Below are 144,179 nucleotides of genomic sequence, written 5' to 3'. Positions count from 1 at the left end.
CATCATCAGGCCTGCAACCCCCCCCCCCCCCCCCACACACACACACACACACACAGGCATTAATACCTTAGTGGAAAATAAAATGAGCCCACTAAACAAGCTTGCTCCGCCTTTTTTAAATTTTATTTTCCACGAAGGTATTAATTCCAGCACAGTAGGGGGGGCCCTGGGGGCCCCTCACTCTAGTGTTAGTTTCCCTCCCTGATGGCGGCCCTGTTTCCTCCTCCCCCTTCCTTCGAATCGAGACCCAGATTCCAGTGAGGGAGGTATAAGGAAGAAGACAGTGAGAACTGCAAATCTGCAGAGACATTCACCTGCACCAGTTATTTTTATTTATTTATTTACAGTATATACTCGCAAGCAAGCCGAATTTTCGACCCCCTGTGGTCAGCACACCCCCCCCCCCCTGCCCCGCGGCCGCCACTATCACCTGAGCTGGCGCCGCATCTTCTATTATTCCCCTCTCCGCTCGTATAGTAATTCACTCACAGCAGCGCGCCCCACGGGGCTGCTGTGATGACGAGGCAGGAAGCCATAGAGAGAGAGAGAGCGGTCCCCATAGCTACAGGAAGCCGCTCTCTCTATGGCTTCCTGCCTCGTCATCACAGCAGCCCCGTGGGGCGCGCTGCTGTGAGTGAATTACTATACGAGCGGAGAGGGGAATAATAGAAGATGCGGCGCCAGCTCAGGTAATATCGGCGACCGCGGGGCGGGGGAGAGGAGGGGGCACTACCTATACCGGGCACTGTACTAGCTATACTGGGGCACTATACTGGGCACTACCTACCTATACTGGGTGCTATACTGGGCACTACCTACCTATACTGGGCACTATACTAGCTATACTGGGGCACTATACTGGGCACTACCTACCTATACTGGGCACTATACTAGCTATACTGGGCGCTATACTGGGCACTATACTAGCTATACAAGGCACTATACTAGCTATACTGGGGCACTATACTGGGCACTACCTACCTATACTGGGCACTATACTAGCTATACTGGGCGCTATACTGGGCACTATACTAGCTATACAAGGCACTATACTAGCTATACAGTGCACTATACTGGGCACTACCTACCTATACTGGGCACTATACTAGCTATACAGGGCACTATACTAGCTAAACTGGGGCACTACCTACCCATACTGGGCACTATACTAGCTATACTGGGGCACTACCTACCCATACTGGGCACTATACTAGCTACACTGGGGCACTATACTAGCTATACTGGGCACTTTACTAGCTATACTGGGCACTATACTGAGCACTATACTAGCTATACTGGGGAACTACCTACCTATACTGGGCACTATACTAGCTATATTGGGCACTTTACTAGCTATGCTAGGGCACTACCTACCCATACTGGGCACTATACTAGATATACTGGGTACTATACTAGCTATACTGGGACACACTGGGGGGATCACGCGGCCAGCATTTCCTACCCCCGGCTTATATGAGGATCAATCATTTTTTCCTGTTTTTTCAGGTAAAAGTTGGGGGGGTTGGCTTGTATGCGGGTCGGCTTGCTTGCGAGTATATACGGTAACTATGTTTTTATTTATGTATGTATTTATTAGTAATAACAACTCCTTTTCAATATAATTGTATATACATTTAATAAAAAAAAAAATTGCAAAAAAAAAATGCATTCAGGGAACTTAAAGTGAACTTGAGGTGAAAGTAAACTAATGAGATAAACTATTAGATCCATCCTCCTAGTCCTAAAAATGCCTTTTTTTAGATAACTCATGGTTTTATTTTACGTATACTTAATTACACTAGAAAGAACACAGCTAATTTAGGCCTCAGAGTTCCAAAAAACAATATCAACTTTAATGTGGACAACTTTCATAACCAAATATCAAATGCACAGATGATTAATCATTTAAAAACACACAAAGGTTTTAGAAATGGCAGGGCTCACCCCGACTCGCACACTGTGAGCATAACTACAGTGCTGCCCATAATTATTCATACTCCTGGCAAATTTTGACTTAAAGTTACTTTTATTCAACCAGCAAGTAATTTTTGATGGGAAATGACATAGGTGTCTTCCAAAAGATAATAAGACGATGTACAAGAGGAATTATTGTGGGAAAAAAAAAACATTTCTCAGCTTTTATTTACATTTGAGCAAAGAGTGTCCAGTGCAAAATTATTCATACTCTTCACAAACTGTCACAGTCTTTGGGAAAATCCAAAGTTCTATACCATTCCAAATAGGCCAAGCTGCTCTAAAACATCCTAATTACCCTGATTACTTGGGAACAGTTCAGATCAACTCAACAGGTGAAAAACAGCAGCTCTCTGCAGTTGGTTTGTGGACAGTCATGGCTAAGACAAAGGAGCTCAGTGAGGACTTGCGGCTGTGCATTGTGGCTGCTCACTAGTCAGGAAAGGGCTACAAGGCAATTTCTAAATGTTTTCAAGTTGCAGTGGGTACAGTACAGTTATTAAAAAATACAAGATGTTCCACACTGTGGAAAATCTCAGAAGACTGAGCCAGGAGGATAATGAGGTGAAAAAGAATCCCAGAATCACCACCAACGCCGTCCTGTTAAATCTGGTCTCTGCTGGTGGCAATGTCTCAAGGCAGACAATCCAGCAGACACTGCACACTGCTGGGTTCCATGGATGCAGACCAAGGAGGACACCACTTCTCCAGATAAGGCGCACAAAAGCTTGCTTGGCCTTTGCAATTGCTCATCTGGACAAAGAAGAAGACTTCTGGTCTTCTGTGTTATGGTCAGATGAAACAAAAATGTTATAGTTTGGGCACAATGATGTTTCCTTCATTTGGCGAAAAAAGGAGAAGCCTTCAACCCAAGGAACACCATCCCCACTTTCAAACATGGTGGTGGGAACCTAATGCTTGGGGGGTGTTCTTCAGCCAATAGACCAGGGAACCTAATCGCAGTAAACGGTACCATAAAAAAAGAGCAATACATGATGATTCTCAATGACAACATCAGGTAGTTTGCAGAGAAACTTGGCCTTGGGCACCAGTGAACATTTCAGCCTGACAATGACCCAAAACACACAGCAAAAGTGGTGAAGAAATGATTAGCAGACAACAACATTAACGTTTTGGAGTGGCCCAGTCAGAGTCCTGACTTTAATCCAATTGAGAATCTGTGGAGGGAGCTAAAGATCAGGGTGATGGCAAGAAGACCCTCCAACCTGAAAGATTTGGAGCTCATAGCTAAAGATGAATGGGCAAAAATACCTGTGGAGACATACAAAAAGCTGGTCTGCAGTTAGAGGAAGTGTTTGATTGCTGTAATAGCCAATTAGGGCTTTTCCATTGATTATTGAGAAGGGTATGAATAATTTTGGACTGGCACTTTTTGCTCAAATATAAGTAAAAGCTGAGAAATGTGTTTTTTCCCCACAATAATGCCTTTTATAATAATGGCAGTATTTGTATTGTCTTATCTTTTGGGAGACACTTATGTCATTTCCTGTCAAAAAATTACTTGCTGGTTGAATAAAAGTAACTTTAAGTCAAAATTTGCCAGGGGTATGAATAATTATGGGCAGCACTGTGTATGTCACTCATATCTTAATAACAAACATAGGCCCCAAGTAAACATGTGCACAGTGGGGTGTTTTTTATGTATAGACAATCATTTACAAGGTAGATTGAATGTTTTTTTGTCTCTGCTCAATTGCAGTGTCTAAAGCATCAAAGAGGGAAAATACATTAATTATTGACCTTTTTATCTATCCCTTGCAGTCAGAAGCCCAGTTAGCTGCTTAGGGAAGTGTTGTATAGCTGTAATTTGTTATCAGTGACGGACACTATAGCCCGACTGGAAGAAAACTGTCAGCTGCATAGCTGGATATTAAACGCTCTCAGGAAGGTCTGTATGGTTGGTAGGTGATGAAACCCTTTCCTCACATTGTTAAGGGTTATGGTTATAGATAATGACAGTTGGTGCTGTCTAGATTTTTTCATGTCTGCCAGTAGTAAAGATGATGATACGCAGACTCATTGTGGATCAAACAACATGAACAAATAACATGGTGAATATCGATCATTTCTGGATCTATTTTTATCTTCCCAGTTTGCAATATTCTGCAATGTATTGATTTAGTTCTTTCCCCCACTACTATTTATTCTGTAAAATTCCTCTTTAAGCTGTAAAACTTTACTTAGTAGATGTGTAAAACATCATTTAAGGCTGGGTTCACACTAAGGGCGCTTTCAGGTTTTTTTAAGTGCCGGCGATTTTGAAAATCGCCCTAAAAGCGTTTGTGCAATCCCTATGAGGGTGTTCATGTCTGAGCGGTTCAATTATGATCCGCTCACCAAAACGCTGCCTGTACCATTTTCAGGGCAATTTTCCTATAATGGCAGGTATAGGGAAATCACAAAATGCTTGAAAAAGCGCTTTGTGTAGCGATTTCCTGAGCCCTTTTAAGAATAAATACATTGTATTTCTTCTTTTCCAGGTGAAAGAGTTCACTTCCTGATTTACGTCAGGAAGTGAAAAAAACAAATCGCTCTGCAAAAGTGCTTAAAAAAGCGCCCACAAAATCGCAAAACGCACACAGGCGTCAGCGATTGCAATTTGGGATGTGAACAAGGCCTTAGTCTAGTAACATATTGATAAAAAAACAAGTGAATGGATGTATTTGATATAAAATAAGTGCAGTATAAGTCTTGAATAAGTTTCTGGTGCCTCCTGCACAGCAGGATATATTTGAAGGGTTTGAACGGCACCGTCTTTTGGTGTATCCCTGCTGGAACTGGAGTGCAATTACCTCTGCGACTAGCAGTACACAGCGTGTGTCAAATGCAGAAAGGTTCATACATTTGCCTCCTCTGAAGGTGACATCACACAAAGTCACATGAGTGGAAGATGGCTAGGTACAGAGGTCTACAGTCAGTAAGGTGACATCACAACAAAAAGAGTGAAATGTGCCTGTGGGCAGAGGGGTCCAATCAGTCACGGCTCCTCTGAAGGTGACATCACAGTCACATGAGTGAAAGTTGCCTGAAAGCAGAGGTGTGCAGTCAGTAACATGTAGGTGATATCACAGCCACATGAGTGAAATTTGCCTGGGAGCAGAGGTGTCCAATCAGTTACAGCTAGTCTAAAGGTGATATCACAGTCAATCGTGGAAGTTGTATAGGTGCAGAGGTGTACTGTTCAGTTAGGCACAGCTCTTCTGACATCATAGTCAAATCAGTGAAAGTTGTCTGAGAGCAGAAATACTCAGTCATTCAAAGTTCCTCCCAAGGTGACATAAAAGTTGGTAACATAAAAGCCCCTGATGAGTCTTGTGACCCTGTGACGAAACTAGTAGGGTGGAGTCTCAGACGGCGTCCCGATGGATAGGATCACGCTTGCATAACAGGCCGGAGGAGAGTGGGATCATTGCGGGCGTTTAGACTGGGAAACCACGCAGGGAGAGCCCGCTAGCAAACTATGCAACAACATGTGAGTGGATACTTTGAATAAATACTGTGCTTTTAACAAACATATTGCACTATGATGAATATTATTGCTCTGAGGTAAATGGCTATGTGTTATGACAAGAGGAGAAGCCAGTGGAGACTGTATTTGGTAGAGTGGCAAGGGGAACCCTTTAAATGCCCCGCAGGTGTATCTGACTACTGTTATGGTGGTCCAGCAGACTTGGTGAGTCGTGCACCAAACGGGTGATGGTGGAGGCATTTTTTACATATGGCTGTTGAGTGCTGATGTAATCTATGAGAAATTTGGACACTGAAGGCGATACTCGGCCTATAAGATCAGTGAATAATGGCGCACAGTGCCTATGCATACAAATGGCGCCGCATTAAAAAGATACGCTTATCGCTATTTATCGTTAGTACTGCATAATAATGACGCACAGGGAAAAAAGAAGAAAAACGACACACACTAACGTTATTTATCAATAGCGGCACAAACTAACATTATTTATCAATAGTGCCGTTTATTTGCCAAACAGCAGACGTTATTGCCCACAGTAACGTTATTTATCAATAGCGCCCTACATAAGCCAAACTGCAGAAGTTATTTAACTGCAAAACGGTGAATGGATTTAATGTAACACTGTAAAGGTTAGGGTTAGGCACCACCAGGGGGGTGGTTAGGGTTAGGCACCGCCAGGGGGGGTGGTTAGGGTTAGGCACCACCAGGGGGGTGGTTAGGGTTAGTCACCACCAGGGGGGTGGTTAGAATTAGGCACCACCAGGGGGGTCTTAGGGTTAGGCAACACCAGGGAGTGGTTAGGATTAGGCACCACCAGAGGGGTCTTAGGGTTAGGCACCACCAGGGGGGGGGGTGGTTAGGGTTAGGCACCACCAGGGGGGTGGTTAGGGTTAGGCTCCACCAGGGGGGTGGTTAGGGTTAGGCATCACCAGGGGGGTGGGGGGTGGTTAGGGTTAGGCACCACCAGGGGGGGTTTAGGGGTTAGGGATAGGTACAGAGAGGGTTCTGTGTGTTAACAAATAACAATAAGGCTTTAACGTTAAATAACAATAAGGCTTTAACGTTAAATAGCGATAAGCGGCAAACGGATTACCGGCAACACCGTGCACCATTATTCGCAGGCGCCATTTTCAGATGGATCTGATGATAAGCGAACCAGTCATTTTAGAACTGTTCTATTGTGCTCTGCATGTTAAGGACTGTAATAGTGCGATCTAGGACATGATTACAACTAATTGTGCTTTATAAGACCATAACTATATTTGTGTCTATATACAATCATGTTTTTAGGGAAAAGGCATTGTTGGGCCTGGTAGGGGTGTTGGTTTTTCTCCCCCCAGAGTAATTATTGGGGTGAGCGCTTAAAGAGGAACTCCAGTGAAAATAATGTAATAAAAAAGTGCTTCATTTTTACAATAATTATGTATAAATGATTTAGTCAGTGTTTGCCCATTGTAAAATCTTTAAATCCCTGATTTACATTCTGACATTTATTACATGGCAACATTTTTACTGTTGGCAGGTAATGTAGCTGCTGCATGTTTTTTTGGCAGCTGTAAACAGCTATTTCCCACAATGCCGCAAGGTTCCCAGACAGGAAACTGCCAGGAGTACGTACTCAAGAGTTTCTTGTGGGAGGAGTTTCACCACAATATCAGTCATACAGCGCCCCCTGATGGTCTGTTTGCGAAAAGGAATAGATTTCTCATGTAAAAGGGGGTATCAGCTACTGATTGGGATAAAGTTCAATTCTTGGTCAGAGTTTCTCTTTAAGTAATAATTGCATCATGAGTGGAAGTTGCCTGGGAGTCATTCATGGTTTCTCTGAAGTTGACAACACAGTCATGAGTTGAAGTTGCCTGGGAGCGGAGAAGGGCTGGGCAGTGGGCAGGCAGCACTCAATTTCGGTATCCAAGTGCCACTGAGCAGTAGTAAAAGTCTCAGGAAACCCGAGATGAAAATTATTAAAGTATTTATTCTTAACTGGAGCTTTCTTTAGCATACTTTAGGCCGCTGACTCTGACAAGACCACAGCCTTATATTACACATAGACACATTGCCCAGGAAAACTGTCTGCCGCTATTTGGCTCTGTCACCGGATAAAAGCATCAGTCCCTTCAGATCAAAGTATCAGACCAAGTCCGACACTTTGATCACTACCAGCCCCATCCTCCGCCATTGCGCCATGTAATATAACTATTATGTGGGTGCATTATGGGCTGTCACTAGGGTCGCCCTTGCCAGATCTAGTCCGGCATAACATTCCCTCCAGCACCACCTAATAACAAAATTACACTGGTGTGCGTGCAAGGGGGCGGAGCTACAGCACGCAAGCTTCAGCCCAGCGCCTTGATGCGGGTGGCCTCCTTTCACTAGACCTCCGGGTCACCACTGCCTCTGCTATTTCACGATCACCCATGTCCCCCCCCCCCCCCCCCCCCCCCAGCACACCAGGAAAAATGTAAGTGCTGGGGTGTGCATGGGGGATTGCGAATTTGGATCAGAAAGGGTTAAAACAAAATGGAACCATTTCTCCAGTTTGAGATGTTCATTCGTTTTTTCTTTTGTTTTTTTAAACATCCCTGCAATGCATATGACTAAATATATATACTGTATCTAGAAAGAGAAAATGACTCCATTTTCTATATAGCACAACACACTTCAAGGTGATGTTGACACACATACAGCACCCTGGGAACGGGTGCCATGCTCTACTTGGCATGCTAGGCGCACAGACGGCTCCCTCCATCCCCTCTGCCCACGCGCAGTGTGTGCCGAGCCCCATGCTGAGCGCACACACTGTGCGGAAAGTTCTGTGGCTTGTTTGCGTTGCGGAATGTTCTGTGTTTGACACACAGTCGGCGGCCGGCCTCTCCCCCTGTGCCACGGAGGACTCCAATAAGCTGTAATTTGGGTGCCGTCCAGATGGAGTTTAATGATTTTCCAGCATTGCAATGTGACACAAGGTCAGCGACTCTGAAATAAAACTGCCGAGAGGTGATTCTCCCGCTTCTCGCTGCTAAGGAGGCTGAGATAAGAACTAAATAATTCACGCTGATGAGGTGAGAACGCCACTTGGCGCTGCAAAAGGATTTCTGCTAAATCAATAGAAAAAAAGTCTGCTTTATACACTGTCTGTTTACACTGGAGCGTTTCCCGGGAGGGGCGCTACTCTCCACCTCTACGCCTTCCATGGGTGCAAATCGAGGGGGTCGTTAAAGGAACCGCCTGCTGAACAATAAATATAGTGGACTTTAACTTTCATTTTGACAAAAATGATACAATTTCTCAGTAGTAAAAGCCGTTTACTAATGTATCATTACTGAAAAGGACACTTCCTTTTTAATATTTAGCCAGCTAAAGGTTTCGAAATTTGTCAGGAAGTCTAAGGCTCCCTGCACACTGCAAATCCGTTTTGCGATTCCGCTTCCATTTCCGATTCCGATTTGCAATTCCGATTTTCCCTGAATGCAATCAGCAGAAAAACGGAGGAAAAAACGCAGCATGCTGTAAAGATTAAAAATCGGAATCGGATTTAAAAACCGATTTAAAATCGGAATCAGAATCGCATGCAGTGTGCAGGGAGCCTAAATTTTACTTTTTAGCAACAATGATAATAATAATAATCAGGGGCGTAGCAATAGGGGGTGCAGAGGTTGCAACCGCATCTGGGCCCTTGGGCCAGAGGGGCCCTGTAGGGCCCTCCATAAACTTCAGTATTAGCTCTCTAGTGGTCCTGTGTTCATAATAATCAGTTCTATAGATACTTTGAATAGTGGTAGTCATTAACAAGCTGTTCCCCATCCCCTGCTTGCACCTCTGACACTGTAGTTGCCATTGGCAGGTTTTGGTGCTCTGTATCAAATGTTATGTATAGAGTGCTTAGGGGGCCCCATTGTAAAACTTGCATCGGGGCCCACAGCTCCTCAGCTACGCCACTAATAATAATAATAGTAATAATAATAGTAATGTTGGACCGTTGAGACAGAACAAACTCTCATCTCTCCCTGCAAGACTGGTTTGCTGAGCAGAGCAGAGAGAACATTTATACCACCCTTAAGGTGGCCACAAATGATAAAATAAAATGATCCAATTTTACGGCAATTCGATAAATATGATCGGATCTCCCAAAAAAAAATCTAAAGCTTTGTTTTTCATTCAACTGAAAAAGGTGATTGGATTTCCTGTTCTTTGGGGTTTTTTAATCGATCCGGAATGCTGGAAATTTTTGTTCAATTTTTCTAAAGATTGTATGGTGTGTGTTAGATTGTCAATTTATTAATATACACACCTTAGCAATTTTCTCAGCGTTCCCAATCATTTTTATCATAATTGGGGAAAAATTGCACATAGGTGTGTGGTACATTAGTCATATTTTTGAAATGTTACAATCAGTCAGAAAAAATGATTACAATTCTTAAATTGAACTGATATTTAAAAAATTGTATTGTGTGTGGCCAGGCTCACTGGCCCTAGCACACTGGCCTCTTCCCCGCCGCAAGGGACATGCAAATCTATGGAGACTCGCTTACAGTTCACGCAATGCTATGCAGCAGAAGTATCTAAATTGCCACAAAGGCTGCAGCACTTTACCGCATGAACTGTGCTTACCGCATGGCTCATGCAGTAATGCAAGTCAGGGGGCGATACAGGCAGTGTGCAGGACGGGGTGCGGTGCAGCATGGCATGCATGATCCCCATCATCTAATCCCATCATCCTAGTGATGTACTTCCTGCCCAGCAGGAAGTACATAACTAGCCAGAGTGTGTGCCTAAGCATGTGACTCTGTCACCGCCCCATGGCGCAGGGTCAGAGAAAGCCTAATTTCTGCAGTGCAATGTGGTTACAGTGAGGTTTATTGAGATCAGTACTTCAAAACATAACTGCCTTTGTTTTTTCATTGGCCAGAGTGAGAAAGAATTGGGACTTTTGTCAGTATTTTTTATTTTTTGCGCTGACTGGATTCTAATTGAAGGGATTTTACTTTTCTGTGGCTCTCATTTGAGAGACAAAGCCAATCTCCCCAACAAGCAGGGACATTTTCATGTTCAGGCAACCTAGGCAGCTGCCTATAGCACCACCTGACAAAGGAGGTGTGAAATAATCACACCAGGTACTGTATTCTTTATGAATTAATATATATGGATGCCAGTTACCTCACAGAAGGGAAGTGATAGGGCAAGGAGATAAAAACGGCAACTTAACCTCCCTAGCGTTCTGGACGAGCTAGGCTCGTCCAGAGACGCCGGAGGTCACCGCTCAGGCCCCGCTGGGCCGATTTGAATAATTTTTTTTAATAACACGCAGCAAGCACTTTGCTTGCTGCGTGTTGTGTCCGATCGCCGCCGCCCACCGCAGATTCGCCGCTACCCGCCGCGATGCAGGGCCCCCCCCCAGGCGAGACCCCGTGCACTGCCTGGCCAATCAGTGCCAGGCAGCACTGAGGGGTGGATCGGGTCTCCCTGTTACGTCACGACGTCGCCGACGTCGATGACGTCACGACGTGCGTCGTCATGGCGACGGGGGAAGCCCTCCTGGAAATCCCGTTCAGAACGGGATTTCCGGATGGGTGATTGCGCCGGCGGGGATCGGAGGGGTGGGAGGGACGCCGCAGGGAGGGGGGAATCATGTAGCTAGCGCTAGGCTAGCTACATGATATATTTAAAAAAAAATTGCAAAAAACGTTCCCGCGCCCGCAGGGCCGCGGGAATCAGAACGCCAGGCAGGTTAAATACCTAACCAACAAAATAATTTAACACCCAAATGAACACATACAATGTTGACCTCATCACCATAACATTTATGTGACAAGGGCCCATATACAATTACTGTAACTTTTTCTCCTGAGTTTTCTCCTAGGAGATAACTTTTCATCTTTTATTTATAATAACCATTCAGCTTTTTGTAATTAAAAAAAATACGAAAAAGTAGGTGAAAAAGTATTCACAAAATAGTTTTGAGCATGTTCTTGCTTTCTAATGGTTTAAAAGGCATTTTATAAACAAGTTTGAAAATATCACATAGGAGAAAACTCAGAAGAAACAGTTAATTGCATATGGGCCAAACTTGTTTGATTTGCAAATTGGACATATATTTGTTCAATGTCTGTAATTTAATGATCACCTCAATGTATTATTATTATAAGTTTATATTATAATGTATTATTATTATATTATTATATACTTTGGTCCAAATAAGGTAGAACTAGAAAATGTTAAATTCATTAGGCTTGATTCACAAAGCGGTGCTAACAGTTAGCACCTTGGTGAAAAGTCCCTTATCACGCCTAAACTCAGTTTAGCAGGGCCTGGATTAGGGAGCGCAGCGGACTCAGGAGGGCCCCCCATGATAGGGCTAGCCTCCTGTCCAGCAGTGCAGGGGGTTAAGTTTTCAGGAGGGAGGGGTCGGAATAGGAGAGCCAGGCGGAGCTGCGGGGAAAGGAAGCTGAGTGAAGGTAGTGAGAGGAAAGGGAGGAGTTAGGCAACGTGCAGGGAAGAAGAAAGTGTGGCTGCTTCTTCTCTCTGGCTCCTAGATGGCTTCCCCGGCAGGCGAGATGGAGGACGTGGATCACCTGCTCGCTCTAGTCAGGAGCGAGGCAGCAGCGCGGGGTCCACAGTGGGTGGCCCAGCAGGTCGAGTGGATGGCGGCAGGCGGCAGCGGCACGCAATCTGGCAGGGTGAGTGCGCGCATATCCAGGCCGCCAGAGCGGCTGAGTCCCAGCGCATCACCCAGGGGTAGGAGAAGGAGCGGCAGCCCCACGCAGGCATCCCCAGCCCCCCCACCTAAGAAGGGCAACGCAGCAAAGAAGAAGGGAGCCGGCGCAAAACAGGTCGGAGGGACCGAGGCAGCAGAGGCCCCACGTGCGCAGAGGCCGAAGAGGGGGCAGCAACCACAGGAGCAGGGAGAGCGGCAGAATGCGGCAGCTTCACCGAGCGAAGTGGCCACAGACAGGGAAATGGGAGCACAGCTGGACGCAAGGATCAGCGCACTGATCCTGGTGCTTCCACTTCTAGTCAGGCCAGGGCCCAGCGGCAGACTAAGAAGGCGGCGAGCAAGAAGGGCTCAGCTCCAGCACCACCAGCGAGACGGCACAGAGACAGGTCCAGCAGCTCTGATGATAGTGATGGAAGCACGGCTGCTAGCCGTGGCAGGCCCCCATCAATATCACCACCTCGCCACAGCAACGCGCCCAGGACCAGCGGGGGTGCAGGGCACAGAGGGTCGAGCAGAGGGCAGCCAGCGGATGGCGTGCGAACCAGCGACAGACACGAGGAGGGACGACAGAGGAGTCCCGGACGCGGGGGCAGCAGTGGATCCGCATCCTTTGCGGATGCCGCTTCCGGAAGGTCTGGCGACAATCGTCAAGCGAGCCCAGCGAGGCCAAGGGTGTCGGCTGATCGGGGTGACCGTCCGGTGCAGCCAGGTGAGATGCTTCCCAGTAATAATCATGCATTGTTTTCTGTGTCGGGGGAGAGTGAGGCTAGGAGGGGGGATCAGGTTAACGTGATGGGGGTGAGTGGAGCGGGCGGGCTGGCAGCTTCAGGGCAGACAGCAGCCCCTAGTTCACTGCCGGACAATACATTGCCGGCTTTGTCACTTATCAATTCACTGTTAGTAGGCATAAGGGATGTGTTACAGGGTTCTACCTCAGGGCATACGGTGGGCCACAATGGTACGCCAGTACAAGCATGGACGGGGCCCAATTTGGCCCCTACAGTGGTGCCAACCACTCCGTTGGTAGGGGGGAATGGTAGCCTGGTGACGAACACAGACGTTGCTGGGCCGTCAGTCTCCTGTCAGACCCCGGCACGGGACAAGGATGCTGATTCAGTTCGCTTGTCTGACGCAGCGAAAGGCGAATTGTATCTGTGTTTTTCGGGGCCATTAGGACTGCATGTCAAGCAAGAGGTGAAGGAGAGAATATGGAAAGGGGAGTACATAGAGATCTTCTCGCTGCTGCCTCTAGGTAAGTTTAATCTGGATCGGGTTAAACCCGACGAGAGTAAGAAAGAGGAGGAGGAGGGCAGAAGGTATCGGATAATACCCCGAACATTTCAAAATTGGCAGCAGGCATTTTCCACTTATGCCAGCATAATTGGGGAGAAACAGCCCGAGTGCTGTTCTTCCTTATTTTGCTATCAAGAATGCATAGGCGAGGCCTACAGAATGTATGGGGGCACAGCGTGGCTTCGTTACGACGAGCACTTCAGGCAGTGTAAAGCCATCCGCCCTTCAGTGAGATGGGATCAGAAGGACATTGGCACATGGATGGAGCTGATGATCCCAGGGACAAAAAGCAATCAGCCCTTTCAAGGGGGGGCCAGCGGTTCCGGTTCAGCCGGGCAGCTGGCCTCTAGAAAACCAGGAGTGTGTTGGAAATTCAATGAGGGAGCATGCAGGTTTGGTAGCTCATGCCGGTTCGTTCAAGCATGAATGCTCTTCCTGCGGAGGCAACCACCCGGTTTCAAAGTGCTATAAGAAAAACAAGGGACGTTCCACAGATTCTACAGGAAAAAGGGAGGAGTCCGGTGAGGGTGGAAAGGATGGAGCTACACCTAAGTAAGTATCCTGATTCCGAGGTGGCGGAATTCCTGCGTAGAGGTTTTTCAGAAGGATTTATCATTCCCAGTTTCGGAGCATCAGGATCTCAACCCCCTTATAGGAATCTACAGTCTGTCGCGTTACGTCCAGAAGTCGTCTCGGACAAGCTAAAAAAGGAGGTACGTTTGGGACGGATGGCAGGCCCTTTCAGTGATCCTCCCATGGAGGATTTGATCGTTTCGCCCCTGGGTTTGGTTCCAAAGAAGGACCCTAACTCTTTTCGGCGTATTCATCTCCTTTCGTATCCGAAAGGTTCCTCAGTGAATGACGGCATTGATCCGGATGCCTCTTCAGTCGCATATACATCTTTTGACACAGCTGTCAGGATGGTAAAATGCGCAGGAAATGGGGCGTTGCTGGCAAAGAGCGACGCAGAATCCGCCTTCCGCCTGTTGCCTGTCCATCCTTCCAGTTTTTGTTTGTTAGGATGTTTTTGGGAGAAAGGATTCTATGTTGATTGCTGTCTCCCTATGGGCTGCTCTATCTCCTGTTCTTACTTCGAACGGTTCAGCTCCTTTGTCGAGTGGGTGGTAAGGGATGTCTCTGGTCTTCAGTCAGTTATTCATTATTTGGATGACTTCTTGTTCATTGGAAGGAAGGGGACGTCTGAGTGTGGGTATCTGCTGGCAACCATGCGGCAGGTTTGCGCTCGTTTCTGGATCCCTTTAGCGGAAGACAAGACAGAAGGCCCCCAGATCACCATAAAGTTTTTGGGCATAGTGATTGATTCCATCGCCATGGAGTGTAGATTGCCTGAGGACAAAGTGGACAACTTGCGTCGAACTATTGCAGGAGTTCTCGAGCATAGGTAAATCCCCTTACGGGAGCTACAGTCGCTTCTGGGGAAACTGAATTTTGCCTGCAGAATTATGCCTATGGGCCGTATTTTCTGCAGGCGACTGTCACGAGCCACGTCTGAAGTCAGGGCGCCACATCATCGTGTTCGGTTGGTGGCCGAGCACAGGGAAGATCTGCGCACATGGTTAGTCTTCTTGACGGACTTCAATGGTAAATCCATGTGGATGGACGAGACGCGTGGGAATCATGATTTAGAGCTGTTCACAGATGCGGCAGGATCATGTGGCTTCGGGGCATTCTTCTCAGGTAAGTGGTATGCGGAGCCCTGGCCCGAATCGTGGGAGGCACTAGGTTTCACTAGGAATCTACTCCTGTTGGAGTTATTTCCTATTTTGGTGTCGGCTGAGTTATGGGGCCCATTGCTGCAGAATAGGAGGATTCGTTTCAACTGCGATAACATGGGAGTGGTGTTGGTGATCAATCGGCTGACGGCGTCATCCAGCCCGGTTGTCAGAGTGCTTCGACAATTGGTTCTTAGCTGTTTGAGGTTTAATTTGATGATTTTTGCTGTCCATTTGCCGGGCACTGAGAATGATGTAGCTGACGCTCTTTCTTGGTTCCAATGGCAGAGGTTTCGGAACTTGGCTCCAGGAGCAGAACGGCAGGGTGCTTCCTGCCCCCGGGCCTTGTGGGAGATACCCGTGGGTGCATAGAGAATTGGATCACTCAGTCTTTGTCCACCTCGTCTTGGTCCGCCTATTCTGCGGTGTGGGCGACTTGGAACGAAAGGTTACGACAAGTCGGAGGTTGCAACTCAGTTGAGGAGCATTTGTTTTTGTTGTTGCAGTTTATGGCGGAAAAGGGAGGAACAGGAGTTTCTTCGGGGGTATTAGCTAAGAATTTATCAGCATTATCCTTTTGGTTTCAGTTGCACGGGTTGGAGGATGTTACCAAGGACTTTAGAGTCCGGATGGCTATGAGGGGACTGCGAGCTCAGCGCAAGCAGCCTCGGGATTCCAGGCGCCCGGTGACCTTTTGTTTACTGGGTTCCATTCTGGATTGCTTACAGTCGGTATGCAGTTCCCATTATGAGGAGTGCTTGTTTGGGGCAGCGTTTGCATTAGCTTTCTTTGGGGCATTTAGGATCAGTGAGTTGGTCTGCCCGAGTAAAACCAAATTGGGGGGTGTCATGTGGGGAGAGGTAAAACAGTCACGGGAGGTAGTTGACATTTATTCACGCAGGTCAAAGACGGATCGGTTAGGGGAGGGCCGGACGATTACACTGTTTTCGGTACCGGGGTCACTAGCGTGCCCGGTCCGGGTAGTGCAACGTTTCACGGAAATGCGCTCGGGAACAGCGGGTCCTTTCTTATGTCATGCGGACGGAGTGCCACTGACCAGGTTTCAGTTCGTAGTAGTGTTTAGGAAGGCATTAGGACATCTGGGTCTGCCGGCAATGGAATATGCATCACACTCCTTTAGGATAGGGGCAGCAACGGAGGCGGCCAGGTGGGGGTTAGGCAACGATCAGATAAAAAAGATAGGACGTTGGGAATCAGCTAGATTCCGGTCATACGTCAGGCCCCATTTAATCTAAGGAGATAGTTGTAGTGCATGTTCAGGAGGGATGTTGGTTAGTGTTTTGGTGTTTTTGTTGTTACAGATAACCGCGTCCATCCGCGTTTAGTATGGATTCTGGGACACTCATACGTTGCTCGGGGTGCTCGGAGAGCCGCAGTGCGGCCGAACGGTCGCCAGCTGGGTATTCCGAGGTCGACGGCAAGTGTCCGATGGATAGGGATTCCAGGAATGCTGTGGAGTAAGGTGTTGTCAGAGGTTCAGAGGTTCGTTGCATTGGATAGAGCTCCGGAGGTCTTGGTTCTCCATGCCGGAGGCAATGATCTGGCCTCAAAAACAACGAGGCAGATTAGGCAGGACATCAAATGTGACTTTATGAGGATTCGGACCACTTTTCCCCGCACGGTGGTCGTGTGGTCAGAAATCATCGGGAGAAGCTTTTGGCGAATGGCACGGTCTGTTGACAAGGTCAACAGGGCCCGGAAGAAACTGAACAGTGGGGTGTCTCGATTTGTAGTAAGGAATGGAGGGGTGGCAGTAAGGCACGAGGAGTTAGAGGAAGATACAGCAATGTTCTTGTGTCGAGACGGTGTGCATCTCAATGACATCGGCATTGACATTTGGGCTTTAGCTTTAGAAGAAGGCATTCAGAGAGGCTTAGCTTTATGGGCGGCGCAAGGGTAAGGTTTCACCCTTGCTGGCTGGTGGCGGGGCAAGGTTGCCGGAGGATGGTGGTTAGGTTTTGGGGGAGTTCACGCGTGTGAACTCCTCACAGTAAAGAGATCGCCTGCAAAGAGTTTTATGGGCATGCAGCTGTCCCCGAGCCGGAGTATGCGGCTGGGGGCCGGTTCTTATAGCTGCATTCCCAAGGTTCTTATTTTATAACCTCCGGTTTCTTCCTTGCTCCAAGGTTACTGGTTTTACCATTATTTGGTACAAGTTAATGTTTTACAAGTTATGTTTTATATTAAAATTTTGTAAGTAAAAATTTGAATAAAGTTGGGCTGCATTGGCCTTTATTTTCCATCGTCAATTGCAGTCCTGGTTTTCGTTTTAAACAAGGTGGGTTTTGATTTATGTCTTTAAGGGGACAGTAGTAGGGGATGCCATATCAAGGCGTGATAAGTTTAGGCATGATACGTTTAGGTGTGATAAGTTTAGGTGTGATAAGTTTAGGCGTGATAAGTTTAGGCATGATAAGTTTAGGTGTGATAAGTTTAGGCGTGATAAGTTTAAGCACCAACTGGGTTAGCACTGCAGTGCACAGCTGATCAAAAGTTTTGCACTAGCAAAGTCTGGTGCACTTCCATAGAGTTTAATGGCGCTGCTTTGCTCGCGGGACTTACCGCGCGATCTAAACTTATCTAAACTTATCATGCCTAAACTTATCATGCCTAAACTTATCACTCCTAAACTTATCACGCCTAAACTTATCACGCCTAAACTGGCTTTTCACCAGCGTGGTGCAATGGTTATCACGCCTAAAGTCTTTTACTGGGTTAGCACCGCTTTGTGAATCGAGCCCATTAAGTCCAAATACAAATAAACTTCTCTTCTGTACAGGACACCTGGGGCCACTTTTTCACCTGATTTTTCTACTGGGAGATAATTTTTCATTTTCAATTTAAAATAACTTTCCAGCACTTTTCAACCCAAAAAGCACCAAAAAGTAGGTGAACAAGTACTAACAAAATTATTTGGAGTATTTTCTTGTTTGCTGGTGGATTAAAAGGCATTTTATTGTCAAGTTTAAAAATATCACCAGGGAGAAAACTCAGGAGAAAACGTGAATTGCATATGGGCCCTGATGTCCTTGGAATATATTATCTGATATTTGCCAATAATAACCCATCTATGGGTGGAAATACAGACCTTGATATCAACCATTCTAGGAGTATCAGAGCCCCTGCAGCCACTCCATACTGTGTATGTCTAAGTAAGCCCATTCCACAAAGTCGTAAGCGTTCTATGCGTCTCCTCCTCACCCATATCTTAACAGCTTCTAGACCATCACATCCCATTGGAGAAATATAACACCCCATACAATAGCTTAATCATCATTAAAATCAATTTGCCCACACCAATGGAACGCCTTACTGCTCTCCATTGAGACACTGAACACAAATATGACAAGATATGGGAGCTATGAGACCTATTTTCATAATTATATCCCCCCCCCCATGATACTTTTCCTATGACTTTCCCCACCGCTGATTTTTCTATCCATACTGAGGAACTCCAGGCTTCATCAGTTATATGGCCATTGTGCATTACGTTGTTTTATGATTTGTCACCTGACTTTCTTATAAACTGTGACTTACTATCTCTACTTGGGGGCAAACCAGGGTGATTGACCTTATCCAGGACAAAATTTACCATAAGGCACTGTAGGCACGTGCCTACAAGCACCTTATGATGGAAAGGCTCACTCCCCTCTATGAGTGTTTCCCTCTCTTACCTATGTAGAGTCTCGAATGGAGTGAAAATGAGAGGCTACTCATCCAACTCTTAGCATTCCAACGAGATCTACCTTCTACTCTACCTTCTACTGGGGGCACCTCTAGCTACCTAATACTCTGGGTCACCTCTAGCTAATTAATACTGAGGCCACCTCTTGTCTACCTAATACTAGATGGCACTTGTAGCTACCTATGTCAGTCAAGGGAGTAAGGGAGGTGCGGTTAGGCGGGGGTTTGGTGGGCGAAGTCTAGGGTGCCATGACATTTGTGCCTATAGGCTCATGTCTGTGATGTAAATCCGGGCCTGTCCTTATCTCTTTCTTCTTATTGTATTACCTATGCTTTGGGTTTTTTCTCCTTTGGAGGATAGGAGGCTTCTGTTCATCTGCATAATGACTATATAACTCCTTTATAAATGTTCTTTCTATAACATGATTGAGCATATTTATGCCAGACAAACTTTATTATCTGATCATCATTATCTTAAATGTTTCCTTTTGTTTCTGAAAGACTATGTCAATGTTCATATTTTGTAGCCTTTTTTGTCTTTAATGGTTGGACCTCTATTATGCTGCGTATACTGTATTTGCTCTGTTTCATTGGTTTTATATTGTGACATGAGAAAAAAACTAAAACTCCCCCCCCCCCCCCAAAAAAAACCCCATCAGTGAGTGGCATGAGGGTCAGTGTGAGGTGGGGTGAGGGTGACTGAAGACCTGGCCAATGAGAACAATCTTTACTAAGTAAATGTATGCTACTGTAACTTAGAGAACATGGATGCCAACTGCTGTCACTGTTGTATAAAAAACACTTCTATTCATTTGAATGGAAAGGCGGTAGATCCCTTTTAACCTCTTGAGGACCAGAAGCTTATATCCCCCCAGTGACCAGGCCATTTTTTTTACAATTCGGCATTTCATCTCTTATGGCTTATTGCTCAGTCATACAACTTAGCACCTAAATTAATTTCACCTCCTTTTCTTCTCACAAATAGAGCTTTCTTTTGGTGGTATTTGATTGCTGCTGCTAGTTTTAGTTTTTTTTTTTGTATTATTATTAATAAAGAAACACAGACATTTTTGCACACACAAAAAAAATTGGTTTTTTTTTTATATCCCCCCCAATTTGGCCCTAGACTAAGATACATACACTACATGATTCATACATAGACATATGACTATGGCAGGGATTCGATTGTGAGCCCCTCTGTGAGACAGTTCAGTGACTAAACCATACTCTGTACAGTGCTGCGTAAGATATCGGCACAATATAAATACATAATTACTGAGATAAACAGCCTGCCAGTGGCAATCGCTGGCTGGCAGGCTGATCGCTGGGGCCTGCGCTTCGCGAGATGACTTCATATGACATCGCTGAGACCTGAGAGAGCCACTGTCCCGCCGCCATCCTGCATTAGGGGGACGGGAAGCGGTTAAAGTGTACCCGAGGCAGCACGGGGGGGGGGGGGGACAAAGGGTAAACATTGCATTAAATGTTCGTGTGAGCCAGTCCTTTAACACAATTAAGTGGAAGTCTAGGAGCCTGCTTAATCATATTATGATGTGGATGATCATTTTTTCTTTTGTTTTGTTTTTTTAAATAGGGTCAAATACAAAAGTGGTGTGTTGATGCTGACATCTGATTGGGAGCTTTAGAACTAAGCTACTGACAACATCCCATCCTCTCCTACATCGTTAACTTCTTCCCGTAACGACTTTCACATTAAGCCTCATCCCAATCTACTAGCTTTGGAAGGTTTTCCACCGCTCGGCGGAACCAATTAGACTTCACAGGCTGGGACAAGAGGCAGAAGACTCATTAATTACATTCACAGAAATGTTTACAAAAAAGAAATCACAATCACGCCGTCACTGTTTTGAAGCACGGCGTGACATGTGATAATGTTATTTGTCTGAGTGTTATCATAATGTGACAATAACAATATGACAGCGCTATTTTCATAGGCACACGGATGTTGTAACTGCTGAACGTTCTTGTCAGATGTTGTTAGCTGTCGGGACAAGTGACATGACGGTGCGCAGCGCACAGAGCAATGCATCAGCTGAGAAGGGGTTAAATGTCAGTGTGTGTTTAGAGAAAGTGTTACGTTCCTACCGGTATGTGTCACTGTGATTTACACATCCGGGATAGTCGTGGCTAAACTGTTGTACAAGAAAACATAAAAAACATGGAAAACCAGTGGCAGGAAGTCAAGAGAAATCTCCAGAGAACAGAGAGAGCAATAAAGACGGAACAGAAGTTCTGATTTGTCACAATTGTAAAAGGTTTAAAGTTCACCTGAGACGAAAGGAAGCAAAAGTTTTATACATACCCGGGGCTTCCTCCAGCCCCTTCCATGCAGGTCGCTCCCTCTCCGCCGTTGAAAACCTCCTGCATCCACCCGTAGCAGCACTGCTATCTTCGGCCAGTTGAGACCACTCGGCGCAAGCACAGTGTGGCCAAGCACGCTCCTCCATTTTACTACCAGGGCTGGGAGCATTCTGCGCCTGTGTAGATGGGAGCGCGTCTGGGCCAAGCATGTGCAGTACACCCAACTGGCCGAGGAGAATGGTGCTGCTAAAAGGGGATCCAGGAGGCTTTGGATGGCTGCAAGGGAGTGATCTGCGTAGCAGGGGCTGGAGGAAGCCCCTGGTATGTATAAAACATTTGCCTTCTTTTGTCTCAGGTTTACTTTAAAGCAAGTCTGAAGACTATGGAGAAGTAAGGCTGTGGATCTTGTAGAGCCTGCTCGTTCCTCTGTCGATGTCCTTGTTCTGGTGCTGTTCCCCGTTCTAATTTTCTACTTCTGGGTGCCCTCAGAAGGCTTCAGAAGCACTTGTGTCCCCGATTGCTTCTGAAGATGGGTGGATCCATACTGCCCATGCACAAGTGCATGCTCACCCAAGCGCAGTATGGAGCCACCCGTCTTTGCAAGCAATCGGGTGCCTACCGAGGTTCCCCCAAGGCAAGTTTGACCAGTTGGTTGAATGTCTACAAGGGGAATGACAGAGCTGAAGCCTAAACACTGGAGCAGGTGAATATTACACCAATCCCTGTGCTACTCTGCATGATGGGAGGAGTTTGTGTGTGTGTGGGTGGGGGGAGTATTTCTTATTCTTAAATGGCTGGTTGCACTTGTGGGGCCTGGAGGAAGGTGGATTAAGAGGCCTATGGATTCAGGGAGCCCAATCTATCTTTTTGCAGGGGGAAGGGGGGGGGGGGGTCCCATACATTCTAGTTACATCCCTGGCCTTTTCCAACTGTTTCTGGTACAAACAACATTGACTGAGAAAGGTTGTGCTTATCCTAGTTAAGGGAGATGAAAGTTGTAGGCAGTTAATTGTCGTATAGCTTTGTACTGCATTGAGAAATACAAAGCTACTAGCAGTAATGATGTTCTGACTGATATTTTCTGCTGAGATCTGAGTAATACCAAGGTGATCAAGGCAGTAAACTGATCAATGTTTATTTCCCACATTTACTACAGATCTGCCAGTGTATAGCTTTCTTGAAGTGTACCCAAGGTGTCGCTTAGGGGTATATTTCTACTTACCTGGGGCTTCCTCTAGCTCCATGAGGTGCGCGGGCTCCCTTGGATGGCAACATCTTTAGTTCTGCCAGGTGATCTGTCCAGAATGTTCATTACTGAGAGTTCTATGCACGGGGGGGGGGGGGGGGGGATATTGCTTGCTTGGCATTTGGAAAAAGCTGTTATTTCCCATAATGGCCTCAATTCACTAAGCTTATCTCCTGTCTTCTAGAGTGATCACCATGGTGATGAGGCATGTCGTATTCAGAAAACATTTTACCTCAGGCAAACCTAAAGTTAACTCTTTTGTCTTTAAGTTAAAGAGAGATCTCTAAAGTTAGCTCTTCAATCCTTAAAATAACTCCAGAATTCTAAAGTTAAAGACAGGCTGTTAACCTCCCTGGCGTTCAATTGATTTGCAGCCGCACGACTGTGGGAGTCTTTTTTTTAGCCTAATTTTTTTTATCATGTAGCTAGCCTATCGCTAGCTACATGATTCCCCCCTCCCTGCGGCGTCCCTCCCACCCCTTCGATCGCCGCTGGCGATCAAGCCCATCCAGAAATCCCATTTTGAACGGGATTTCCTTTAGGGCTTCCCCCGTAGCCATGGCGACGAACGGAGTGACATCATTGAAGTCATCAACGTCGTGATGTCACAAGGAGTCCTGATCCACCCCATAGCGCAGCCTGGCGGTGATTGGCCAGGCTGCGCAAGGGGTATGCGGCGGGTAGCGGCGCGGCGAGCGGCGGCGATCAGGTAATTTTTAAAAACAAAAAATTATCCAAATCGGCCCACCAGGGCCTGAGAAATCCTCCGCAGCGGCATATCCCGAGCTCAGCTCGGGATTACCGCCAAGGAGGTTAATTAACTGCATGTGAAATTAACCACCTTAGCGGTATGGACGAGCTCAGCTCGTCCATTACCGCCAGAGGGTGCCGCTCAGGCCATGCTGGGCCGATTTTGATGAAATAAAAAGCAGCACACGCAGCCGGCACTTTGCCAGCCGCGTGTGCTGCCTGATCGCCGCCGCCCTGCGGCGATCCGCCGCGAGCAGCGGCGAAAGAGGGTCCCCCCATCCGCCCGAGCCCTGCGCAGCCGGAACAAACAGTTCCAGCCAGCGCTAAGGGCTGGATCGGAGGCGGCTGACGTCAGGACGTCGGCTGACGTCCATGACGTCACTGAAGGCTGCTCATTGCAGCCTTCCTTGTTACTTCTGCTTGCCGGAGGCGATCGGAAGAACGCCTCCGGAGCGCCCTCTAGTGGGCTTTCATGCAGCCAACTTTCAGTTGGTTGCATGAAATAGTTTTTTTTTAATTAAAAAAAAAACCTCCCACATCCGCCCTGGCGATCTCAATAGAACGCCAGGGTGGTTAACTACAGAGGAGGTATCTTAAGGACTGAAGAGGTAAGATACCTCTCTCTCCCTGTGAAAACGTATCTCTACACCTTAACAAATCAAGATCGATGTGTGGTGGTAAGTTTTCTCTTGCCTTATTATCTCCAGCATGATCTTAATTAATTGAGGCCAATGTAACGAGGTTCACAGGCAGCAAACTGTCAGGACCATGGTCATGACATTACATTGTGGAAGGAATTACATCAAAATATCAGCCCTACAGACCTCCTTGATGACCTATGCAAGAAAAGGTAAAGATTTCCTGTGGGAAAGGGGGTATCAGCTACTGATTGGAATGAAGTTCAAACCTTGGTTACAGTTCCTCTGTAAGACCCCGGGCTATTATAGAAAAGCAGGTTAACATGCACAAGGTGCCGGCATCTGCGTTGTGCTGTTTGCTGAGGGAGTCTTATCACAGACAAGCCATCTTCACCTACAATAATTCTCCCTCTTGCCTTATAAATGGTCAGTATGACCCTATCTGAAGTCACAGGATAACACCACCCGCTCCCTCCCAGCAGAACGAGTGGGAGGCGGTGACAGAATGGAGGAACGCAGACAATTTCATAGGAATTATGCCGAGGACGGCGGGCGGTAATGAAGGAAATGCCTCACACTCTGCAGTCAATTTGCAAGAGTCAAGCTTCTTATCAGCGAGGTGCAGGGGCCTCATGAATCCTGACACCGCTGCTGCGTCTAAATGACACTGTGACAAGTAGTTCAGGGATGCCAGGGACCGTCTTCCAATGTCTACCAGTGTTTCTGCACTGCGCTCCATGCTAAAAACCACAATGGCACACAGCGTCTCCAAACACAGTATATAAATCAGCAGCTGTTTTTTGCCTCTTCATATTGTAAAGAAAGGTTTTAAGAATAACACCCAGGAACACTTTCTTTTCACAAAGCGGTAGCTAGCCTCATTTAGCACAAGTCTCTAAGTGTGTGGATTTAATGGCAGGAACAGAGTATGGGCAGCACGGTGGCGTAGTGGTTAGCACTATCTGCAAGGATGTTCTCTCCGTGTCTGTGTGGGTTTCCTCTGGGTACGCTGGTTTCCTCCCACATCCCAAAAACATACAGATAAGTTAATTGGCTTCCACCTAAATTGGCCCTAGACCCTACACAATATAGATTACTCTTCCAATTATACATTACCAGTACATACTACACTATATTGGGCTCTTGGTGTTCTCTCTTTTTCTGAGATGAAGGGGGGGGGGGGGGGGAATTCATACATAGCTGAGGCTTCCTCCAGACCCCTTGAGACCTTTGGCTCCCTCCCCCTCTCCCAGACCATCTTGTTCCACTGCTAGGATCCTCCTTCACCAGGAGAGTGCTGCACAGTGCTACTGTGCAGGCGCAGAAGGCTCCTGTTGATAGGAGCACTATGTCAGTGAACAAGCAGCTGACCTGCGCTTGTGCCTACTGGAGAAAATTCAAAGAACCCCAGTGGCGGATAGAGGCAGCCTGGGAGGCTGGCAAGAGAGCCAAAGGTCTCAAGGGGGCTGGAGGAAGCCCAAGGCATGTATGAATTTTTCCCCCACCCCCCCGGTTCAGGTACACTTTTATTATAGCTGCAGAGATTGAAACAAAGATTTAAAGAGAAACCGTAACCAAGAATTGAACTTCACCCCAATCAGTAGCTGATACCCCCTTTTACATAAGAAATCTATTCCTTTTCACAAACGGATCATCAGGGGGCTCTGTATGGCTGTTATTGTGGGTGAATCCCCTCCCACAAGAAACGCTGAGGACCATGGTCCTGGCAGTTTCCTGTCTGTGAACCTCGTTGCATTGTCGGAAATAACCGTTTACAGCTGTTTCCAACAGCCAAAAAAGCAAGCAGCAGCTACTTCCAGTCACATCACCTGTCAGCAGTAAAACTGTCACCATGTGATAAATGTCAGAATGTAAATCAGGGAGAGAAAAGATTTTACAATGGGCAAACACTGACTGAATCATGTATACATAATTATTGTAAAAATTAAGCACTTTTTGTATTACATTATTTGACTGGAGCTCCTCTTTTATCTCTCTTAGCAGCAAAGTGAGGAGGTAGGTGGAGTCAAGTGATGGCTCTGTGTTGGGGAAGCAACTCCCACTGTGCTGGTAGTTCCATCCTTAATCTCTAAGGGTCAACACACACCATACAATCTTGGTTGTTCAATCTTACCACTTTCATGTAGTATAAGAGCTTATCCAATCAATCTTTCAAGGTATTTTCAATCTGTTGGCCCTTATACTACATAGATTTGGTAAATCTGTACAACCAAGATTGTATGGTGTGTGTTGAGCTTAAGTCAAGTGACAGGCTTTTCCCTAAGGAATTGCGTGTACACAGCTGCGTCATAGATCAAAATGATGTGAATGAGCATAGGTGAGCTAAGGCTTTATGTTTGAATGATTCACTTTATGTGTGTTTCTCTGTTAAATATAACAGCAGTATACTATGCAATAAAGTGTTACAAATAGTTTTAGTTCTGGGTTTGATGATGTATAAGTTGGTGAGTCCTGGGAGTCATCAGAGTTAGATGAGGGCCTGTTGCAGAATGTCACAGACCCCCTGCTTTATTAGATGCCTCTGCCATTACAAGGGTCAGAATTAGCCTGGCATGGCTGAGCAGTGACACAAAATGCCTCGAATTGCCCTTTTGCTTGGCAGTGCAGTCACACTGGTAGTAGGGGGGGAGGGAGGAAGCTCCGGTGCACAGAACCATTACTTATGCATGCAGAGATCTGTGCGCAGCGCTCCCTGCAGTGTATTTTATGAGATTTATTAGACTGGTGTGTTGGGGGGTCTCCGCTGTGCTATGAACATTTCCTGTGATGTTTAGCTATGGTCGGCTGTAGCTGGGAATTCAAAGTTCGAATCACCTTGATGGAGGGGAATGCAAACACAAGCTATGCAAAGAGAAGAGACGGGGATTAGGGCCAGTGGGGGCGGGAAACTGAAGGGCTTGTCAAGGTTATGGTGAAGCATTAATGAAGACCTGTCTCTAGACAATGTTGTATAGCATCATACTACTAGCTGGGCTACTAGTATGAGCTTTTTGTGCCCCAATCAAGCACCCATACAATACAATATACAATAACATTTGTAAAGCGCTTTTCTCCCATAGGACTCAAAGCGCATAGTTGTGTCTCGGATTAATACAGGGTTGCAGGCTGGGTTGTGTTACAGAGGAGATAGTCAGATGTTCATGAGTGCCAGACTAAAGAGGTAGGTTTTCAGTTTAGACTTAAATGCTTCCAGGGATGGAGCTGTCCTGATTGGGTGTGGCAGGGAGTTCCAAAGTGTAGGGGCAGCATGACAAAAGGCTCTGTCTCCAAAGGTTTTGAGGTGGACTCTGGGGGTGACCATGGTGTTACGTCCTTTTGATCTAAGATTGTGGGGGGTGTGAAGCAGTTGCAACAAGTCCTTCAGGTATCCAGGGCCCAGATTGTGCAAGGATTTGAATGTCAGTAAGCCAATCTTAAACAGAATTCTCCATTTTATCGGTAGCCAGTTGAGTGAGCTCAGGGTTGGTGTTATGTGGCAATGGCGGGGTTGGCTCGTTAACACCCATCCCCCTGATTCCAAGGCTTGACCCTGGTGTGAGTCTCCCACCTCCGTAATGTCTCTAATGTAGTAATGTTACCTCCCTGCAATGTACATGTGTGGCACTAATTACCTCCTATTTATTATATTACATGTATTCCACACAGAGGTGGATTAAGATGGGGCTCTAGGCAAGGTAGTAGGTTTGGACCCCCTTGTGGTCTTTTTGGTAAGCTAAAGTGGAGGGAGGTCAGAGAAGGTGGCTGGTGGGCCTCTTGACACCCACTAGGCCCCAGGCACCTACCTAGGTTGCCTTGTGGATGGTCCTGCACTGGTTTCTCCCTGTCCTACAAATACATCCATCATGTTATGTCCCTCCCTAAACAAGCACAACCATCATCTCATGTCCTCCAATAACAAGCACAGCCATAATTTCTTGTCCCCCAATAACAAGCATAGCCATCATCTCATGTCTCCCAATAACAAGCATAGCCATCACCTCCTGTCCTCCAATAACAAGCACAGCCATCACCTCCTGTCCCCAATAACAAGCACAGCCATCATCTCATGTCTCCCAATAACAAGCATAGCCATCACCTCCTGTCCTCCAATAACAAGCACAGCCATCACATCCTGTCCCCAATAACAAGCACAGCCATCACCTCCTGTCCTCCAATAACCAGCACAGCCATCACCTCCTGTCCCCAATAACAAGCACAGCCATCATCTCATGTCTCCCAATAACAAGCATAGCCATCACCTCCTGTCCTCCAATAACAAGCACAGCCATCACCTCCTGTCCCCAATAACAAGCACAGCCATCATCTCATGTCTCCCAATAACAAGCATAGCCATCACCTCCTGTCCTCCAATAACAAGCACAGCCATCACCTCCTGTCCCCAATAACAAGCACAGCCATCACCTCCTGTCCTCCAATAACCAGCACAGCCATCACCTCCTGTCCCCAATAACAAGCACAGCCATCATCTCATGTCTCCCAATAACAAGCATAGCCATCACCTCCTGTCCTCCAATAACAAGCACAGCCATCACCTCCTGTCCCCAATACCAAGCACAGCCATCACCTCCTGTCCTCCAATAACCAGCACAGCCATCACCTCCTGTCCCAAATAACAAGCACAACTATCATCTCATGTCTCCCAATAACAAGCATAGCCATCACCTCCTGTCCTCCAATAACAAGCACAGCCATCACCTCCTGTCCCCAATAACAAGCACAGCCATCATCTCATGTCTCCCAATAACAAGCATAGCCATAACCTCATGTCCTCCAATAATGTAATGATCTGCTCAGCTGTCTGCACAGGCAGACAGCTGTTTGACCATTCTTTAGGTCTGAGTGCTGCAGGTCTCTGGAAAAGAGACCTGTCTTCACTTTGCAAGTTTCAGAGTTGCTCTGCTGGTGAGGAATTTGCATCTGCTTGTCATGCAAATTGCTTAGTTGCTTCCTTGATGGCTTGCAGTATAAATGCCATTTGCTCCCAGAATTCCTTGCTGGTCATGATGGTTTGTTCCTGCTAACTCACCTGGAGTCTCAGCCTTTGCTAACTGTTTGCTAAGATTATATTAGAGTATTTCTTGGGACTGCACTAGGCACCCCTTCTAGTGTAGTCAGGTTGTACTTATCTGTTTTGCCTTGTGCTGTCTATCTGTTGTGATTGTCTTGTCGCCAGCGGCGGTCGACAGGAAATCGTGCTGTCTATTGGGATCGCATTCGCCCTATCGGTAGTGGCGGTGGTTCCTTTTGTCTGGGAGGGTAGGCCAGAGCTAAGGTTGCTAATGGCTACTCCTTCTGTCTGTCTTGTCTGGAGCGAACACTTGCTGTAGGCTCAGTGAGGCAACCGTTTAGCAAGCGTTTGCATTCTCTTTTCGTTTTTGTGTTACATTGGTTATTTAGGGTTGGCGTGCATTGTCTCTGTTGCGCTTTTCATGCGGAGACCGTGCCATTAGCGTGCTTTGTCGCTGTTGCGCTTTTCGCACAGCGACCGCGCTTAGCTAGTGCGTTTGTTATTTTCCTTGGCGTTCTGATTATTGTTATTTGCTGTGTCTTTCTTGCTACACTTGTGTTTTGTCTTACTCGGTCTTGTGTCACTATTGGCAATCGCCACTCTTGCGATTGCGTTCCCACTTCGTTTCCGCTGTTGTGTGTTCACCGTCGCCAGGAGGCGACTAGATTGGTGGACACACATACATTCTGTCTCTGTGCTCACTTTCTCTCTACAGGTGCATTGCACCAAAGCTGGGTTCTGTCGTTTTATACGCTTGTGGAGGACTTCCGCAGTGTCAGCGCACATCTTGTGCGCTGACCATGGAGATAATTCCCCAATCGTTACAAATAACAAGCATAGCCATCATCTCATGTCCCCAATATTGAGCACAACCATTATCGCATGTCCCCCAATAACAGGCACAGCCTTCATCTTATGTCCCCAATAACAAGCATAGCCATCATCTCATTTTCCCCAATAACAAGCATAGCCATCATCTCATTTTCCCCAATAACAAGCACAGCCATCATCTCATGTCCCCCAATTACAAGCACAGCCATCATCTCATGTCCCCCAATAACAAGCATAGCCATCATCTTATGCCTCTCAATAACAAGCATAGCCATCACCTCCTGTCCCCAATAACAAGCACAGCCATCATCTCATGTCTCCCAATAACAAGCATAGCCATCACCTCCTGTCCTCCAATAACAAGCACAGCCATCATCTCATGTCTCCCAATAACAAGCACAGCCATCATCTCATGTCTCCCAATAACAAGCATAGCCATCACCTCCTGTCCTCCAATAACAAGCACAGCCATCATCTCATTTTCCCCAATAACAAGCACAGCCATCATCTCTTTTCCCCCAATTACAAGCACAGCCATCATCTCATGTCCCCCAATAACAAGCATAGCCATCATCTTATGCCTCTCAATAACAAGCATAGCCATCACCTCCTGTCCCCAATAACAAGCACAGCCATCATCTCATGTCTCCCAATAACAAGCATAGCCATCACCTCCGGTCCTCCAATAACAAGCACAGCCATCATCTCATGTCTCCCAATAACAAGCATAGCCATCATCTCATGTCTCCCAATATTGAGCACAACCATTATCGCATGTCCCCCAATAACAAGCACAGCCTTCATCTTATGTCCCCAATAACAAGCATAGCCATCATCTCATGTCTCCCAATAACAAGCACAGCCATCATCTCTTGTCCCCCAATAACAAGCACAGCCATCATCTCATGTCTCCCAATAACAAGCACAGCCATCATCTCTTGTCCCCCAATAACAAGCACAGCAATCATCTCATGTCTCCCAATAACAAGCACAGCCATCATCTCATGTCCCCCAATAACAAGTATAGCCATCATCTCATGTTCCCCAATAACAAGCACAGCCATCATCTCATGTCCCCCAATAACAAGCACAGCCATCATCTCTTGTCCCCCAATAACAAGGATAGCCAACATCTCATTGTCCCCAATAACAAGCACAGCCATCATCTCATGTCCCCCAATAACAAGCATAGCCATCATCTCATGTTCCCCAATAACAAGCACAGCCATCATCTCATGTCCCCCAATAACAAGCACAGCCATCATCTCTTGTCCCCCAATAACAAGCACAGCCATCACCTCCTGTCCCCCAATAACAAGCACAGCCATCCTCTCTTGTCCCCCAATAACAAGCACAGCCATCATCTCATGTCTCCCAATAACAAGCACAGCCATCACCTCCTGTCCCCCAATAACAAGCACAGCCATCCTCTCTTGTCCCCCAATAACAAGCACAGCCATCATCTCATGTCCCCCAATAACAAGCACAGCCATCACCTCCTGTCCCCCAATAACAAGCACAGCCATCATCTCATGTCCCCCAATAACAAGCACAGCCATCATCTCATGTCTCCCAATAATAGGCATAGCCATCATCTCATGTCTCCCAATAACAAGCACAGCCATAACCTCCTGTCCTCCAATAACAAGCACAGCCATCACCTCCTGTCCCCAATAACAAGCACAGCCATCATCTCATGTCTCCTAATAACAAGCACAGCCATCATCTCATGTCCCTCAATAACAAGCACAGCCATCATCTCATGCCTCCCAATAACAAGCACAGCCATAACCTCCTGTCCTCCAATAACAAGCACAGCCATCATCTCATGTCTCCCAATAACAAGCATAGCCCATCATCTCATGTCTCCCAATAACAAGCACAGCCATCATCTCATGTCCCCCAATAACAAGCACAGCCATCATCTCATGTCCCCCAATAACAAGCACAGCCATCATCTCATGTCTCCCAATAACAAGCACAGCCGTAACCTCCTGTCCTCCAATAACAAGCACAGCCATCATCTCATGTCTCCCAATAACAAGCACAACCATTATCGCATGTCTCCCAATAACAAGCACAGCCTTCATCTTATGTCCCCAATAACAAGCATAGCCATCATCTCATGTCTCCCAATAACAAGCACAGCCATCATCTCTTGTCCCCCAATAACAAGCATAGCCAACATCTTGTGTTCCCCAATAACAAGCATAGCCATCATCTCATGTCCCCCAATAACAAGCACAGCCATCATCTCATGTCCCCCAATAACAAGCACAGCCATCATCTCATGTCCCCCAATAACAAGCACAGCCATCATCTCATGTCTCCCAATAACAAGCACAACCATAACCTCCTGTCCTCCAATAACAAGCACAGCCATCATCTCATATTCCACAATATTGAGCACAATCATTATCTCATGTCACCCAATAACAAGCACAGCCTTTATGTCCCCTAATATCAATGCAGCCATCATTCCCTGTCCCCCAATAACAAATTAAAAACCAGCAACCTCCAGAGTTGAAGTATCATATGCTCTTTATTTCAGAAGGATGAACATACAGCACACCTCAGCAATGTTTTGCAGCCTATAGCTTCTTTCTCAAGCTATACTCCATGAAGACCAGGAACATTTGTACAACAGCCTTCATATGCTGAAAATAATCAGAAATCAGCCAATGAATGGGCTCAAAGCGGGAACAGTAAATTCGGGCGCCTGAGGCTAGTGGACAAATCGGGCGCCGCCATTCACTCCTATAATAAATATCGTTTAATGGGCGCCCGATAGGAAAAAAGGGCGCCGGAGAAAAATAACGTTTTAAAAGCGGCGCCCGGAGACTTAATGTTTTATTACTGTTTCTCATGATTACACATTATTTAATGTTTAAAAAAAATGTACTGTTTTTCGTTTAAAAATAATGTTTAAAAAAAAATATTGTACTGTTTTAAACGAAAAACAGTACAATATTTTTTTAAACATTATTTTTAAACGAAAAACAGTACATTTTTTTTAAACATTATTTTTAAACGAAAAAACTAACAGGGGGGTCTTAGGTTTAGGCACCAACAGGGGGGTCTTAGGTTTAGGCACCAACAGGGGGGTCTTAGGTTTAGGCACCAACAGGGGGTCTTAGGTTTAGGCACCAAAAGGGGGGTCTTAGGTTTAGGCACCAACAGGGGGGTCTTAGGTTTAGGCACCAACAGGGGGTCTTAGGTTTAGGCACCAAAAGGGGGGTCTTAGGTTTAGGCACCAAAAGGGGGGTCTTAGGTTTAGGCACCAACAGGGGGGTCTTAGGTTTAGGCACCAACAGGGGGGTCTTAGGTTTAGGCACCAACAGGTGGTCTTAGGTTTAGGCACCAACAGGGGGGTCTTAGGTTTAGGCACTAACAGGGGGGTCTTAGGTTTAGGCACCAACAGGGGGGTCTTAGGTTTAGGCACTAACAGGGGGGTCTAGGGGTTAGGGGTAGGTACAGGGAGGGTTACTTAGGCACCAACAGGGGGGGTCTTAGGTTTAGGCATCAACAGGGGGGTCTAGGGGTTAGGGGTAGGTACAGGGAGGGTTACTTAGTAATTTATTTTTTTAAACGTTATTATACGTTTCAGTATTTAACTGAAAGATTAACGTTTTTTACAATTGCCGATTTAATGCACATTATTTAATGATTTATAACTTTAAAAAACATTAATTTTAAACGAAATACAGTACAATACATTTTTAAACGTTATCCATGCTTATCGTTAAAAACCCGGCGCCCTTTTTTCCCAGCGCCCCTTTTTAACGTACGCCAAAGCCCTTCAGCCAATCACAGAGGTCTGTGCCTAGCCGGACCTGTAGCCAATCTGTGATTGGAAATACATACTCAGATGCCGCCCCTCCTCGCCACTGGACACGATGAGACAGGAAACACCGGCATCGCCAGCAAGTTGTACTCATAATTTCAATCAGGAGCAGCGGAGCTACATGTAGCTCAGCTCTAGCAAGTGCTGCCACATGTCCTCCATATTCCAGGTGTAGCCATTATGTGTTTCCTACATAATGTGTGCAGTCATACTGTCCCCATATAGCTAGTGTAGTCACTAGTGTAGCCCCCTTTTTACAAGTGCAGTCATCATATTATGTCACCCACAACAAGTGACATCATATCTAATCTCCCATGCCCTCCACATTAAATATGCAGCTATAATGTCATGTTCCTCTATAATATGGATGGTCATCACTAACTTTATACATATAACAAGTAAAACTAACCTGTACAGCATGTGACAAGTGTCAGTTGTCATGCATCTCTCAGATGACAGGTGAAGTCAACATGTACTTCTTATAACATTTGCAGAGATCATCTGTACCAATATAGAGACAGCAGTGACCACAGCAGTACTGCAACCATAACACAGAAGGCAAAGTGTGTGCTCTTAATTCTGTAAATATATGCCCCATAATAGATAAAGATTTAGCCGTGAGGAATCCAGCACAAGGTTTGGAAGAAGGCATCTAGAAGTCAAGGAAGGTTCCGTTTAATTATGGTCAAATGGTCAACCTCGGTTATGGACAGTCAAATGCAAATATCAGTCACCGCCCTGGTGCTCTAAATAACTTCTGAGTAGAGTCAAGCACCTCTTTCACATGTTCTGCAAAGCACTGGTTCATCTTGGACACCCAGAAGTCCACGGGGCCTTCGCTTGTGAGGGTTGTTAATATCCAAGTTGGGACTGACATAGTTATTTACCATCGCTGACAAGTACTGCCTCTAGGTGCTACTTGTGGCTAGACCTGCCCACTGTGACCACAAATGTGCTTGCAAGCCAGAATTATTATTATCTCATTGATCTTCTCTAGTTTTCATAACAAATGATCACCAAAGAATGTGGTTATCTATGCAACTAAAAACTAGTCTGGGTAGTCTGTGTAACAAGAAATATATGCACACAATTTAAAATGGTCTTATATGCATGCAAATAACTGCTACAATAAGCCCCACTGACATCACAAATCGATGATGATGAACAGTTAACATAAATTAGGGCTACAATGTGCAGAGAAACAGCAGTGTTGCAAAATTCTTGTAATAATATGATGCACTTGCAAATAACGAATTACAATAATCTCCACAAACAGCAAAAAACAATTATGATGATCAGTGCTTTACATCACAGCTATATACAAATCCCTCCTCTATCTGACAGATTCTGCCTGCACAAAGTTCTGATAAGTTTTAAATACTAAAACACCCCCCACAGCACAGCACTAGATTGTTCTTCAGACTTCATCAAATGTCCTAGCTAGTGAGTTATTTTATCGGCAGCAACAGATCTAGCTGGCTAGCAAAAATACCGCAGTTGTGTAATCCATGCTCTTGACCACATGCCAGCTCTTTTTATAAAGCCTGGGTGGGGTATCTTCTAAGCGATCCAGATATTCATTAGTACACCTCCCACCTCCAAAATTGTTGCCAGAGTTCCCTGCTCATTCCTGGATGTTAATTGAAGGACCAACGCATTATGGGATAACTCACAGAGCTCCCCAAAGTTTCCTGAAACATCCTGACCAATATAATCCAAATTGCTAATATTTGCAAAGAATTTGATTTTTACCCAAACAGCAACATTACTTATATGCCTCTTTTGAAGATTGTATATTTACATATCACAGACAGGTAGTGTTGATAATAGTAGTTTTGGTCTTCAATAATTTTTGCAATTATGATTCTGATGGTAAATATGATTTTGTGGGTTATCTTGATTTTGCATAAGTTCATGTCATTTTACCAATTTTTTCTCACAAATGCATTGAAGTCTATAGGGCATAGGAAAACAATAACTCGGCAAAATGACACGTCATTACAAAATTACGGACCATAATTACCATTACATGCAAAATTAATTTTGCTACAGTTTGAAATTTTGCATTACGTTTTTGCATCATAGTTCTGAAATTTGCTTCGAAAATTACTGTTATGCGCAATTTGAATTCATCACCGGTAACAGACTTTCGGTACACAGATGCAACTAAGTGAATTTAAAATTCATTTCCTTTTAATTTTGCTGACAAAAGTGCTGTTCCAAGACTGTATATCTCTCACACCTTCAGAGATGTCACACCTTGCAGGTATCATATGTCACACAAAATATCACGTGGCTTCAGTTTATTCCTGCTTATGCCTGAACAAACAACTTTGCAGAAACATCTTTAACTCTAAGTTCATAAAAAACATTATTTTCTAGTTTGAAGGTCAAATTAAAGCTATTTCCTATGACACGTATATCTAAAAAGTGCAGCGCAGTAATTTGGGTGCCGTAGATAGCCGCTAGTAGAATATTGGTAAAATAAACAATATTCCATTATTGGGCAGTGGTAATTCTGATTGTAAAATATAGGTTATTTTAAGCAAAATTTTTGTATCGTTAAACCTAACCCTATTTTCAAACGAACCCTCCCTCTACCGATGCCTATCCCTAGCCAGCCCCTGTCGCAAAATCTGCCAATATTTAACCTCACCCTATTCTTACACTAACCCAGGGGCGTAACTAGAGGGGAGCAGCATCTGCAATAGCAGGGGGGCCCAGAGCTACTAACCTTCCCTTCCTCCGATACCTTGCCTTGCCCAACTACTAACCTTCCCTTCCTCCGATACCTTGCCTTCCCCCAACTACTAACCTTCCCTTCCTCCGATACCTTGCCTTCCCCCAACTACTAACCTTCCCTCCCTCTGATATGGGGGCGTATCTAGAGGGGAAGAGCACCTGCAATCGCAAGGAGGCCCAGAGCTACTAACTTTCCCTTCCTCCAATACCTTGCCTTTCCCAACTACTATCCTTCCCTTCCTCTGCTATATGGCATAACTAGAGGGGAGTAGCACCTGCAATCGCAGGGGGTACGAGAGCAGAGCTACTAACCTTCCCTTTCTCCTATATCTTGCCTTACCCAACTACTAACCTTCCCTTCCTCCAATACTGGGCATAACTAGAGCTCCAACTACTAATCTTCTCTTCTTCCGATACCTTGCCTTCCCCCAACTACTAACCTTCCCTCCCTCTGATATGGGGGGGGGGGCGTATCTAGAGAGGAGCAGCACCTGCAATCGCAGGGAGGCCCGGAGCTACTAACCTTCCCTTCCTCCAATACGGGGCATAACTAGAGCTCCAACTACTAATCTTCTCTTCTACCGACACCTTCCCCCAACTACTAACCTTCCCTCCCTCTGATATGGGGGTGTATCTAGAGGGGAGCAGCACCTGCAATCGCAGGGAGGCCCAGAGCTACTAACCTTCCCTTCCTCCAATACCTTGCCTTCCCCAACTACTAAACTTTCTTTCCTCCAATGCCTTGCCCTCCCCAAACTACTAACCTTCCCTTCCTCCGATACCTTGCCTTCCCCCAACTACTAACCTTCCCTTCCTCCGATACCTTGCCTTCCCCCAACTACTAACCTTCCCTTCTTCCGATACCTTGCCTTCCCCCAACTACTAACCTTCCCTTCCTCTAATATGGGGAGTAACTAAAGGGGAGCAGCACCTGCAATTGCAAGGGGAACCAGAACTGTGGGGGGCCCAATTACTAACCTTCCCTTTCTCCGATACAGGGGTCTATACTTCATATCTGGTGTATTTTGTGGTTACACTTGTTATGGGTGTGAAGGTCATGATGGTCCAACTTTTGTGACTCTTGTGAGATGGGCCACATGGCTGTGAAGGGCACCAAGGGGAGGCAAGGAAAGAGATGTGAACTTTGGGGGCTCCATCCAAGTTTTGTTGGGGGGGGCATGAACTGTAGTTATGCCACTACATGAACCCTCCCTGTACCGATACCTAACACTAACCTACCCTCCCTCCGCTGCAGTTTCCACTGATATCAGTGCTGCCTAAATACTTTCCTCCATTATTCATCAGTATTTACTAGGTGACTATGGTGCCCAAATTGCCCCCTGGGCACTGCTATAGCTGGAATTAATATTATGGTCTATGCTGTGCCTATCTTACCATAGCACCAGCGCTCATAGTACCAGCTTCGCCTATGATAATTTCCAGAATTTACTCTTAAGTCTTCTATGAAATGTCATGTGAGCGAACTTACAGACGTGTTTTAGCTGCAACAGTTTAATTTGAGTCAACATTTAGGCACTCTGGTTACTAATACCAAGCTATTAGATAGACTATTTCGATTTGTGTCTAAAGTAGGACTTCAAAACAGCTAATTTTCAGAGTTTTCACCGGCTATGAGAAGCAGCCGTCCTCTGCCTGGCAGAGGCTGATTAATGTGCTGGCAGACTGCAGCCGATTATCATTTAAGGCGCGGAGTGGAAGATTCGAAATGTCTTTAACATAAGTGACTAACAAGAGAGCCAAGTGCTGCGACTGTCACCCATAATGAAAGGAGCCGCACTGCCAAGGCTGATGTACAGATGCCACTCTGACAGCTACTGACACCGATAACAGGTAATTAGCGAGAAAGGCAAATATTCCAGAACAGCGTACGGCTATGCACACTAAGAGAAGAGGACTCAAAGCTAGCGGGGAATGAGGAATGACAGAAATATAAATACACCAGAGGTGCAGCAACACTCCTGTGCTGGTCCCTTATTTATTCAATCACCAGCAGTACCAGAATACAGGAATAGTACTGCTTCTAATGCAACCACTACTACTGTTACTACTACTGTTTCATACTTCTTCTCAATCGCTGAGATATGAAAGAGGAACCTGTCCTTGGACTTTCTGTGTAGGAGCACCTGTCCATCGCTCTCAGTCCTAACATACTGTAAGGCCTTTCTTATACATTGCATGGCAGTGACTTAGCAGCTGGGGATGCAGATGTGGCAACCACACAAGGGCCCCTGGACCCAAGGGGACCACATAGAGGCCTCCACAGGTCACTACACTGGGTCATTATTGGTGCTGTAATGGCAATGATCACCTCTACATGTTCTTTGAATAGTAGAAGTCATTGTCAAAGCTTATTATTATGTTTACACTTGTTTTACGATGTAGATGTTCTTGGAAAGCTAATTTTGGTGTAATGTATCATGTAAGTATTATCTATACAGTGCTGGAGGTGTGTGTGCAGTGCTAGTGCTACACTGGGGTACGCTGGGGCACTGCACCCACTACCCAGTATTTCTCTCCCTCCTGCCTCTTCCCACTCCCCTTGCTTGAAGAGTACTCAGACACAGGATGGGGGCTGGAATGATTTGTCTGTGATCTGCCCACACAGGAGCAGCTTGCTAGCAAGTAAGGATTAAATCATGCCAGCTATCTAGCCAAGCACATCTGTAGGTAACTTTTCTTCCATAATAGCACCATCATTTGGACAATCTGCTCTGCTCAAAAACCTCTGAGTTCTGTTTGTGATGTTAACATTTGGTTACTATCATTGCTGAACTAGGTAGCCTTAGTTTTATCACCTGAGTTAGGCAAAACATATATCTAAAGCTCACCATACAAACATTGATTTTTATTACCTGAATGGGACCTGCCAGCTGTCTTATCCCCCCCCCCCCCCCCAAAAAAAAACCCCAAAAAGCAAAGAGCTGCCATTGTGTGTGTGTGTAAGGGGGTGGGGTTTGTTTTCATTGGAGCACATGGCTCTGTAGCTATGCCACTGGTGCAGGGATAAGGACATTTTCAACCCATGACTCTTGCCTCTTCTAAGCTGAGCCATGCTGAGTGAGCTGCAGCAGCAATACAGACTGGCAAACTGTCCACAAACGGGTTAATCTGTGACACTTCGGTTTGCTGAAATACAATGTTGTTTATGCTGGAAAGCAGGGGTGTTGCTAGGATCCTAAAGGTGGCCACTAATGATCCAATCTTTTCCATCCAATTTTACCAAATCTATGTAGTATAAGGGTAAATTAAGTAAATATATTGAATGCATAATTTAGGCATTTCCCTCATATTACATAGAAATGGTAAGATTGGATGAAATAGATTGGATCATTAGTGGCCACCATAAGAGATCCAGGGCACTTTTGTGCACTCCACGTGAAAAATGGATGTGGGCAAGCACCAGAATGTGGGTGTGGTCATGGGTAGAGCCAAATTTACATGAACTTAACTCCATAGGGAGTATGCTTTGTTATGTGTGTCCTCACCGTTCTTACCCCCAGTAGAGTAGTACAGTGGGAGGAACTACTCATCTCCTCCATTCTCTCTGCAAGTCTGGAGGCATCCTCTGTCGCTGGCAATTCTCCCCCTAGCATCCAAGAATCAGACGCTAGGAACTCTAGTGTCAGATTTATTCTCAGACACTAGGGGGAGAAGCCTAAAGGGGAGAAGATGTCTGCAGAATCTGGAGACCAAGCAGACGGAGGTGAGTACTGCCGCCCACTGCCTGACTCTGGGGGACATTGGGGGGCACCCCAGAATAGATTCGGGGCATGTGCCACTGATCTTTGGGGCTAGAAATGCCGCTGCTGGATAGACTGCACCACTAGTATTTATTTATTTATTGTATTTATAAAGCGCCAACATATTATGCAGCGCTGTTTATAAATAGTATCAAATAGTATCAGCCCATTTTGAACTAACTGGTTCACCACCAATCCAGGACCATGTCAGAGGCAACTTAGTCTCACACCAGTCAGAAATGGATACTCATCAAACTATCAAATATGCCTGCTTGGTACTACATCGATTTATGTAGACAACCAAATTGCTGAGCTGTGACTGAGCAGGCCAGAATGATGTACTACCCTTGATTATTTTGCCATAACACAGCCTCCAAGACAGCGTGAAAAGGGAGACACAGTTGACCCAGCCAGGATAAGGAGATGAAAAGTGAAGAGGGGAAAGGTCAAATGTGCCAGTTCTTTAAACACCTGACCCAAAGGATAAAGGACTAAAGCTGGCCATACACTAGGCCGATTCCCGCCAGATCGACAGCAGATTCGATCACCGGGATCGAATCTGCTGTCACATCGTTCCCGCAACACGCCGAATTTTGATCCATTTCATCCGATCCCGTCGATCGCTCCATGCGAAAAATTACCGCCGATCGCCCGCGGGTAGGGAGTGCGTCGCTAGCAGCGTTCGAGTACCCGACGACCGTCGCAATAGAGCCCGCATACATTACCTGCTCCCCCGGTCACTGCTGCTCCGTCTCCGCGCTGGTCTGGCCTCCAGGTCCGGCATGCTTCACTTCTAGCCCGGCAGGAAGTTTAAACAGTAGAGGAAGAAGTAAAGCATGCCGGACCTGTAGACCAGAGCGGAGACAGAGCAGCAGTGACCGGGGGCAGTCGCGCCGGCGGAGCAGGTAATGTATGCGGCGGGGGGGGGGGGGCGGCGGCAGCAGCACCACCACCACAACAGATTGTGAACGGTTTCAGGCTGAAATCGGTTCACAATCTGTTTGCAGTACAGGTAGCCATACGATCTCTCTCTGATCAGATTCGATCAGAGAGGGATCTATCTGTTGGTCGAATCTGTTGGCAAATCGACCAGTGTATGGCTACCTTAAGCAGTGATGGAGGAGAATGAAGTGTTGTGTGTAGAATAGGATAAAGAGGAAATAAACAAAGGGAGCTGTCAGCTCTTGCAGAACCTTGGCTGGTGGAGGTTAATTTGTCCATCATTCACAAAGTGATTTTCTTATCATCAGGTACTGACAGCATGGATGACATGCTACTTTATGATGAAAAGCATGAATGGAGATCCATAGATATAGGACATCAAGTGCAGGGATGACTACTGAGTGGTCAAATTCCTGGACCCAAAGTATTATATTAGTATACGTCTTACTAGCATCACAGTATGATTTCAAGGTACTACAAGTAGAAAACGTATTTATGCATCTGCCTAAATTGTTTTCTGAGGGAGCACAAGACTAACCCCATCACCAGCTCATGACATCGTATCCCAATATGTATCTTCCAACAGTGACAGAGTCAGTAGAGAAGGAAAAGTTCTGTCAAGGTGTTTCCTGCTGCCTTCTGGTCCCATTGGCCATCCCAGACAGCATCTCTTGACACATCTTACAGGCAGCACCTGAAGGTAGGGAAAGGGGAACGTAATTTAGACAGCATGAAAAATGTTGATGACAGACCCAAGCACTGCTGGAAGCGTAAGCTGGATCTGTGCCCTGGACTGGCCGAGCCCCGCAAGAGTTTCATCATTATCTGTGAGAGAGTTTTCAGTGCTGCAGGGGAGTGATGACTGATAAATAATAACCAGATGAGTGGAATGCTTAACAGTCATTACACTTTACAAAGACTATAAATCCACCAAAATTCTGCCTTATTTTCTGATTTCCAGACTAAATATGTATCAGGCTATACCAGGCATGGGCAAACTCGGCCCTCCAGCTGTTACGGAACTACAAGTCCCACAATGCATTTGCCTTTATGAGTCATGACTGTGGCTGTCAGACTCCTGCAATGCATTGTGGGACTTGTAGTTCCTTAACAGCTAGAGGGCCAAGTTTGCCCAAGCCTGGGCTATACTAATGCCATCAGTTTCCCTCTCCCATCCCCCTCCAAAAAATGTTTTTTAAATTGTTAAATATCACATTGAGGATTGTTGTGGGGTGTAATAATCGGGTTAGGTACCGACATGACAATTCCTGACAATACCTGGCCTGTCCAAATACAACTTTTTTACCAATCATAATTCGGAATCCCGCGGAAATCTGATTTACCACAATTCGGTTATTTTAGCCCAATCACAGGACTTGGAAATATTGGACCAATCAGAGAAAGCAGAATTCTCCGCAAAACTCTGTTTCTTCTCTAATGCAAAAAATGACAAATAAATACTACTCGTAAAATGGAAAATTGCAAAGCCGGAAATTGGAAAACGGAAATTGGCATTGGCGGATATTGGAATTTCCATGGAATGGGAAATGGGCATTTTCAACCAAAAAACAAGAATGACAAGTCAGGCCTGCACTAGTCCTTTCTGGATTACCATATTCTCTATAGCTGCACCCACTTAAAGAGACACTGAATCAAAAAAAAAAATTATGATATGATTTGTATGTGTAGTACAGCTAAGAAATCAAACATTAGCAGCAGATATACTAGTCTAATGTTGTTTCCAGTACAGAAAGAGTTAAGAAACTCCAGTTGTTATCTATGCAAAAAAGCCATTGCGCTCCACAACTTTGAAAGTCACAGAGAGTTCTGTCTTCTGAAGCTCGTTATCTCAACTGTCAGTCAGTAGTCACTGTATTGTTTTTTCTTCCCCAGAGGACAGGTCAAAACTTCACTTGCCTGCTCTGCAAAATCATTATTGTTCAGTAGTGTGTAAACTGCAAATATTAGAGAATGATGCAATGTTATTAAAAACACTATATAACTGAAAATAAAAATATGAGAATATTTTCTTTGCTTCTAATGTTCTAGTAATTATCCGTACTACACAATCAATGTATTATATCATAATTTTTTTTTCCGCTTCAGTGTCTCTTTAATGCAGATCTGTGTTGTTCTACCCTGCTGGGCGTTTTAAATGTCCTAAAATAAAACATATTTCCACAATCCTAATCTTCCGGGCTCCTCATCTGACCCTACATATTTCGCCACTCCTCACCACTCCTATGATTTTACATTTTCATTTTTAAAATAAAATAAACCACGATACGGCTGCCACCCCGGAAGTATCTCCGGGGCAATGTGGCGTGCAGTGATGATTGTAATCAGCCTATTATGATTACACTAAATTAAGCATGCATTTTCGCATTTACACCTATACATACTTACAAATTGTTCATTCAATTGACTTTGTATAAGCATTTTGAGAAAATCGATTTTGAAAATGCAAAGAAAAATGCTTTTTAAGCTCAAAAAAATGAGTTTAAAGGGAACCAGAGAGGATGCAATATACATACCTGGGGCTTCCTCCAGCCCCATACGCACGGATCGCTCCCACGCCGCACTCCTCCGCTGCCTGGATCCGCCGCCACCGGGTCCCATCATTGCCGCGAGTCGGCAAGTCGGCCGGCGGACGCGGCCAATTCTCCGCATCACAGGGTGCTCTCCCCATACAGATACGCATGTGGCTGCTAACTGCGCAGCCGCATGCGTACATGTATGGAGGGAGCCCCTGTGATGCGGACAATTGGCCGCGTCCGCCGGAAGTGACGGGCCCGGTACCGGCGGATCCAGGAAGCTGAGGACGGCGGCGTGGGAGCGATTCAGGCTTATGGGGCTGGAAGAAGCCCCAGGTATGTATAAAATCTTTTTCTTTTTTCACCCCCCCCCCCCCCCCCCCCCCGTTCCTCTCTGGTTCCCTTTAAAAACCATTTTCTTTGTATTTTTAAAATCGATTTTCTCAGAAACTACAAGGTCTTTTTGAAAAATTCTTAAATTCTCAACTCCTTAACAGATGTAGAAATTATGGTAGCAATACCATGTATGGGGGCTTTGCTATTCACCGCCAAAGTTGGCACTAAATTAGTCATAAATTACACGTAAATTAAGGCGTAATTACGAATGCTTACAACTGCATACGAAATTAATTACGCTTTTCCCTGAAATTTTGCATTACGATTACGATGCGTAAATGCGACATTACACACAGGCGTAATTTCTGCTTGACACACCTTGCGGTGATAGAGGCAGTGTATAGCAGCTCTCTCACTGTCTGGGCTGCGACACGCAGGGACAAGCCAGGCAAATGAAGAATGCGCAGAGGGGGTCATGGATGATGTGAAGTATGTGGGTGTAAGTGGACAACTCTCTTCCTTTGGACTAGTTTTCCAACTTTTTAGATGAATATCTAATGGAGAGTAGAGACGGCCCGAACGGTTCGCCCACGAACGGTTCCAGGCGAACTTTAGGTGGTTCGCGTTCGCCGGCGAACTTTTGCGGAAGTTCGGTTTGCCCCCATAATGCTCCATTGAGCACAGCTTTGACCCTCTACATCACAGTCAGCAGGCACATTGTTGCCAAGCAGACTACACTCACTCCTGGAGCCCCACCCCCCTCATAAAAGGCAAGGTTCTCCTGCTGTTTTACTCACTCGTCTGCCTACAGTAATTACTTAACCTTCCTGGCGGTAAGCCCGAGCTGAGCTCAGGCTATGCCGCGCAGGAGGATTTCTCAGGCCCTGCTGGGCCGATTCGCATAATTTTTTTTTGCAACACGCAGCTAGCACTTTGCTAGCTGCGCATGCATTCTGATCGCCGCCGCTACCCGCCGATTAGCCTTAGGATAGCAGCCTACAGAGCGGTAGGCCTGGGTTCAATTCCTGAGCCTGGCCAATGTATGTGAGTTGGCTTTTGAATTCCTACAATTCCTTAAGCAAGCTCATTTTTCTCTTGGATATATCACAATGGTACATGCTAGGCTGGCTTCAGCATGTAGCATTGTAGTTTGGTGTGTTGGTGGTATAATGGTTAGGATAGCAGCCTACAGAATGGTAGGCCTGGGTTCAATTCCTGGCCAATGTGAGTTACATAGTTATTTTGGTTGAAAAAAGACATACGTCCATCGAGTTCAACCAGTACAAGGCCGATTCTCATAATTTTTTTTTGCAACACGCAGCTAGCACTTTGCTAGCTGCGTGTGCATTCCGATCGCCGCCGCTACCCGCCGATTAGCCTTAGGATAGCAGCCTACAGAGCGGTAGGCCTGGGTTCAATTCCTGGGCCTGGCCAATGTATGTGAGTTGGCTTTTGAAATCCTACAAATCCCTAAGCAAGCTCATTTTTCTCTTGGATATATCATAATGGTACATGCTAGGCTGGCTTCAGCATGTAGTGTTGGTGGTGGTATAGTGGTGAAGAGAGCTGCCTACTAAGCACTGAGACCTGGGTTCAATTCCCGGCCAAGGTATGTAAGCTGGCTTTTGAACTCCTACAATTCCCTGGAAGATAAGAACAGGGAGGGAGGAATACACTGCCTGATAATGTAAAGCATTGTAGGCCTGCAATTGAACATTCAATGAGATTTCTGACCTTAAAACACTGCTTTGTGTGAAATCCAGATTTTTTCTGGTACTTTTGATGTATATTCCACTCAACCATGTTTCCCTCCAGGTATTAGACCCCTTGAAACATATTTTCCATCACTTTTGTGGCCAGCAGAATTTTTTCTACATTTTTAAGTTCGCCTCCAAATTGAAGTCTATTGCGGTTCACGAAAGTTTGTGCGAACCGAACCTTCCGCAAAAGTTAGCGAACGGGGTTCACGAATCGAAAATCGGAGGTTCGTGACATCTCAAATGGAGAGTATACGGGAGACACCGGAAGCAGGAACATGAGGATCTATGTAATGTAAGGTATGTTTTAACTAAAGGGACATACCCATGTAGGCTTTTTGCATTTAAAAATAAGACTAAAGCTTTTCTTTAAGGCGTGCTCCACAGGTGACCAGGATCATTAGGGTGCCTTGCCTAAAGACTCCCGACTGTTTAATGGGATTCTAACCCTTGGAACTGCCCATATACCTTATTCCCTACCCTCTCCACCAGGGATGGTTCTAGACTTTTTGCTGCCTGAGGCAAACATAAACATGTAAGGACGCACCCTCCCCCGCCGATTTGGAATGATCGCACAGCACCCGACATTTTGCACCGCACGTTTTCGTTGCGGTGAGCCCCCAAGAAAACACCCTCAGTATAGCTAGGTAGCCAAGTATAGGAGCCACCAGTATTGGTAGCTAGGTACAGTGGCCCCAGTATAGTTTGGCCAGGCACTCTTTTCACTTCCTGTTTCTGCCTGGTGCAGCCCCCCAGACTTCTGCCGCCAGAGGAAGTCGCCTCACTTGGCATCATTGCCGGACCGGGCCTGCTCTCCACTAAAACCTGGTTGCTCCCTCTAAGTAGCCTTGTGATTTGTTTATAGATGCGTGACTAACAAGAGGCTCCATGACCAATCCATATCTCCTGCAGATCAGCAGTGGCTAATGGCTATGCACAGCTATCAGAACAACATGCTTCCTGTAAAAAACATGAATTTTGTTCAAAGGATAACAAAGAATTTCCTGATTTCATTTTGGAGGCGTATATATACTGTATATATAATGCTGTTGCTGCCTCAAGCCTTTCTGTAGATCCAGATCTTGGTATAAAATATATTGTCACAGGTAGCCTAATTAGGAAAAAAGAGAAGGTAGTACAGCATGCAACATTAAGCTAATGGCAGTTCCCGGAAGACCTGCACCATGGCTTTCATAAGAAATCAGCAGAAATACAGCAAGATGGTGACATGCGGGCCTAAAAAATATAGATATGTCAATGCCAGCGCTGAGATGATTCACACAACAAGCTCTTCCATCGCATCAATATAAATATTCACATCAGGTTTTTTTTTTTAATCAAAATCAGAATAGATTTATTTGCCAAGCACAAGGAATTGTTTTTCGGCACGTACAGCACAGTGGGTATACAAAACGCATACATGGGGTACACATAACACAGTGAAATGACATGTACATAAAGCAATTTACATAGCACAGAGTAGATTGCTAGTTACATAATGCATTTCAGAATGGGGATGCTGAATGGGTGGGGCGGGGGCAGAGTTGAGGGCCAGGGCGGCTTGGGGAACATGGTCAGAATTCTGGGAAGGCTGCCAAGGCCCAGGCCTTGGGCGGCAGCTAGCCAAGGGGCAGCTGGACATGGAAGAGGGATTGCCGCAAATGGAATTGGAGAAACACATAAAAGAGAGGAGCTGCTGCACTATAGATCTGTATATAACTGAAGGGTCTGCACAGAGTTCTGTACAAGAAAGTTGGCCTAGGGGTGGAAAAAGTATAAATCCGGCCTTGTTGGGTAAAGAAGGAGCTCCTGTGCCTGGTGGTCCTGGTGGAGATGGTTTTGAAGCGGCAGCCAGATGGGAGTAAATTGAGGTAGCGGTTCCCGGGGTGTGAGGGATCTTTTGCAATCCTGGCTTCCCTGGATTGAAGTCTGGAGGAGTACAGGAGGTCCAAAGAAGGGAGGGTGGTCTCGATGATTTTCTCAGCTGCTTTGGTAACTCTCTGAAGCTTGTTCTTCACCCTGGCGGAGGCCCCTGTGTACCGTACGATGATGGAGGAGCAAAGAAGACGAAACTGAGAATTCTAAGAAGATACTGAGAATTCTATTCAAAAAAATTAAATCCATATTAATTCTTTAACTGCTTAATGCTGACCATCAAACACTTCCTACAATTTTGAAATCTGTTTCACCATCATTATTTGAGAACAAATTCATGACCAGTCAAAAAAACCAACATCTGGGTAAGTTCTGGATTTAAATTAGCAGACCCTTGGATTGCTGCATGTAGCCGGGGAAGGGCTTCCTGTGTAGGACTACAGCACAGCATTGTAAAGTTTCAGTACGACTTGAGGCAGGGGGAACCAGTCTACCCTGGGAGATCACAAGATTCTTTAGTGCAAGAGACCAAGACGTCATGGACTCTCCCAACTAAAGCCTCATACTCACACTAGATGAAACTCGGCTAATGTGGCTGATAACTACCACCTCTGCCTAGCATGTCTGCAGCGGCCCCGGCTCCTTCACCCGCCCAACTAACAAAAACAGTCATTCAGAAGGTTATAGATAGGTAGCAGGAAAAAAGGGTGCCGGCTGAGGGTGGACGAAAAGGGCGCCGCCATAGACTTTATTGCAATTATCGTTAATACGGCTTAAAAAAACTGAAAAAAGAGCGCCATGATAAATATCATTAACAATATTAGAACATTATAGTTTTTGAAGTATGTTATCGTTTTAGAAGCTTGCAACGTTATAGTTTTTGTCATATTATTTCGTTTATATTTACAGATTTTACTTTATCAAAGATATTATTGTTACTATGTGTAAAAGGGTGTTTCTGCAGAGGGAGTGGTTAGGTTAAGGCGCCACCCGGGCGGCAGTAAGTTTTAGGCAACACCAGAAGGGGTGGTTAGGCACCACCAGAGGGGTGGTTAGGGTTAGGCACCACAGAAAGTTAGGGTTAGGCACCACCCGGGCGGCAGTTAGTTTTAGTGGTTAGGCACCACTGGGGGGGGGGGTGGTTAGGGTTAGGCGCCACCAGGGGAGTGGTCAGTTTTAGGCACCACCAGGAGAGGGTTCTGTGTGAGGGTAGGGTTGGGTTAAGCTGTATTGTTGAATTACGTAACGATATTTAACATTAATATCTTTTCATCATTATTTCTCGTCTCTTTTTACAATGTTATTTATCGTTAACAAAGCTTGACAACAATGTTTATCTTTATCAGATTTCGTAATCGTTAATAACTGGCGCCATTTCGTTATCAACTCGGGCCCTTTTTTCATGGCGCCCTTTTTTCATGCACGCTATTCAGGAAAATAAGAAAGTTAATAGTAAAAACATTTATCCCTAATTTCACAATATTCTTATGTCGTAATTAAAAATGGTTTATAAGATACTTATGGTTTTGAGCTGTGTAACGCACTGCAAACAGCTGTTTGTGTAGTGACGGCTGTGCTGGCACCATGGCGAGAGTGCAGGCTATGGCAGTGTTCAAGCCCATATGGTCGCCGGGCTGAGGTAGCTCAATGATAGAAAAACAGTGACTGTCCAGCTGATCAAATTTGGTCTGTCCACAATGAAGCTACGACCCTATTATCTTTGGTGTGCCATCCCCCGAGACACTCATATAGCCGGCGGTCATTGCATCATTGTGATATGCAAGCTCCTTCACCGCGGCAAGGTAATAATTACGAAGGGGAATGGGCACATGTACGTGCCTTTTGTTTTGTTGTTGCAGCTGCAGTGCAGCCAGAAAAATTAGGCAGGCATGTACATGCACCAGCAAACTTATTATAGCGCCCGCTGCTAGCAGCGCCCTTAAAAATTCAGGAATCCGCCTGGAGTCCTGGACCCTGTTGGTGGTGGCGGAGAAGGCAGTCAAGCGGCCTGCGTGCAGAGATGCTGTGTGGGGACGACTTAGTCTTGGGGCAGGCAGTCACACGGTGTGCAGGCAGAGATGCTGTGTGTGGGGACTGACTTAGTCTTTGGGCAGGCCTGAGCGTGTTTTGCAGACCAGGCATCCATGATCAGATGGACCCTTGACCCAATGCTGTGTGCCAGAGATGTCACCACTTGCCTTTCAACATCACGGTACAGTTTAGGTATCGCCTTTTTTGAGAAAAAATTGCGGCCTGGTATCTTCCACTCGGGGTGTGGCTTTGCTTTTGTGTGCTGCTTTTCTTCAGGTGGTCATCGTTCAGGCCATCTCTAGCTTACACTTGTACGTTACTTGTGAGTATAATTTAAAAAAATGTTTTCTATCTTTCATCCATTTTTCCTGCACTGCAACCTTGCAATAATTCATCCAATACTGGATTACCACATGATTCCTTAAAGGACAAATGAAGTGAGAGGGATATGCCAAATTTTTTTCATTTTAAGCAATACCAGTTGCCTGGCTTTCCTGCTGATCCTCTGCCTCTAATACTTTTAGCCATAGACCCTGAACAAGCATGCAGATCAGGTGTCTCTGACAAAATTGTCAGATCTGACAAGATTAGTTGCATGCTGGCTTCTGGTGTGATTCAACACAGCAGTGTTCAACTGTCAGTTCAAATTTTAACTGCTCTGGGGTTTTTTTGCTGGTTGTAATGATCCGCTCAGCTGGCTGCACAGGCAGACAGCTGTTTGACCATTCCTCTAGTCTGTGGGCTGCAGGTCTCTGGAAGAGAGACCTGTCTTTTCTTTGCAAGTTCAGACCTGTTCTGCTGCTGAGGGATTTGCATACATTGGTTATGCAAATCACCTAGCTGCCTCCTTTGTAGGCTGGCAGTATAAAAAGCTATGTTTTCCCAGAGTCCTTGGCTGGTCATCCCTTCATGGTTTGTTGAAACACTCCTAGAGTGTCAGCCGTGCTATTGCTTGTTAAAGTTATCTTAGAGTAATTCTTGGGACTGCACTAGGCAGCTTCCCTAGTGCAGTTAGATTGTTATCTGTTTTGTCTGTATTGCCTCTCTGTTGCGATTGTCCTGCCGCCAACGGTGGTTGTCAGGAAATCGTTCTGTCTGTCTGGGGGTGCTAGCCAGAGCTGCGGTTGCTACTGGTAGCCCCTTCTGTTCATCTGTCTTGCTTGGATCGCACCAGTCTCTAGCGGTAGCGGCTGTGGATCCTTCTGATCTGCGTTCTTGGAGTATAGCTGGGGCAGCGGTTGCTACCTGCTATCTCATCTGTCTGTCTTGCTTGGATCGCACTAGCCCCTAGCGGTAGCGGCTGTGGATCCTTCTGATCTACTTTCTTGAAGTTTAGCTGGAGCGCGGTTGCTACCTGCTATCTCATCTGTCTATCTTGCTTGGATCGCACTAGCCCCTAGCGGTAGCGGCTGTGGATCCTTCTGATCTACCTTCTTGTCCCTGTACTTGGATCACACTCGCTCTGGCGGAAAGAGCAGTGGATCCTGCTAAGCTCTGTTGTCCTACTTGGATCGCACTCGCTCTGGCGGAAAGAGCAGTGGATCTTATCTGACCTATACCTGTTTTCTGTTGATCTGTCTGTCTTGTCTGATACGAACGCTTGCTGTAGGCTCGGTGAGGTAACCATTAAGCAAGCGCTCGCGTTCTCTGTTTCGTGTTTGTCTGTCGGTGGTTAGTTAGGCGTGCTTGTCTCTGTTGCACTTAACGTGCGGAGATCGCGCTGTAAACGCATTCACTGTTGCGAATGAGTGCGGTGTTCGCGTTTAGTTAGCGTTTGTTATTTTCGTTATTTTCTCATTGTCGTTTGCTGTGCCTTTGCTACTCTTGAGTTCTGTTCTGATCAGTCTTGTGTCAAATCTGGCGATCGCCTTTCTCGCGATCGCGTTCTTGCTTTTGTTTCTGCTGATGTGTGTTCACTGTCGCAGGGTTGCGACTAGATTGGTGAACACACATTCATCCTGTATCTGTGCTCTTTCTCTTTAAGGGCTGTTCAGCCCCGCATTGTCTTAGATCTGTACAATTCCCATCTGGCATTTGTGGCTGTGCAGAGGCTGTGCTCGTCTGCATTCCACAGCGCCATCTGCCGGTGGGAATTGCCCTCTGCTGGTGCATTGCACCTAACCTGGGTTCACCCAATTATACGCTTGTGGAGGGTTTTCACTGTGTCAGTGCGCATCTTGTGCGCTAACTGCGAAAACGATTCCGCAAACGTTACAGAATCTGTGCAAGTTCCTGATTCCAACCCATATGAAGATTACCTTGATACAGGGTTGTTTGAACTGCCATTTGCCTCATGGGAAATTGGGGCTTTGGTGGAAGAATTTGACTTTGATTGGAAGGCCTTTTGCGATTTTTACATTGCAAAAAGCGAAGATGTTCTGAATATTTGTCTTGATTCTATGTACGATTTGATTGATTCTGATGAGTGTGACGAGTGTCTTGTGGATTCGGTGATTTGTGTGTGGCAGACTATTTTGGATGAATTGCACACACACCAACCAATTACTTCCAATAAAGAGACACCATTGTCACATGATTATTCCTGTCTTCCTGGGGTAATGCAAGTGAGTTTAAGCACTGTGTGACCTGAGATGAATGGGTGTGCCTCGTTTGTGGACACCTGTGTGAATTCTGATAAATCCTCTTTTGTTTGTTTGGAGGTTGAATCTGTGCGATTTGATGCCTGTTTTTCTTATAATCCTGTTATGGAGAAAACTCCTAAACCATGCAGCCTCAAAAGTAACCCTTTTAACACCTTGCAGTCCACTCCACAGATTGCGGAGGCTTGCGCTTTGGAAGCGTCAGTTTCGCAACCTAAAGCAATCGTGGATTCGCAAATTTTGCGTTCTGTCTCCTTGGATTCGACATCGTTAGCCGAGTCTAAGAGTGAGACAGCACTTTGGTTTTGCGAATCTGACACAGAAGCATCCTTGCTGTGTCCAGAGAAGGGTTCTCTGAGTCCACCCTGTACTCTGGATGAGTCAGTTTTGCCTTGTATAAATTCTGGCTACAGTGAAACGAAACTCAGAGAGTCAGAGCTAGTTTCACTAGATATTCCTGTGTCTCTTTGTCCTGATGATGAAATTCAGTCTCAGCTTATGGTGGAACCATTCCTGGGACATCTGCCCTGCCTGCAGGAGGTATTTAATGTTCAGCCCTGTAACATGGAAAGTTCAGAATCCTTCATAGAAAACTTGGAAAATGACATTTCTGAGGTCTTGGTTGATGTTTTGGAGGTTTCCAAGTCCCTCCTAAAGAGTGCAGAACTTCTAGGAGATGTCTCCTGCCCCCCTGATCCGTCTGAGGTTTTGCCCACTTCGGTAGCCATTGCTCTTGTGCTGACTACCTTTGCAGCTCTTGTGGAGCTTCACTCATGTGTAGTCAATGATGATATTACAGTCACAGAAAATTCTGAAGTTAAGTCCGAGTCTTCTTTTGAAAGACCAGTACCTGTGACCTCTACTCGTGATGATTTTCTGCCCGGTCCTGGTTTTGGTCTTGTCGTGAGGGACTCTGAGGTTGGCAGTTCCCCGACATGTCCTGAGGTTTCTCCTGTGCTGGTGTACCCCAATGTGCTCTGTGACCCAGAAAGCCCAAGTGTGCCTCGGTTACCAGCATGCTACAAAATACAAGAAAACTAGAAATCCCCCTTGTATATATGTATTGAAACACGCAAATGAGCAAAATGCAAACAGGATGTCAAAAAAAGGCAAAAGATTCTTTATTGTGAGCCAACTACAGAATTAAAAAACAATAATTTAAAAACAAGGTAGCCAGACCTGGGCCATGAGCCCCTAAGTAATAAGATAATAGAAGTGAGCTCCACAGGTAATAATAATATATTAAAAGCGGTTTACTCTGGAGTTTCTGTGAAATAAATAAACCAGTACCACAAGAAATTATTATATAAACAATGGTGGGACTGTGTCACAGAAAACCCCCAGAGGACCACAAACAAATGCATAAGATGGTAAGAATCCTCAATAACAAACTGCTACTATAAAATTGATAAGTGCAAGTGCAGATACAAAGATACAAAAAATGCAAACTTTACAAAATATGACCATCTAATGAAGATGAATGGCATAGAGGTGAAATAAATAGGACTAAAGGTAAATCGATGAATAAGTACAAATAGTTAATGGGAGGAGAAAGGGATTATCTCCCTTAAGGTGGAGCAGTGATAATGTGCATAAAGGAAGGTAGCAGTGAGAAGAGAGAATATAATGCAAAGCTCACCTAAAGTATTGAATAATAGGTCACAGGACTGGCTAAGCGGGCGCTGCCTACGCCGTCCGACTAGTTCCGCCGAAGCTGCAAGGGGACATGCAGCGCCCGCTTAGCCAGTCCTGTGACCTATTATTCAATACTTTAGGTGAGCATTGCATTATATTCTCTCTTCTCACTGCTACCTTCCTTTATGCACATTATCACTGCTCCACCTTAAGGGAGATAATCCCTTTCTCCTCCCATTAACTATTTGTACTTATTCATCGATTTACCTTTAGTCCTATTTATTTCACCTCTATGCCATTCATCTTCATTAGATGGTCATATTTTGTAAAGTTTGCATTTTTTGTATCTTTGTATCTGCACTTGCACTTATCAATTTTATAGTAGCAGTTTGTTATTGAGGATTCTTACCATCTTATGCATTTGTTTGTGGTCCTCTGGGGATTTTCTGTGACACAGTCCCACCATTGTTTATATAATAATTTCTTGTGGTACTGGTTTATTTATTTCACAGAAACTCCAGAGTAAACCGCTTTTAATATATTATTATTACCTGTGGAGCTCACTTCTATTATCTTATTACTTAGGGGCTCATGGCCCAGGTCTGGCTACCTTGTTTTTAAATTATTGTTTTTTAATTCTGTAGTTGGCTCACAATAAAGAATCTTTTGCCTTTTTTTGACATCCTGTTTGCATTTTGCTCATTTGCGTGTTTCAATACATATATACAAGGGGGATTTCTAGTTTTCTTGTATTTTGTAGTGTATTTGTTTGGGTCGGTGACCCATTTCCCCCGAATTAGCCTATTATGGCAATTAGAGATATACTAATTATCTAATGATGTCTGCTCATTTGTTTTGGTGTTGAAAGATGGTTACCAGCATGCTCAGATGCTTGCTCGGTGGAGACATGCTCTGATATTGCCTGCCTGCTCGCATGCCCAGAAGTGGTCCCTGAAAGTCCTGATCTTGATGGGTGTCCTGGTAATTCTGAATCCAGAATAATCATGGGTTCCATAGGGGTTCTTGGTAGTTCTCCATGTGAGCCTGGTGAGCGTTCTGGCCTCTTGGGATCTCTGCGGAGCTTCAAAGGGTTCTGGGAGATTCCGGGAGAAATTTTGCTTGGTACCCTGGATAAGATCAACAGTGGCTTTTGTGTTGAAAGGGACACTTCGAACAGGTATTGTGGCAGGTTTGGTATTTTCGGACGCTCCCTGGAAGGTGGTGGGTATTGTCTGGAGGGTGTCGATGGCTTCTTCTCTGGCATTCACAGTCCTGATGGGTGTTACACTGAGACTTGTAGTACTGATGGGCATGTTTCAGTGGCTTCTGCTTCCGATGAGGTCGGTTTCGGGTGGACTGACTCTGGAATTGGGCCTTGTCGGGCTGTCCTGACCTTCATGAGTCTTCAGTTAAAGTTTTGTTTAAATACCAGTTTTGAGAGACGTCTGGAATCCGTCCCTAGGGGGGGGGGGGGTACTGTAATGATCCGCTCAGCTGGCTGCACAGGCAGACAGCTGTTTGACCATTCCTCTAGTCTGTGGGCTGCAGGTCTCTGGAAGAGAGATCTGTCTTTTCTTTGCAAGTTCCAGACCTGTTCTGCTGCTGAGGCAGTGGCGGACATACGGCCGTGCAGGCCGTGCAAGCGCACAGGGGCCCCTCAAGCTCCGTTTTTGAGGGGCCCATTAGGTATTGCAGGCGTTTTTTTGTTTTGTTTTTTTTTAAGTTTTTTTTTTATCCCGGGGGGCCCGACTCTTATCATTCCCTCACCTCAGCGGGCCCCCCTCCTGTTATGCGCGGCGCCTAGCGGAAGATACAGCTATTAGTCTCCGGGCTGCAGCAGACACTAGAGCTCCAGCCGCCTGTCCACTCCTGTCTCCTCCTCAGCAATACCGCTCGCACTACTTCCTGATTCAGTGCGTGCAGAGCGGTATTGCTGAGGAGGAGACAGGAGTGGACAGGCGGCTGGAGCTCTAGTGTCTGCTGCAGCCCGGAGACTAATAGCTGTATCTCCCGCTCGGCGCCGCGCATAACAGGAGGGGGGCCCGCCGAGGTGAGGGAGTGATCGGGCCCTCTTCCCAGCCTCGGCAAATAGTCCACCCACCCGCCTGACCAGGTAATCTTATCTTTCACCCTCCCAGACCGACCAGCCCACCCCCCAGGTAATCCTACAGCCCGCCCCCCAGGTAATCCTACAGCCCGCCCCCCCAGGTAATCCTACAGCTTCACCCCCCCCAGGTAATCCTACAGGCCCCCCCCCAGGTAATCCTACAGCCCCCCCTCCAGGTAATCCTACAGCCCCCCCCATGTAATCCTACAGCCCGCCCCCCCAGGTAATCCTACAGCTTCCCCCCCAGGTAATCCTACAGGCCCCCCCCAGGTAATCGTACAGCCCCCCCCCAGGTAATCCTACAGCCCGCCCCCCAGGTAATCCTACAGCCCGCCCCCCAGGTAATCCTACAGCCCACCCCCAGGTAATCCTACAGCTTCCCCCCCCAGGTAATCCTAAAGGCCCCGCCAGGTAATTCTACAGCCCCCCCCCCCCCCCCGGTAATCCTACAGCCCACCCCCAGGTAATTCTACAGCCCCCCCAGGTAATCCTACAGCCCACCCACCCACCCAGACCCAGGTATTCCTACAGCCCACCCACCCAGACCCAGGTATTCTTATAGCCCACCCACCCAGACATTCTTATAGCCCACCCACCCAGACCCAGGTATTCTTATAGCCCAACCCAGACCCAGGTATTCCTATAGCCCACCCACCCACCCAGACCCAGGTATTCCTATAGCCCACCCACCCAGACCCAGGTATTCCTATAGCCCACCCACCCAGACCCAGGTAATCCTATAGCCCACCCACCCAGACCTAGGTAATCCTATAACCCACCCACCCACTCAGACCCAGGTAATCCTCCACCCACCCAGACCCAGGTAATCCTCCACCCACCCAGACCCAGGTAATCCTCCATCCCACCCTCACAGGTAATATTTTAGCCCACCCACCCTCACAGGTAATATTTTAGCCCACCCACCCTCACAGGTAATATTTTAGCCCACCCACCCTCACAGGTAATTTTATTAGCCCACACACCCACCTACCCTCCCGACCAGATAATCTTTTAGCTCACCCACCCTCCCGACCAGGTAATCGTTTAGAGCACCCACCCACCTCCAGCACTTTACAGAGTACATCGTTATGTCGCTCACTGTCCTTTAGAGGAGCTCACACTACTCCTACCATAGTCATAGTTGAATGTCTTATCATATTATTATGTATTTATATAGCTCTGACATCTTCTGCAGCGTTTTACAGAGTACATAGTCATGTCCTGACTGTGCTCAGAGGAGCTCACTATCTAATATCTTCTATATGTATAGTAAATAGCGCATAATTTTTTATTAGGAGACAGGGCTTTACTCAAAGTTCCCTGTTGATGTCAACTGCTGAATTAACTGCTGCTAAGTTCATGTACCCGTCATCGCACGTATGATTGCACGTATTTTCTGGGCATATCTGCCGACTTGCTTGCACGTATTTTCTGAGCATATCTGCCGACTTGATTGCACGTATTTTCTGGGCATATCTGCCGACAAGATTGCACGTATTTTGTGGGCATATCTGCCGACAAGATTGCACGTATTTTCTGGGCATATCTGCCGACATGATTGCACGTATTTTCTGGGCATATCTGCCGACATGATTGCACGTATTTTCTGGGCATATCTGCCGACATGATTGCACGTATTTTCTGGGCATATCTGCCGACATGATTGCACGTATTTTCTGGGCATATCTGCCGACATGATTGCACGTATTTTCTGGGCATATCTGCCGACATGATTGCACGTATTTTCTGGGCATATCTGCCGACATGATTGCACGTATTTTCTGGGCATATCTGCCGACATGATTGCACGTATTTTCTGGGCATATCTGCCGACATCATTGCACGTATTTTCTGGGCATATCTGCCGACATGATTGAATGTATTTTCTGGGCATATCTGCCGACATGATTGAATGTATTTTCTGGGCAAATCTGCTCACATTATGTGTATTTTCTTGAGAAAACCTGCACAATTATGTGAATTTTCTGGGGAAAGGGTCACCAAAACTTGGGCCCACTGTCTTTGCGTTGCACTTTTCAAGGGAACCTGAGGTGAGAATAATATTGAGGCTGCCATATTTCTCTCCTTTTAAGCAATACCAGTTGCCTGGTTGCCGTTCTGGTCCTCTGCCTCTTATTCTTTCAACCATAGACCCTGAACAAGCATGCAGCAGGTCAGGGGTTTCTGACAATATTGTCAGAACTGAGAAGATTAAGCTGCATGCTTGTTGCTGGTGTAATTCAGTTTATTACTGCAGCCAAATAGATCAGCAGGGCCGCCAGGCAACTAGTATTGTTTAAAAGGAAATAAATATGGCAGCCTCCATATTACTCTCACCCCGGGATCACTTTAAATTACAGTTAGCTCCGCCCTTATCCGGTCATTGCCACGCCCATTTTTTGCCGCGGCGCTACGCGCCGCAGGTTCTATCCACGCCCATTTTTTGCCATTTTGCACAGGGGCCCACTGCTGCCTGTGTCCGCCACTGTGCTGAGGGATTTGCATACATTGGTTATGCAAATCACCTAGCTGCCTCCTTTGTAGGCTGGCAGTATAAAAAGTAGGGATGGGACGAATCCACAATTTCTTCGAATCCGAATCCGAATCCGAATCTAAAAAGGTTCTCGAATATCTCGAACCTTTCGAATCCCGAATCTAACGAATCCTGCGATCCGTGGAATAGTTGCCCACAGTATAGGTAGGCAGGCTAGGTGCTCACACTATAGGTAGCTAGGTAAAGGTGCCTTCAGTATAGCTAGCTAGGCATTGGTGCCTTCAGTATAGCTAGCTAGGCATAGGTGCCTTCAGTATAGCTAGCTAGGCATAGGTGCCTTCAGTATAGCTAGCTAGGCATAGGTGCCTTCAGTATAGCTAGCTAGGCATAGGTGCCTTCAGTATAGCTAGCTAGGCATAGGTGCCTTCAGTATAGCTAGCTAGGCATAGGTGCCTTCAGTATAGCTAGCTAGGCATAGGTGCCTTCAGTATAGCTAGCTAGGCATAGGTGCCTTCAGTATAGCTAGTTAGGTATAGGTGCCTTCAGTATAGCTAGTTAGGTATAGGTGCCTTCAGTATAGCTAGCAAAGCATAGGGGCCTTTAGTATAGCTAGCAAGGTATAGGGGCCTTCTGTAAAGTTAGTTAGGTATAGGGGCCCTCAGTATAGCTAGTTAGGTATAGGGGCCCTCAGTATAGCTAGTTAGGTATAGGGGAATTCAGTACAGCTAGGTATAGGGGCATTCAGTATAGCTAGGTATAGGGGCATTCAGTATAGCTAGGTATAGGGGCATTCAGTATAGCTAGTTAGGTATAGGGGCATTCAGTATAGCTAGTTAGGTAAAAGGGCATTCAGTATAGCTAGGTATAAGGGGATTCAGTATAGCTAGTTTGGTATAGGGGCCCTCAGTATAGCTAGTTAGGTATAGGGGCATTCAGTGTAGCTAGTTAGGTATAGGGACCCTCAGTATAGCTAGTTAGGTATAGGGGCATTTAGTGTAGCTAGTTAGGTATAGGGACCCTCAGTATAGCTAGTTAGGTATAGGGGCATTCAGTGTAGCTAGTTAGGTATAGGGACCCTCAGTATAGCTAGTTTGGTATAGGGACCCTCAGTATAGCTAGTTAGGTATAGGGGCATTCAGTGTAGCTAGTTAGGTATAGGGGCCCTCAGTATAGCTAGTTAGGTATAGGGGCATTCAGTGTAGCTAGTTAGGTATAGGGACCCTCAGTATAGCTAGTTAGGTATAGGGGCATTCAGTGTAGCTAGTTAGGTATAGGGACCCTCAGTATAGCTAGTTAGGTATAGGGGCATTTAGTGTAGCTAGTTAGGTATAGGGACCCTCAGTATAGCTAGTTAGGTATAGGGGCATTCAGTGTAGCTAGTTAGGTATAGGGACCCTCAGTATAGCTAGTTTGGTATAGGGACCCTCAGTATAGCTAGTTAGGTATAGGGGCATTCAGTGTAGCTAGTTAGGTATAGGGACCCTCAGTATAGCTAGTTAGGTATAGGGGCATTCAGTGTAGCTAGTTAGGTATAGGGACCCTCAGTATAGCTAGTTTGGTATAGGGACCCTCAGTGTAGTTAGTTAGGTATAGGCGCATTCAGTATAGCTAGTTAGGTATAGGGACCCTCAGTATAGCTAGTTTGGTATAGGGACCCTCAGTATAGCTAGTTAGGTATAGGGGCATTCAGTGTAGCTAGTTAGGTATAGGGACCCTCAGTATAGCTGGTTAGGTATAGGGACCCTCAGTATAGCTAGTTAGTTATAGGGGCATTCAGTGTAGTTAGTTAGGTATAGGCGCATTCAGTGTAGCTAGTTAGGTATAGGGACCCTCAGTATAGCTAGCCAGGGTACCCCTCCCTCTGTGCGCCTCCTCTGCTTACCCCCTACATAGAAAAAGATAGCATCGGCTCACCTAACAAGGGGATCCAGCGCCGATTCCCACTGCATCCCCGTGCAATCACCGATCCCCCGCTCGTCCCCTTCCGACCCCCCCACGCCTCCTCCGCTCGCCCCTTGCATAGATGTGAGCATTGGCTCACCTAACACCTGCCCTGGTGTTAAGCTTGGGGGTGTAATCTCCACAGTCAGCATACAACATATAAGCTGACGTGAAGGAGGTACACACACCAGCACAAGGGATCAGGATATCCCCAGTTTAGTGGAGGAGAGGACTGACTCCAATAGGAGATTGTGGTGCACAGAGCCGGTGCAGATCTGAACAGCCACAAACACTTCCGTAATAACGTCTCAGCGCAAAGTAGCGCTGAGCGCATAAACCAGGACTGAGGAGATCAGGACAGGTAGACAGAATGAACGCTTGCTAGCTAGCGATTACTTAGCGACAGCAAGCGTCCAAAACCAGACAGACTGGAATGAGGCAGCCAATGCGTTGCGGCGATGGCGTGCCTCACAAAGACAGGACAGGAGAGACAGGAAATAGCAGGATCGAGATAGATGAACGTAACACAGATAAATATACAATAAGTATGTTTTCCTAGCGTATTACACTTACAGCTATCAATGAAACTATTTGTAAGGTCTGACTAACATATGTATATATCGGCAATGAACCGATATATGACATAAGCAGGAACGCTGACTAGAACTGGAGTAATACAGGGAACAGGACTCAGAAGGATTCGCTATCTCTTCGCAGAGATGAACGCAATCCACAAACAGGACCAGGAACAGGATAACTAGCTCAGCACGGGTGTTCACGATACGCGCAAACTACCAAAACGTGCTGGAAACTGACTAACTGAACACAGGAAATAAACAGTTCGTGTACGTATATATCAGCAACACTGATATATCAACGTAACACGGATACAAGGAAAATAACAAAATGCGCAAGTATGCGTATATATTGGCGATGAACCAATATATGACACAAGACAAGCAAGTAACAACTTCTAGAACAAGAGCAGAACTAGGAGGACTCGCTGACCCCTTCGCAGGAGTCAGCGCAGTCCACACGGACCAGGAACGAGGTGGGGCACGAGCAGAGTAACAGATAGAGTCTGAAACTATGGTAGCCCATGAGGCATTGCAGGAAGCAGTTCTTTATACTGAGGTCATCCAATGGGAGCAGACCTGTAGATTCCCACACAAGTGAATGGTAATTAATCACAGGCTGATAGCAGGAAAAGGCAGACAATGATATGCAGCCTGCAGGAAAGGGACCGCCCCTCCACTGCAGCAGACAATGTTTGTTTACACAAAAGCATATTAAACTGTCATTAACTTCAGAGCGACTGCAGATGGAATCAGCAACTAGTTTAAGTGCAAACCAAACTATGCAAGCAAATGCATGTAATGACATTAGAACTGTTTGGTTTGCAATACCACTGCAGTCAGCAGTAAACGCTGCAGAAGCGATCATAACAGTACCCCCTCCCTTAAACGCGGCCTCTGGACGCCTATGAAAACTGACATATTTCTCCTGAACCACCCAAACCAAAAAGTCAGAAGTGGGAAATCCAGCAAACTGATCTGACTGAAAATTCATGAAGGTCGGATCCGTCCGACAAAACCAAATTCCCAAATCAGTCTCACCAAAACTAGACCAATTGGAACCAGAACCTACCGAACCATGCCCGTCAGCACTACAAGCCTCAGTGTGATACCCATCAGAACCACGACTTCCAGAGAAAAGCCCCCAGAAACTCTCTGAGCGATACCCACCGCCTTCCCGGGACTGTCCAAAAACGCCAAAGCCTTTGCAATGCCCACCGGAACTGTCCCCACCAACACAAAACCCACCGTTGAACCAGTCCAAGGTACCAGGACAAGTTTCCTTAGAGATCTCCCAGAACACTTGGAAGCTCCAAAGAGATCCCCACAGGTCAGAACGCCCCTTAGGCTCACATGGAGAACCATCAAGAACCCCTATGGAACCCAGGGCAACTCTAGAGTCAGGGTCACAAGGACAAACATCAAGATCAGGGTTTTTAGGGACCAGAACCATCTCCGGGCATGCAGGCCAACCGGCAACATCAGAACATGTCTCCACTAGGGAAGCGTGTGAGCACGCCAACACAGACACACTTGGGCACTCTGGCATACGAAGCACATCTGGGCACACCGGCACAAGAGAGACTTCTGGGCATGTCAAGGAACTGCAAACCTCAAAGTCAGTCAAGGTAGGACCGAAACCAGGACTGGGCAAAAAAAAATCATCATGACTAGACTTCACAGTTACTGGATTCTCACTAAAAAATGCAGGATCAGACTTAGATGTCTCTGATTCCAGCAAAGTTATTAACAAATCATGTTCAGGGGCATTTACAAGACAGGACAAATCTTCTGATGTATGCACCGAACTAGACAGGGTTCCCATAACTTCTTCTGGACTAGACAGAGACTCATCAAATACACTGGATTGGAGCTCATGAAGGGCTGCAAAACAAGTCAGTAGTGCAGCAATCCCCACTGAACTAGGCAAAACTGAGTAACTCACTGGACAGGAAGGGGACTCAGGAACTTCTGCCACACCGGCCAGAGAACCAGAATTTTCCAGGATACAGGGCTGGGTTTCAGAAACACTCATTAACCCGGACTGAAATTCTGAGATTTCTATTATTTTTTCCAGCGAGTCAGAATTATCCATGTTACAGGGCAAGACTTTTGAAACATTCAGAGGACAGGGCTGGAGTTCCTCGGCTGTTACAACACTGGAGAGGGACTCAACAACATTGGTTAAATCAGACTGTGTACAGGGCAAGGTATCTAACACACTTGCTGACGAGGACAACATTTCAATGGCTTCTGCTTCGCTGGGCAGAAATTCATCAAGTTTTATTAGAGCAGACTGTAATTCCAAAACAGCTGCTAGACAAGTGAATATTACTGCAACACCAACTGAGGTAAGCAGTGCCTCAGACTGTTCTGCTAGAGGGTTTGAAGTATCCAAAGTACTGGGTGAAGCATAAGACTCTGCGACCACAGCTTCACTGGACAGGATCACCGAACAGTCCACACTGCAGGGCAAAACCATGGAAGCACCTGCTGGACAGCATAATGACTCTGTGACCTGAGTTTCATTGGAGAGATCTACTGCACAATTCATGGTACAGGGCAAGTTCACTGGAACATTTTCTGAACACGGTAATAATTCTGCGATTTCGGACTCACATAGCAGACGCTCTGAGTTATTCATGAAACTAGAGCGAGGTGTAGAAACAGGAAGATCAAAACACAATGTTTGCGCATCTAAATCACCATTCAATTGTGAAATTGGAAAATTCAGATGCTGGGGTTCTGAGATTTCTGGACAGGATTGCTGGGACTCAGAAACTGATGTAGTGCATCTATTGGCATCTGCTGGATCAGACAGGAGTTGAACTTTATTAACACAGGTAATTTCTGCAGAAATGTTTGCAGAGACAGGCAAGATTTTTCTGGTGTCTGTTTCACTAAACAAAGAGTCATGAGTACTGGCTAGGCTGGACTCAAAAGTCAGCAGGACCTCTGGGTCCTCTGCTGAGAAATTTGTGCAGGGCAAGATTAAGGAAGTATTAGTAATTTCTGTCTTACTGGGAAGTAACACTGAGTTATCCATGGTACAGGGTGGAATTACAGGAACTTCAATTTCACACAAAAGGAGCTCTGAATCACTCGCTGAATCAGCCAAAGGTGCTGAAGCAGGCGAGTCCTCAGGAACTGAGGAAGTGGAACAATCTCCACTTGACAGTGTGTCTTCCCTGGTATCAACTGATTGAATCGCATAAAAATCGTCAAGAATCATTCTCCACACATCGATCAATGGAGCCACAAAGTCATACCCACACACACCAGTTTTTATTAGGTTATAGGCAGACTTAATGCATGCATTCAATACTAATTCACTTTTTGCACTGTAAAACTGACAAAATGAACTTGCATCTTTCTTCCATTCATAGACCAGAGCTTCCATCTCTCCTTTCTCAAATGGAGGATCCCATGCATATTTAACAGCTGAGCATTCCGGCTGATCATAGTTTGCAAATGTGTTAGTGGCAGAAACATACATTGGGTTATTTAGCAGGTAATTGGCCGATTTCTTATTCCTAAGGATTTCCAATACCTGTAGCAAGTGTTGAACTGTAGTGTATGCAAATTTCCCTTGCTGCACGAATAAATTGATCTGTTCAATACTCTGTAATATATCTTCATAATCATATTCAGATAATTCATTTAAACAAGAACTTTTATTTTCCCTGGCTAGCAATGAAAGTTCATTAGTAGTTTCATAGGTCCATTTGACTCCCCTGAATGGTGACTGAATTTCATTATCTGCTACTGGCGGAGTCTCATTACAGATCTGATGCGCAGTCGCCAAGGGCAACGACTCCGCTGATTGTAACGCTTTTCTTTTGGAGCGTTTACGTTTGGCTTTAGACCCTGCTGCCTTAGCAGAAGAAAAGTTATCAGAACAATTATCTGCTTGCTGATTATTTTTGTAGGCAGTAGAAGGAGCAGCTGATTGACAAGCTGCCAGGAGCTTATCAAAAGGGCTAGGCAAATCGGTTTTGCGCAGCCAGTTATGGATCACAAACGCTAGAAATTCCAGTGGTCTTTCTTTTAAATTGGTATGATCCAAGACATCGTAGGCCCACTGAAACAATCTTCCCTTAAATAAAACATAAACTAGCTGGGGGGCCCACGTTGAAACAGGAGTAGCCTGGAGCTCAGGGTTGGCCAGGAACCTGGCACATTCAGAAAAAAACTCATTTTCTGTTTCAGAATTGAGCTTCTCAAATTTCTTAAAGGAACAGGAACCATAACAAACAGTGTCATTTTTGCTGGGAACCCCCCCCCACAATGGGGATTGGTAATGGGGCTACCATAATGTTAAGCTTGGGGGTGTAATCTCCACAGTCAGCATACAACACATAAGCTGACGTGAAGGAGGTACACACACCAGCACAAGGGATCAGGATATCCCCAGTTTAGTGGAGGAGAGGACTGACTCCAATAGGAGATTGTGGTGCACAGAGCCGGTGCAGATCTGAACAGCCACAAACACTTCCGTAATAACGTCTCAGCGCAAAGTAGCGCTGAGCGCATAAACCAGGACTGAGGAGATCAGGACAGGTAGACAGAATGAACGCTTGCTAGCTAGCGATTACTTAGCGACAGCAAGCGTCCAAAACCAGACAGACTGGAATGAGGCAGCCAATGCGTTGCGGCGATGGCGTGCCTCACAAAGACAGGACAGGAGAGACAGGAAATAGCAGGATCGAGATAGATGAACGTAACACAGATAAATATACAATAAGTATGTTTTCCTAGCGTATTACACTTACAGCTATCAATGAAACTATTTGTAAGGTCTGACTAACATATGTATATATCGGCAATGAACCGATATATGACATAAGCAGGAACGCTGACTAGAACTGGAGTAATACAGGGAACAGGACTCAGAAGGATTCGCTATCTCTTCGCAGAGATGAACGCAATCCACAAACAGGACCAGGAACAGGATAACTAGCTCAGCACGGGTGTTCACGATACGCGCAAACTACCAAAACGTGCTGGAAACTGACTAACTGAACACAGGAAATAAACAGTTCGTGTACGTATATATCAGCAACACTGATATATCAACGTAACACGGATACAAGGAAAATAACAAAATGCGCAAGTATGCGTATATATTGGCGATGAACCAATATATGACACAAGACAAGCAAGTAACAACTTCTAGAACAAGAGCAGAACTAGGAGGACTCGCTGACCCCTTCGCAGGAGTCAGCGCAGTCCACACGGACCAGGAACGAGGTGGGGCACGAGCAGAGTAACAGATAGAGTCTGAAACTATGGTAGCCCATGAGGCATTGCAGGAAGCAGTTCTTTATACTGAGGTCATCCAATGGGAGCAGACCTGCAGATTCCCACACAAGTGAATGGTAATTAATCACAGGCTGATAGCAGGAAAAGGCAGACAATGATATGCAGCCTGCAGGAAAGGGACCGCCCCTCCACTGCAGCAGACAATGTTTGTTTACACAAAAGCATATTAAACTGTCATTAACTTCAGAGCGACTGCAGATGGAATCAGCAACTAGTTTAAGTGCAAACCAAACTATGCAAGCAAATGCATGTAATGACATTAGAACTGTTTGGTTTGCAATACCACTGCAGTCAGCAGTAAACGCTGCAGAAGCGATCATAACACCTGGATTCCCTACCTGCCGCCAGCGCAGCGCCGCAGACCTCTTGCTTCCTCCTCTGTTCCCCCTAGTGATCGGCATTTGCATCGCGTCATCACTGAAGCGCCGGGCAGTTACTAGAGGGAACAGAGGAGGAAACAAGAGGTCTGCGGGTCTGCGGCTCTGCGCTCGTGGCAGGTAGAGAATCCAGGGCAGGTTTTAGGTGAGCCGATGCTCACATCTATGCATGGGGCAAGCGAAGGAGGCGCGGGGGGGTTCGGAAGAGGACGAGCGGGGGATCGGCGGTTGCGCGCGGGGATGCAGCGGTATTCGGCGGATTCGTTAAGGGGGAAATGGCGTCAGGATTCGAATCCACGAATCTCGAATATTTCTCAATATTCGAGGGATTCGTGGATTCGCCTGATTCGCCGTCCCACCCCTAATAAAAAGCTATGTTTTCCCAGAGTCCTTGGCTGGTCATCCCTTCATGGTTTGTTGAAACACTCCTAGAGTGTCAGCCGTGCTATTGCTTGTTAAAGTTATCTTAGAGTAATTCTTGGGACTGCACTAGGCAGCTTCCCTAGTGCAGTTAGATTGTTATCTGTTTTGTCTGTATTGCCTCTCTGTTGCGATTGTCCTGTCGCCAACGGTGGTCGTCAGGAAATCGTTCTGTCTGTCTGGGGGTGCTAACCAGAGCTGCGGTTGCTACTGGTAGCCCCTTCTGTTCATCTGTCTTGCTTGGATCGCACCAGTCTCTAGCGGTAGCGGCTGTGGATCCTTCTGATCTGCGTTCTTGGAGTATAGCTGGGGCAGCGGTTGCTACCGTCTATCTCATCTGTCTGTCTTGCTTGGATCGCACTAGCCCCTAGCGGTAGCGGCTGTGGATCCTTCTGATCTGCTTTCTTGGAGTATAGCTGGAGCGGCGGTTGCTACCTGCCATCTCATCTGCCTGTCTTGCTTGGATCGCACTAGCCCCTAGCGGTAGCAGCTGTGGATCCTTCTGATCTGCCTTCTTGTCCCTGTACTTGGATCGCACTCGCTCTGACAGAAAGAGCAGTGGATCCTGCTAAGCTCTGTTGTCCTACTTGGATCGCACTCGCTCTGGCGGAAAGAGCAGTGGATCTTATCTGACCTATACCTGTTTTCTGTTGATCTGTCTGTCTTGTCTGATATGAACGCTTGCTGTAGGCTCGGTGAGGTAACCGTTAAGCAAGCGCTCGCGTTCTCTGTTTCGTGTTTGTCTGTCGGTGGTTAGTTAGGTGTGCTTGTCTCTGTTGCGCTTAACGTGCGGAGATTGCGCTGTAAACGCGTTCGCTGTTGCGAATGAGTGCGGTGTTCGCGTTTAGTTAGCGTTTGTTATTTTCGTTGTTTTCTCATTGTCGTTTGCTGTGCCTTTGCTACTCTTGAATTCTGTTCTGATCAGTCTTGTGTCACTTCTGGCGATCGCTTTTCTCGCGATCGCGTTCTTGCTTTTGTTTCTGCTGATGTGTGTTCACCGTCGCAGGGTCGCGACTAGATTGGTGAACACACATTCATCCTGTATCTGTTCTCTTTCTCTTTAACAAGCAAACTGCAGCGAGTCCCTGTGGAATAGGCCTAGTCAGGTCTATGTTGCTGGTGCACAATCCCTCTGTGGGTCACCACTCCACACACGGTTCAATGTAGTAAATACGAAGGAGGCACTCAATTGGCTTCAAACTTGCGTTTTATCAAATCCCAGTAATACACGACATGTTTCGGGGCATATCCCCTTCATCAGGTGCACCTGATGAAGGGGATATGCCCCGAAACATGTCGTGTATTACTGGGATTTGATAAAACGCAAGTTTGAAGCCAATTGAGTGCCTCCTTCGTATTTACTACTCTTTCTCTTTAAGGGCTGTTCAGCCCCGCATTGTCTTAGATCTGTACAATTCCCATCTGGCATTTGTGGCTGTGCAGAGGCTGTGCTCGTCTGCACTCCACAGCGCCATCTGCCGGTGGGAATTGCCCTCTGCTGGTGCATTGCACCTAGCCTGGGTTCACCCAATTATACGCTTGTGGAGGGTTTTCGCTGTGTCAGTGCGCATCTTGTGCGCTAACTGCGAAAACAATTCCGCAAACGTTACACTGGTCCTTTAAAGTGTTTCTCTTTTTCATCTCAAAATGTTGGGAAGTATGCTTGTATTGTAGCTGCCACAACCTACTGCTATAGAGCAGTAGTAGGTTTGGAGAAGGCACACCTTACTGTAGGTATTTGGGTGCATAGCCATGATGAAAAGCCACATCCAATGTAGTACAAACAGTCCAAGGTTGGCTAGCACACCAATAAAGTTTTGCAAAATGCATGCTTATTCTTTCTGCATTTGTCAGCACTAGTTTTGACAATTGTTTCGGGGCCACGGAGGGCCCCTTCTTCATAAAGTGCAGACATAAAAACGCATTTTGCAAAACTTTATCGGTGTGCTAGCCAACCGTGGACTGTTTCTACTGCTTTTGAGGGTATGCAGCGGATTATAGCAGCCACATTACAAGTCTATAGAGCTACAAGTAGTCTCTAGTGTGCCTTGGCTCGTAGCACCTCCATTGTATAACATGAGCAGCAGCTGTGCTAGAGACTTGTAGCTGCTACAAATCCTGCATTGCCTGTTGTCTTTTACTGTCCACAGGAAAAATAACTGAGATATTTTCAACGGTTGGAATTCTGTTTGAAAACCGAACGTGAAGATATTTCCAACTCCGACCTGATTCCTGGAATCACCCAATTATCAACACACATATTTAAATGGGAAAACTCCACTGGCAGCTTCGATGATTCCATTCTATGTTTAAAAAAAAATTACAGGATGAATTTGTTTTGTTTCTCCCAGTGGAGATTTTTGATTATTTAATTACAGGGCTCATTGCCCCATCATTAAATTCAAAGAAGCAAATCTAATGCGAGCACTTAAACGTAATGTCACTCATTAGTCTCTAATGAAGAGAAGGATATGCCTGCTCCCAGAAACAGCTGTAATGGAGGGCCGTGTCCCCCCGATTCCGCACAGCGGGATTTGTCAAGTGTGTCGCTGGAGAGCCAGCCTGGGTATGGTGCATGCTGGGAGATCTGCAAGGCTGATATTGCACTGCTGTTAATTAACAAACCGTAGGAGGGACCTAAAGTGAGAGGAGCTGCATACGCCCGTACCAGAGTCCCTCTACTCTGTGCATTGAGCTGTTGCCAATATTCACCGGCTGATGCATGTTTAGAGGCACTCTGAAGTCAGGCATGAACATTTCCCACAATGGAATTGACAAGAGACCCAAAGAACTGCTGAGTGGCAACTTTCACCCCTCGTTCATCTTCTGCAGCTGGCTGAATCCATAGCTAGATATCTACAATGGTTGAAAGCCTCATCATTACAGTCTGATCCTGAAGAAATATAGTGTGGGTAAGAGGTGAATAAACCTACAGCGGGACCAAAAGATGTTTGGTGCTGGTGTGGTAATGAGAATTTTCTGCTGCCACCTCTTCTAAGATTAAAACTAAGCTTCTCCCTGGTCTCTGCCTTACACTAATCTTCCCCTCAGCTCTCTGCCTAACACTAACATCCACTCTCCTCTGCCTAACACTAACCTCCACCCTACTCTGCCTAATCTTCCTAACAGTAATCTCACCCCTCTCCTTTGCCTAACATTAACTTCCCCTCCTCCTCTGCCTAACACTAACGTCCCTCTCCTCTCTGCCTAACACTAACCTCCCTCTCCTCTGTCTAACACTAACCTCCCCTTCTCCTCTGCCTAACACTAACCTCCACTCTCCTCTGCCTAATAGTAATCTCACCCCTCTCTTTTGACTAACATTAACCCCCAACCTCCCGCCTCCTCTGCCTAACACTAACTTCCCTCTCCTCTCTGCCTAACACTAACCTCCCCCTCTCCTCTGCCTAACACTACCCTCCCCCTCCTCTCTGCCTAACGGTAACTTCTCCTCCTCTCTGCCTAACACTAACCCTCTCTCCTCTGCCTAACACTAACCTCCCCCTCCCCCTCCCTCTACCTAACACTAACCTCCCCCTCCTCTCTGCCTAACACTAACCTCTCCCTCTCTTCTGCATAACACTAACCTCACATTCTGTCCCTAACACTAACCTCCCCCTCTCCTCTGCCGAACACTAACCTCCCCCCCTTTACCTAACACTAACCTCCCCCTCTTCTCTGCCTAACACTAATCTCTCCTTCTCATCTGCCTAACATTACCCTCCCCCTCTCCTTTGCCTAACACTAACCTCCCCTTCTTATCTGCCTAACAATCACTAACCTGCCCTCTCCACTGCCTAACACTAACCCCCCCCCCCCTTCTCTCCTGAACACTAACCTCTCCCACACATCTGCCTAACACTAACCTCCCCTTTCCTCTGCCCAACACTAACCTGCCCTTTCCTCTGCCTAACACTAACCTCCCCTTTCCTCTGCCCAACACTAACCTGCCCTTTCCTCTGCCCAACACTAACCTGCCCTTTCCTCTGCCTAACTATCACTAACCCGCCCTTTCTGCTGCCTAACACTAACCTCTCTATCTCATCTACCTAACACTAACCTCCCACTCTCGCCCCTGCCTCATGCTAACCTCCCTTCTCATCTGCCTAATACTAGCCTTTCCCCTCTGCCTAACACTTACCTCCTCTCTGCCCAACATTGACATCCTATCTGCCTCACTCTAACCTCCCCTCTCCTCTGCCTAACCCTAACCTTCCCTTTCCTTTGCCTCCCTCTATCCTCCCCACTCCCCTGTCTCACACTTACTTTCCCATCTCATCTGCCTTAATCTAACTTTCCCCCTGGCCACACTAAACGTCCCTCTTTTCTCCTCTGCCTGCGCTGAACTAGCTGGGTCACAGATTCCAACAGGCCAACAAACGTGATACAATTAATGTCCAGCGCTGCGTAATATGTTGGCGCTTTATAAATACAACAAATAAATAAATAAATAATAAACACCGGGACCAGAGACCCACCCCCTGTAGTGTTTCATTGCAATATTTTGAGGAGGGGAAGCTGCATGGCAGAGAATTTTGTGCAGAGTTGTCATGTTGGATTTTGCTTCACAACATTACATGAAACCTATATAAAGGTCACGCTAAGAGATCCTGGCTCTCATTCAGTAGCTGGGATTCCTGGGCAGATGTAGAGCTCATTCACTGATACTACTTTCAGATTCGGGCATGCTATAGAAAGTGTTAGTGTACATATAGTTCAGCGTGGTTTAAGTGGAATTACATTTAAGGGGATCTGTAGTGAAAATAACATAATGAATAAAATTGAAATATTTTTTACAATATTCAGTTGTAGATTATTTAGTCAGTCTTTTCCCATTGTAAAATTTTCCCTCACCCTGATTTACATTCTGAAATTTATCGCAAGTGGCGACATCTTTAGTTGTGTCAGGTGATCTCTACACAATGTTTGTTTCTGAGAGTTCTGAATCTAGTAAAAATAATGCCTGGTCTCCCAGAATGCTCTGAGAAGAGAATTCTGCTTAGCTAAACAGCATAGGCTAAGCATCAACTGGGAGACAGGGCTACATACGAATATAAAACAATATATAGACATAGGAAGTTTTTCTGATGCTGAAGAAGATTGCAAACACATTTGCAAATTTTATTGCAAATATTCGCAAAACAAACTATCGTGGTGAGCCCCCATTGACTTTCATGGCAGGCAAACTTCTAAAACCTTCAAGGCATCTCTGTAGCTATTTAATTTAAAAAAAAAAGGGGTACAAAGTGTCCAAAAACCCAGACAGTGGCATAGCAGACGGAGATCAATGGGGGAATATTTGTCAAAAAAATGTACGCAAATGCTTTTTTTGATGGTTTTTAAAAGAGATGGACAGAACCGGAATACTGTAGACTCTGAGAGAGTGAACTCTCCTGATCTTTATGCTTACCGTACTGTATATACTATCGGACAGGTATTACACTAGCTAACAGGACCGAGGACAAGGGGAATACTCCTACATGGCTACATACAGTTAAAATCCTCGTATCACCAAACCAGCAACCCATTTGGGAAGATAAAGAGAAGTCCTAATAGACTAGCAGGGTTTACGGAGAAGGACTGTGCATAGCAACACAAGTCCATCCCCATACATCAATTCTACAACATATCAATTCCCCTTTTGTAATTAATCTATCACATTCTTTATATTTTTCCAATTGGTTGATACAAAGATCAACCACATCCTCTCTTTTTTTGTACATGTTACGGCCAGAACCCGAAGTTTGGCCACTTCTAGTTCTGGCCGGCCACTTCGGGTTCTGGCCGGCCAATTCGCGAAGTGCCCGCTGCGCTGCGGCCAATGTTAGAAACGGATCGTTTACTCTGATATGAATGTATCTTCTGGCCGCAGCGCAGCGGCCAAACGTATTAATTTGTTGCAATTTTAAGCCGGCGGCAATGTAACGATTCAAGCCGCCGGCTTTTTCATCTGCCTCATCTCTCTCCCTCTCTTTCTTATGGCCAGCCGGCGGGGGGGGGGGGGGGGGGAGGGACACGCGAGTCCCCCCGGGAGTCGTTCGTCGCAGCAGGGGCAGCAGAGCGGGGAGGCTGCAGACATTGCTTCTGCCAGCACCCGCTCTGCAAGAACGGCAGGCTTCCCTGCCGCGACGAACGACTCCGGAGGGACACGCGTGTCCCCGCCCGGCTGCCCATAAGAAAGAGAGGGAGAGAGATGAGGCAGATGAAAAAGCCGGCGGCTTGAATCGTTACATTGCCGCCGGCTTAAAATTGCAACAAATTAATACGTTTGGCCGCTGCGCTGCGGCCAGAAGATACATTCATATCAGAGTAAACGATCCGTTTCTAACATTGGCCGCAGCGCAGCGGGCACTTCGCGAATTGGCCGGCCAGAACCCGAAGTGGCCGGCCAGAACTAGAAGTGGCCAAACTTCGGGTTCTGGCCGTAACATACACATTGGATGGTCTGGGTATGCGTGAGTGTGATATTCATTGCAACGGTTGATTAATTATGCAATTACTGGTACCAACTATTGCTTTTTAACATTTTATGTAGAAGTTTTTATTCATTTTTTGTATATGTTTTTTGTACTAATACATTTATGCAAATTTATGCGAATTTATGCATGTTTAAAACTTTAATCAGGTGGATAAGCACTAATTATTATTGATGATTTAGATTGGTTAAATTATATATACCCAGCGCAACTGGTTCTTCTGTTTGCAAATATTACATAGTGTTTTTGTGTGGGTTAGTGGGTCCCCACACATGACTAGTTAGCCGCGGGTGAAATAAGCCTCTAGTAAGCCAACATAAGCGCCCTCCACCTTTTGAGATTTCTTTAAACTTCTAAAACCTTCAGGGCATCTCTGTAGCTGTTTAATTTAAAAAAAGGGGTACAAAGTGTCCAAAAACCCAGACAGTGGCATAGCAGACAGAGATCAATGGGGGAATATTCGTCCAAAAAATGTACGCAAATGCTTTTTTTGATGGTTTTTAAAAGAGATGTCAATGGCCGCCGGTTTAGGTGGTTAATAGCAAAGCCCAGAGTTAAAAAACAACATTTTTTCAAACAGACCGTGTCGTTTTTTAGAGAATCAATTTTGAATGTTTCAAAGAAAAACTATTTTTGAAGTATGCAAAATGGCATTCTGCAAGAGAATTCAGAATATAATTGCTCTGGGGCTCACTATACTTAGTGTAGCAAGTCCCGGGCCGGGAAGGGTTAATTGTGATTTGGCCATCAGTGGTGCTCAGCAAGATTTCGGATATCCGAACTACCCAGATAATCCGAACTTTTTCCACTCTCCGAACTTTGAATAGCTAAGGTGGCCACGCATGATACAATAAAATGATCCGATTTTACAGTAATTCTATAAAAACGATCGTATCTCTCGAAAAAATCGAAAGCTTTTTTTTCATTCGACTGAAAAATCCGATCGGATTTCCCGGTTTTTTTTTCGATTTAAATCGATCCGGAATGCCAGATACTTCTCTTCAATTTCTACTAAAGATTGTATGGTGTGTGCTGGATTGTTAATTTATTAATATACACACCCTAGCAATTTTCTCTGAGTTTCCAATCATTTTTATCATAATTGAGGAAAAATTGAACATGTGTGTGGTACATTGGTCATATTTTTGAAATGTTACAATCAGTTAGAAAAATTGATTGCAATTCTTAAATTGAACAGATATTTAAAAAATTGTATGGTGTGCGGCCACCTTAAATCGGATATTTTTAAAAATCTGAATAGATTATCCGAGCAAACTCGGATTTCCCATCTGAAATCCGAAATCCGGTCGGATAGTTTCTTTTGGAAGCATTTTAAGCCATTTTCAGGTTACTTCCGGTTTTCTATCCGGATATCCGAATCCGGCCGGATATCCAGGATATTGGGTTCGGATATCCGAGTTTACTCGGATACCAAAAAGTTCGGATTCGGATATCCGATTTGGATCCAAATATCTGGGGTATCCGAGCACCCCTATTGGCAATTAAAATGTTACTTTTTTTTTTTAATGACGTGATGTCTCCCCTCCTGAGCCTCTTTAACCTGTTGTGACCCATGCAGGCTGGGATAGGCAGACTGTGGAGCCTGGGCCAAGTGGGGCTCCGCAGCCTGAGCTATACCAGCATCACATGGTCCATGGTATGGGGGGCTTTGGAAGAGAGGAGAAACCAAGCCTCCACCTCACCCTCAGAGCTCCAATGTATGGACAAGGGGCTCATCCCCACCTCCGGTGCCCAGGAGGAGGTGGGGGCATCAACACCCCGGGGGTCATGGTTGCATCTGGGAGTCCCCTTTATGAAGGGGACCCACAGATGCCCATCCCCTCCCTAAGTGAAATGAATAAAGGTGTACGGAGGTTCCCCTTACCCATTCCCAAAAAAACTTAAAAAAGAAATTAAAACGCAACCACAAAAAAAGTCCTTTAATGTTCTTAACTAACCATAAATACTTACCTTTGGTCATTCCCGCGATAGTATCTTTGGAAACCATCCCGTTCCATATCTTCTTGATACCAGAGAACGGATGCACACGTGAATTTAAATAGATAAAATTAGTTTGGAATAAAGCAAGCCTGGATAATTGTATGGACAGTAGTGATTGCCAATAAGATCCTAAAGTTAGCCATACATCTACCAGTGACTGGAGACAGATCTCTGATCTAATCTGATTAGAGATAGATCTGTTTGCCTTCCATACACCACAGGCCGATTCCCGACCAATTTCAGCATTAAATATGTTGGTAATTGGTTGAGTCCACTGCATTCATTGCCTCGCTCTTGCCCCCCCTAGTGTATAAATGTACCCCCATGTGTGCATTTATACATTACCTGTCCTGTGTCATCCCCCCTGGGGTACCCATCCATATTCTGACACACACTCGCACACACACACCCCGCTTAGTGGTATACATGCTACCGGCGGTCGGCGGATAGCACGCACCACATGTGATGTCAGATACACGACGAATACAACGCACCTGCAGTGTTTATCCCGTAAGTGGTAGAGCGGCAGATTCCAAAGACGGATGGGTACTGCGCGGTGGGCGACACAGGACAGGTAATATATACATACACAAACACGGGGGTACATTTAATCACTGGCAGAACAGCACTGGGGGTTTGGTCGCGTTTGACATTCGTTCATCGCCATTACCACCATTAACTAATTTCAAGTTATTTTAAGTGCATTAAAAAATAAGTACACTAAAACTTTAAGGGCTCGTTTCCACTATCGCGAATCCGCATGCGTCCAACGCATGCGGATTCAAACATGTAATGGAAGTGGATGGGCCTGTTTCCACTGTAGCGTTGTTGAGGTGCGTTTTTTTCAGTGGTGAAAAAACGCGCAAAAGAGCCGTAGAATTCGCCTGCGAGTGGAATGCATGCGAATCGCATGCAATGTATTTAATAGGGAAATCGCATGCGGTTTCCCCATGCGTTTTTTGCCGCGAATTCGCATAGGTACCAATGTAAATTCACAGGCAGTGACATGGTTAAAATCACATATACCCTCACCTATGCGAATTCGCATGCGAATTTGTGGCAAAAAACGCACGGGGAATCGCATCTGCATGCGATTTAATCAGCGGTGGAATCCAGGCGATTCCGCACCGCAATAGTGGAAACAAGCCCTAAATCATTATTTTAAGATTTGAGAATTAAACCATTTGATGTTTTGCTATTTTGGGTTGTTTTTTGTTGTTTTGTTTTGTTTTTTTAATCTTTCAGGGCATCCAGTATTGAGATCTTTGTACTCCTAGGCTTTCAGCTCTAACACAATTATTGTGAAAGCTCCTCCCCCCCACTGGATCTATTTGTAAAGCAGCAAAATGTCCCACTTTCAACCATAACAGATAGAAACGATCCTATATTTAGTGCTTGACCCTTTCCTATAATCTAATCGCATGCAAATAATTTGATTAAACCAATCCCGCAAGTTACTGCACTCCACCTTTTTTCCTCTGAAACTCCAGTTATTTTTAGCCGCTTTTTTTAGAGAGTGCTAAACCACCTGACAATCTCCGGAGTATCGGGTAAATCTAAAATGTCCATCTCGCTGCGCCTGAGGCTTTGAATTATCATAATGAGGGTTACTGGGAGTCAATCTCCGAGCGCCGCATGTGTTCCTGGAGAAAAGAGAAAAAGAGTAAATCTATTCCACAGCTTTCTATTTACAAATCTCTGACGGTCAACGCAACCTAACAAAGCTGGCAATAAGACGGAACATCTTTTCCTAGAGGATTGTGGGAGAGATGTCTGTGGAATGCATTGCAAATCCGCGTAATCAGATTAACACATGAGATTGGAGTTCTGTGAGCAATTAGCTCCTCTAAGCTGGTTGTGGCTGAAGAGGGAGAGGCAGAAGCATCAAGGGAGAGCCGTTACCAATGGCGCACTCCTCAGGGACTTCGAGGGGAGACTCTGTTATTAACCTGCAGTGACTGTACATAAAGCAGATATACAATGCCTCCTTCATTTACTTATGAAGTTGTTGTGTGAAGTTGTGGAGTGTTTAAAAGATAAATGAACCACCTTACAACCGCCTAACGCCAATCGGCGGCTGCCAGGTGGCTCCCCCAGGACCGTGTAACGCAGATTGGTGTCAAGTCCTGGAGGAGGAGATTGCAGGGAATCAAGCACGCATCCGCTCCATCAACAGTTCCGTCTATTTACATTGTACAGCGCAGTGATCTATAGTAGCGCTGTACTGGGGACAGCCGTGACACTCAGCTGTCGCCTAGTGAGGGTCACAGTGCGATCGGCTGAAGAAAAGCACTCCATTACAAGGCAGAGATCATGTGACCATGCCGGTATAATTGTATGGGTAGGGCCTTCACCTGTAGCAGCATGCGCACCTATTAAAAATCTCATGTGAATTGTGAATTTGCAAAAACGCAATAACTGCACATACAGTACAACGAAAGTCAATGGAGATTCACACTTCTGTGTAAAAATTATGAAATAGCATTAGTATTTTTGTGTGCATGAAAAAAATGTACATCTTGAAGCATAAATTAATTTAACATGCAAATTCTCATTGTCTGTCATTAGATACTCTGAGAGCTTGTTCACAATAGGGGCGTTTTCTGCCTTTTTTCAAGCGCAGGCGATTCTTACAATCGCCCACAAAACGCTTATGCATTGAATCTCTGTGAGAAGGTTCATATCAGCGTGGTTTGTGTGCTGTGTGCGTGCAGCAAAGCGGTGCCTGGACCATTTTGGGGGCGATTTTGCCTCAATGGAAGGTATAGGAAAAACGCAAACGCTTACAAAATTGCTTTGTGCAGCGATTGCGTTCACGTTTTTAAGAATAAATACATTGTATTTATTATTTTTCAGGTCAAAAAGTTCACTTCCTGACTTACATCAGGGAGTGAATAAAAAAAAAAACGCTTGGGAAAAGTGTGAACGTTGATTAAGGGCTGGGGCATTTTTAGTAGCGTTCTTGGATCGCCGACAATATCAAATATAACGCTTTGCCAATGTATTTAAATGGGGCTGAAACCACTAGTGCGATTAGGGTTAGTCAAAATCGCAGGACATGCAGCATTTTGAGCACGCAATGCTATGTATAGAAGTGCTGCAAAATCGCTTTGAAAATTGATTTTGCAGCAATTTGGGGGCTGAGAGATTTGAATGTTAAATAAAGTTAAATATACTTACAGGGCATCCCGATACCCAGCTTCTGTCTGTAGCCCCGCTCCCTAGCAGAAGAGGTCACGAGCACTTCTCTGATTGGTCCTAGAAAGCACTTATGACCATTGGGGTGGGGCCAGGCCCGGCTCTAGACTTTTTGCCGCCTGAGGCAAACTTTGAAGAAATCGCCGCCACCCCCCCCCCCCCCTCCAAGCCGTGGGTGTAAGGGGCCGCCAAGCTGGAGGGGATAGCGGGCAGGAAGGGGGTATTGGCCTAGCAGCGGGGAGGGGGGCGGATCCCCCCCCCTCCCTCACCTGGGTCCCCAGTCCTCCGCTCCCCTCCAGCTTTAAAGAGTTAAGTTGCCGCTGCTATTGTAAGAGGCACGGGCGGGGATCATTCACCTTTTCCGCGTTCCAACGTGCGCTCCACTGACGTCACTTCCTGTAGCGCTGTCCACTTACAATACAGTGGGCAGCGTAGCAGCAAGTAACGTCAGTGGAGCGCACGCTGGAATGCGTGCCTCTTACAATAGCGGCAGCAACTTAACTCTTTAAAGCTGGAGGGGAGCGGAGGACGGGGGTCCCAGGTGAGGAGGGGGGGTCCGACCCCCCTCCCCGCCGCTAGGCCCAATACCCTCTTCCTGGCCGCTATCCCCTCCAGCTCGGGCGGCCCCCACACCCACGGACGGGTGGGTGCCGACCCCCCCAGAAGTGCCGCCTGAGGCAAAAGTTTCACCCCGCCTCATGGGCGGGCCGGGCCTGGGTGGGGCTACGGACAGAAGCCAGACATCGAAACACCTGGTAAATATAATAAAGTTTATTTAAAAAAACAAAACGAAATGCTAATCGGAAGCGATGTACAGTTTATTGTACAGTACTTCAAAACGTAGCGAACCGTGATTGCAATCGCCCCAGGAATTCCTAGTGCGTTCCAGCCCTTAAGGCACTTTCACACAGCATCCATTGGGGTGCGGTGCAATGGAAAATATAATTGCATCGCAATATCATGCAAATATATCGCAATGATCTTAACACAATGCAGTCATATTGCAATAGAATGTTTATATCTGCACTGTATTAGGAAAGTGCAGCAGATTCCGTCAGAATGAAGTGCAGCATGCTGTGCATTTATCGGATGATATGCTTGATTACAGTTGCAGTGAAGCATACCTCCATGTACTGTATGCGTCACTGTAAGTTACTTGTAATGTGTGATGTGGCTTTTGCATTGCGATCCTTTTTTTCAGGAACAGTAAAAATAATAATAGTTCAGATCTAGTGTTACAAGGTGGCAAGTAGGTAATGTTTATCACATCTAATATGTAATACCCGCCAGCCTGTCCCTATATACAGTGGGATGCGAAGGTTTGGGCAGCCTTGTTAATTGTCATGATTTTCCTGCATAAATCGTTGGTTGTTACGATTAAAAATGTCAGTTAAATATATCATATAGGAGACACACACAGTGATATTTGAGAAGTGAAATGAAGTTTATTGGATTTACAGAAAGTGTGCAATAATTGTTTAAACAAAATTAGGCAGGTGCATAAATTTGGACACCACAAAAAAAGAAATGAAATCAATATTTAGTAGAGCCTCCTTTTGCAGAAATTACAGCCTCAAAATGCTTCTGGGAAGTTCCAATAAGAGTCTGGATTCTGGTTGAGATGGCCATTCCAGAACGATGTACTTGTTCCTCTGCATGAATGCCTTAGGGCCCTTTTACACTTAATCAGTTGCTCTCAGTTAAAACGGAAAGAAAACTTACTTTCAAAGTAAGGCCCATGTTGTCCTATGGCATCTTTTACACTTAACGCGTTTTAACTGAAATCTTCTTCCCAATGCACTGCTATGGAAAAAACGCGTACTAACGCGTACCAACGCGTACTAATGCACACTAACGTGCAGCAATGGATTAAGTGTAAAAGGGGCCTTAGGGGATTTTAAACAGTGTTTAGAGTCGTTGTCTTGTTGAAAGATCCAGCCCCGGCGCAGCTTCAGCTTTGTCACTGATTCCTGGACATTGGTCCCTAGAACCTGCTAATACTGAGTGGAATCCATGCGTCCCTGAACTTTTACAAGCTTCCCAGTCCCTGCACTGGCTGAACAGCCCCACAGTATGATTGAATTACCACCATATTTTACTGTAGGTAAAATATGGAATGCTGTGTTGTTCTTGGAATGCTATGGAATGCTGTGTTGTTTTTCCTCCATGCATAATGCCCAAATAACTCAATTTTAGTTTCATCAGTCCACAGCACCTTATTCCAAAATGAAGCTGGCTTGCCCAAATGTGCTTTAGCGCCTCTGTTTTTGCTGTGGGCAAAGAAAATGCTTCCTCTGCATCACTCTAGCATACAGCATCTCCTTGTGTAAAGTGCGCGTAATGGTTGAACGATGCACAGTACTCCATCTGCAGCAAGATGATGTTGTAGGTCTTTGGTGCTGGTCTGTGGGTTGACTGAGACTGTTCTCACCATTCGTCACTTCTGTTTATCCGAGATTTTTCTTGGTCTTCCACTTGTCCTTAACTTGAACTGTGGTCTTCCATTGAGCCTGTGTTTTTTTCATTTCCTCACTATGTTCCTAACTGTGGAAACAGACAGCTGAAATTTCTGAGACAGCTTTCTGTATCCATCCCTTAAACCATGATGGTGAACAATCTTTGTGTTCAGGTCATTTGAGAGTGGTTTTAAGACCCCCATGTTGCTACTCTTCAGAGAAAATTAAAAAAGGAGGGAAACTTACAAGTGACCCCCTTAAATACTCTTTCTCATAATTGGATACACCTGTCTATGTAGGTCAGGGGTCACTGAGCTTACTAAGCCAATTTGATTTCAAATAACTATTTCTAAAGTTTTTGGAATCAATAAAATGACAACAGTGCCCACATTTATGCAACTTCCTAATTTTATTTAAACAATTATTGCACACTTTCTGTAAATCCAATAAACTTAAAAACTTAATTTCACTCCTAAATATCACTGTGTGGGTCTCCTATATGATATATTTAATTGACATTTTTTATCATAACAACCAAAGATGTATACAGGAATATAATGACGATATATATATACTGTATATATGTATATGTATATATATATATAGAGAGAGAGAGAGAGAGAGAGAGAGAGAGAGAGAGAGAGAGAGAGAGAGAGAGAGAGAGAGAGAGAGAGAGAGAGAGAGAGAGAGAGAGAGAGAGAGAGAGAGAGAGAGAGAGAGAGAGAGAGAGAGCTGAGCTGCTAAAAGTAATAAATGCTAATTATTGTTATTATTGCATCTTTATATAGTGCCTTTGTCTTCTGCAGCATTTTACAGAGTCTGTCACTAAGTGTCCCTTAGAGGAGCTCATAATAATCTAATCTATATCTTTAGGGTTTGTTCACATCTAGGACGTTTTCGGCCTTTTTTGAAGCACAGGCGATATTCAAAATCACCCACAAAACGCTTGTGCAATGATTCTCTATGAGAAAGTTCATATCAGTGCGCTTTCTCCTGTATCATTTGTTGGGGGCGATTTTGCTCTAATGGAAGGTATAGGAAGAGCGCTAAACGCTCACAAACTCGCTCTGTGGGGCGATTGCGTTCACGCTTTTATGAATAAAAACATTGGGCTTGATTCACAAAGCCGTGCTAACTGCTTACTATCGATCGCCTGTGGGATTGTATCGTTAATGTCACCTTAAGATCAATTTCGGGGGGAGCTTGTTAACTTACCAGTATGCTTTTAGGATGTGGGAGGAAACGGTAGTGTTGGAAGGAACCCCAATCAAAAACGGAGAATTTACAAACACCATATAAATAATGTCCTGGCTCAATTTGAACTTAAACTCCAGTGCTGTAAGGTAAGAGTGCTATCCACTGCCCCACCATGCCACCAATTCATCAATAAGGGTGTTGTGTCTTTATCATTGCTTATGTGTAAATCTCCCCAACTGAGACACAGACAGGAGGAAAGGAACCTGACTGCAATTAAAGGGGATCTGAAGTGAAAATAAACTTATGATATAATGATTTGTATGTGTAGTACAGCTAAGACATAAAACATTAAGAGCAGAGGCATGAGTCTAATATTGTTACCAGTACAGAAAGAGTTAAAAAGCTCCTGTTGTTATCTCTGCAAAAGAGCCATTGAGCTCCATGACTTTCATAGATGCAGAGAGCTCTGTCTTCTGAAGCTTATTATTTCAAGCGTCTGTCACTGTATTTTTATTTGTTCTGTATTTGTTTATTTGTTCTGGACAGTTTAAAAGTTCACATGCCTGCTCTGTAAAATCATTTAGAATGCGGAGTGTAGTGTGTAAACTGCAAATATTAGAGAATGATGCAATGTTATAAAAAAAACGATATAACTGTAAATAAAAATATGAGAATATTTTCTCTGCTACTAATGTTCTAGTAATTATCCATACTACACAACCAATTCATTATATCATATTTTTTTCCACTTCAGTGTGACTTTAAGTGGTGAGGATTTAGAGCCATAACATTTTAGCCACCATCTGAGTCTATTGTGAAAGGATTTATCTGCACTTCCTGTACAGGTTACTGGGTTTTATTTTAAAGTGTACCCAAGGAGTCATTAAAAATTGAGATACTTACCAAAGAATAGATAAACCTCTGGATCTTAGAGAGGCTTCCCATGTCCTGATCTCCACTGTTGCCATGCATGCCATGGACCCCCAGAACATATCCAACAAGAGCTTTTCAGATATGTTACATGGCCATGATACTCTTCATGCATGAGTGCGGCCGTGCTTGAGCAGATGCAGCACAACTGTGCTCTTGCATGAAGAGGAGCACATGGGGTGGTTCTTCCATGAAGTACCAGAAACCACTTGTTTTAGGGCGGAAATAATTAGAGGGCGGCAAGAGGTGGCTCTCCTGCCCAAATGTCCCCCTCCTCACACTCTCCCCCTCCCTAGATGCGCGGCTTTGCACACACACATCAAGGGGGTGGGGTCTTCACAATGTATGGTTGCTTTAGGCGGCTAGAAGTCAAGAACCAGCCTAAGAGCACAAACGCAATCTTCAACAGGGTCCCAGGCAGCAGCGGTGGTCCAGAGGAGGACCTCTTACCTGTGTTTCCCCTAAAATAAGACCTCCCCAAAAAATAAGCACTAGCTTATATTTCAAGCATACTTGAAATATAAGCCCCACCTCCCGAAAATAAGCCCTTGCACATCTTTGGGGGAAGGGGAATTATTACGACAGTATCTTATATTCAGGGAAATCCAGTAGGTAAGTTTCTAGTTTTTTTTTTTGTTTATTTTGTTTTTTGCCTCGGGTTAACATTAACTAGAATAGATGTGGGAAACACTATACTGGGTAAACGGACAGCAATAAGAACCTGACAGGGATGAGAATCCTCCCCATTCTTTATAGAAAAGAGAATGTGTTGCTTTGCGTGTCAGTGTGAATTGTCCCTGGCAATACGGGGCAGTCATATTTCAGAGATAGGTTAAGGATGTCCTCCCAGCAAGGTGACACAATGCTGGGACTTTGCATAGATTTGTTAGTCAGGGGAGATTTTCGGTGTACTTGTGTTTTTACTGTCATAAGCTGCTTCAGTTTTAAGAAAGCTTTCCTTTAATCCTCAGAGGAGCTGGCGTGATCGTGGCTCAACAACTCGGCTGAGCCGCCTAAAGGTTGATCCGCTGCTAAAGACACCTCCAGCCTCGACTTTGTTCTGCTAATTATGATCCGGAGAGTCTCTGCTCACCTTTGTGCCCCAGCAGATGGCAGCTGCATCACTGCTACTGAGACGGGGCTGTGTGCCGAGTGGAGACACAATGTCCTGTCACTGCGCTCTCCTCCTACGCTTACCCTCTCCTTATTCCTGCACTGCCCACCATTCATTTCCTGCTTGTCATTCAGTCATGAGGTAAACAGGGCAATACAGTCGCTACCGTAACATGGCTTTCCTGCTGAGATGCTCATCTGGACATGGTTATTGCCTGCTTGTAGCAGTGTTTATGTTGCCCTAGGGGGCCCTGTGACTGATCTGGTTCCTGTCAGAGTATACATGTAAATTTGGCTCTGATAATTATTGGTTTCAGTGCTGGAGCAGTTGGTGTTATATTAATGTTACAGGCTGATAACCCCCTATGGGCTTGATTCACAAAGCGGTGCTAACTGTTAGCACGCCTGTGAAAACCCCCTTAGCACGTCTAAACGAACTTTACGCGCGCAAAACTTTATGCGCGTAAAACTTTACGCACGCACTGCACAGAGCGCAGGGCGCTCCGCGCAAAGTGCCCGTTAAAGCCCATGGGACTTAGCACGCGCATAGGACTTTGCGCTCGGTACTTAGCGCGCGATCTGATTCAGAAATTCGGTGCTAACCTACTTAGCACCCTGGTTAGCACGTCTAAACACTTTAGACATGCTAAGTAGGTTAGCACCGCTTTGTGAATCAAGCCCTATGTATTGTAGTCAGGGCTGGCTCTAGACTTTTTGCCCCCTGAGGCAAACGTGTGAGGAAGCTGCCCCTCCCCCTCCTCCTCCCCAGGAAGTAAAATTGCATCCAGGTAGCCTGGAGGGGGTAGCAGCCAGGAAGGTGGGCAGCTGGCACAATGGCAGAGAGAGGGGGGTCGGACTACCCCTCCCTCACCTGGGTCCTCCGTCCGCTCTCCCCCTCCAGCTAATTGCAGCAGGCCAGCGCAGCAGGCCAGCGGAAGTGATGGGCAGTGGTACACACTCTGGAATGCAGAAGGAAGAGGTGAGTAATTTCTCCCCCACCCACTCCCTGACGTGTGCGCAATTAGCTGGAAAGGGAGAGCGGACGAGGGGACCCAGGTGAGGAAGGGGGGTCCAACCCTGCTCCCTGTCGCTGTGCCCGCTGCTCCCCATCCTGGCTAATACTCCCTCCAGCTCGGCGCCCCCCCCCCCCCCCCACGAGTGCCGCCTGAGGAACCTGCCTCACCCTTAGTGTTGGGCGAACATCTAGATGTTCGGGTTCGGGCCGAACAGGCCGAACATGGCCGCGATGTTCGGGTGTTCGACCCGAACTCCGAACATAATGGAAGTCAATGGGGACCCGAACTTTTGTGGTTTGTAAAGCCTCCTTACATGCTACATACCCCAAATTTACAGGGTATGTGCACCTTGGGAGTGGGTACAAGAGGAAAAAAAAATTAGCAAAAAGAGCTTATAGTTTTTGAGAAAATCGATTTTAAAGTTTCAAAGGGAAAACTGTCTTTTAAATGCGGGAAATGTCTGTTTTCTTTGCACAGGTAACATGTTTTTTGTCGGCATGCAGTCATAAATGTAATACATATAAGAGGTTCCAGGAAAAGGGACCGGTAACGCTAACCCAGCAGCAGCACACGTGATGGAACAGGAGGAGGGTGGCGCAGGAGGAGAAGAAGGCCACGCTTTGTGAGACACAACAACCCCGGCCTTGCATGAGGGCAAGAAGCGTGCGGATAGCATGCTTTGTACCGCCATGCAGTCATAAATGTAATAAAGATAAGTGGTTCAATAAACAGGGACCACGCGGCAACGCTAACCCAGCAGCAGCAGACGTGATGGAACAGGAGCAGGCGCAGGAGGAGAAGGCCACGCTTTGTGAGACACAACAACCCAGGCCTTGCATGAGGGCAAGAAGCGTGCGGATAGCATGCTTTGTACCGCCATGCAGTCATAAATGTAATAAAGATAAGTGGTTCAATAAACAGGGACCACGCGGCAACGCTAACCCAGCAGCAGCAGACGTGATGGAACAGGAGCAGGCGCAGGAGGAGAAGGCCACGCTTTGTGAGACACAACAACCCAGGCCTTGCATGTGGACAAAAAGCGTGCGGATATAGCAGCAATGCTTTTTGCCGCCATGCAGTCATAAATGTAATACAGATGAGAGGTTCAATAAACAGGGCCCGGAAACGCAACACCATCCCAGATGTTCATTGGTCATGTTACTTGGTTGGGGTCCTGGAGTGTTGCGTAGTCATTTCCAATCCAGGATTGATTCATTTTAATTTGAGTCAGACGGTCTGCATTTTCTGTAGAGAGGCGGATACGCCGATCTGTGACGATGCCTCCGGCAGCACTGAAACAGCGTTCCGACATAACGCTGGCTGCCGGGCAAGCCAGCACCTCTATTGCGTACATTGCCAGTTCGTGCCAGGTGTCTAGCTTCGATACCCAATAGTTGAAGGGTGCAGATGGATGGTTCGACACAGCTACGCCATCTGACATGTAGTCCTTGACCATCTTCTCCAGGCGATCGGTGTTGGAGGTGGATCTGCACGCTTGCTGTTCAGTGGGCTGCGGCTGCATGGGTGTCAGAAAATTTTCCCACTCCAAGGACACTGCCTATACCATTCCCTTTTGGGTACTAGCTGCGGCTTGCGTTGTTTGCTGCCCTCCTGGTCGTCCTGGGTTTGCGGAAGTCAGTCTGTCTGCGTACAACTGGCTAGAGGAGGGGGAGGATGTCAATCTCCTCTCTAAAGTCTCCACAAGGGCCTGCTGGTATTCTTCCATTTTGACCTGTCTGACTCTTTCTTCAAGCAGTTTTGGAACATTGTGTTTGTACCGTGGATCCAGAAGGGTATAAACCCAGTAATTGGTGTTGTCCAGAATGCGCACAATGCGTGGGTCACGTTCAATGCAGTCTAGCATGAATTGAGCCATGTGTGCCAGAGTCCTACCAGAATCCTCATCATCCTCTTGTGAGCGTTGTGATAGTTGTTGTGATGCATCATAGTCGTCACCTTCCTCCTGGTCTGCTTCTGCTGACCATTCGCGTTGAATTGTGGAAGTCCAACGTGCACCGCTCTGGCCCTCGTCAGTGGTGGCATGAAATTCCTGCTCCAACTCCAGCTGTTCCTCCTCCTCTTCTTCGTCATAGCTGCTGGGGCCAGCGTTCCCTGAGGCGGATGGCCTGATGTTGGTACCATCACGCTGATCGTTTTCTCCTTCAGATTCCCCCAGTTGCATCATGACAGCTGTTTCCTTGATTTTTAACATCGACCTCTTCAGTAAACACAGCAGTGGTATGGTAATGCTGACTGAAGAGTTGTCACTGCTCACAAGCAACGTGGATTGCTCAAAATTTTGGAGGACTTGGCAGAGGTCCAACATGTTGGCCCAATCGGATCCACAGAAGCTTGGCAGCTGGCCGGATGCGCCTCGGTACTGCGCCGTCATGTACTGGACCACTGCACTCTTCTGCTCGCAAAAGCGGGCTAGCATGTGCAGCGTAGAATTCACACAGCAAGCGATGGTGGGGGAGATTGAAGCGCTCCTGCATCTTGGCGAGTGCCCCCGAAGCAGTACTGGAATTTCTACAATGTTTGGACACTCGACGCACCTTCAACAGCAGATCGGGCACGCCTGGGTATGTCCTCAGGAACCGCTGAACTACTAGGTTCATCACGTGCGCCAGGCAAGGGATGTGTGTCAGCTTAGCCAACCTTAAAGCGCGAATGAGATTACTCCCATTATCACACACAACCATGCCCGGTTTCAGGTCCAGCGGTGCCAGCCACAAATCCGTCTGTTCCTTTATTCCCCTCCAAATTTCCTCCCCTGTGTGCTGCTTATCCCCAAGGCAGATTAGCTTCAGCAACGCTTGCTGACGCATGCCAACAGCTGTGCTGCACTGCTTCCACGATCCTACTGCTGCTGGGTTAGCGTTTCCGGATGAGGTACAGCTTTGAGATGCGTTGGAGGAGAAGGAGTCAGAGAGGTAGGTGCTGCTGTTATCCAGTGGGAGGGACGGCGGTGCAGCTGTTTGTGGCGTGGGCAACACCCGTGCCGTAGCAGGTGAGGAATCGCTGCCAGGCTCCACAAGGTTCACCCAGTGCGCGGTAAGGGAGATGTATCGACCCTGGCCGAACGCACTCGTCCAGGTGTCAGTGGTGAGGTGAACCTTGCAGGCAACGGCATTCTTCAAGCTTCGGGTTATTTTGCTGACCACGTGCTCATGCAACTCAGGCACTGCAGAGCGTGCAAAGTGGTAGCGGCTGGGAACCACGTAACGTGGGATGGCCACTGACATCATGCCCTTGAAGCTGTTTGTCTCCACCAATCGATATGGCAGCATTTCGCAGGCCAGAAGCTTGGCTATGCTGGCTGTTACTGCCACGGCCCGGGGGTCATTTGCTGGCAATTTCCTCTTGCGCTCAAACATCTCCGACACAGACAACTGAACCGTAGCGCTGCACACGGAAGGGCTGTTGGTTGTTGTGTTTGATGAACACTGGGAGACCTCAAGAGCACTACTCCGGAAAGTGACAGTGTCAGCGTCGTCTGATGTTTGTGAATGTTGTGAACCACGCAATGGCTGGGCTACTGCTGCTGCTGAGGCGGGTCTGGTGAACCCAAGGGAGGCAGTGTTGTTTCTGGTACCCTGTCCTGACGCGTTTGCCCAAAGAGTGGGATGTTTGGATAGCATGTGACGGCTCATGCTGGTGGTGGAGAGGTTGTTAATATTTTTCCCCCTGCTCAGGCGGGTCTTGCACACCTTGCAAATCACCATGGTAACATCCTCAGTGCAGTCTTCAAAGAAAGCCCAGACTTTGGAGCACCTGCCTCCTTGCTGGCGATTTCTGTTTGCTCCTCTTTTGCCTCTCACTTGAACTTCCACGCTTGTGGTGCCTGAAATTGCGCGCCGCCTACCTTGTGGCACAAGGCGAACTCGTGCAGCAGTGTGTTCTTCAACAGACTCATCTGTGCTGCTGCTACGACGGCGATGTTCTCGTTCACAAACAAAATCTGGGTCTCTGTCCACATTGTCCATACCCTCCTCTTCCATCTCCTCAAACTCGTCATATGTCATTGTGGGCCACCGCCGTGGAGTAGAGCTCCCCACAACAACCTCTGCGCAGCACACTCCAACGTCGTCTTCCAGATCTTGTCGGCCGACCTCCTGCAATTGCAACCCCTCCTGCCCAAATTGCTCTGGGATTTGGGTTTCCGAGTCCTCTTCGGACTCGCCTTGTATTTCAGTGCGCGGTGCATTTCCCACAGTTAACGGTTGTGAATCCAGGCACAACATTTCTGGCTGTTCCTCCATTGACCTTTGAAAGGTGGAAGTTTGTTGGGCTGGGAATAGCTCCTGCGAATACCCCATTGTGTCCTGAGGTAATTCATCGGACTGGTTATCTGGCAGTTGTGTGCGTGGTGTCGCTGCCGGTTGTGTCAGCTTTGTGCCCACTGGCTCCTTGTAACTGGCTGAGGACTCGGACCTCGTGCGTGATGTGCTGGTGCTGCTTAACCCACTGCTGGACGCTTGAGAGGTCATCCAAGTAATTATCTGGTCCTGTTCTTTTGGATTTGTGAGGGTTGTTGTCCTGGACAACATGGGCGGTATTGAGTGGGTTTTCTTGGGTGCTCCCCTGTGGCCTGTACGTGAACCGTCAGGGGAAACACCTCTTCCCTTGCCCCTCCCTCTTTCACCGGATTTCTTCCTCATTTCACTTATCCTTACAGTACACGCTGACTGGCAGCAGTACAGTGGCAGTACAGAAATGCTATACAGTACCACTATTCCCAGCAGCGACACAGAGCACAATGCTATACAGTGACGGGTGAGCGGTGTACCACTATTCCCAGCAGCGACACAGAGCACAATGCTATACAGTGGCGAACGAGCGGTGTACCACTATTCCCAGCAGACACAGAACAGTACACAGAATGCTATATAGTGTGGCTAAACGAGCGGTGTACCACTATTCCCAGCAGACACAGAACAGTACACAGAATGCTATATAGTGTGGCTGAACGAGCGGTGTACTACTGTTCCCAGCAGACACAGAACAGTACACAGAATGCTATATAGTGTGGCTGAATGAGCGGTGTACTACTGTTCCCAGCAGACACAGAACAGTACACAGAATGCTATATAGTGTGGCTGAACGAGCGGTGTACCACTGTTCCCAGCAGACACAGAACAGTACACAGAATGCTATATAGTGTGGCTGAACGAGCGGTGTACCACTATTCCCAGCAGACACAGAACAGTACACAGAATGCTATATAGTGTGGCTGAACGAGCGGTGTACCACTATTCCCAGCAGACACAGAACAGTACACAGAATGCTATATAGTGTGGCTGAACGAGCGGTGTACTACTGTTCCCAGCAGACACAGAACAGTACACAGAATGCTATATAGTGTGGCTGAACGAGCGGTGTACCACTGTTCCCAGCAGACACAGAACAGTACACAGAATGCTATATAGTGTGGCTGAACGAGCGGTGTACCACTATTCCCAGCAGACACAGAACAGTACACAGAATGCTATATAGTGTGGCTGAACGAGCGGTGTACCACTATTCCCAGCAGACACAGAACAGTACACAGAATGCTATATAGTGTGGCTGAACGAGCGGTGTACTACTGTTCCCAGCAGACACAGAACAGTACACAGAATGCTATATAGTGTGGCTGAACGAGCGGTGTACTACTGTTCCCAGCAGACACAGAACAGTACACAGAATGCTATATAGTGTGGCTGAACGAGCGGTGTACCACTATTCCCAGCAGACACAGAACAGTACACAGAATGCTATATAGTGTGGCTGAACGAGCGGTGTACCACTATTCCCAGCAGACACAGAACAGTACACAGAATGCTATATAGTGTGGCTGAACGAGCGGTGTACCACTGTTCCCAGCAGACACAGAACAGTACACAGAATGCTATATAGTGTGGCTGAACGAGCGGTGTACCACTGTTCCCAGCAGACACAGAACAGTACACAGAATGCTATATAGTGTGGCTGAACGAGCGGTGTACCACTGTTCCCAGCAGACATAGAACAGTACACAGAATGCTATATAGTGTGGCTGAACGAGCGGTGTACTACTGTTCCCAGCAGACACAGAACAGTACACAGAATGCTATATAGTGTGGCTGAACGAGCGGTGTACTACTGTTCCCAGCAGACACAGAACAGTACACAGAATGCTATATAGTGTGGCTGAACGAGCGGTGTACTACTGTTCCCAGCAGACACAGAACAGTACACAGAATGCTATATAGTGTGGCTGAACGAGCGGTGTACTACTGTTCCCAGCAGACACAGAACAGTACACAGAATGCTATATAGTGTGGCTGAACGAGCGGTGTACCACTGTTCCCAGCAGACACAGAACAGTACACAGAATGCTATATAGTGTGGCTGAACGAGCGGTGTACTACTGTTCCCAGCAGACACAGAACAGTACACAGAATGCTATATAGTGTGGCTGAACGAGCGGTGTACTACTGTTCCCAGCAGACACAGAACAGTACACAGAATGCTATATAGTGTGGCTGAACGAGCGGTGTACTACTGTTCCCAGCAGACACAGAACAGTACACAGAATGCTATATAGTGTGGCTGAACGAGCGGTGTACCACTGTTCCCAGCAGACACAGAACAGTACACAGAATGCTATATAGTGTGGCTGAACGAGCGGTGTACTACTGTTCCCAGCAGACACAGAACAGTACACAGAATGCTATATACAAAGAGATGTGCGCTACAAACCTAGGGATGTCAACGAATAAACAAGGGTCACAACACTGACGAAGGCATGTAGATGCCGAAACGCGTAGTGACGTCACATCACTGGCATATCACTGGCACACGGAAGTGCACCTGGGGGTGAGCTTGCATCCCACCAACATCCCACGGACTGCTATCATTGCTGGCCATGGCTTCTAGAAAGGCTGCCCCCTATGGACAAATTGGCGGGTACAGTGGTGTGAAAAACTACTTGCCCCCTTCCTGATTTCTTATTCTTTTGCATGTTTGTCACACTTAAATGTTTCTGCTCATCAAAAACCGTTAACTATTAGTCAAATATAACATAATTGAACACAAAATGCAGTTTTAAATGATGGTTTTTATTATTTAGTGAGAAGAAAAAAACTCAAAACCTACATGGCCCTGTGTGAAAAAGAAATTGCCCCCTGAGCCTAATAGCTGGTTGGGCCACCCTTAGCAGCAATAACTGCAATCAAGCGTTTGTCTCACTTGAACTTCCACGCTTGTGGTGCCTGAAATTGCGCGCCGCCTACCTTGTGGCACAAGGCGAACTCGTGCAGCAGTGTGTTCTTCAACAGACTCATCTGTGCTGCTGCTACGACGGCGATGTTCTCGTTCACAAACAAAATCTGGGTCTCTGTCCACATTGTCCATACCCTCCTCTTCCATCTCCTCAAACTCGTCATATGTCATTGTGGGCCACCGCCGTGGAGTAGAGCTCCCCACAACAACCTCTGCGCAGCACACTCCAACGTCGTCTTCCAGATCTTGTCGGCCGACCTCCTGCAATTGCAACCCCTCCTGCCCAAATTGCTCTGGGATTTGGGTTTCCGAGTCCTCTTCGGACTCGCCTTGTATTTCAGTGCGCGGTGCATTTCCCACAGTTAACGGTTGTGAATCCAGGCACAACATTTCTGGCTGTTCCTCCATTGACCTTTGAAAGGTGGAAGTTTGTTGGGCTGGGAATAGCTCCTGCGAATACCCCATTGTGTCCTGAGGTAATTCATCGGACTGGTTATCTGGCAGTTGTGTGCGTGGTGTCGCTGCCGGTTGTGTCAGCTTTGTGCCCACTGGCTCCTTGTAACTGGCTGAGGACTCGGACCTCGTGCGTGATGTGCTGGTGCTGCTTAACCCACTGCTGGACGCTTGAGAGGTCATCCAAGTAATTATCTGGTCCTGTTCTTTTGGATTTGTGAGGGTTGTTGTCCTGGACAACATGGGCGGTATTGAGTGGGTTTTCTTGGGTGCTCCCCTGTGGCCTGTACGTGAACCGTCAGGGGAAACACCTCTTCCCTTGCCCCTCCCTCTTTCACCGGATTTCTTCCTCATTTCACTTATCCTTACAGTACACGCTGACTGGCAGCAGTACAGTGGCAGTACAGAAATGCTATACAGTACCACTATTCCCAGCAGCGACACAGAGCACAATGCTATACAGTGACGGGTGAGCGGTGTACCACTATTCCCAGCAGCGACACAGAGCACAATGCTATACAGTGACGGGTGAGCGGTGTACCACTATTCCCAGCAGCGACACAGAGCACAATGCTATACAGTGACGGGTGAGCGGTGTACCACTATTCCCAGCAGCGACACAGAGCACAATGCTATACAGTGGCGAACGAGCGGTGTACCACTATTCCCAGCAGACACAGAACAGTACACAGAATGCTATATAGTGTGGCTAAACGAGCGGTGTACCACTATTCCCAGCAGACACAGAACAGTACACAGAATGCTATATAGTGTGGCTGAACGAGCGGTGTACTACTGTTCCCAGCAGACACAGAACAGTACACAGAATGCTATATAGTGTGGCTGAATGAGCGGTGTACTACTGTTCCCAGCAGACACAGAACAGTACACAGAATGCTATATAGTGTGGCTGAACGAGCGGTGTACCACTGTTCCCAGCAGACACAGAACAGTACACAGAATGCTATATAGTGTGGCTGAACGCGCGGTGTACCACTATTCCCAGCAGACACAGAACAGTACACAGAATGCTATATAGTGTGGCTGAACGAGCGGTGTACCACTATTCCCAGCAGACACAGAACAGTACACAGAATGCTATATAGTGTGGCTGAACGAGCGGTGTACTACTGTTCCCAGCAGACACAGAACAGTACACAGAATGCTATATAGTGTGGCTGAACGAGCGGTGTACCACTGTTCCCAGCAGACACAGAACAGTACACAGAATGCTATATAGTGTGGCTGAACGAGCGGTGTACCACTATTCCCAGCAGACACAGAACAGTACACAGAATGCTATATAGTGTGGCTGAACGAGCGGTGTACCACTATTCCCAGCAGACACAGAACAGTACACAGAATGCTATATAGTGTGGCTGAACGAGCGGTGTACTACTGTTCCCAGCAGACACAGAACAGTACACAGAATGCTATATAGTGTGGCTGAACGAGCGGTGTACTACTGTTCCCAGCAGACACAGAACAGTACACAGAATGCTATATAGTGTGGCTGAACGAGCGGTGTACCACTATTCCCAGCAGACACAGAACAGTACACAGAATGCTATATAGTGTGGCTGAACGAGCGGTGTACCACTATTCCCAGCAGACACAGAACAGTACACAGAATGCTATATAGTGTGGCTGAACGAGCGGTGTACCACTGTTCCCAGCAGACACAGAACAGTACACAGAATGCTATATAGTGTGGCTGAACGAGCGGTGTACCACTGTTCCCAGCAGACACAGAACAGTACACAGAATGCTATATAGTGTGGCTGAACGAGCGGTGTACTACTGTTCCCAGCAGACACAGAACAGTACACAGAATGCTATATAGTGTGGCTGAACGAGCGGTGTACTACTGTTCCCAGCAGACACAGAACAGTACACAGAATGCTATATAGTGTGGCTGAACGAGCGGTGTACTACTGTTCCCAGCAGACACAGAACAGTACACAGAATGCTATATAGTGTGGCTGAACGAGCGGTGTACTACTGTTCCCAGCAGACACAGAACAGTACACAGAATGCTATATAGTGTGGCTGAACGAGCGGTGTACTACTGTTCCCAGCAGACACAGAACAGTACACAGAATGCTATATAGTGTGGCTGAACGAGCGGTGTACCACTGTTCCCAGCAGACACAGAACAGTACACAGAATGCTATATAGTGTGGCTGAACGAGCGGTGTACTACTGTTCCCAGCAGACACAGAACAGTACACAGAATGCTATATAGTGTGGCTGAACGAGCGGTGTACTACTGTTCCCAGCAGACACAGAACAGTACACAGAATGCTATATAGTGTGGCTGAACGAGCGGTGTACTACTGTTCCCAGCAGACACAGAACAGTACACAGAATGCTATATAGTGTGGCTGAACGAGCGGTGTACCACTGTTCCCAGCAGACACAGAACAGTACACAGAATGCTATATAGTGTGGCTGAACGAGCGGTGTACTACTGTTCCCAGCAGTGACACACAATGACTGGGGGGGACCCTGGCTAGCGTGGCTGGAGCGCGAACTACCCTGCCTGCCTACCCAAAGCTAAACCCACAGACAAATGGCGGAGATATGACGTGGTTCGGGTATTTATTTACCCGAACCACGTGACAGTTCGGCCAATCAGAGCGCGTTCGGGTCCGAACCACGTGACCCGTTCGGCCAATCACAGCGCTAGCCGAACGTTCGGGGAACGTTCGGCCATGCGCTCTTAGTTCGGCCATATGGCCGAACGGTTTGGCCGAGCACCGTCAGGTTTTCGGCCGAACTCGAACATCACCCGAACAGGGTGATGTTCTGCAGAACCCGAACAGTGGCGAACACTGTTCGCCCAACACTACTCACCCTGCATTATGAGCGGCCGGGGGCTGATTGACAAACATGCACACACACACACACACACACTGTAAAATACTATTTCCAATCCATATCCTATCCATACAGTACTGTAATGTATACCCCTAACTAACATGATTTTTTTTCCTTCTGCGTCTTAGACTCCTAACGCCACATTTACATGTCTCCCCAGCCCTCATAAATCTATTACTCCCCCCCTTCCCCCCATTTGTTAGCAATCTCCCCTAATATAACAGTCCAAGTATGGATGCTCCTCTCACTGGAAGCACTTGGGAAATACTTCCAAAGGCTGTCAAGGAGGTCTATGGTGCCCAGAGCCTTCCATCTACATAGGTAAGTATCTAATCTGAATTGAGTTGCCTCACATCAGGTATGCTTTAACTTTCATTTGCCTGGTTAACCTCTTCTCTCCTTACACCACATATCACATTACTGCAGAATTCCATATCTGTTGCTTCAGCAGTATTAACGTGAACCCTCCCCCCGACCCGCCACCCCCCCTCACAATCCCGTTTTTTTTTTACTATCCAGAAATAAATACCCATTTGCTTTTATCTCCCAAGCAAGGTATTATTTCTGTGTAATTTAATTTGCATCTGTCAGATTAACCTTTTCTCTCTAGACACTGCTTGTTACATGACTGCAGAACGCTGGTAACTGTTTGTTCAGCAGAGTTAACATGAAGCCCCCTCCCCTCAATTACTCCAACATATAGTTAAGGATTATGATACTATTACAACAAAGGGATTGAAAACCTTGTACAAAATATATGATAAAACCATTGTGAAAAATTGTAAAATTTAAAATGCATACCTCTGAGGAGATGTACAAGTTAAAAATCTGTCAGATCTGTCAACTTTTTACTTACTATTATATTGACAGCAACACAAGAAAAAATAATTTATAGTGTATTTTACTCTGTGAAAAATGTGCATTTAATATGTTTGTATTTGACATTTTTTACATTTTTCAGTATAGTGGTCCCTTAAATGGGAGGTGGTAGGTAAAGTTAAGTAAGTTCAATTATTCAAGGTGGCAGGAGGATTACAAATATTTGTATTGTGTAATTGAGAGAGTGATGGGCGAATAAGGCCATTTTTGTTTCGACATAATTTTCATGTTTTTCCATAAAAAATGACAGCTTACCTCATTCTGCAGTTTGTCTGAGAGAGAGCACAGAGTAAGGACAGTCAGCTTGTGGGATTAGGGTCAGAGACAAGTAGGATTGTCAGATTTATTTATTTAGCGCGCATACACCATTGTGTACCTGCCTGTCTGTTTTATACAGAACAAAGGCTCGTGTAAAAGCTTCCAGATTACTCTGCAAAACTCGCTGTATTCCTGTTGGTACTGCTGCAGACTTGGCTCTGTGACTAGCTCTTCTGCACTGCGAGGAATGTCACTGAAGGGGCGGAGCTTCAGCACATTTTATTTCTTGCAGTGTGAACTCACCATAGTTAGGGATGTGAAGTGAGATGCAAATACTTTTGACTTGTATTCAAATTATATGAATTATATGAAGATTGTATACAGCTTGTAAATAACCAATAAGCCAATCAATTGAACTTCCTGTTGATTTTTTTTTTCCAAGAAAGTTTTTATAACTTCAAAGAAAATGCAGACAGAATTACATATAACCAAAAATATTCATAAAAAAGAATTACATTAAAAGATTACATGGTGTAACTCCTACAAAGACTTCAGCACATAAAAACATCACATAAAAGAGAATCAAATACAACTCGTAGGTTCCCTTGGTGCCCAACTGGAACACCAACTTATTAACAGGATAGCACAGGAGTCTATATAAGAATTGTCCAATAGTCATACAACATTTCTAGTTGTCAGAATATTCAGCAATATTATCAGTATCGCCATAAATATCCATTCCTTGTTATCCAATTCAGGTGATCAGATGCACAAAAGTCTCGCTAACAGTATCAATACTCATAAAGATACAGTAAACACAATTACGGGAGTGACGGGCCTAAAATGTCCATGTTTCTTCAATGACAGCGGTACAATTCTGCATTCTCAGATTGGTCTCAGAAGTATTATAATTAACCAACTTTATTAACAAAATGACAAAAAAGACTTTCCTTGGAAATGGGTCATTAGGAATCGGGTTTTGGACATCGGAAATCCATGGAATGGGTAATCAGCATTTTCGGTGATGGGAATTTCCGTGAAATTGGAAATCGTCATTTCTGACCAGCCCTTGTAATATGTGCTGCACTTGTTTCTCAGATTGGGAAAGTGAATTACCTATCAGCTTTATTTATCATCGGATGAGCCATGTGCAAAGTTCTGGTTCAGGCGTCGTACAATTCGGGTTCATAAACAGCAAAAAAGCTGGGAAGGTAAATTTTAGATCTAAGCAGTAGCAATAGCAGGGAACTGCAGGATTAACATCAATATTATTAGCAGCAACAGATGTGGTCATGTTAGCAATTTTAGGGACAGGTACAGCTTCCATCCCTGTCTTCCCCCCATGTACACAACCCTCAGTCTTCGGCCCATCAGTCTCAATAAGCCCAGGTCCATAGCAACAGAGGGCATGAAATATAGAATATCATGAGATAACTCCCTCCCTCAACCCACTCATTTCTGAGCAGAAGACGTTGTTGCTAGGGGCGATGGATTCAGCCTGTGACATTTGCTCTGTGTGCTCCTTGGGTGTGTTTGGCTTGCAGACATCACCCCCTCTGGCAGTTCATAGCCAGTGAATTTCTCAGCGAATCATCATTCATGCAGAACAATCGTTCTCGTGGAAATTCAGCACTGAGTTCAGGAATTGTGTTCATCAGTACAGGAATATATGCTATTCTGGGAGGGGGAAAAAAAACACCTAAACCATCCCCGGAACTGCAACAATATTCATTGCTGAAGGAGAAATTGTTACTACTCAGTAGTGTTTCCAGCCACTTCACAAGCCAGCACTTAAGAACATAGAAACAAAGAGATGTGCGCTACAAACCTAGGGATGTCAACGAATAAACAAGGGTCACAACACTGACGAAGGCATGTAGATGCCGAAACGCGTAGTCACATCACTGGCATATCACTGGCACACGGAAGTGCACCTGGGGGTGAGCTTGCATCCCACCAACATCCCACGGACTGCTATCATTGCTGGCCATGGCTTCTAGAAAGGCTGCCCCCTATGGACAAATTGGCGGGTACAGTGGTGTGAAAAACTACTTGCCCCCTTCCTGATTTCTTATTCTTTTGCATGTTTGTCACACTTAAATGTTTCTGCTCATCAAAAACCGTTAACTATTAGTCAAATATAACATAATTGAACACAAAATGCAGTTTTAAATGATGGTTTTTATTATTTAGTGAGAAGAAAAAAACTCAAAACCTACATGGCCCTGTGTGAAAAAGAAATTGCCCCCTGAGCCTAATAGCTGGTTGGGCCACCCTTAGCAGCAATAACTGCAATCAAGCGTTTGCGATAACGTGCAACGAGTTTTTTACAGCACTTTGGAGGAATTTTGGCCCACTCATCTTTGCAGAATTGTTGTAATTCAGCTTTATTTGAGGGTTTTCTAGCATGAACCGCCTTTTTAAGGTCATGCCACAACATATCAATAGGATTCAGGTCAGGACTTTGACTAGGCCACTTCAGTCTTCATTTTGTTTTTCTTCAGCCATTCAGAGGTGGATTTGCTGGTGTGTTTTGGGTCATTGTCCTGCTGCAGCACTCAAGATCGCTTCAGCTTGAGTTGACAAACAGATGGCCGGACATCCTCCTTCAGGATTTTTTGGTAGACAGTAGAATTCATGGTTCCATCTATCACAGCAAGCCTTCCAGGTCCTGAAGCAGCAAAACAACCCCAGACCATCACACTACCACCACCATATTTTACTGTTGGTATGATGTTCTTTTGCTGAAATGCTGTGTTACTTCTACGCCAGATGTAACGGGACACGCACCTTCCAAAAAGTTCAACTTTTGTCTCGTCGGTCCACAAGGTATTTTCCCAAAAGTCGTGGCAATCATTGAGAAGTTTTTTTAGCAAAATTGAGACGAGCCTTAATGTTCTTTTTGCTTGAAAGTGGTTTGCGCCTTGGATATCTGCCATGCAGGTCGTTTTTGCCCAGCCTCTTTCTTATGGTGGAGTCGTGAACACTAACCTTAATTGAGGCAAGTGAGGCCTGCAGTTCTTTAGATGTTGTCCTGGGGTCTTTTGTGGCCTCTCGGATGAGTTTTCTCTGCGCTCTTGGGGTAATTTTGGTCGGCCGGCCACTCCTGGGAAGGTTCATCACTGTTCCATGTTTTTGCCATTTGTGGATAATGGCTCTCACTGTGGTTTGCTGGAGTCCCAAAGCTTTAGAAATGGCTTTATAACCTTTACCAGACTGATAGATCTCAATTACAGTACTTTTGTTCTCATTTGTTCCTGAATTTCTTTGGATCTTGGCATGATGTCTAGCTTTTGAGGTGCTTTTGGTCTACTTCTCTGTGTCAGATAGCTCCTATTTAAGTGATTTCTTGATTGAAACAGGTGTGGCAGTAATCAGGCCTGGGGGTGACTACAGAAATTGAACTCAGGTGTGATAAACCACAGTTAAGTTATTTTTTAACAAGGGGAGCAATCACTTTTTCACACAGGGCCATGTAGGTTTTAATAAAAACCATCATTTAAAACTGCATTTTGTGTTCAATCATGTTATCTTTGACTAGTAGTTAACGGTTTTTGATGAGCAGAAACATTTTTAGTGTGACAAACATGCAAAAGAATAAGAAATCAGGAAGGGGGCAAATAGTTTTTCACACCATTGTATCTCTGCCCATTTACTGTCATACAGTAAGCATCTTTTATTCCATGTTTTAAGCATTAAAGCATTACTGCACTATCAGAGCTCCTCCTTCTCTTTGTACTTCAGACCATACCAGTTTCATTTACCTCTAGGTGGGAGAGGAGCTGGAAATCTCTTAGTCATTACTGGGGATGGTCGTAAATGCCCAAATTCCGATTTCTGTCAATGCCAATTTCCGAGTTCTGTTTTTCTGATTTCCGATTTTCCGTTTTACCGATATCCATTTTTACAAGTTCTAATTTTCATTTTTTCCGATATCTGATTTTGCATTTTTACGATTTTCACATTTCTGAGGAGTATTTTGTCAGTTTTTTTTTTTGCATCAGACAATGCAAAAATGGCAAAGTAAGTCCTGACTCCAATATACCACGGCTAGAAATTATTACAACTGGCCAGTGGGAGAAGCTTAATCAGGCAGGAAGGAGCCCCAGGGCTGGATTTAGGGAAAGGCCACCAAGGCCAGTGCCTAGGGCGTTGGGATAGCTCAGGAGATTTGCGGTGTTCCTGTCCTTTCTGCCTGCCCGCCACGCATCCAGCCATCCAGTTAGACCTCTCTGCACTGGCTCCTCCTGCTCAGCATACTGCCTCAGACAGATTAGCAGTGGTCGTGGGCTCGCAGCTCACAGAGAAGAGGAAAGCGATCAGTGCTCAGCAGCTCCATATGACAGTATACAGGAAGTGACGTCACTGTTCACTTCCTGTATTTGAAGTTTATGGTGCTGTGCACCGCTCATTTTCCTTTTTTCTGTGAGCCATGACCACCACTGAGGCAGTGTACCGGGCAGGAGGAGACAGTGCAAAAGGGTCTGACTGGATGGCTGGATGCGGGCATGCGGCGGGCGGGCAGCAGTTGGTGTATGGGCAGAAATCAATGGCTAGCCCACACACAAAGGACGGGCACATCTGGCTACCTTTAATGTGCTAGGGGGAGGGAGGGAGGAGAGGTCATCTGGCTACCTTTAATGTGCTGGGGAGGGGGGGGGGGAGTCATGGTGCTGCTGGGAAAAAGGTGTGAATAAATTGTGTGTGGGGGTGGGGGGGGGGGGGTTCTGTTGGCCAGAGGGCGACTGATGATAGTGGGCCTTGGGGAAAAAAAGGACAAGTCCGGCACTGAGGAGCACACAATTTAAAACTCAGGCCTGAGTCTCAGTGTATAAACTATTCATTTGAAAGTGCTCCTGGTTTTAAACATTTCCCTGAAGAGTCAAAGCAAATAACATCCATTTTGACAGATGCGCTGTCATTGTTGCAGGTTCATCTCAAGGTCCAATGCCACTCTAGAACAGAGGCATGCCATTTATCACACTTGACCGGCAATGCAATCCACTATCTGGAAGAATGCTTGCAGCAGGACTTTTCAGCAACAGGCCGCAATAGAGAAAATTGGAATGGGTTATTGTGAACTGGTAAATAGAACATCATCATAGATTGACCTTTCCATTATAGGCTCACTGTCTGGTCCATCAAAATGCAAGACAGAGGAAATAGTGTAAACTGAGCCTGAATGTTGAGGCGGTTTCACACTGGGACGTTTTCATTGTGTTGCATTGCCCTTTTTCACCGCAGGGTGGCACTAGGGCAATGAAAGTCTATGGGGCCTTTCACACTAGATGCGATGCGCTGGAAGTATTGCATCTGACGCATCTGATGCGAAAGAATCGGCATGTTACCGTTCGACATGTACGGTGGCGTGCAGCGACCAGAACTCATGTAATTATATGGTGAGGCAGAGATTTTTAAAAGTTTGGCATTCGTGTTGCGGTGCACATGCACAAAAGTGTATTTTTTCAAAACACTTCCGTGCAATTCGTATTTCCGTTACAGGAAGTGAGCATTAAATAGCCTCTTTTAGGCTCTTATTAGCATATCTGAATCCCATTGCCGAGCATTAGCACAGGTATCTGGAAAGGCTTCTTTTGGCGATGAGATGCGGTCATCAGATCGCACCACATCAAAAACACCACTTCACAGTGTGAAACTGTCCTAACCCTTCTAAGTGTGGCCACCAAGATTTGTTACACTTAACAAGTATGGCCACAACATTGCCTGCTCTCTCCCCCTCTCCCCACTTCTCTTCCATTGCATTGTGCCCCTTTGCAGCTACCCCACCCCAGTATTTATGCCTCTGTAGCTAGCTTTACATTCTAATGTACCCACACGGCAAGATTAGAGGAAAATAACATGACTAAATTTGCCAAAAACAAGAGAACATAAAATACATTACCTAGCAATACATCTTACAGAACTGTAAGGCACAAATGGCAGTCACTACGGCAACCTGCTGCCCCTCCATACAGCATGTTTAAAAAAAAGAGACTTTTATTATTATTATTATTCACAACTGACGCCTTTAGCGAGAAATTGCTTTTATTCCCCAAGGAAACGGGTGTGAGTATGAAAATGAGTGTGTCCCCACTATACAGTTCTGAGTGACAAGCACACCACATGTTGTTTGCACCACAACTGAGATGTGTTGCTATTTGAGAGCTTTTACAGGTAATCCTGACAGAGTGGCAGCCTTCCATGCATGCTACTGACCGCTAAACCAGTCTGTCATAAGGGATGTAGAATCCTAGAAAGCATTTTCACATCTTTCACTCATGATAATCATTGCTCATGATAATCATAAGCATTGAGTAATCAGCAGAGGAAAATGTGCTTTTAGGTGCTTTGATGAAAATGACTAACACTATGCCAGAAAGTGGCCCGGACTTGTGACCTCCAGACAGATAATGTTTCTTACAAAAGGGGCAATCCAGTACTAAGGAGCTGAGTGTGGTTTGTTTTATTATTTTATTATTCCTGTTCCTTTTTTTTACTTTAAAGAGAGTCTGAAGCCATAAAAATGACATGTTTTTATTGGCCAATTAAATTAAGCATTAAAGAACAAGCGACACCCATGCTAACCTAGAAATAAAAAAACACATATATAATAGATAAATACTACTTCTACTTACATAACAGATGTATTGTGCTATCCACATAATGATTCCTGTGAATTTTATAAAGGAAAAGCAGAAACTCTTGTTTTCCCCCCTCCCTTCTCTTGATAATTGTGTATTCATTAGCTGCCCTCCTCCCAGAGTCTTTAGACACTCCCACTGAGGTGTATACTAGGAACTGCTCTGTCTTATCCTCCAATCGCTGAGTCACCTCAGCCTTGCTTGTAAACACAAGTGATCAGAGGGAGTTTCTGATAAGCAGCCAGGCAGGGAAATAAATGGAAGAGGAGGAATATATTATAAATAAAAAGAACTCCCAGCATTCAACTCTTCGGCACTGTTTGGCACTAGGGCCAGTGTTCCTAAAGTATGTGATAACTACAAACCATAACAGCAGAAAAAGTTTTGCAAATTTTGAATGCAGGATTAGCATCTTTATCACTTAAAACACTCAGACCAGTTGCTGTTGAAATTTGATTTTTATGGTGACAATACTGCTTTAAGATCATAGCTGATACGCTGCATTACCGCGGCAGAACAAAGTATTTATCCCCCCCCCCCCCAAAAAAAAAAATTCTCTGATCCTTTCGGGTAGAGGCAGAACTGTGCGCAGTGCGCAGTAGCTCTGCCTCTGCTCCGGTCAATCTCCGCCGATCTCCGCCTCTCCCCACCTGCCGTCTTTCACTAGTGGAATTTTGCCCCGGGATTTTGGGGGGATAAATACCTCATTCTGCTGCTGGGATGCGGTGTATTAGCTATGATCTTAATGCTTAAAGGAATCATCAGGCATTTAAAAAAAAAAAGCTTTACTCACCTGGGGCTTTCTCCAGTGCCCTTCAGCCGACTGTCCCAAGCCGACCGCTCTGCTCTCCACCGCTGTCCCGGGCTCCGCAAACGGTATTCAGGCTAACCCCAAGGTCGTCCTTACTGCGGCTGCGCGAAGCGCCGCTGTCACTCATGGCCACGTTGCACGCGGCGTACTGCCTGCTACTCCTTTAAGATAACTGGCCAAAAAAACAGGTAATATTTATGGCTTCAGACTCTCTTTAAAGCATAAAAAGTAAGCAGTTAAACCAACAGTATTTGGACTAGTTCACCTCCGGGTTTTCAAAAACATTTCCTGAATGGCAGTTGCTAAGCCAAAATAGTAAGATACCAACCATCCAGCCTCCCTATTCCCTTACACACTATTTTGTCAGACTCAACAACTACCATTCAGGAAATTCTGTTGAAAACAAAGAAAACCCCAAGTATCCCAAAGAGGAGATGAGCTGCTGGCAGGTGATGTCAGTGGAAGGAGATGCCACTTGCTTTTTTGGCAGTTGGAAATAGTTGTTATTTCCAACAATGCAACACGGCTCCCACAGTGTGATGTCAGAACCATGGTGCTCACATGACACTGTGGGAGGGGTTTCACTAAAATATCAGCCATACAGAGTACTCTGATGATTCGTTTGAGAAAAGGAAAAGATTTCTCATGGGAAAGGGGGTATTAGCTACTGACTGGGATAAAGTTGAAATCTTGGTTATGGTTTCTCTTTAAACGTATCCTCAAAGGAACTCAGAGCTCTAAAATTAAAAAGATTTTATACGTACCTGGGGCTTCCTCCAGCCCCAACCACTCTCCTGCCCCCGTCCTCCGCTGCCCGCAGCTTCGGGAACCAGGTCCCATCATTGACGTCAGTTGCGGCCAGCTACGCAGGAGAAGTGCGCTCTTTGCGTATCTCTCCAGCAGCTGCTGGAGAGATATGTAGAAGGCGCACTTCTCTTACACCAGACTGGCTCCGACTGACGGCAGTGCGAGGACCCGGTTCCCGAAGCTGTGGGTAGTGAAGTACAGCAATGTGGGAGCGATCGGAGTGGATGGGGCTGGAGGAAGCCCCAGGTATGTATAAAATATTTTTAATTTTAGAGCTCTGGTACACTTTAAATTAAAATCTCTGACATTTTTTTTATTGTGATGAACAAGACTTTTTTAGTTTATGTGAGAGCAGTCAATTAGTTCTTCTGCACCTTCAGTCTGTTGGATATTTCACTTTTCTGTTTTGTTTAATATTTATTTAGTTTCAGCAATTTTACATTATTAGGAAAACTGAAGGCTAGTGCTGCTTGGATACCCGCCAATCATGGGTTAGGAAATTCGCCCGTGATTTAAAAAAAAATCCGGAAACGGCGTGATTGTTTTTCTGGATTTGAGACGGCCTCACAAATTTGACTCGTATTTTTTCTGTGAATGAGGCAATCACGCCTAATCAGGGCCGTGATCACAGAATAGCGTTTAAGCTATTCTTAAAGCCCCCATACATGCTACAATCCCCCAAATTTAACTTAATAATCACTCACTGGCAAGCTAAATGCAAGTATACAGTCAGAGCAGTAGTAGATAGAATCAGTGAGCAGTGAGCACTAAGCACAGCAGCGCCAGTAATCAATCACTACACTCTTTCAATGAACTACCTTGACTACAACTAACTTTATAAATCACTCTCTGGCTAGCTAGCTGAATACAAGTATATAGTACAGTATAAGAGCACTGTTAGGAGTAAAAACGCTATGTTATTGCCAAAAAACGTGCTTGCCTTAGCAACAAATGGCCTAGAGCTGATCCTCTCAGTGCCACAGTCTAGCAAGGACAGAGCTTTTAATCCTGGCCGCCGCTTTATATACAGGAGGGGAGGGCATAGCCTCCCCTCCTATGATTAGTTGCTAGGGCCTGGCTGGGGGGCCTCTGATTGGCCCAGAGATGTCATTTCCGCCCAATGACGACCTATCTAATCATTTTTTTCGCGATCACAAGCATGATCACGGCCGAATATTAGTAATCACGGAATGCCCCTTGACCGAATTCCCTGATCAAGAGTCGATCACGGAGTCCAATACAGAAGCCGAATAATGGAAAAATGCTTGTGAATCACGGCTATTCCGTGATCACGTAAATTATCCGAGCACCACTGCTGAAGGCAAAGATACGTTTTTACATTTGAGTGCTTTCCAGCTTAAAGGACCACAATCACAAAAAAAATGTAAAATGCATGTGTATGCCTATGTATAAAATGTATATCTGCTCCAGAGTGAAATGCCCTATAAATTACTTTTTCCCTATCTGGATGTCACTTATAGTAGGTAGAAAAATTTGACAGGTCTTGGACTAGTCTCATGGGGGATATTCGGGGGTTCCCTTTACTGAATGACAGTGTTTCAGTTCAATTTCCAAAATAGCTTGTAAGCGAATAGGGAGGCCAGACAGCATCCACCTCTGTAACATCTCCACCTTCCAAGTCCAACCTATAGTGCCAACTCTGTCGCACCTCCACCTTCTAAGTCCTACCCATAGAGCCAACTCTGTAGCACCTCCACCTTCTAAGTCCTACCCATAGAGCCAACTCTGTAGCACCTCCACCTTCCAAGTCCTACCCATAGAGCCAACTCTGTAGCACCTCCACCTTCCAAGTCCTACCAATAAAGCTAACTCTATAGTACCCCCACCTTCCAAGTCCTACCCATAGAGCCAACTATATAGTATCTCCACCTTCCAAGTTCTACCCATAGAGCCAACTCTGTTGCACCTCCACTATTCCAAGTCCTATCCATAAAGCCAACTCTGTAGCACCTCTACCTTCCAAGTCCTACCCATAGAGCTAACTCTGTAGCAGCTCCACCTTCCAAGTCCTACCAATAAAGCTAACTCTATAGTACCCCCACCTTCCAAGTCCTACCCATAGAGCCAACTATATAGTATCTCCACCTTCCAAGTTCTACCCATAGAGCCAACTCTGTTGCACCTCCACTATTCCAAGTCCTATCCATAAAGCCAACTACATAGAACCTCCACTATTCGAGTCCTACCCGTACAGCCAACTCTGTAGCACCTCCAACTTCCAAGTTCTGCCCATAAAGCCAACTCTGTAGCACCTCCACCTTGCAAGTCCTACCCATAGAGCTAACAAGGTAACACCTCCACCTTCCAAGTCCTACCGATAGAGCCAGCTCTGTAGCATCTCCACCTTTCAAATTCTTTCAAATTCTATCAACCAACTCTAACATTGCCACCTTCCAAGTCCTACTAATAGAGTCAACTCTGTAACATCTCTGCCTTCAAAGTCCTCTCCATAAAGCCATTTCATTCCATACTTTGCACTAATTAATGCTACAATAGTGTGTAACAGCTGTCTGCAAGCTGGATTATATGGCTCTCTCTCTCATTTAATAAATATTTTGGTGCACATCCACCAGTAGATCTGGATGCATATATGGTTTTTACAAGAGCTAAAGAAACAATTTACTAAGCTGAAAGTAATGCATTATGGGACTACATTCTTGCTCACATAAACCTAAATGTTTGCAAATACCTTCAGTTTGAAAGCTATCCCAGGTGGACTTTTGATGAAAAACATGCTCCCTGATTCGGGGGGCTAGCTGGATCAGGTGGCATCAATTACCACCACTCCCTGCTGCTCCTACATCACGCAATCGCTGATTTTCTGGAAAAATAACTAACAAACATGGCCGCTACCCCCAGGGTCACAATGCTGCAGCTCTGTGCTCTATGTGTCTCAACAAAGAGCACAGAGCAGGGAGGTGGGGGAGAGGAACAGCTGCCCAATTAGAGATGGGGAAAGTGCATACCTAATGCCAGAGTGGGGTGTTGTGCAGGAGTGCCTCTCCTGCAAGGGATGCCTCTTCCCCCTGCTAGCTGCCAAAAAAGCTCCTTGTTGCCAGTTTCAAGGGGTAACTGTGCGGCACTGAGGGTGCAGAAAGTGGAGCAGGAGGGACACAGAGGCATGTCATGGAGCAGAGAACATGCATTTGTGTCCCATCTGCTCCCCCCCATGCCACCTCAGGTACACTTTAACCACTTAAAGGGAACAAGAGACCAAGCACCCTCATGTATTTTACCATATATATCAGTGGGAACATTAGAGAAAACACCTACCATGCTTTCTGTTTCATTCTGCACTGCTCAGCCTGCTTCTAAACAGCACTGATAAAATCCCTGACTGAGCATTCAGTCTGGCTTTGCTCAGGAATATTTATAGCTCAGCCTGTGTTCTCTCACGTCTTTTCAAGTCCAAGCCTGCCCCCTGCTGTCTCTGCTCAGGAATCATTATAGTTGAGTGATTATAGCAAAGCCAGACTGAATGCTCAGTTGGGATTTTATCAGGTCTGATAAGAAACAAGCTGTGCAGTGCAGAATGAAACAGAAAGCATGGTAGGTGTTTTCTCTAATGTTCCCACTGATCTATATGGTAAAATACATGAGGGTGCTTCGTCTTTGGTTCACTTTAAGGACCACAGCCCCCCCCCCCCCCCCCCAGTGACCAGGCTATTTTTCACTAATTAGGCCACTGCAGCTTTAAGGCCTCGCTGCAGGGCCGTACAACCTAGCACACAAGTGATTCTCCTCCCTCCCCCTTTTTTTGCCCACTAACAGAGCTTTCTGTTGGTGGGCTCTGATTGCTGCTGAGGAGTTTGACTATTTTTTAAAAGTATTTATTTGTTTTATTTGTAAATAAATGTGTGCATTTTTTTTATTTCAATTCCCCTCCCCCCCCCACCCTCACCCCAGCAGCCAATCCCAGCGATCGGCTCTCATAGACATCAGCCTATGAGAGCCGTTCGCTCTCTATGCCTCCTAGGGTTACAGCCGTGTCACACGGCTGTCCCCAGTACAGCGCTGCCATAGATTGCAGTGCTGTACATTGTAAATAGACGGCGGTTTCCCCGTCTAACAGTCTCCCAGCGGCGATCGCAGAGCTCCATCATTAAAGTGGAGATGTGCGTGCATCGGCGTGCGCAATCTCCTGCAAAACGCCAGGACTTCACGCCAATCGCCATTGAGCAGTCCTGGGGCTGCAGCCGTGTCCACGCCAGTTGGTGTGGAGCGGTCGCAAAGTTGTTGAGAGCAAAATTTTATTTGGCACAATTATACTTCCAATATGAAAATAAAGAACTACAAAAAGACCAACGATTCAGGGAAAACGAAACAATTATTCTCACATACACAGGAAGTTAGAGATGCATTCCCCTGACCAGACACAAAGGGAAGAGATTTCAAGTATCTATTAAAAAACCTGCAGACTTCAAATAAGTAAACTGACAGCAGACCTTTCTATATTACTGCTTCTGATACCTGAATGTACATTTAAGTTATTAAGCACGTTTTTTATTTTTGGTTCATTTTAGGAGAACAATTCAGTCTGTTGCCGCAGGGCACTTAGAGTCTCTACTGTAAAACAAGCATAACCCAGACTTATTCTCAGTTACTCTTTCAGTGGATTATCCACACAGCCCAGACCTAGATGAAATGCCATATTGATCCCTGAAAATGAATTGATTGAGCAATCACCGGAGTAATACCAAACAAAGCAGCGGTCTCTGTATACACTACAGAGCCAACTGATGTGCTCACACAACATAAACACACCCAAGTCCTCATATTAGGGTGATGAATCATGATTTCATCCCATCTCCTGCTGACAGGCCAGCTGATGGGACTTTATCCCAGCAGGTGCCTCTCTGCAGAGGCTCGCAGATGGCTGGGCGTAGAGCGATGCAGCACATTTCAGTAGTCATAAATGCCCCTGCCCCAGGCAATGCCAGAGGATAAGCTGCAGCTGGCATCAGTCTTGCAGCCAGTAGTCCCTTTCATGTGGCTAGAGCACAGCACTTTAGCATCACAGAAGCAAGAGAGGACCTGGCAATGACAAAGCAGTGCTGGGCATCCCATGAGCTGGCAGCGTGGCACATGACAGGCTGGCTCAGACTGGCACTGTGGCACACAGTGTCAGAGGCCATCACGGGTCACTGCAGGCTTGTGAATGGCATGGCTAAGCATCTGTGAGTGGCATCTGCTATCTAAAGGCAGGGGAGTACACAGTAACAGCATCAGCAAGGATTAAATAGACAGACTTAAAGACACAATCAATGTAAAGTGCAATATAGGAGCACTATTGTGAAAAGTTAAATACATGTCTGCATATACTTATAAGTTATAACAAGTACTTTTCTCCCAGATTAAAATGCACTATAAATTACTTTCCTCCTACATTCCTGTCACTTGTAGTAGGCAGTAAAAATCTGTCAGGTTTTGGGCTAGTCCATCTCCTCATGGGGACCCTCAGGGTTTTCTTTATTTTCAAAAGCATTTACTGGAAGGCAGTTGCTTCGTCCAACTGCCAAAATAGTCTGCAAATGACTAGCCAGGCTGGGTGATGTCTTTGTGTAGATCCTTTCCAGAGATTGCTTTTGTAAAGAATAAAGCAGCTATTAAGAATATCCTGTGAGGAGATGGACAAGTTCAAAACCTGTCAGATCTGTCAGCTGCTTATGATCTTCCGTAAGTGACAGCAGCATAGGAAAAAAAGTCATTTTTAGTGCATTTTACTCTGGAAGAAATGTACTTCTTATATGAATGTATTTTAAATAGTTTGCGATAGTGGTCCAAATCTGCCATTATTATTGACTATTCTGATTTTAATACAAAATATGGAGGTAAGCTATGGAGAACCAGAAGCATTGGGAATTGCCCAGAAAACAGTGCCTTTTCCTGCAATGAACTTGTGTTTTGAGAAAGCAATACTGTTCTCATTTCAACTTGGTTGGAGGGAGGGTGTGTTCCGCAGGAGTGATGTCATCAAGAGGCCTATTTGGAATGAAGTGTCGATTAGCTAACAGATCTAGACTTTTTTTCATCTATTTGAAAAGTTGAATTGCCCTTTTACATTTAATATACTGTATTTAGAAAAGGGGTGATCTGTTTTTTATTTTTCACAATTGATTCTTTGAGCAGCTACCATAACGACCCTCCAGTGGCAATCCATGGCTGTGTTCATTTCTGTGGAGCCTTTAGCAAGTGGCAAATGGCCGTCCGCCAAATTTAAGAGAACCCATTAACTTTTACAGTGGCCACAGATTGCTACTTCTTAAAAAGCTAAACTGAGACAAAAGTGGCAAAAAGGGTTTTGTGAAAAAAAGGAATACAAAAAACTGTTTTCACTCCACTCCACTAAAGGTGTTCTTTACTTTCAAAGTGGTGAACCATTTCTGGCGATTTATTAAAGCAGAAATAAAAACGTAGATACTTTCCTGAAGTAGAGGCAGGAGAGGTAGAGGCTCCCCTTTCTTGTGCAGTAGCGCCCCTCTGTTGCCATGCGTATAGTCCATGTACAGCAGTCCCTTTATTTGATGAACAGCTCCCTTGAGCATCTGTTCCCCTTCAACATGTGTTGCTCCCCATTTTTAGCCTTTCTTTCATATGTAGCAGCCCCTCTTTTATGTTCAGGTGCCCTCTTATCCTGCGGGTGCCCAAGGCCCGGGCCTTTGTAGCTTTTATAGAAATCTGGCCCTAAGTAGAGGGAAGCAACTGCTTGCTCCAGAGGCTTTCCATGTCTTCCTCGAGACAACTGCGGCTGCCTGAGATCCTGTAGTCATGGTGAATGAGAAACTACAGTGTTGCTACTAGTAACAGCTATACTAGGAAGCTGCTACCAAATTGCTAACAAATGTTGCACATGTTGGATAACATTGGCAGCACCTGAGGAACTGTGACTAGTAACAATAACTAAAGCTGGTCACTAACGGTCCAATTTCTAGCAAAAAATCGTTCGAGCGATCAGAAATTCTGATCGGACGAAAAATCGTTCACTACACCATCAACTAACCAATCATTGCTTCCTATCTATCACGACCACCAAGAAAATCCAAATTTGACATTTTTTTCACTCGTTCATAATCGATTGTGTCCACCAATGGAGATTATTTACAACCAATCCGATCAGAATTTCTGATCGCTCGAACGATTTTTCGCTAGAAATTGGACCGTTAGCGGCCAGCTTTACTAACGTAACAATAACTACTCCTAACTACTAGATTCTCCTATGTACAGTTTGTACTGGTGTACCTGAGTGTCGCTGGGCTTCCCTCTATCAATCTGTCAGGATGGTTTGTTCATGCCAAGCATGTAGCTTACTTTGGGGCATTCATTAAATTCTGGCAGAAACAATCTACTTCCAACCCCCCCCCCCCCCTTCTCTATCCATAGAATAGAGCACACCACTCAACCAGAAGACATTAAGCTTCTCTGTACAGCACTCTATAAAACTGCATTTACTCACTAATAATTTCAGGGCAAAACTATTTAAAATGTGTTAATAGCTCTCATCTGACATGAATCTAAGCCCTTCTCAGTCTCCTCATGACAGAATCATAAGATAAGAGGCTGTAGTCCCACAACATGGATCTGATGGCAAAAACGAAAAGTATATACTACTAGAATTCTGATCATTTGAAAAGATGTTTCTGCTGCTTGCCACAGGTTCCGGTTTCCTCGGTAGCAATAATCAGTCACAATGAGGAATGGCTGTGCTGATCTCCCTGTTGCTGTGATGAAGGGCGGCTGTGTTATGGAAATGCTGTCTTGTCTTTTGTATCGCACAACCTTGCTCAGCTGCGAGAGGCACGGAAATGCTGAGCGTGGAAGACTGGTAAATCTACGGGCTGGTAAAACCTCCTGCATTGACTGTTTAATGTTGTTGCTGGGAAGTGGCTTTGCTGGCAAGCAGGTTACAGAGGTTCAGAGTCTATTGTTACCCTCCCAGGGGACAGCTTTGTGCTTTGTTTCCAAAGGGCAAAATGTCCCTCACTTTGCATGCATTGTGAGTAGAGATACAGCAGCGAGAGCACTTATCCGCTGCGTTTTACATCCCCTCCCTCTTCAGATTTTCCTTGGTACAAAATCTATATAAACACAGCAAACCAGTAGCCCCAGTTTTCTTGGCTTTCACAAAGGGCCCCAAAATGGGAGGTGATGGGTGATGTGGGCCTGCATATACTGTGTATTTGTCTTTGGACACATATCCATTTTACACTGCTGGATTCACAGATGTTAGATTCAGCAGGCATCTCAAAGTGCATCTGGATAGGACGCAGCTTCTTGCCACGTTATTTTTTGCCGTGAATGTGTTTTTCAGAGACGCACCGAGGACACGGCTGGAACCAGAGAACAGCCTGGCCGGAAAACTTAGATCGTGGGCCAAGTACAAAATCCGAATACTGTGGATATGGTGATGCAGCCAACAGATCTGCAATCTGCATTAACGTTCCAAAAAGAAAAATGGTACTGCTGGTTTCTGGGGCAGGGGCATCATCGTCATTAAGGGGATTGTTTATAAACGTACCAGCACTTCCTTTTAGCTCTGCAGAGAACCATGTCTATGAAAGTGGTGATCAGCATAAAGAACTGCGACTCTTATAAGAAGTTTTCAGTTTCCAGCAATTGCTGCTATTGCTGTTAATTACTGACATTTCGGTCAATTCATAAAAGACTGTGCGGTAATAAAATCTGGTTGGGAAAATACAGCATTCGGTATTTTAGACTTTTGTGTGCTAATTCATAAACATTTTCACAGCTGTCAAATGCAGTGATTTACCGAACTAAACTGTCGATAACATGAGAAGAGTAGCTGGCTGAGTTGTTACATTTGCTGTTCTCCGTGCAAAAACAGCATTGCAATAAAAGAGGCATCCCAATTTCAATTTAGATGTGCATGTTTTGTTATACTGCCTCTGCTTGCCCTGAATCTGTCTATTAGTCTTTCTAAACAATCTATTTAATTGCCACAGCTTAGAAGAAACTTTACACATGCCATGCTTTGTGATGAGAAATACATATCTTAAAAGCAGGAACCCAAGAGGTTAAACACACAGCCTAAGGTAGTCGGGGGAAGCCTTGTTTGTTCTGCTCTTGCTGCTGCTGCCTGGGGGGAGATCTCACTGCTTCTCCTTGTGAGTCCTTGTGAGTCTCCATTATGGCTCTCTTATCACCTCTTCAAAGCAGGCGGTATTCTTCCATGCCATTACCGCCTGCTCGAATCTTTATGAATTGACATTTACTGACATGTGTTGAGGTAATTACCTCACTGCTTGGGAATTTCAGGTTTTCATGAATTGACATTTTCCTAAGTGCTCTGTAAAGTCAGCTGTTTTCTGCATTACCGAATGCGGTAATGCTTTGTGAATCGACCCCAATAAGTGATGATCGCCATATTTATAATGCGAAAATCTGCATTGTTTACACTTAAAATGATCCTGTATCTTTCCTTCCCAGACGGTTTGATACTTACCTCAGTACAGGGAAGCCTCTGGATACTCCATAAGATCCCCAATCCATCCAGGAGCCCACCATTCCTGGGTAGGATCCCTCTGAACATATCTGACAAGAGCTTGTCGAAAATATTCCCATGGCCATGCCCCCCCCCCCCCCCCCCCGTGTACTCATGTGGCTGTACTGTGCATGCACCTGCACAGTATCAGGAAGCTGCTTGTGTATGATCAGCTTTGTGCCATTGTGCAGGTATACTTAAGTGTGCGCAGTATGGCAGCATTCATACTCACTGACCAGTGTGGGTAGAATAGGAGCCGCTTTGACTTGGAGGAAACCTTTATCGCCGGTGAAAGGGTTCTTTATGGAATGCTTTTGCATGCAAACCATTTTGGAAGCAAATATCCTCCATTTAGTGCAACCGAATACAACTTACATTCAATTTTTCTCATTTCTAGAGTCCAAGCTTGTTGAGTGTGTCTAGGTGCTGAGTGATAGTTTATATGTAAATTGACCACTCCCCTCATCACCTCCTTTCCCATTTAAAGAGGAACTCCAGTGAAAATAATGTAATAAAGTGCTTCATGTTTACAATAATTATGTATAAATGATTTAGTCAGTGTTTTCCCATTGTAAAATCTTTTAAATCCCTTTACATTCCGACATTTATTACATGGGGACATTTTTACTGTTGGCAGGTGATGTAGCTGCTGCATGCTTTTTTGGCAGTTGGAAACCGCTGTAAACAGCTATTTCCCACAATGTAACAAGGTTCACAGACAGGAAACTGCCAGGAGTACCACGGTCCTCAGAGTTTCTTGTGGGAGGAGTTTCACCACAATATCAGCCTGATGGTCTGTTTGTGAAAAGGAATAGATTTCTCGTGTAAAATGGGGTATCAGCTACTCATTGGGATAAAGTTCAATTCTTGGTCGGAGTTTCTCTTTAAATCCTGATTACTCAAAATATGAGCATAGCTTCTCTTGCTTGTGTGCATACTTGAAGGGAAGCACGGCTGTAAAGAGTAATAAATACATACTTGCTTCATGTATGTGATTCAGACACTACTGAAGCCAGAGAGATCAGCAGGCCTGCCAGGCAACTGTTTTTTTGTTTAAAGCGGACCTGAACTCAGAACTTTCTCTCTGCTCTAAAGGATACGCAGCAGCATAATAACCTGTAAAGGAAAAAAAATCTTTGTTACAGCTGATACAAATCCTAAAATAAATCTCCAGTGTTTCTACGTCCTGCTTTCATGGAAGCAGACATATTGTTAACATCCTGTGCTTTCAAATGAGCTTATCTGCCAACCCTGCCATGGCAGTCATGCGCCACAGGGTAGAGATCAAATTACAACTTGTGATTAGACACAGATGAGGGGGAACTAGACAGGCTAAACTCTCTAAATACATACAGGGTGCATTTCTCTCTGTTTTCCTTCTGTCCCGTGCAAGAGTTCAGGTCCACTTTAAAAGAAAACTTGATAAATGTCTGCATATCCCCCTCACTACAAGGTCACTGAAAAACACTTGTCCCTCTTCACTTCATTAGTCTAACACCTCCCTCCCATTACCTCTAGTAATGTAAGTACAGTTTAAGTGTTTAAAAATAGCCATAAATACTGTTATTCTGAAACAAACGGTTGCTGGTTAACTCGGTCAGCTGATGGAGTTGATTTGCTAATTGTGGCTTCTGTCTCCTGTGGGTCCAATAATTGTATTAAGATAATTTCTTGTTAATTGCAAAAATTAAGCAGCAACGCAGCAGGCACCATGGACAGAGCAGAGAGAGCAGTGCAGTTACAATAACTCAAATATTAACACTGGAATATCTCAAATGTTATGGTATCACATTCTGGAACATCATCCAAATTCTGTCTGAATTCCATCATGAATGTATTGCAATTCCATTTAATGTATTCATACACAGTAATTTCATCACATTCTGGAACATCATTGTAACTCTCCAGTTCCTGTGCTGTGTGTTCTCCTGCCTTCCCCACTTCCTTTGCTGGATCCAAAGGTGCTACTGTACTGATCAGGCACCGGCCCTGTCATCCCTGCACACCTGATAACCTTGCTGTGTGCTGGCATGACAGGACCGGTGCCTGATTGGTACTGCACTGCTGTGTCGCCGCTTGCTGGCTGTTTCTTCCACCTCTCGATTGCATGGTGCTGTACTGATCAGGCCACTGCCCTGTCATCCTTGTACACACCTGATAACCTTGCTGTGTGCTGGGATGACAAGACTGGTGCTCAACTGGCACCCAATGTAAATTCACTCCTGCCTTCCCCCTCTGTCTCTGACATGAAGGTCTGAAGCTCCGGGGGAAAATCAAGGGGTTATATGTATACCTAGAATGGTATACACAGCTTAAATTTACTCTATAATTAACTGCCGCTAGAGATTATTTTTAGGGTGGGGCTTATTTTCAGGGAAACATAGTATTTGCTATACAGTAACAGTCAGCAACATGGACAGAACAGAGAGTGCAGACATGTGCTACTTACCATACAGTAACAGTCAGCACCATGGACAGAGCAGAGAAAGCATAGATCAGCTATTTATCATTCAGTAACATTCAGCACCATGGACAGAGCAGAGCGCGCAGAGATATGCTATTTACCATATAGTATCAATCAGCACCATGGACAGAGCAGAGAATACAGAGAACTGCTATTTCCCATACAGTAACTGTCAGCACCATGGACACAGCAGAGAGTGCAGAGACGTGCTTCTTACCATACACAGTATCGGTCAGCACCATGGACAGAGCAGAGAAATCAGAGGTACAGTATGCTACAGTATTACTGAGCACCATGGACAAAGCAGAGAATACAGAGAGATGTTATTTGCCATATAGTAACAGTCAGCACCATGGACAGAGCAGAGAAAACAGAGATATGTTATTTACTAAGCAGTTTCATTCAGCACCATGGACAGAGCAGAGAATACAGAGAGATGTTATTTGCCATATAGTAACAGTCAGCACCATGGACAAAGCAGAGAAAACAGAGGTATGTCATTTCCCATACAGTATCCCTCAGCATCATGGACAGGGCAGAGAAATCAGAGGTACAGTATGCTACAGTATCAGTCAGCACCATGGACAGTGCAGAGACATCAGAGGTACAGTATGCTACAGTATTACTGAGCACCATGGACAGATCAGAGAATACAGAGAGATATTATTTGCCATATAGTAACAGTCAGCACCATGGTCAGAGCAGAGAAAACAGAGGTATGCTATTTCCCATACAGTATCACTCAGCACCATGGACAGAGCAGAGAAAACAGAGATATGTTATTTACTAAGCAGTTTCATTCAGAATCAGCACCATGGACGGAGCAGAGAATACAGAGATATGTTATTTACCATATAGTAACAGTCAGCACCATGGACAGAGCAGAGAAAACAGAGGTACAGTATACTACAGTATTACTGAGCACCATGGATAGAGCAGAGAAAGCATAGATATCTTATTTACCATATAGTAAAACTCAACACCATGGATAGAGCAGAGAAAACAGAGATATGTTTTTACCATATAGTAACAGTCAGCACCATGGACAGAGCAGAGAGCGCAGAGATGTGCTTCTTACCATACAGCAACATAGACAGAGCGAAGGAAACGGAGATATGTTATTAACCATACAGTAACAGTCCGGACCATAGACAGTGCAGAGAATACAAGGATGTGCTACTTATTAGACAGTAAAAGTCAGTACCATGGAAAGAGCAGACACCGCAGTGATGTACATTCAGTACCATAGACAGAGCAGATACCACAGGGATGTACAGTCAGTACCATGGACATAGCAGAGACCACAGGGATGCACAGTCAGTACCATGGAAAGAGAAGAGACCACAGGGATGCACATTCAGTACCATAGACAGAGCAGAGACCACAGGGATGCACAGTAAGTACCATGGACAGCGCAGAGACCACAGGGATGTACAGTCAGTACCATAGACAGAGCAGAGACCACAGTGATGTACAGTCAGTACCATAGACAGAGCAGAGACCACAGTAATGTACAGTCAGTACCATAGACAGAGCAGAGATCACAGGAATGTACAGTCAGTACAATGGACAGAGCAGAGACCACAGTGACTTACAGTCAATAGCATGGAAAGAGAAGAGACCACAGGGATGTACAGTCAGTACCATGAACAGAGCAGAGACCACAGGGATGTACAGTCAATACCATGGACAGAGCAGAGACCACAGGGATGTACAGTCAGTACCATGAACAGAGCAGAGACCACAGGGATGTACAGTCAGTACAATGGACAGAACAGAGACCACAGGGATGTACAGTCAGTACCATGGAAAGAGCAGAGACCTCAGGGATGTACAGTCAGTACCATGGAAAGAGCAGAGACCACAGGGATGTACAGTCAGTACCATGGACAGAGCAGAGACCACAGGGATGTACAGTCAGTACCATGGACAGAGCAGAGACCACAGGGATGTACAGTCAGTACCATGGACAGAACAGAGACCACAGTGACATACAGTCAGTACCATGGACAGAGCAGAGAACACAGGAATGTACAGTCAGTACAATGGACAGAGCAGAGACCACAGTGACATACAGTCAGTACCATGGACAGAGCAGAGACCACAGGAATGTACAGTCAGTACCATGGACAGAGCAGAGACCACAGGGATGTACAGTCAGTACCATGGACAGAACAGAGACCACAGGGATGTACAGTCAGTACCATGGACAGAGCAGAGACCACAGGGATGTACAGTCAGTACAATGGACAGAGCAGAGACCACAGTGACATACAGTCAGTACCATGGACAGAGCAGAGACCACAGGAATGTACAGTCAGTACCATGGAAAGAGCAGAGACCACAGTGACATACAGTCAGTACCATGGACAGAGCAGAGACCACAGTGACGTACAGTCATTACCATGGACAGATCAGAGAATACAGAGAGATATTATTTGCCATATAGTAACAGTCAGCACCATGGTCAGAGCAGAGAAAACAGAGGTATGCTATTTCCCATACAGTATCACTCAGCACCATGGACAGAGCAGAGAAAACAGAGATATGTTATTTACTAAGCAGTTTCTTTCAGAATCAGCACCATGGACGGAGCAGAGAATACAGAGATATGTTATTTACCATATAGTAACAGTCAGCACCATGGACAGAGCAGAGAAAACAGAGGTACAGTATACTACAGTATTACTGAGCACCATGGATAGAGCAGAGAAAACATAGATATCTTATTTACCATATAGTAAAACTCAACACCATGGATAGAGCAGAGAAAACAGAGATATGTTTTTACCATATAGTAACAGTCAGCACCATGGACAGAGCAGAGAGCGCAGAGATGTGCTTCTTACCATACAGCAACATAGACAGAGCGAAGGAAACGGAGATATGTTATTAACCATACAGTAACAGTCCGGACCATAGACAGTGCAGAGAATACAAGGATGTGCTACTTATTAGACAGTAAAAGTCAGTACCATGGAAAGAGCAGATACCACAGTGATGTACATTCAGTACCATAGACAGAGCAGAGACCACAGGGATGTACAGTCAGTACCATGGACATAGCAGAGACCACAGGGATGCACAGTCAGTACCATGGAAAGAGAAGAGACCACAGGGATGCACATTCAGTACCATAGACAGAGCAGAGACCACAGGGATGCACAGTAAGTACTATGGACAGCGCAGAGACCACAGGGATGTACAGTCAGTACCATAGACAGAGCAGAGGCCACAGTGATGTACAGTCAGTACCATAGACAGAGCAGAGACCACAGTAATGTACAGTCAGTACCATAGACAGAGCAGAGATCACAGGAATGTACAGTCAGTACAATGGACAGAGCAGAGACCACAGTGACTTACAGTCAATAGCATGGAAAGAGAAGAGACCACAGGGATGTACAGTCAGTACCATGGACAGAGCAGAGACCACAGGGATGTACAGTCAATACCATGGACAGAGCAGAGACCACAGGGATGTACAGTCAGTACCATGAACAGAGCAGAGACCACAGGGATGTACAGTCAGTACAATGGACAGAACAGAGACCACAGGGATGTACAGTCAGTACCATGGAAAGAGCAGAGACCTCAGGGATGTACAGTCAGTACCATGGAAAGAGCAGAGACCACAGGGATGTACAGTCAGTACCATGGACAGAGCAGAGACCACAGGGATGTACAGTCAGTACCATGGACAGAGCAGAGACCACAGGGATGTACAGTCAGTACAATGGACAGAGCAGAGACCACAGTGACATACAGTCAGTACCATGGACAGAGCAGAGACCACAGGAATGTACAGTCAGTGCCATGGACAGAGCAGAGACCACAGGGATGTACAGTCAGTACCATGGACAGAACAGAGACCACAGGGATGTACAGTCAGTACCATGGACAGAGCAGAGACCACAGGGATGTACAGTCAGTACAATGGACAGAGCAGAGACCACAGTGACATACAGTCAGTACCATGGACAGAGCAGAGACCACAGGAATGTACAGTCAGTACCATGGAAAGAGCAGAGACCACAGTGACATACAGTCAGTACCATGGACAGAGCAGAGACCACAGTGACGTACAGTCATTACCATGGACAGAGCAGAGACCACAGGGATGTTCAGTCAGTACCATGGACAGAGCAGAGACCACAGGGATGTACAGTCAGTACCATGGGCAGAGCAGAGACCACAGTGATGTACAGTCAGTACCATGGACAGAACAGAGACCACAGGGATGTACAGTCAGTACCATGGACAGAGCAGAGACCACAGGGATGTACAGTCAGTACCATGGACAGAGCAGAGACCACAGTGACGTACAGTCATTACCATGGACAGAGCAGAGACCACAGGGATGTACAGTCAGTACCATGGACAGAACAGAGACCACAGGGATGTACAGTCAGTACCATGGACAGAGCAGAGACCACAGGGATGTACAGTCAGTACAATGGACAGAGCAGAGACCACAGTGACATACAGTCAGTACCATGGACAGAGCAGAGACCACAGGAATGTACAGTCAGTACCATGGAAAGAGCAGAGACCACAGTGACATACAGTCAGTACCATGGACAGAGCAGAGACCACAGTGACGTACAGTCATTACCATGGACAGAGCAGAGACCACAGGGATGTTCAGTCAGTACCATGGACAGAGCAGAGACCACAGGGATGTACAGTCAGTACCATGGGCAGAGCAGAGACCACAGTGACGTACAGTCAGTACCATGGACAGAACAGAGACCACAGGGATGTACAGTCAGTACCATGGACAGAGCAGAGACCACAGGGATGTACAGTCAGTACCATGGACAGAGCAGAGACCACAGTGACGTACAGTCATTACCATGGACAGAGCAGAGACCACAGGGATGTTCAGTCAGTACCATGGACAGAGCAGAGACCACAGGAATGTACAGTCAGTACCATGGACAGAGCAGAGACCACTGGGATGTACAGTCAGTACCATGGGCAGAGCAGAGACCACAGTGATGTACAGTCAGTACAATGGACAGAGCAGAGACCACAGTGATGTACAGTCAATACCATGGACAGAGCAGAGACATCAGGGATGTAACAGTGAGTAAAATGGACAGAGCAGAGATGTGATACTTACCATATAGCGAGGGAGGGTTCACACTTAAAAAGGTACCCGTCAGGGATGTTTTTATAACCTCCGCTCAGCGCAAAAGCGGAGCCTAATATTAAAAATAGGAATCGTTTCCACTTGTTAAAAAAAAAAACTGTTCTGTTTGCTGCATTGCAGTAAGCGTCGGAACTTGACACATTTTACCAGATTGGCCAGGAAAATGCATGCAATGGTAGCCTATGAGATTGGACGGTGTCTATTCTTACTAGGCTAGTCGCTGCATCTCCTTTGCCAGTTTCGATCATCGGCATGATGTAAAACTTATGTGTGTCCCCCCCCCCCTGTACACAGCCCGGTGGCCAGCAGAAGCTTGGGGATCTCCATTGGGCTGCAAAAGACCAATGGGAATACTCAGCAACAGGGAGAATTCTAATTGGTTCATGGTGGGCCAATGTAAATTCTCCCTGTTGCTAGAGAGAATTAGTCTATGGCATCCTATGGAGAGCCCCATGTCCCTGCCAGCCTCTGGGCTCAGTACCAATGGACCGAGTGGCAGTGAATGGCAGCAGGATATGTGAGTGTCGATCGCAGTCGTAATGGATAGGCCGATGGGTGGATGCGAGGTGGTCTTGGATGGCTCCTGGTGTGTCATGTGACCCAATGCGGTCAGGTGACATGCCAGGAGCTGTGCACTGTGGATTCCGGAAAACTGCTGAGGGCTACAGAATGCAGAGAAGATGGCACCTGGACAATCAGTGAGTAGCTCCTACTGCTCCAAGAGGAAGGGAGAGAGATAGTGTTTTTAACGCCAGTTCAATCAACTGGCAAGCACATGTATACAGCATCAGGCAACCCCCAACTGTGACGGATACCAGGGGTCTTGCAGTACCATAGAAACAGTCACCACCATGGACAGAGCAGAGAATACAGAAATGTACTACTTACCATACAGCAACAGTCATCACTACAGACAGAGCACAGAACACACCATTGTATTTCTTGTTATACAGTAACCCTGTTAGTGCTTTAGACAGAGCAGAGAGTGTGCTGGTCACCATAATAGTGCACAGGATGGACAGAAGAGATAGACATGTTCTACTTATTACATGTGCTAGTTATTATATGTGCTACTTATTGCATGTGCTAGTTATTATATGTGCTACTTATTGCATGTGCTACTTATTATATGTGCTACTTATTACATGTGCTACTTATATGTGCTACTTATTACATGTGCTAGTTATTATATGTGCTACTTATTACATGTGCTACTTATTATATGTGCTACTTATTATATGTGCTACTTATTGCATGTGCTACTTATTATATGTGCTACTTATTACATGTGCTACTTATTATGCAGTAACACTTTTAGCACCAGAGACAGCAGTTTGTTTAGTATTTTGATATTGTGTTAGCTTTAGCACAAATGAAGCTGCCTTTGCATTGTTTCCTCTGATTTGCTCTGTCCCTTTTTAAAACCCTCCAGAGCTTTCATACAGTTTATATATATATATTTATTTAAAAAAAATCTGAATGTTACTGTTACCTAGCTACCATATACAAAGGATCACAGCTGTCTGCAGCGAGTGTGGATGCTACAGAGACCCACGAATAAACATTTTACAGGCTTGTCTATGGCCTTTCAATTTAATGAAAGGCGAGCAGCCTCTGCCCTCCGACTGTCGAGACGATGCAAGAAACTTTGCTAAAATAACTGCAACAAACATAACAAAACTCTGTGTGTTTTGCTACATGCACACATCTATTCACTGCAAAAGAAAAGACGAGGAAAGCAGCTAATTCAGTTTAAAGGAGAGTTTTTACACAAAGTATATTCTGTTTTCTGTGTGCTTGGAGGTCCTGTTGCAATACATTGAATCAGAATCATTTATTCCATTAACTACTTAAAGGGATACTGTAGGGGGGTCAGGGGAAAATGAGCTGGACTTACCCGGGGTTTCTAATGGTCCCCCGCAGACATCCTGTGTTGGCGCAGCCACTCCCCAATGCTCCGGCCCCGCCTCCGGTTCACTTCTGGAATTTCTGACTTTAAAGTCAGAAAACTATTGCGCCTGCGTTGCCGTGTCCTCGCTCCCGCTGATGTCACCAGGAGTGTACTGCGCAGACACAGACCATACTGGGCCTGCGCTGTGCGCTCTTGATGACATCAGCGGGATCGAGGACACGGCAACGCAGGCGCAGTGGTTTTCTGACTTTAAAGTCAAAAATTCCAGAAGTGAACTGGAGGCGGGGCCGGAGCATCGGTGAGTGGCTGCGCCAACACAGGATGTCTGCGGGGGACCATTAGAAGCCCCGGGTAAGTTCAGCTCATTTTCCCCCGACCCCCCTACAGTATCCCTAATTGAAATCTACACCCTGTGTTGATGGCTATCTGCCGGTGTGTAGATTTCAATACACCGATGCCACGCGTTCTTGCCGCTTTCCTCGCCCCCGACGATCTCGCCGCAGCTCACTTGTTCTGCCGTCTCTACAACGGCAGAGCCCTGTGAGCGGGTCAGGAGTAGATTTCATTGGCTCCTCGCCTTATTAACGTAAGCAGCTCCCATTGGCTTACATTGGTAGGCAGGGTCAGGAGCCAATGAAAGCGGCTCCTGACCGGCTCACAGGAACTCTGCCGTCATAGAGACAGCAGGGTGGGTGGCTGAGGTTCCCGGCATGCGGCGTGGACGGCGATTGCGGTGGGTATGTGCAGCAATTTGTTATTATTCTGCCATTTCTTGTACCAGCGGTCGATGGTCCTTAAAGCGGATCCGAGATGGAAAAACTAACTTTAACAAGTAACTTGTCTATATATCTTATCTAAAGTTTAGATAGTTTACACAGCAAATCTAGCTGCAAACAGCTTTAATAGAATATGATTATTTCTTTCTGTGATACAATGACAGCAGCCATGTTGTTTGTAAACATTACACAGAGGCAGGCTTATCTGCACCATCAGCACTCAGACTGAAAAAAACCTTATCCTCCCTCCTCCCCTCTCCCTCTCTGTATTCTCTGATCTGTCCATGGTGCTCAGTAATACTGTAGCATACTGTACCTCTGATGTCTCTGCACTGTCCATGGTGCTGACTGATACTGTAGCATACTGTACCTCTGATTTCTCTGCCCTGTCCATGATGCTGAGGGATACTGTATGGGAAATGACATAGGGGAGGATGGTGCCCATACATGGTACAATTTTTTCATTTTTATTTTTTTTTTATTAGATACTTTCTTCAATCATTCCGTTAAATTGAAAAAAAAAAAACAAGCATAGTTGTCTTAGAGGTACCATACACAAACCTGTGGTTTGTTAGAAAATATGGAAAAACTGATCAAATATAAAGATTTTTACAACATGTCTGACTAAATTTCATTTAAAAAAAGGTGAGGGGTATAATTGGTCATTTTTCTTGACTGAAAAAAAATTCGACTTTCATTCGATTTGATCATTTTGGTTAAATAAATGACAAAATCAAACGTTTTTACTGTACCGTGTATGGGTACCATAAGGATGATAAGGGAAAAAAAGCAAGAAATCTAATCATGTCTTCCCTAATGTTACTTAGAACTGATTTCTTTAAATGCTATAAAACGTAACTTCTTCTTGTGGCTGCAGCCCAGGTCCCATTTATATTCTGCATAGAATTCTGGGTTGAATTCTTTTTTCTATAAATGCCTCTAACTTTAACATTTTGCTGGTGTAATTTCTCCATTCATGTATACTAGGAATGGTTGTATCCTTCCATCTGTCCACTAGCTTTTTGGCAGTTGTGTAGAGTAAGAATATAAACTTTTGTGATTTCAGCCTCTTACTTTTACTACTCTAGCCAAAAAGCGCAAAATGTTCTTCTGGTTTGCAGTGTTCAGAGCACTGCAGTTTTGCAGTGTTCTGAAGTAACCAAAAATAAGACATAAATAAAGTAACCCCCACACAGTAAAAGGTTAGAAAAAGACTGGAGTAAGCCATTTTGTGAGGGTCCCATCTTCGCCAGAGACCACAATCAGGGCCGGTTTTAGACTTTTTGCTGCTTGAGGCAAACTTGTGAGGATGCGCCCCATCCCCTGATTTGAATTGATCGCACAGCACCTGACAATTTACTCTGCTTTATATGTTCTCACATGACATGCTGCAGCTTAAAACAATAGCACACTGGCTGGCTGTGAGTCTGTGACAAATAAACTGCTCACCCTCAGCCACTCCATTCCTGCTCAGGAAGGTACACACAGTACAAAAATGGTGCCCCTGAAATCTCTGCGCCTGATGCAAATGTTTCACCTTGCTTCATGGGAGAACCGGCCCAGACCACAACCTGTATCATCCCTGCATGCTCCAGGCTATGAAAGGGTGGGTAATGGATATACATATGATGGTTTGGCCTCTGATGATTGTGAGACCCCACAGATCAGCGGTTGTGGTGGTCTGTCCTCACCTTTGCTGCTTGCTGCTGGTTTCAGTAGTTTTGTTATTTATGGATCGTAAAAAAAAAAACAACTCAAGATTCTCATGCAGTGCCCAGACTTCTTCCTTACTTAGTGGTGTAGCTAGAAATTATGGAGCGCCATAGCAACATTTTCATGGTGGCCTCAGAACTTGGCACTCTTAAGCAATGCCACCTGCCCCTACCCTATGGACATGAGTTGTTTGGGCCATTTACATTCCTAGGGGCGGCATTTTTGGGCACTCCAGCCAGAAAATGGGTGTGGCCACACAACAGAAAGTGGGTGTGCTCATGGGTGGTGCCAAATTTACATGAATTTAACAGCGGTCTAAGTAGTCCTGCCCAGCAAAATGTTGGATGAATCCCCCCCCCCCCTCCATTAATACAAAAATAACCCCCAAAAATCTGGCAGTCCCCCCATAGCATTCCCTGACTGTCTAGTGGATACCACAACTCCCAGCATGCCCCCATAGAAGAACCACTGCTTCCTGCATGACCCCATAAAGGGATCACAGCTCCCAGCATGGCACCACAGCACCCAGTATGCACACATAGAGGAACCACAGCACCCAGCATACCTCTGATTCATGCACCACAGCTCCCAGAATGCCTGCCATTGAAGCACCACAGCTGACTCTGCCTGGGACATCCGGGGCATGTGCCACTGATCTTTGGGGCTAGCAACGCCACCATGCAATGTACACTGTGGATAGTCCTTGGGCTAAGAGACCAAGTCAGAATCTGGGTAAGCAACGGAAAGTTAATAGTGAACACATCAAGTACAATCTGGGCTCCCTCTGCTCCAGGGCCCCATAATAGTTGCTATGGCTGCTATGGCTATTGCTACGCCCCTGCCCTAACTACTAGGCTGTCCTCTGGGAACACAGATTTCAGTGAATTATCTGAACCAGTCACTCTGCAGTTTTTGGTTTTATGACATTTTGACATTTTTAATTGCAGCCACTTGTGCTCTCCTGATTGGAGTTTCACTTTAATTAGGGGGGTGGTAGGCGAGGTGATGGTGACAGTGGTGATCTAGTAACAATCACCACTTCTGTGATTGTCACTTATTAATATCAGATTGCCCCCTGAAGATTGCCGTATCTGTGTGGGGAGAAAGCAGTGTGGAGGCAGCACAGTGGCTTAGTGAACAGCACTCTTGCTTTGCAGTTCAAATCCCAGCCAGGGCACTATCTGCATGGAGTTTGTATGTTCTCCCCGTGTCAGTGTGGGTTTCCTCTGGGTACTCCGGTTTCCTCCCATCTCCCAAAACATAAAGATAAGAGAATTGGCTTCCCCTAAATTGGCCCTAGACTACGATACAAACACTTCACTATACATAAAAAAATAGTAGGGATTAGATTGTGAGCTCCTCTGAAGGACAGTTCAGTGACAAGACATTATACTCTGTACAGCGCTGCGGAATATGTTGGCTCTATATAAATGCTAAATAATAATAAAGAATAGTGGAGTCTGACTTTAAAAGGAAATTCTTTATCCTTATGATTGCAAAGGTTTTGCATTCGCCATATCAATCCAGGACTCTCTAGGCAAGCATTCAGTGTGTGGACGCACCATGGCATCTTGGGTAACTCAGTCAGTGCAGGATCATCCACCAGGCAAACTAGGCCTCAATGGCACACCTGGGGCTGAATGGGTGTCAAGGGGCCCAACAGCCACCTTCTCTGACCTCTCTCTACTTCTGCTTACCAAAAAGACCACAAGGGGCACCATATCTATTACCTTGCCTAGGGACTCCATTACATCTTAATCCATGTTTGAACTCAGTATTGTTTCTGTTTTTTTTTGTTTTGTTTAGTTTTGTTTTGTTTTTTTGTGGCAGTTGAAAATATGCTTTTTTTGGTTTTTTTGTACTTATTTTAAATACACACTGATGTGTAGGATAATTTTAAATGTGCCATCCTGGAGTTCGGCTTTGACAGATGATGGAACGAAACAAGGACTTTCCTTTCCACTTTCACCATGGATGCATCCGGCTTAGGTCAAGCCACAATGGTAAACATTTACTTACACCCCAATAACTTGCATTTACTGTGATGAACAAGCAAAGCGCAGCAGATAGACAATGCGGAGCCCGCCAGACCCCAGGAGCCGTCAAACGACAACAACGCGCCTGAAAAGATTCTTTCAGGCAGCAGGAATGTGAAGTGCACCAAAGATCTTTATCAAATTGGAAGGAGACAACTTGGAACATTTTTGCTGATGACACTCTTGTCACGAATGGTTTATCTGCCGTTGATTGATCAAGTTATGTAAAAAATGTGTAAGGTCTGCAGATCAAGAAGTCCTGAAATTGCACATTGCGCGGGGCCTAATCGTGCATGAACGGCACTTGTTACTCGTAACTCTGAACGCTGCCAAGATAACTCTCTCTCTGTTACTTCGCACTTCCTTCTCTCCAGCACTCGCTGAAAAGAGAACTCTATTAAGTTTCTGTGAATTGTGTTTTCACCCAGGATAGCTGTCATTTAGTACTTTGTAAATTGTTTGTTCTGCAAAAAAAAAGTGATTAAGTATGAAACATTTTAAAGTGCAAATTCAGAAATTAAAAAAAAAATAATAATTGTGGCTTCCAACAATATCAACCAGGGTTGGACCTATTTTGTGCTTTTCGGGCTTGTTCACACCTAAGGCGTTTTCACTTTTCAGAGTGTTCACATCTGAGCGGTTGGTATCACTCCCCAAAGCGCTACCTTACCATTTTCTGAGCGTTTTGGCTCAATAGAAGGTATAGGGAAATCGCAAAGAGCTCGAAAAGCTCTTTGTATAGTGATTTCCCCAGCGCTTTAATTAATAAATACATTTATTTATTTATTGTATTTATAAAGCACCAACACATTACGCAGCGCTGTACATTAATTTAGGTTACAGACAATATTTAGGGGTGACAAACAGCAAAATGACAATACCTGAATACAAGAAAGACCAGATCACACAGCACAGTATGAGTACAAGGTAATGCTTAGTCAGTCACTGGAGGGGAGCATGGAGATTAGGCAAGTTAAGTTCACTCAGATGCATAGCATGGGTGCACAGTAATGGAGGTGCATGATCAGGTTGGACACAAAAGGAGGAGGACCCTGCCCAAAGGCTTAAGGTCGATTTGCCATCAGATTCGACCAACAGATAGATCCCTCTCTGATCGAATCTAATCAGAGAGGGATCATATGGCTACCTTTACTGCAAACAGACTGTGAACCGATTTCAGCCTGAAACCGTTCACAATCTGTTGTGGTGGTGCTGCCGCCGCTCCCCCTGCCCGCATACATTACCTGCTCCGCTGGCCGACTCGAGTCCCCAGGTCACCGCTGCTCCGTCTCCGCTCTGGTCTCCGGCCCCGGCATGCTTTACTTCTTCCTGCCCGGCAGGAAGTTTAAACAGTAGAGCGCCCTCTACTGTTTAAACTTCCTGCCGGGCAGGAGGAACTGAAGCATGCCGGAGACCAGCGCAGACACGGAGCAGCGGTGACCGGGGGTAGTCGCGCCGGCGGAGCAGGTAATGTATTGCCGCTCTATTGCCATTGTCGTCGGGTACTCGAACGCCGCTAGCGACGCGCTCCCTACCCGCGGGCGATCGACGGTAATTTTCCGCATGGAGCGATCGACGGGATCGGACGAAATGGATCGAAATTCGGCGTGTAGCACGAACGATTGGCAGCAGATTCGATCCCAGTGATCGAATCTGCTGTCGAAACGGCGGCAAATCGGGCCAGTGTATGGCCAGCTTTACAATCTAAAGAGAGAGGTAGGGACACGAGAGGTAGGAGACCAGAGTTCAGCTGTGGGTTTAGAGCACTTGTGAGGGGTAGTAGGCCAGAGTGAAAAGGTGAGTTTTGAGGGCTTTCTTGAAGATGTTGAAGGAGGGGGCTGCCCTAATGGGTGGAGGTAGGGAGTTCCATAGTGTTGGAGCAGCTCTTGAGAAGTCCTGGAGGCGTGCATGGGACTGGGTGATGCGGGGGGCGGTTAGGCGAAGTTCATTGGAAGAGCGGAGTGAGCGGCTAGGTGTGTACCTCTGAGTAAGATCGGAAATGTAGGTTGGACAGGTTTTGTGGACAGATTTGTAGGTCAGACACAGTTTCTTTAATTTTATTCTGCACTGGATAGGAAGCCAGTCGAGGGATTTAAGGAGGGGATCCGCCATGGTGTAGCGATGGGAGCAGTTGATAATTCTGGCTGCCGCATGCATGGACTGCAGTGGGGCTGTTCGGGTCATACATTGTATTTATTCATTTCCGGGTGAAAGAGTTCACTTCCTGACTGATGGCAGGAAGTGAAAAAACGAATCGCTCTGCAAAAGCTCTTAGAAAAGCGCTTTTCTAAGTGCAAAGTGCAGGGAAAAGTGCAGAAAAAAATCTCTCAATAAATTGCTCATTGCTTGCAAAAGCACTGGCGATTTATGATGTGAACATAGCCTTACAACTGTCTGTGTCAACATAGCCAAGAATTATCACTTACTTTTTCTGGGACTTTGACTGACTTCCCTAATGATCCCGGGGCTAGAAATAAGTGACAGCAACAATGCCATGACTGCGGACCCAACTACTGTATTTTTGGACTGTAAGACTCACTTTTTCTCCGCCAAAAGTGGGGGAAAAAGTCACTGCGTCTTATAGTCCTAATGCAAGGAGTTCCTGACTTGTGAACGCCTGCCAATACGAACCTCCAACCCGCCTCAATGTCAGAGACTCCCTGTACTGTGCCTATGCAGAAGAGGACACATAGGGACAAATGGAGGGCACAGGGACAAATGGAAGCAAGGGGGGACACAAAGGGGCATAGAGGAGGACACAAGGGGACACAAAGGGGCATAGAGGAGGACACAAGGGGACACAAAGGGGCATAGAGGAGGACACAAGGGGACACAAAGGGGCATAGAGGAGGACACAAGGGGACACAAAGGGGCATAGAGGAGGACAGAAGGGGGACACAAAGGGGCATAGAGGAGGACACAAGGGGACACAGGGAGACACAAGGGCTTCAAGGGGGTTATGAGGTACAAGGGGGCATGAGGAACAAAGGGTGCATATTCCACAAAATGCCCCTTCACCAGGGATGCACCAGGTTTAGTATATATATTGTTCCCCTGGTTTTTTTCCTCTAAACCTAGGTGCGTCTTATGGTCAGGAGCATCTTATAGTCCACAAAATACGGTATTTCCCGCTCCACAATTTAAGATTTTTTTTGTTGCCACCACTGTTCTTGTGAGAGAGATTTAGATACTTCCTGTCAGGGCAAGGGTCTTTATTTCATTAACTTTTCTCCTCAGTTTTCTCTTTTCAGCACAGTACCAAAAAGTAAAAATCAAACTTATTTTAGTATTTTCTTGCTTGACAGGGATTTTACCATTACCAATGTTTTTATTAATAAAGTATAAACATTTCTCCTGTAAGAAAACTAAGGAGGAAAGTTAAAGGACAACTGAAGTTAGAAAGACATGGAGGCTGCCATATTCATTTCCTCTTAAAGGGGCACTATGGCGAAAAATTGTAAAATGTAAAATATGTGCAAACATTAACAAATACAAACTACGTTTTTTCCAGAGTAAAATGAGCCATAAATTACTTTTCTCCTATGTTGCTGTCACTTACAGTAGGTAGTAGAAATCTGACAGAAGCGACAGGTTGTGGACTAGTCCATCTCTTCATGGGGGGATTTTCAGGGATTTATTCATTTTCAAAAGCACTTAGTGAATGGCAGTTGCTCTGTCCAACTGCCAAAAAACTTTGTAGTGAGCAGGGAAGCTGGCCAGCATCATTGTTTAAATCCTTTTTAGGGAATATCTTTATAAAGAATAAAAGCCTTGCTGAGAATCCCCTATGAAGAGGACTAGTTCAAAACCTGACGCTTCTGTCAGATTTCTACTACCTACTGTAAGTGACAGCAACATAGGAGAAAAGTAATTTATGGCTCATTTTACTCTGGAAAAAACTTACTTCTTATTTGTCTATGTTTGCACATATTTTAAATTTTACAATTTTTCACCATAGTGCCCATTTAAACAATACCAGTTGCCTGGCAGTCCTGCTGATCTATTTGGCCACAGTAGTGTCCGAATAACACCAGAAACCAGCATGTAGCCAATCTTGTCAGATCTGACAATAATGTCAGAAACACCTGATATGCTGCATGCTTGTTCAGGGTTTCTGGCTGAAAGTATTAGAGGCAGATTATCAGCAGGATAGCCAGGCAACTGGTAATGCTTAAAAGGAAATAAATATGGCAGCCTCCATATCCCTCTCGCTTCAGCTGTCCTTTAAGTGAAATAAAGGTGGCCAGTTTAACCTACCTGGGGCTTTTTCCAGCCCCCTGCAGTGCTTCTGTTCCCCCGCAGTCGTTCCCCTCTGCTCCAATCAGCAGCTGTGCCCCTCTGAAAGCTGCATGCATGCCTTTTGATTGCGTTCTCATGGTCGGAGTGATCTGGGTTTGTGCAGCTCATAAAAAATTTCAACTGTGCATGGGCTGAATGTTCCCTGAAGAGGGGGAGCGTGATTGAGGAGGCGCCCAGCCAGGTCCACACATGCGCAGTTGCTCACCACATGCTCAGTTGGCAAGCTTTCAGAAGGGCACTGCTGCTGAGCGAAATGACTGCAAGGGGCCAAAGGGTTACATAGGGCTGGAAGAAGCCCTAGGTAAGTTAAAGTGGCTTTTTTTTCACTTTAGGTACCCTTTAATGGATTATGGGCTACTTCTTTAGTAAATCCTTGAGGCCCCTTGCACACTGATGTGTTGCGTCATATCACGGTAGTGTTCCCTACCACAGCTTGTTGCCAGGAGACTTGCACACTTCACACGATGCAGCACTGTGCATGCAAAGGCTGCAACATGTTACCGCATAAACCAAGCTTACTGCACGGATCATGCAGCAATGCCAGTCAATAGGTGGCACAGCCAGTGTGGACAATGGGTGCACAGTGCGTTGCGCATGCTTTGAACGGTGCGGATCCCAGTGACGTATTTCCTGCCCCGCAGGGAGTATGTCACTAACCAGGAGGCGGGAGTACCTCACTAATCAGGGGGCAGGAGTATGTTACTAATCAGGGGGCGGGACCCTGTTGCCGCACTGTGGCACAGGGTTATATGAAGCCTCACACCTTGCAACGCATCGCACCCAACAAGTGTAAAACCAGCCTCAAAAGGTTCACAACACATAATGCAACTAGTGAGGATGGGTAGATAGCTAGCAAGGATGTTACCTTATACATTGACATGCTGGCTTCTTACAAATGATGTTAAAAGTAATTATTTAGCTAGATATATAGCAATGGAGATATATAATATTGCAGAGCAGGAACCCAATTTAAGGCAAGTACCTACAATTATTATAAATACATCTCCATTCTCCTCTGCTGTAGTCAGACTACCGGCCTATAAAGAGTCATAGTATATTATCTACATTAGATGCCTTCTTGCTTTCTTGGTAAGTGATTCATAGCAGGTTTATTAGTTGAATGTATCCAAGCTGATTCTGACAACAGCAGGGAATCCCAGCAGGAATCTCAGGGATAGTTGTGTAATTCCATTTCAAATGCCAATTCATGTTTGGAGATAAGCAACTGTGCCTAAAGGAAGGCGTATAATAGACAGTGTGTTTTAATAGTTTAGATGTGAGGTTTAATTTGAAAAAAAAAATCTACAGAAAATCTTAAAGTATAATAAAAACTAGGGGAGGAATTCACTAAGCCCTGTTATACTTAACAAGCAGAGAGCGCATGTTAAGTTTAATGGGCTTTATGCAAATGACATAACTTGTTATTGTAGAGAGGCGCCACGCTAGTGCTGACAACTATCTGGTTGCTCCTGCTGTCTATGTGTTTTGCTTGATGAAGCGGGCTTGTGTCCCGTGAAACGCGTTGCAGATTATTTGTTTTTTGGGAGCTTGAAATTGATTAAAAAATTATATTTTTTACCATATACAGTGGTTGACTGTTTTTGTAGGGGAGGCAGATCCACCAGTGCCGCCTACATTTTATTTTGGTTTTAATTGGCATCATTTTTTTATCCTGTTGGCGCCTCTGTTTCTTTCATTACGTGATCATCCACCTGGTGGATAGGTGTGGACACCTTTTTTCTTCTTTACAGAAAACGACTTTTTAGCCTGAGCGGGGACAGGCCTAATCTCCCCGTCTGTGCTATAAGTGGTTGCCTGAACGCGGCAACCCACACTTGTGAGTATATTTCTACTGTTTTATTTGACGTCAACTGTTTTTACAATATTACACTATCGGGGGCTCTCGATTGTTCTTCTCTTTTCTCCCTACATAACTTGTTATTGATCTGCATAACTCACATTATAAGTGCAACAACTACACCAAATTTTACACAAACAACGTAGGTGTTACATACTGTATATAACGTGAGTTACATCATTTGCATAAAGCCTGTTAACTTTAACCAAGGTTTGAACCTCATTCCAATCAGTAGCTGATATCCCCTTTCCCATGAGAAAGCTTTACCTTTCCTCTTATAGATTATCAGGGGGGTCTGTATGGCTGATATTGTGGTGAAACCCCTCCCACAGTGTGATGTCAGAACCATGGTCCTGACAGTTTGCTGTCTGTGAACCTCGTTGCATTGTGGGAAATGATGGCTTTTTCCAACTGCCAAGCAAGCAGTATCTCCCTCTGTGCATAGATCTCTCAGTAAATGAACATTCCATACAGATCACTTGGCAGAACTAAATATGTCACCACCAGTGATACATTTCAGAATGTAAATCAGGGAGAGGAAAGATTTTACAATGTGCAAACACTGGCTAAATAATCTGTAAATGAATATGGTAAACAATAAGCATTTGTATTCATTGTGTTATTTTCACTACAGTTTCTCTTTAACATGCGCTGCATGCACACCTTGAGTTTAAAGCACATCTGAATTGGGATAAAAATGTGGATTTTTTTACTTGCCTATGGCTTCTTCCAGCTCCTGTAGTCTGTCAGGTCCCTTGGTGACCTCTGGGTCGCCGCCTATGTGCTGCTGCCAATGCAATACAAAAGTGGTCTGCAAATACCGTGATTCAGGGTGTCCATTCTGAGACAGTGCTCAAGCCTCAGGTAAAGAGGCACCACACCACAGGTTTGCAATATTGCTGGTGCAAGTGAGATTTGAATGCACGGGCACTAGGGGAGGGGGCACATTTACATATGGGGGGGGGACACTGCGTTTGTCGGGCATCACAAAAACGATACATGCGTAAATGTTGCCCCAAAAAAGATCAAATTGTAGATTGAGAATGCTTGTTGCATCACTAATTCTAATCCAATTTGTTAAAAAAATTGAACTGGATGGTTGATCGGGTGCAAAATCGATAGCTGCATGGCCACCTTTGGAGTTGAGGTCCTTTTGCTCTGCATAGATAGGACCTGATTTACACATAACAGATCACAGATATGGAAGTTACCCTGTCACACTGGCAGTGGCGTAGCTAAGGAGCTATGGGCCCCAGTGCAATTTTTACATTGGGCCCCCCAAGCACTCTATACATAACAATTGATACGTCCCATCAAAACCTTACAAGAACAACCACAGTGACTGTAGTGTAAACTGTAGCGCTGTGCCAATCACATAAATGAATTCCTTGAATTTTCATAGGACAGTTCTCAGTCCCTTTCCCTCTGGATCCAATCCACCTGTAATAGCACTCCAAGTGCATAAACAGAGAAAAGGGGGAGAAATCCTCTCAGTATTCTGTCTTCAAATAATTGTAATGGAAGTGTATAAAAGCATGAAAAGTACAGGTTCACTCACCTCTAGAGGGTCCTAATCCAACTAGGACCCCCCTTGACTGTGATGGCTTCCCACTGGAGTGGTACCTTGAACCTTTCAGTACTCCGTTCGGTCACACTGCCAACTCTCGTCCCGACTAGTTTCGGCTGTCGCCATCATCAGCAGATACGAGAGCTGGCGGAAATATCACCTGATGATAGCGACAGCCGAAACTAGTCGGGACGAGAGTTGGCAGTGTACCCGAACGGAGGACTGAAAGGTGCAAAGTACCACTCTAGCGGTGAGTGAACCTGTACTTTTTATGCTTTTATACACTTCCATTAAAATTATTTGAAGACAGAACACTGAGAGCATTCCTCCCCCTTCTTTTCTCTTTTTATGCCCTTGGAGTGCTATTACAGGTGGATTGGATCCAGAGTGAAGGGGATTGAGGACTGTCCTATGAGAATTCAAGGAATTAATTTATGTAGTTGGCACAGCGCTACAGTTTACACTACATGTTACTCTTGGGATGAAGGAATTGTTCCATCTGTGGCAGCGGTGTGATACATCACGTACATGACTATTTTGAATGCACCTCTGGTGTGCTATTGAAGGACAACCACAGTGTCAGAGGTGCAAGAAGGGGATGGTAAACAATTTGTTAATGAAGACTACTATTCAAAGCATGTATAGAAGTGATTATTACTAGTACATGTCCAATAAAGAGCTAATACTGCCATTGAGAAAGGGCCCCACTGGGCCCCTCTGGCCAAAGGGCCCCAGTATTGTGGCAACTTTACACCCCCTATTGCTTTACCACAGCGCACAGAGCAATAAGCAGCAGTGAAGGGAAGCTGTTATGTCAGCAGACAGACCCACAGTATAGCAGTGTATGTATAAACATTTCTAGTAAAAGGGTGAATGTGTGTTAACAACAGGCCTAATAGGATGTTTGCTAGATCTTTTCATGAGGCAATATCAGTAATGAATTATAATTGCATTTTGGGTTGACTTGGCATATCTACATAATAAAAAGTCTTACCCTTTAAGGCACCATTCTGGTATAGCTGATGTTAATGACTGACTGCGCTGGCTGCGGAAGCCCTCCATTTCCGAGTGATACATTATGAAATATTGTTGGGTTAATGAGATTGGTCTCAGTTAAATATCCTGTTATTTTGCTGTAATAACAGTGACTTTTTTACGTTACTGTGCGATTAACCTACATAATTTGATAACAGCGCGTTTGCTCTCAGGCGGTCACTTAGCATAAATATATTGGAAATAAGGGTATTATTAGGTGGAAAAAATTGTCTCTATTGCTGTTAATGCGGGTGCAGTGCATGCAATTCATAAACTGTTATTTGCAATATATGAAACAATATTTTATGTTTGTAGACAAGTATGGAAAACACATTGCTGTATAGAATGTGAGAGAGTCCAGATACAGTGAGAAATGTACGGCTTATGTTAGGAGAGAAGTAAAAATACATAAAAGTGGTTCTAAGGAACCCTCATCACCAGCTTTCCGCAAAACAACTCAGACATTATAACTATGAAAAATATAAATAAGGAGAAATGCTACCATAAAGTCCAACAACTTGTGGTCATGTGGTTCTGACATCACATGATGGTATGTGAGAACCTGGCAATCTGAACCACGCCCCCATAGGGTGTGGCAGAAGATCGTGGACTTGAGATGCCTCCAGTGCAGGGGTAAGGACTTACAACAACCTACCTTTGCCCCTTTTCTTTTCCAATTTCTACAGTGTTTATGGTATGTGGTTACGTGGGGACTAGAGGTATACAGTTGGGGACTAGTGGTATACAGTTGGACCAGTGAGAATCCTCCCTGGTGGGTAGATTCCCATTTGTCTGTTGGAATCCCATGGGGAGCCGCATATGCTACTGCTTGAGATCAGAACTGGTTACAGGGAGTACCCGGTTAACGAATAAGATAGGGGCTGTAAGTTCATGCTTAAAGTGAATCTCCCGACTAAAAAAGAAATGAAATCAATATTTAGTAGATCCTCCTTTTGCAGAAATTACAGCCTCTAAACGCTTCCTGTAGGTTCCAATGAGAGTCTGGATTCTGGTTGAAGGTATTTTGGACCATTCCTCTTTACAAAACATCTCTAGTTCATTCAGGTTTGATGGCTTCCGAGCATGGACAGCTCTCTGTAACTCACACCACAGATTTTCAATTATATCCAGGTCTGGGGTCTGAGATGGCCATTCCAGAACGTTGTACTTGTTCTTCTGCATGAATGCCGTAGTGGATTGTGAGCATTGTTTAGGGTCGTTGTCTTGTTGAAAGATCCAGCCCTGGCGCAGCTTCAGCATAGTCACTGATTCCTGGACATTGGTCTCCAGAATCTGCTGATACTGAGTGTAATCCATGCGTCCCTTAACTTTGACAAGATTCACAGTCTCGGCACTGGCCACACAGCCCCACAGCATGATGGAACCACCACCATATTTTACTGTAGGTAGCAGGTGTTTTTCTTAGAACGCTGTGTTGTTTTTCCTCCATGCATAACACCCCTTGTTATGCCCAAATAACTCAATTTTAGTTTCATCAGTCCACATCACCTTATTCCAAAATGAAGCTGGCTTATCCAAATGTGCTTTAGCACCTCAAGAGGCTCTGTTTGTGCTATGAGCGGAGAAAAGGCTTTCTCTGCATCACTCACATATATAGCATCTCCTGGTGTAAAGTGTGCCGAATGGTTGAAAGATGCACAGTGGCTCCATCTGCAGCAAGATGATGTAGGTCTCTTGTGTGCTGGTCTGTGGGTTGACGCTGACTATTTTCACCATTCGTCGCTTCTGTTTATCCAATATTTTTCTTGATCTGCCACTTCGAGCCTTAACTTGAACTGAGCCTGTGGTTTTCCATTTCCTTAATATGTTCCTAGCTGTGGAAACAGACAGCTGAAATCTCTGAGACAGCTTTCTGTATCCTTCCCCTAAACCATGATGGTGAACAATCTTTGTCTTCAGGTCATTTGAGAGTTGTTTTGAGACCCCCATGTTGCTACTCTTCAGAGAAAATTAAAAGAGGAGGGAAACTTACAATTGACCCCTTTAAATACTCTTTCTCATAATTGTATTCACCTGTGTATGTAGGTCAGGGGTCACTGAGCTTATCAAGCCAATGTGAGTTCCAATAATTAGTTCTAAAGGTTTTGGAATCAATAAAATGACAACAGTGCCCAAATTTATGCACCTGCCATATTTTACTTAAACAATTATTGCACACTTTCTGTAAATCCAATAAACTTAATCTCACTTCTCAAATATCACTGTGTGTGTCTCCTATATGATATATTTAAAGGTGGCCACACACCATACAATTTTTTAAATATCTGTTCAATTTAAGAATTGCAATCAATTTTTCTGACTGATTGTAACATTTCAAAAAATATGACCAATGTACCACACACACATATGTTCACTTTGTCCACAATTATGATAAAAATGATTAGAAACTCAAAATTGCTAGGGTTTGTATATTAATAAATTGACAATCTAACACACACCATACAATCTTTAGGATGATTGAAGAAAAATATCTGGCATTCCGGATCGATAAAAAACGAAGAAAACGGGAAATCCGATCGGATTTTTTCAGTCGAATGAAAAAAAAGCTTTCGATTTTTTTGGGAGATCCGATCGTTTTTATCGAATTGCTGTAAAACCGGATCTTTTTTTGTATCGTGTGTGGCCACCTTAACTGACATTTTTTATTGTAACAACCAATGATTTATACAGGAAAATCATGACGATTAACAAGTTTGCCCACACTTTCGCATCCCACTGTATTTTGTTACTTCATTATGGAGTCTTTTACTGTATATGTATACTGTATGTATAGTGTACTGTATGTAGACAATATAACAGACAGACAGAGGTTGCCTGTCAGGATGCCCTATTATGGGGATCTGTCTGTGGTGGCTGTACTGTAACTGCGGCAGTGCGCGGTGATCACCATTTTGGCTGAAGGACAAGCAGGAAGTGAGGCTTTCTAGCGCTCGCTTCCTGTGGCCTACATTAGAATTGCGGGGAAATGTACTGTCAAAATACACTTTCGCGCATGCCAAGTTAAACACCAACACACTGTTGCGCCAGCATTGGCCATGCGGTGAAAACATCTCTTCCGACGCAGCGCACAGGTATGATGCCCCATAGGCTTTCAATGGTGCAGCGTTATCCTGCAGTAAAAACAGGGTAACTCAACGCACCAATGTGAAAGGGGCCTCAAGAAATAACTTTCATTTTTCCTGGTCAAGCATATTTTGTATACTGTATGCCTATCTTTACAGGCATAAGCTACAGATTATTAAATGACTAAGACATTACATATTGCAAGTTACTTCTTTATAATTATTTACCAACTGGCAGCTGTGACATTAGAGCAGCTATAGATATGGGTCTTCATTGCTTTACAGTTGAAGTGAATCTCACCAGATGATTTCATAGATTCTGCGACATCAGAGGATGAAGTGAGGGTGTCTGGCAGCGGGTAATACATCTTGTGAAAGTCACCCATAAAGCGAGGCAGAGGGCAGCCAACGCGCCTGACCACACATCTTCATCAGCTAGGCATGTTTATGGTAATGCGCCTTGTAAACAGGAAAAAAGCCACTGTAATTGATATCATCCTCGTAATGCAACCAGCAAGTCATATCACAAATAATTCTTCAGTGAAGTATAAGTAAAACAACAATAATGCTTTATACTGCATTAAAGAGGCACTCCAATAATGTAAAGACCACTGTATGAGGTTGAGTTGAAGCAAACCTGAGGCAAAAAACCCCAAAATATTTATTTTCAGTTATATACCGTATTTTTCGGACCATAAGAAGCGCTTTCTCTCCAGGGCCGGTTCTAGACTTTTTTGCCACCTGAGGCAAACTTGTGAGGATGCCGCCATCCCCCTCCCCCCATAGGATGCCAGCCTGAAAGGGGTAGCAGCCTGGAAGGGTGAGCAATGGGCACAGCGGTGGGGAGGGGGGTCAGACCTCACCCGCCACCTGGGGCTCCCCCTTCAGCTATTTTTTGCAAAATTTAATTAAGCTGGCAGTGAGCAGGGAAGCAATTACCTTACTTCCTTACTTGCGTTCCACTGCACGCCGCGTCAGTTCCAGCAATGCCACTGTTCAGTGGGCAGCGTTGCTGGAAGTGACGCAGCGAGCGGTGGAACGCAAGTAAGGAAGGAGGGTAATTGCTTCGCTGCTGGCCCCCCACTTCCGTCGCCTGAGGAACATGCCCCAAAAGTGTGTGTGGAGGGGAGTCAGTGTGTCTTATGGTCCGAAGGTGTCTGCCATAAGTACCCCCTCTGTCCTCTTTTGCTGGCCTGTGTTTCTGGGGTCCTCCTGTCTCACCTCTGGCCAGTGTCTCGTGTCGTCCTGTGTCTCACTGGACCCCCTGTGTCAGCTCTGTCATATCTGCCCCCATGCCAGTTGTCCCCCTGTGCCTCACCGGCCCCCTCTGTCCTATAAGCCACCTGTGTCCTGCTAGTAAGTTAATTTGCTTACTGCTGCTAAAACGATGTCCAGGGTGTAGAGACCCGGGACCTCCATGCATCCATTCAGTGCCTCACTCGATGGAGCTTCCAGACGCCATGCAGCCAAAGATCTTTTAATTGGGACTTTTTATGTTTGATGGCTTAGCCAATTTTAGGACTTCATTTTTTGGAGTGGTGAAGGTTGGAAGCACATTCTTGTATGATTATGCTTGTTCACATTATCAACCTTTGCTGATTTTTTAAGCACTGGCGATTTTGCAAATTACTCTAAAAGCACTTGTATAATGACTTCCTATGACAGTGTTCACATGTCATAGGTATGGCCAGACCCTCTGACGAATTGTATGGCCAGACCCTCTGATGAATTGTATGGCCTGATGAGTCAGACCCTCTGACGAAACGTGTAGGGTGGAGCTACGTCGGACGCTGTCGGCATATGCGGAAGTACCAGGCCATACAATTTGAGACGCGGGGATTTGAGGTGGCTATCAGCAGAGTTGTTACCCGGGAACCCAACGTTGTTATAGCGCTTTTTTCCAAGTCAGCGAATTGTGAGTGCAATCTGGTTTTTAAAATAAATAGTTTTACACTATATTTTAAGTTTTTTAGTCACGCAGTGATTTCATGATTGGCAGTGGAATACCGGATCCTGCCTACTAATCCCCTACACGCTATTAATCTTGCCTCTGGAGACTAAAGAAGGATTGCTGGGTGAGTGCAGACAAGGTGGGGTGTGTCGAGGTGCTCACTTAGGGTGCTGTAGTGTTAAATGAACCCACGGTTATCCTAATAAGGGAGAAGGTGGTGGTTATTACAAACTTCTAAACAGAGTAACACTATTGGTCCCTATTTTTTCTCCTTCTATGGGCTAGATTCACAAAACCATGCTAACTGTTTAGCAAGGGCGTGCTAAACAGTTAGCACGTGAAGTGCCGCTCGCGGACTTTTGCACGCGCGATCGTGGCACTTTGCGTGCGCGAAAGTCCGCAAGCGGCACTTCACGTGCTAACTGTTTAGCACGCCCATGTTACACAGTTAGCACGGATTTGTGAATCAAGCCCCATGTGTTGTGTTGATCCTAAGTGGAGGATAAGCAGAGGAAACCTGAGGATACAGCAAGTCACACACAGAGGGACCTCCTACCTTTCCGTGTGGACACTGGTCAGGTTTAATTTGACTTTTAGCTAAACAGGTTCTGGAGCACTGCTTGTTTTGGGAAATAAATACTTACTTGTCATATCCACATACCAGTACATGCTACACTATATTGGGCGCTTGGTGTCTCTATTCTGTGGCCCTTAAAGGGGAACTGAAGTAAGAGGTATACGGAGGCTGCCATATTTATTTCCTTTTAATCAATACCAGTTGCTTGGCAGCCCTGCTGGTCTATTTCTCTGCAGTAGTATCTAAATAACACCAGAAACAAGCATGCAGCTAGTCTTGTCAGATCTGATTTTAAAGTCTGAAACACCTGATCTGTTGCATGCTTGTTCAGGGGCTATGGCTAATAGTATTAGAGGCAGAGGATCAGCAGGGCTGCCAGGCAACTGGTATTGCTTAAAAGGAAATAAACATGGCAGCCTCCATATACCTCTCTCTTCAGTTCCCCTTTAAGGTGGCCACACACCATACAATTTTTTAAATATCTGTTCAATTCAAGAATAGCAATCCATTTTTCTGACTGATTGTAACAATTCAAAAATCTGATCAATGTACCACACACCTATGTTCAATTTTTCCCCAATCATGAATAAAATAATTGAACGCTCAGAAAGAATTGATTTGGAGCTGTACATCAAGTAATTGACAATCCATCACACACCGTACAATTCTTGATAAAGTTGGTCTGAAATTTCCACCATGTCCATAGCTATGATTAAGGAGCCATTCTTGCTCCGATACGCGTGAGCTTTTATTTATGCTGAGCTGCTGGATTATGGTATAAAGATTGACTCATTTTTCCCCGTAACACACTGGTGCAGCGGGATTTCCTTTTGTTTTTGTACATTGATGCTGG

The 144,179-nt window shown here is 45.5% G+C and overlaps 1 long non-coding RNA gene across 1 annotated transcript; it reads right to left on the bottom strand.

Moving 5' to 3' along the window:
• Window positions 1–46,965: 46,965 nt before the first annotated feature.
• On the bottom strand, window positions 46,966–141,258 carry LOC137531649 (uncharacterized). The gene is made up of 2 exons (XR_011023697.1): window positions 141,027–141,258; window positions 46,966–47,674 (listed from the first exon to the last, which is right to left on the bottom strand). It is a non-coding gene; the product is annotated as an uncharacterized lncRNA (long non-coding RNA).
• Between the last annotated feature and the right edge of the window lie 2,921 nt (window positions 141,259–144,179).

This window comes from Hyperolius riggenbachi, chromosome 9 (genome assembly GCF_040937935.1).
Source record: "Hyperolius riggenbachi isolate aHypRig1 chromosome 9, aHypRig1.pri, whole genome shotgun sequence".
Lineage (NCBI taxonomy): Eukaryota > Metazoa > Chordata > Amphibia > Anura > Hyperoliidae > Hyperolius > Hyperolius riggenbachi.
The sequence above is the reverse complement of the archived record's forward strand: the minus strand, read 5'-3'. Positions and strand labels throughout refer to the sequence as shown.